The sequence below is a fragment of the Malania oleifera genome, chromosome 8, assembly GCF_029873635.1.
Source record: "Malania oleifera isolate guangnan ecotype guangnan chromosome 8, ASM2987363v1, whole genome shotgun sequence".
Lineage (NCBI taxonomy): Eukaryota > Viridiplantae > Streptophyta > Magnoliopsida > Santalales > Ximeniaceae > Malania > Malania oleifera.
Window position 1 is genome coordinate 31873240 of NC_080424.1, and position 144179 is coordinate 32017418.

Sequence of the window (144179 nt, forward strand, 5' to 3'; positions counted from 1 at the left end):
GAGAGAGAGAGAAAGAGTTGGTTCGTGTCCTAGAGAGAGAGAGAGAAAGAGAATTGAATTTTCTTAACCATGAAGCAATGAATATATATTTATAATTTAGTTGACCCGGCCATACTCATCGACGAGTTGGAGTTCTCGTTGACAAGCTGAAGAAGGTCGCTCATGGCCGAGAAGGAGACCTCAATGATGAGCCTGAGATTTCAGAATCTCTGAAAATCCCTCGACACCTTCTCGTTGACGAGCCTATGCGTCTCGTCGCCAAGCAACAGAAGAGACTTCGTTGACGAGTTCTGCTGTTTAATCCTTTTTGATTTCCTTCATCTTTTCTTTATTTATTTTCTAGATTCGGGTCCCTACAACTGACATTGAGACATGAGGTTACGATCCTCCAGAAGAGGGATAACCCCCAAAAGAGGGATGACTCCCAGAAGCAGGATAATCAATGATATGCATCATGAAAATGAATGCTATAGATGCATAGTAAAATGGTCATTGGTCACGTATTTTTCGTACGCCCAAACACTTGGTAGATCTATACCAAGCTTCTATAAATGAAAAAGAAAATAGTAAAGAAGTAAAAATAAATAAATGTTGCTGATTTTCTTGCAAATTGAACAATGATGCAAAGTAAGCGTGTTTGGAATTATCATTATTTTGATTAATTCTAAGGAAAAGGTTTGTTTAACTGACAGAGCTACAACACACACAAATCTTTGAGATAGAAAATATTTTCATTACTTGAATATATTTTCAATATATGTTAATACAAAGTCTGGTTTGCAAATTTAATTAAAGGCTCTGGAAGAGCTAATGTAAAGTTACCCAATGGTACTTTATTACAAATCGATGAATCTTTATATTCCAGCAGATCCAAAAGAAATCTGTTAACCTTTAAAGATTTTAAACTCAATGGATATCAAATTGAAACTAAAAATGAAGGTAGTAAAGAATTTCTTTGTATTACTTCTATTGTTTATGGAAAGAAACATATTTTAGAAAAATTGACAACTTTATCTTTTGGATTGTATTATCCAAAGACTAAAGCAGCAGTAAAATTTTATAATGTCTTGTGTTAGCCTTGGTGGCTACATAATCATGTTCAATATGTTTTGATCATATTAACCTATTTGTGGTTCCTAGTGTTCTCCTATCTTTGCAGATCATGTTTAATACAGGTACAAGTGACAAATACATGAAGTAATTGGTCAAGAGGCAAAGATCGGACCAAGTAGCCATCAAGTAGGAAAGATCAAATGGACACTCACTCGGAAAGGACTCAAACACATCCAAGGAAGCTTAATGTATAATTATATGTAATAAGGAGTGTTTGAGGTAATATTCGTTGTAACTCTGGCGGTTTTTTTTCATGCATGATTTTTAAGCAAGAGTTGAGCAAAATGCACATGCATTCTTGGACACAAGAGTATATAGGATTTCACTCAACATTCATAGTTTTCAAAGATAAATCAAAGATTTTGACAAAAAGAATCCTATACTCATATGTTTTCATAAGGGACAAGTTTTTAACATCTTGATATTATAAACATTTGCATCTTGGTCCCAGTTGAGTCAAAACAAGCTTTTTGTCCTAAAGCCTCAAGAAAATCAAGTATATTTTTATAAAGGACATACTTAAGTACATAATATATCAAGTGAGCTTTCAAATGTGTTTTTAATAAACAAGATATCTTAAATTCAAAAGAAAAAATTCTTTTGGATAAGTATTAATCTTCATTAGATTTAATATCTTTCATATACTTTTGTCCAAGAATGAGTTCAATCATTAGAAGGCTTATTGGTATGAAAAAATAGGGCAATCATCGACTAATGGGGTGTATTCGTCGACTAATTAATCTAGTAGCCTAATTGAGTTTCTCCCAGTCGAATTGTCGATGAATGGCATTGAATCATTGATGATTTGGGAAGACTTGTCGATGAATGGGTTTGACTCGTCGATGAATTTTTCCAGTAGCTAAATAGAGTTTTCAGCCCAAGTGACCCATTGACGAAAATGGGTAATTTTTTGACAACTTAGGGTCACTCATCGACGAATCGTTGGCATTCGTCGATGATTAACATCAAGACATGAACACCAACAGCTAGAAAACGACTAGTTCTTGAGCAAATCAATTGGGATTCACTCCCAATGGTTAGACAACAACTAACTTGGCTCCTTGGCTATAAATACAAGTTCTTAGACTTGTTTAGTAAGGGTTTTGGTGATTTTACAAGTTCTTAGTGAGAAATATTTTTGAATACAAAACTTAGGCACTTTGCATCTTAGTTTATCATCACAAGTGCTTAATTTCTCTCTTGCTCACTAATCTTGTTTGATTCATTCCTTGAGAGAATAGTATGAAATGTATTGTATTTGTTATCAACTCATTTGAGGAGTGTTGCTTTATATACCCATCATCTTGTAAAAGGTTCTTTGTAAACCGCTGTTGAAAGTTCTTGGTGAACCGATTTACAAGGCTTCTTGGTAAACCTTGCAGCTCTTGGTGAGCGGTGGGATTTGTTCCTATGTGAAAGCTCTTGGTGAGTGTTGAGGGGTTTGTTCTCGCGTTGTAAGGCTTTTCCGCTGGTGAAGGAGTTCCTTAGTGGATTGTGGAATCCTTGAGTTGGTCTCAAAGCGTGGATGTAGGCTTGGTGCCGAACCATATTAAAATACTAGTGTTAAGTTTCTCAACTCTACTCTTTATTTTACATCTTGTGCATGATTCAAATCTTATTTAATATGGTATAATTGCTTGTATCTTGCCAAGAATTTTATTTTGAAGAGAAAAGAGAAAATACACAAAAGAGTCCATTCACCCCCCTCTAGACTCTACCTTGGGGCCGACATCTTGCACCAAAAGTGCAATGATCCAAAGTTATTTACACTTTGGCCTGATTATCTTGGACATCCTGGAGATGTAATGATGCGAAGAATCAATGAAAATTAATATGGTCATCCACTAAAGAACAAGATTCTTTAATCAAATGATTTCATGTGTATTGTTTGCTCTTAAAGAGAATTAATTGTCACTTTAAATGAAGCAGTATTCCCAACATTAGGGGAAGCAAAATCAGTGCCTGAAGTACAACATGAAATCACATGGAATGCCATGAGTTTATCTCATTTAAATTCTAGCACAAATCATAGTGAACTTAAAGTTCAACAGATTATACATTTGCAAGTGATTGCAAATCAGTTAACAAATTCTTTTGCAAACATTAAGGTCGTACTAAAATTTCATATACTTGATGTAAATATTCTAGCACGTATTGATGTCCATGAAGGACAACAACCGGCTAATATACCTAAGCCACACGTTAAACATGGAAGGCCTATTGGTGCACAAGGTAAAACTCCTAGAAGGAGAAAATTGAAATCTGTAAACACTTTAAAAGAGGTTACCAAGGTGGATAATCCGTTAATATTTATAAACTCATTTTTCCTGAAAATGAAAATTTCTATTATGAAACCTCCTGAAGAGGAATCTCTTGAAGAGAAAACTCCTCCTGAAGAGAAAAAAATCTTAAAGAGAGATTTCTTGAAAAGGGACAGGTTCCTATAAATAATAATAATGAGATCTCAATTCATTACATAGGAGAAATGTGGAATAGTGTTAGATGTCCTAGCCCGGGAGTATATATGTGTGCTTCACAGCAGATATACAATATAGAGTCAGCGAGAGGGGGGGGGGGGGAGTTTCACGTATTTAAAATTTTCTCTACAAAATAAAATACTTGACAAGAAGCAAGCAATTATATCACAATATACAACAAATGCAAATCAAACACAAGACAATATAATAAGGAGTAGGGAGAGAAAACTTAACGCCGAGTTTTAATGTGGTTCAGCACCAAGCCTACGTCCACGCCTTAGCACCAAGTCAAGGATTCCACAATCTACTATAGACGCTCCTTTCTCAGTGGAGCAAACCTTATAACTCGAGTACAAAACCCTACACTTGGAAACAAATCCCTACGCGCTCACAAAAAGCCTTCACTTTGGTTCACAAAGAACCTTCACCACACCGGTTCACAAAGAACCTTACAAAAAGGTGGAAGATTACAAATCAATGCTCCTCAAATGAGTAAATATGAAATACAATTCAAACCTCACACTACTCTCTTAAGGAATGATTCAAACAAGATGAATGAGCAAGAGAGATTGAGCACTTTGTGAATAAATGATTAGAATGCAAATGCAAAATGCTTGATTTTAGATTCAAAGATATTTTTCACTAAATGCTTGTAATAAATAATAAAAATCATACTAAACAAGTCTATGGACTTGTATTTATAGCCAAAAATCAAAGCTAGCCGTTATTGGACCGTTGGGAGAGAATCCCAAGTGAAACTAGCCGTTGGTGTTCTATTACCGTCCCAAACAGTCAACGATTCTTCTGGGCTCTCTGAAACTGTCAACGGTTTCCTTCATACGTCAACGATTACCCAAAATCAGAAAAAGTCATCAACACAAAAGTTGTGGAATGTTTTCTTAACTTTTCATAGACACCAAGATCATCATTTTTGTACTTTTCTAGAAAAAGTTACCCCTAAATACCAAAAGGTGTTCAAGACTCGAGGTTGTACTACGTTAGACGACGATTGCTCATTTTTCCTTACTAATGAGCCTTTTAAAGACTTAAGACACACTTGTACAAAAGTATATAAAAGATATTAAGTTTATTAAAGATTAAAACTTGTCCAAGTGAGTTTCCCCTTGATTATAAGATATCTTGAATTATGAAAACATATTTGAAAGATCGTTTAGATATTTTATATGCTTAATATGTCCTCTGTAAAATATTTTTTGACTTTCTTAACACTTTAGGACATAAAGCTCATTTATACACAAATGGGACCAAATATGAAGATGTTTATAAAACCATGATGTTTGAAAACTTGTCCCTTTGAAAACGTGCTTGAGTTTGGGATTGTTTTGACAAACTCTTTAATTTTACTTTGAAAACCATGAATGTTGAGTTTGCAATTTTAGTGCAATCTTATAAACTCATGTGTCCTAGTATACATGTGCATTGTTCAACTCTTGCTTAGAAATCATGCAGAAACAAAACACAAGAGTTACAAAAAGTTCCTACCACACACACAATCCTTATTACAAATAATTCTACAATATTAAGCATCCGGTTGTGCTCGAGTCCTTTCGAGTATGTGTCCATTTGATCTTTCCTTCTTGACGTCTACTTCGGTCCAATCTTTGCCTTTGATTTAGTACTTCATGTATGAGTACATGTACTAAACATGATCTGCAAAGATAGGAAAACACTATGAACAACATATAGGTTAATATCATCAAAACACATTAAAAATGATGGTGTAGCCACCAAGGCTAACAAATAGAAATAAAGTTATTGTCAATAACGCATTTGCATGTGTAGTAGCTACTGATATTACTAGAAGTAATAGAATTACCAGAAGTAATCATCGCATTACCAAAAGTAATCACATTAGCAGAAGTAAATGCATTACCAGAAGTAAACGCATTACCAGAAGTAATCACATTACCAAAAGTAATAACATTACTAGAAGTAATGAAGATCATAAACCTAAATGGCCAAAATGGAAAGAGTTTATCACAACATAAATAAACTCTCCATTAAAAGATAAATTTTTGGATCTGTAGTTCAGACACTAGAAGATGTCCAACTCAGTGGATAAAAATGGGTATTTGTGCGCAAAAAAAATAAAAATAATGAAATTGCTCGATATTAAGCAAGACTTGTGGCATAAGGTTTCTCGCAAAAATTCGGAATTGATTATAAGGAGACATATACTCCTGTAATGGTTGGAATCACTTTCAAATTCTTAGTTGGGCTAGTAGTCGCTGAATGACTGAGCATGCGTCTTATGGACGTAGTAATATCATATCTATATAAATTGTTGGATAATGAAATTTATATGAAAATCCCTAAAGGATTTAAATTGCCTGAAGCAAACCCATAAATTTATATTCAGTTAAACTCTTACGTTCTTTACATGGATTAAAGCAATCTGGACGCATGTAGGTACAATCGATTAAGTGAGTATCTTGTGAAAGAATGATTCATAATGATCCAATTTGTCCATGCGTTTTTATTTAAAGATTAGAATCCAGATTTGCTATAATTGTTGTTTATGTTGATGGTTTGAATTTTTAGTTGGGACTCCTGAAGAACTCACTAAAATTACTAATGGTTGAATATGAGATGAAAGATTTAGTAAAGACAAAATATTGTCTTGGCCTAACATGTAAATGGTGAAATTCTTGTTCATCCATCTAAATATATCGAAAAATGTATTGAAGCAATTCTATAAGGATAAAGTTCATCCTTTGGGATCTCCAATGATAGTGCAATCACTGATGTTAAGAAAGATCAATTTCGACCTCATGATGAGGGGAGGAATTACTTGGTCTTGAATTACCATATTTAAATGCTATCGACTCTTTGATATATCTAGCAAATTGTTCAAGACCTAACATTGAATTTGTTGTAAATCTACTAGCAAGATATAGCTCTGCTCTTAGTTGGCAACACTAGAATGAAATTAAACACATTCAATGCCATTTAAGAGTAAAGCATAGGATTACAGTAACATCCTTCAATTATTCTGAAATACTAGCTATCCATGAAACTAGTAGAGAACGCGTATAGCTAAGATCAATGATTTCTCATATCCAAACAAATTGTGGTATTTAATCAATTAAGGATATTCCAACAGTTTTATATGAAGACAACGCCAAATGTATAACTCAACTAAAAGGAGGATACATAAAAGGTGACAGAATGGAACATATCTCTTTTATACATATGAATTTTGGAAGAATGGTGATATAGAAGTTCTCTAGATCCGATCAAGTGATAATATAGTATATTTGTTCACTAAAGCTTTGTCTACTACATCATTCAAATCGATTCATCTTATCGGGATGTGACATATTGAAGATCTTCACAGACAGAGTTAATATTTGAGTGACAGCCAAGGGGGAGTATTATGAATAAAGTGACTGTCCCACCTAACACTCTCTCTCTCACCCATGTCTCCCTCATTTTCCCTTATAAAAAGGAAAATACGTTTGAGCCTATGCATGTTTATACATATAATAATATATAACATTTTCTTAATAAGTCATTAGCTCCATGCACCTTCCACACACCATCATACATACATGCGTGAGAAAGATCATGACTTTTACGTGATTCTGCAAGGATGCAGTATTTCCATCTAAAATAGCATTTCCAAGTTCATTGCATTTAAATGGATTTTTACATAAAAAATCCATGATAGATAGTTGTTGCCTTTGATGTTAAGGGGAACAAACTCAACTTTACTTAGATTCGACATCAGAATAATTTAACAATAATAAAGCAACTTAGAAAAGCAAAAAATAAAAACTAAAATAATAATATAATATTTTCACCCCTCCAGGGTTACTTAAATATGTTTCTTCAGGAACATTATTTTATTTTATTTCAATTTGTACTCTTTAAAAGTATGATCCAAATTTATAATATTAAATTGAGCAATAACTCATCATCTCTTTTAGAGATTAAATATATAGACATAAAATTTAAATATATAACATCTTTTCTGGAGATTAGATATATATCCTCTTCAGAAAAACTATTTTACCATCTCTTTTGAAGATTGATACTCTTTAAACTTTATATATATATATATATATATATATATATATATATATATATATATATATATATATATAGGCAGTACAGAAATAAAACCGATCATTAAGGCGGTATTAATAAACAGCCCATCACTTCTATCCCCCATGATACATATCTCTCCACTCATTCACCCACTCATATATATATATTTCTTTACCTGCTCCTCTTCTATATAAGGAGGAGCAAATTGTGAGAATGTGATACATACACAAGATGAACGCGCAAACAAGCAGAGAAGGATGCACAAACAAGCAAGGAAATACGCTACACAAAAGGTAAGCAGAAGAGGGGTAAGGAATAGGAGGGATATAAAAGTGGAGAAATACTTTGTAGAGTTGATCAAATATCATGTTGTAATTCCTCCTAAATAGTGAAGTTCTGATCCCATCCGTCCATAAAGTAAGAATATCTGAACCACGTAAATATTTCGTCTCGTCTGCATTTAATTTTATGCTCATTTCTATTTATTTTATTATTAATTTTTGCATTATTTTATAACACGTTATCAACATGAGACTCTAACCTATGGATATGTTTATTTAATTTTATAACCTACTGACAAGTTTATTTAATTTTCTAACCAACTGACATGTTTATTTAATTTTCTAACCAACTGACATGTTTATTTAATTTTCTAACCAACTAACATGTTTATTTAATTTTCTAACCGACATATATAAATATACCGCTTTAATGGATAGTTTATATTTATGTATATTTATACCGCCTTAATGGACAATTTTATTTCTATTTATTAATACTACCTTAATGATATATATATATAAAGTTTAAAGAGTATCAATCTCAAGAAGAGATGGTAAAATAGTCTTCCTAAATAGGCTATGTATCTATCTAATCTACAGAAGAAATGCTATATATTTAAGTTTTCTTTCTATATTTTAAATCTCTATAAGAGATAATGAATTATTGTCCAATTTGATATTATAAATTGAGATCATATTCCTGAAGAGTACAAATTGAAATAAAATAAAATAATATTCTTGAAGAAACATATTTAAGTAACCTCAGAGGGGTGAAAATATTATATTATTATTATTTTAGTTTTTATATTTCACTTTTCTAAGTTGCTTTATTATTGTTAATTTATTCAGATGTCGAATTTAAGCAAAGTTGAGTTTGTTCCCCTTAACATCAAAGGCAACAACTATCTATCATGGATTCTTGATGTAGAAATTCATTTAATTGTAATGAACTTGGGAATGCTATTTCAGATGGAAATACCGCATCCTTGCAGGATCGCGTAAAAGTCATGATCTTCCTCACGCATGTATGTATGATGGTGTGTGGAAGGTGCATAGAGTTAGCGACTTGTTAAGAACATGTTATATATTATTATATACATCATCATGTATGGGCTCAAACGTATTTGCTTTTTTATTTTATATTCAGCACCCCATCTAATTTTTAATTCTTCCTCTAATTAGAAAGATAATAATTGTGAGAGAGAAGAATTATTAATTAGATGAGGTGCTGAATATAAAATAAAAAAGCAAATACGTTTGAGCCCAAACATTATTATATATATATAATGATATATAACATTTTCTTAATAAGTCGCTAACTCCATGCACCTTCCACACACCATCATACATACATGCGTGAGGAAGATCATGACTTTTACGTGATTCTGCAAGGATGCGGTATTTCCATCTAAAATAGCATTCCCAATTTCATTGCATTTAAATGGATTTCTACATCAAGAATCCATGATAGATAGCTATTGTCTTTGATGCTTAGGGGAACAAACTCAACTTTATTTAGATTCGACATCTGAATAAATTAATAATAATAAAGCAACTCTTAGAGAAACGAAATATAAAAACTGAAATAATAATATAATATTTTCACCCCTCTGGGGTTACTTAAATATGTTTTTTCATGAACATTATTTTATTTTATTTCAATTTGTACTCTTTTGGAGTATGGTCCCAATTTATAATATTAAATGAGGCAATAATTCATCATCTCTTCTAGAGATTAAATATATAGACAGAAAATTTAAATATATAGCCTCTCTTCCGGAGATTAGATATATAACCTCTTCAAGATGACTATTTTACCATCTCTTCTGGAGATTGGTACTTTTTAAACTTTAAATATATATATATATAAATCGGTATTACAGAAATAAAATCAGTAGTACAAAAATAAAATCTGCCATTAATTCGGTATTAATAAACAGAAATAAAATCGTTCATTAAAGCGGTATAAGTATACATAAATAAAACTGTTTGTTAAGGCAGTATATATATGTTAGTTAGAAAATTAAATAAACATGTCAATTGGTTAGAAAATTAAATAAGCATGTCAATAGGTTAGTCTCGTGTTAATAACGTTCTATAAAATGATGCAAAAATTAATAATAAAATAAATGAAGATAGACATAAAATAAATAAAGATGAGACCGAATTTTACGTGATTGGAATATACCTACTCCACAGGTGAATAAGATCAGAACTCACTATGTAAAAGGAATTATAACAAGGATCTCACTTTATACAAAATATTTCCCACCAACTTTTCTCTGATTATTTTCTAACCCATTTCTTTTGCTTACCTTCTGCGCCCAATTTCTTCTGCGTCTTTTTCTCTGCTTCTCTTGTGCGTGTATTTTCTTCCTCGCAGCTCCTCCTTATATAGGAAAGGGCGGAGCAAGTGGTGATGGGATTTCTTCTTTAATAATGGATGAAGAGGGAGGCATGAGGAGACGGATGATGGGGGTAGCATCCATTATTGATGGGTGCACAGGATATTTAGTAGGTGGCATCCAATTATTTCATAACAAGTGTCATATTTAATGATTTGTTTTTGTAGTTGCTGTAGCCTATATGCTTTGAAAAATGTTTAATATCCAAACTTATAATTAGACTCGAGGCCAGGGTTCTAGAAAACCCCCTTATATCTATATATATATATATATATATATATATAGAGAGAGAGAGAGAGAGAGAGAGAGAGAGAGAGAGAGAGAGAACAACTATTTTAGAGATTAATTTATGTAAAGAATTCGAATTTGATCAAGCGAAGATTGCATGTGACTCTACTTTGTTGGTTCAGTGAATAAATTCTGAGAAGTGTTCGGTTTGAAAATTATGGAATTTGTGGGAAGAGCTTATCCTAGCATTGAGAGGCATACAGTTTAAAGTGGATCATGCTTATAAAGAGGCGAATAAAAGTACAAATTTCTTTGCCAAACAAGGTGAATCTGGTATTTCTCGATCATATAATTGTCAAGATGATCTTCCATAACAAGTAAGGAGAATGATTCGATTGGATTTGTTAGGATTTCCTTCTTTGTGTTCGTAATGTTTTGTATTTATCTTTCGAAGTTTTGTTTGTTTTCCACTTTATAATTGTTTAGTTTTTTCAGTTTTTGATTGATTGCTGATCTTTGGTTTATTGGTTTTGATTATGTTGGTTAAGTTAGTTTTAGGGCTTTAGAGTTTGTTTTTGATATCCCAAAGTCTCAAGATTAGAACCACGGTATTCCTTCACCATAAGTGAGAAATTTTCTAATAAAGCTAAGAAGTGCCGCCTTTTTTTTTTTTTTTTTTTTAAAAATTTTATTAAAAAAAAAAAACACTTAACTCAAGCCTATTTATTTAATCTTGAAACATAGGGCTAAGATTTTATCCTCTTCAGCTAGGGAGAATGTTAGGATGAGGCCTTGTGACTAGACTTGTATATGAATTAAATCTCTCTTTGTACAGCAGCGTCCCTCTGTTTTTTTTATCATCTGGAGCATCAAACTGATGGTCAGAGCCAAGTTCACGACAACGTTTGCAGCGAGTCCAAGTAATGGGCAGGAGAGCTTGCGAGAGTGGTTGAAAGAATGCACGCTGTTGGCATTACCCAGTCTGATCTTTAGAAGCCTCAACTCATCTGCTGTTCAAGGCACAAGAGGTGGAATTGGGTTGGCCCAAAACTTCTAAAAAATTTGACTTGGAATTGCCTTCAACCAAAATCAATACAACCCAGACTACAACACACAACTGACGCATCACCTGAAAAAAATTAAAACAGAAACAAAACAAAATGCTGAGCACTATGTACCCATTTGATCCTCTGTTCTACAATCTCCACTTGTAAAACTTAGCATACAAGAAAGTGTTTACAAAGGATGCCATTTCAAATAAAATTTCCTTGCACCGCAATGCAGGCAGGGCTAAAAATTAAAATATATATATCTTACATAGCAAAACACCATTATATTCTATAAAACAACTGAGCAGAGGCGCAGCCCATATACAACTACCATGATGTACACGTTGGCAGTCCTTCGATTCATTCAGCAAAGTGCAGCAATTTTTTTTTTTTTCACTGAAAATCTGTAAGAGCCTGCAATGAACACAATGGCTGGCTTATGTCATTTAAAGTTTCCGATCTCAAAAACTCGGGCAGTTCTGTCAAGAGAGGCCGAAACAAGGAAATCCCCATTTGCAGATACGGCAAGAGATTGGATAGCATCAGAGTGCCCTCTGAAGGTTCTTACACATTCTCCAGAGAGGCTATCCCATAATTGCACCTTTCCTCCAACACAACCTGTAGCTATGTACCGTGATGCACCTACCCAAGACGAGCATGTCACCCCACTCTGTCCACAAAGACACTTTATGTGAAGCGCAGTGATGAAATAAAAGAAATAATAGATGTTGCTGACTAAAGCATAAAATTTCTAGAAGAAGCAAACTACATGGTGGAATTGATGATGATATAGATACAGAATGGTTGAATATAAATTTATACAAAACAACACTCAATGGACCTCATTGTCACATGTGCAGCGAGGCAACGAATGCTGAAGATCCCAGACAATAAGCTTCTTATCCAGGGCCCCTGTTGCAGCCCAAGGAGAGCTGCCATGTAAAGATAGTATCAGATAACATGAACCAAATACTATTGGCATGCTTCAGTTTCATGTTTTTACCTTTGGTGTTAACAAGAATTTCAAATAGATGACACCATGACAACCTAAAAGATTTAATCACTCTCATCTCTATACTTTGAAATTGTTATTTGTTGTCTGGTCTCTAAATTCCACACTGAAGAGGCCAGTGGTGAAAGAGACTAAAATATTTCAACCAAGCAAATGAATATAAATTTTATTAAACTTGCCCTAAAAGTTGAGCCAAACACGATGTTGTTTATGACACATGAGCTGTTTCATGTAAAATGACAAGCATTTCTAAGGTTCAGAAGCTAATTAGAGAATTAATGGGGGTAGCCACAACAATGCGCATGAGTGCACATATTTTTATTCATGGTAATTACTAGAACAAATGTATTTATGCTCTGAGGGGAGATGGGAGAAAGAAATTTTTATTCCATTGAGAAAGAAATTTTTTCTTGTTCATCAATATATAATTTTACAACTTGCGTAGATTATTTCAGATACATAAATCATCAATTCTGCCCAGTTGAAATGAAAAAAGGTTCCAAAGTTTACATAAAACATTAACTCTGCCCAGTTGAAATGAAAATAGGTACCAAAGTTTACTTCTACAATAAGGAAGCTCTTATCTTATTAGGGGACATAGATGACAGAATCATCTTAAAAGTAAACTAATTTCACTAGGGACACATTGCATTTAGAAATCCAGTGCTATCAAATGTCTAAGAAAAGAGTGGCAGGTAGAGTTCACAAATGCATGAAAAACCAAAAAAAACACCTGTATCCACCTTTGTATGCCACTTTGGTTGGATCCCTAGCAAAAGTCCAACTTCATTTGAATGAAAATTGTGCAAAACTGAATTATGTCCTGGTAATTACTTTCTTCAATTGTTTTACTCAATTAAGCATACAAAGATTTAAAAAAATATATAAAATTATACATACCCCCACACAATGACTGTATGCACAGACACACACATAGGATGTCTTGTAAGTCATGAATAGATTTTAAAGAGGTTCAATGTCCAGAATTCCATAAATGTTTAGGAACATGATAAAAGTTTTCAAATCTACAACTTTCATAGCGGATACTCTGTTTATAAATCATCATTGATTTGAATATTGGTAAATGTGTTGCGCTCAAATCCTGTTGCACTTTTACCAAACCACCACCAAAATATCACAGGATTGAGCACCTTCACATTATCCTTGCTTTCCCCACATTTACCAGTTCCACTTGAAATTTATGGCAGTCTCTCCTTCCCACTACCTTGATCTATCTGAGCTAAATAAGTGTTCATCTGTCGTTTTCTTTCCTTGATAAATCAATTAAGCCTTTTCTTTTCATAGACATGAGAGAGAGAGAGACTCAGATACCTTGGTGAAAGAGCGACACATTCAACTGAATCTGAGTGGTCACGAAAAGAATTAACAACCTGTGGATGTAGATGTGCAAGTCTATTAAAAAGCCTGCTAAATAGAAGAAATATTCAATAAAATCCAGAACCATTATTTTATCAAATGACATATGCAAAAAAAAAAAAAAAATGTAAAATACAATAAGAACACATGTATGCATGTGTGTGCACATTCATATCTGGCATCAATTAAACACAATACAAGATGATATACACAATAAAGAATAACAATTTGACAGTGAATGCTATAACAGCAACAACCACAACAACCAAGCCTCAAATCCTATTAGGTTAGGTTGGCTACATGAATCAGTTTTCACCATTTGTCATGATCTAGGGCACAGTGCTATCAAATTCGTACTATCTCGGTCCAAATTATTCAAGGCTAGCCCTTCCCTTCCTACTTCTAGTTCTAATAACCACATAATCCCACTGGAGAGTTATTTATTCTACATTGCAAGTGCCCAAAACATCTTAGCTGCGTTATCTTCTCAGTTACAGGTGCAACCAAATCCGTCTGTCTTGCACTTAGCACCTTAACTCTTTCCACACAGAGCCCGACCCAAGCCTAAAGGAAAGTGGTTTAGTTAGGTAGCTGGCAGCCAGTGTAGAACTTGTCAAATCTCAATGATTGGGTGGACATTAACATGTCTATACAATAATAAAAGATCCAATATGGTTCCATGAAATATGGAGACATGATTAATTTCCTTTTTTCACTAAACTTTATGCTGCTTCCCCAAGTTTGGCATACTACAGGCATAAAAGTAGGATTCGATATGGCATCCTGGACCAAACCTGAAGAGAGAGACCTCTGAATTCTCCAAGTCAGATGGGTTCATGCGTGCACTCTAAGGCCTAAGCTAGGAAGCATTCATACAAGCATGGTCTTAAATTTGCATGAGATTGTTGAAATTCCCGCTTTCCATCACCCTTGAAATTGAAACGGCAGTCAATTTTTGACTTAAATAATTTCCATTGAAATTTTAACAAATCATCCAAAATTTATTGAAATCTCAAAATTTTAGCAAAAGGTATCGAAATTTTAACTACAGAATGAAATTCCCTTGGAATTCAAATGTGAGATTTATATGCAAAGTGAAATTTTTCTCTTGATTTATCTTATTTTTTTACTAAAACAAAAAGACTATTACAAGGGCTTTTGAAATTATTTAATCATTCATGTCTAAATTATATTTATTTGTATAATAAGCAATATTTAATTAATTTATGAATTTCATTTATATTAACAGAATATATTTAATACAAATATTATATTACCAATATGTTTATACACATTATATTACAACTATTGCACCTCATACACAACATAGATGTATTTAATTTGTAATATATATTTTTTTTATAACAAAGAGAAATTTCATTGATGAGGAGAATTTACAAAAAGGAGAAAAAAACTTCTCTCGTCAAAATTCTGTAAAAATTCAGAAAAAAAAACTAATAAAACAAAAATTGAAAAAACACATAATATTCAGAAAATTTACATTATTAGTCAAAAAACCTACATTATTATGTCCTTTAGCCATTTCTAAAATTTCACAAAAGAATTCCATTCTTTACTACTAATTTCCATAATTTTTTCAAGTCGAAATTCCCATACTTTTGGAGCTTCGAAATTTTAGTTGAAATCAAAATTTAAGACCTTGCATACAAGTAAAGTACAGTTTTTATAATAATAATAATAATAATAATAATAATAATAATATTATTATTATTATTATTAAAAACATGAAATGATTATGACATACCTTGTATGTATCTCTTAAAGAAAACATGTACTTGCCAATTAGATAAATTGCCTCCACATTGTTATCCCGTCATGATATAACAAAATAACAAAATAATCAACAAGATAAATTGTCTCTAAATTGTCATCAAATCATGCCTATACCATAAATTGACAATTACATGCATTATCTTTGATTTGCGAAAAAAAATCGAAAGTTTAGTCTTCGTAATTACCTTTTAGCACGCTCTATTTTTTAAATTTCAACATTTAACTGAGAAAAACTTAAAATTTTATATTAGACCCTGATTTTCATTGCTTAAAATTACAATTAGGCCTCTGCCATACCCATTTCATACCCGTATGCATATGTGTAAACCCATGTACCTGAAATTTGCCTACACTCGTAAAAATAAAATAAATTGATAAAGAGGTACGCAGCATGTACCAGGCAGTAGCCAATCCGTACAGTACATGTACATCATATTCCTTTGGAATGTCTATGCTACCTATACCCCAAGCCTCTGGGGCAATCTAAGGGCCCATTTGTTTTCTCTTAATAGTCTCCCTTAGTTTTAAACCAATTGAGACCAGTCTTTTAAAAGAGATGTTTATTTATACATCTTAATGCCCTCTAATTATCTATTAAGAGATGCACATCTCTTATTCGGTCAGCACTTCATTAAGAGAAATCTGTGAAAAAATTTACCCTAACAAACATCTAAAATTACAATAAGAAAAATTACATGTCTTGCGAATGTCGTGTGTGTGGCACTAAATGGCCAGTGATGCACCATTTGGTTTTTTTAAAGAATTTTTTGCCCAACAGTCTTGTTTCTAGCTGTTCAGAAGGATAAAATGGACACATTCAGAAGTCAGTCAACATATTCAGCGTACAGATTCGGAGGTAGATTCAAGTTACATTTGGACCTGTTTCACTACATTCAGAAATCATTCAATATTCACGAATTTTAATTTAATCAAACAAGCCCCAACTATAGGCAGTGGATCTCATGGGATGGACCCACAAAACAATGGCTGCCCTGGCACCAAGAGAGGAAATACTCCATCATAAAATGTAAAAAAAGGAAGCCATCCCTTGATGGTTGTCTAGACAATAAGTGAACAAATTGAAGCCGAAGGGCTGAAGGTTACTCGAGCTATGCAGTATCAAAAAACCACGTCTTGGAAAAGAAAAGAGATGGAGAGAGGAGGGGCAGGGGCAGGGGCACACTACAACAACTACACTTTTGGTACATAGACATTTAATGGAATCAAATTTATCATTTGACTTTTTTATGTCCACCATTCAATTTTTCATTCAATTCCATTCCCAACTCATTCCATTTTGCCAACCAAACATGCCATAAGTATTTGCAATGAGAGATCTGTAACAACATTCCAACCCCCATAATATGCTAGTATACACATTTGGCCTCAGCAGTGTCACATGAGCTTGAACTATTGATGTGTTGCTAATGACGCCATAATACCAGTCCAGATATAGGAAAAGTCTAACCATATACTTATAATGAACCACAATGTTGCAGTATGATAATACTACTAACATACAGTTGCATCTCATGTGCGTAAGAATGCTGACAAATTACCAAATTACTTGCAGTGAGTATACCTAATGGGGACAGCCAATTGTTTTCATGTCTTCTCCTTCCGTACTATACTTACTTTTTTAGATGTGGTTTGACTTGCCTACCTTCGAATAGCAGGTTCTATCAATCAGCCACAGTTAATAACCCAACCTTCCAGAATTTACATGGTGCCAAGGTTTTTCAAAATAAAAGAGATATAGGGATTTTCAAGAAAGACAGAGAGATCCTGTACTGGAGATAAGAGGGACTGCGAAGCTCCTTGAGTTAGTTCAAAGTTTCAATGACTTTTAACTCCTGTCACTGGTTATTGATCATTTAGTATTATTATCCATGTTAGTAACCAAGAGCTAGTGAGGCCATTGGTATGTACTTGACATATATCATAAATAGAGGGGAGACATATGATTGTGATTAGGTTTTCCAATTTACACACTGTACCAGAGCATGGCCCCAAGACCTAAACCCTAAGTGTCACACCCACTGCCAACCAAGCCCTAAAAATCCTAAATCCTCTGCATGTCTACCACTGAAGGGAAGCTGCTAGAACCACTGTAAAGCAGCTTCTACACAACAGCATTTCCTGAAAATTTCCAGGATGACGTTACATGTTCAGAAACACCAAAATCCCTTGAGATCTTGCAAAACCAACACCATAGCGACCTGCAAACACTGCATATCATCCAAGCCCTGAAATCTCACTGTTGGAGCCTCCCTCTTGTGCCCCTCATCCATTGGTCAAAGGCTGGCGGTGCAAACTCCATGCACCAGCACGTGAGGCTTCATAGAGCAATTTTTTTAGCCTAAACCGGTCCTATATCGTTCAAATAACTCTATAAACCATATTATTAAATTTTTGGTGTGGAATTTCATCCAAAGGTTCCCATCTTGTGACACAGCTGGAGGCTGTTAGTGGTAGCTAACTTCACCAGGGTCTGAAACAATGTTATGTCACTGTGTGATTGTCCCAGTTGTTTATCTTGTTCATTAGTGATCTTGGTTTCATGTGTTATAGGATGGAGTCCATGAATGAATCCCAAAAGTATGTTTCCTTCTTTGTTGCCACAGATTACTACCACGTAGTTGGATGAAAGAATTGTTTGCAATGGTATTAGGTTATCAAGATCTATTTTACAGGCTTAGACAAATCTAAACATTTGTTTCAATCTAGGCTAGTGACAACCAATGGAAAGAAGAATGGATTTAGGAAGATGCATTGATCATCTCCCTTCTACGAAACTCGACATAACCCTAGATTGCATAGACGTGTACATATCTAGTATGCAAGGAGATTTTTGGATTATGTGAAACTCTTATATTCGAGTTACATTACTTGTATGTAGGATCTCTTCCTACAGTACTTTCAATTTCAACAGAGAGGGGTGTCACAGAGTACTATGCAAAGATAAAAGTGAATCCACAAGGAAATCAGCATCCCACAACCCATAACAATCAATATTCATCAATCCTTCAAGCCCTAGCAGCAGTTTGGTCCCAGATTCTCAATAGTGCAGAGTTGCCACAATTATTCTTGCATTTTTGGTGCTTCCTCCAGCACCTATTCCTCAGCCCCCAGGCTTCAGTGTTTCAACCTCTAGCTTCAAGAAGACTATTTTTGCAACACAAAGTGTTCTGATTTTCAACTCAGTAATCCCACAAGTTATCAAGATGTTTCAAGTGGTCATGGTGGAAGGGTGGACGTGGTCCCCAAGCAAGTTGTACTCATTGTGGAGGAGAATTTCAAGAAATGGAGAAGTGTCGGGATCATCATAGTAAACCCCCACACATCGCTAATGTAACCACCACAGATTCCATTCTTCCCACATCAATATCTATTTTGGAGAAAGAGTATTCTAAGTTTGTGTAGTATCAGGCATACCAACAAGCTTCTCTTCTTGTTGCGTCTCTAGCTTAGACAGGTCAAATGGGGTGCAGTATCTATTTTAGAGAAATAGTCTAAGTTTGCACAGTATGAAGCACACCAGCAAGCTTTCCCATTGCATCTCTTGCTCAGATAGGCAACCCTACAACTTGATTGTCATCCATTGTATCTCCCACTAGTCCTTGGGTTATAGATTCAGCCACTATTACAACCAGTTTCTGTTCATCCCTCCAGTATTTTGCAAATTACTTCACGTTAACGTTGCTAGTGGGTCCATTACTATCATTAAGGAATAGGAACGGTAAATCCTACTCTTTTGTATATTCGTAGGTTTTCCTTTAATCTTATGTTAATTAGAAAGATTACCAAATCCATGGATCGTTTTGTAAGATTTTATTCTCACTCTATTGTCATTTAGGATTTAAAGACAAGGAAGACACTTAGCGGAGGACGTTGAGTTGGCAAGTTCACTACATCAAGACATTATCTCCTTCTACACCCTACACTATTGTTGTTATACCACTCCAAATCCATCCTCATCATGGTCATCCTCCATTGGATAAGTTAAAATGGTTGGTTCCTATCTTGAGTTATGTGTCTACTCTTGAGTGTGACTTTTGTTAGGAAGCATCATTGTATTCCATTTTCTTCCACAAGTCAATAAATGGGTGGTAAACCCTTTCATGTTAGACCATTATGATGTTTAGCATCCTAGTTGATTGTGTCATAGTTGGATTGTTGGAATTTTGTGACTTTTGTAGATGACTACTCAAGGATGACTTGGCTTTGCTTTTTTTTTTTTTTTTTTTGGGGGGGACTTATGGCAAAGGAATACCGTGGTTCCAACCTTGAGACTTGGGGAAAACAAAATCAAACCCCAAGAATCTAAAACTGATTTAACCAACTTATTCAAAACCAATAAACCAATGACCAACAACCAAACAAATAAATAAGAACTAAACAACTATAAGTGGAAAACAAACAAAATTCCGGAAGATCTCGAGGAATAAACCAACCACTCCAACCTTCACAAACACCAGCACAAAGCATCACGAGCGCAAAGAAGGAAATCCCAACAAATCCAATCGAATCATTACCCTAACTTGTTGTGGAAGCTCATCCTGGCAACTATATGATCGAGATATACCAGATTCACCCTGTTTGGCAAAGAAATCCGCACTTTGATTCGCCTCCCTGTAAACATGTTCCACTTTGTAATGTATGTCTCTCAATGCTAACACAAGTTCTTCCCACAATTCCCATAAGTTCCAAGCTGAACACTTCCCATAATTAATCCACTGAACCAACAAAGCAGAGTCACAGGCAATCTCCACTTGATCAAATCCAAGATTTTTACACAGATTAATCCCTATAATAATCGCTTTTAATTCAGCCATATTATTGATTCCATAACCCAGTAACGAGGAAAAAGCTGCATTAAATAATCCTCTTTCATCTCTTATCACGCCTCCACTACCACAATTACCTGGGTTACCCTACAGCTTCCATCCACATTCAACTTAACCCAACCTATCCCAGGTTTACACCATCTAACTACATGAGGAAGACGAACCCTCACATTTTTTACTTGAATATCCAAAGCACGAAGGACTGCAATATCCATGCAAGAAGCAGGTGCACATTTAGTTAACTTGTCTGAAATGGATCTCAGCCAATATTTAATATCAAGTCACATAGCTCTCACCGAATCATGAATTGATTCCATCCTCACTCTACATTGACAAGTCCAAAGTCTCCAAATGATGAGACTAGGTATGAGACCTACTAGAATGCCTAACTGTGAGACTCGTCTTGCACAACTAAACCAAAAATTAACTCTGGCTTTCCATGTATTCGTTGCCATACAACTAACACCCAACGCCACTGCTGCTTGTTTCCATACCTCTTGAGCAAAAGATCCCGTGCAAAACACATGGTCTAGAGATTCAATCTTGGCATTTGAACAACAATCACACCGAGAGGCCACCTGAACACCTACTTCTTGAATACGAGTATCAACCGGAAGACACGCGAACAAAGACTTCCACATACAAATTGACACCCGTTTTAGCAACATAGGATGTCAGATCCATTTTGAAACTAAGAATTCCTCTTTACGCTCCCTTATAATTTCCCAAGCACTTGCCGTGGTAAATTTCCCATCTATTGAAGGTTACCAAATTACTGTATCTAGACCCTCCTTGCAAGAAATAGCAGAGTTCATTACCTCCTCAACCTATTCTACACCCAATAGATCCACTAATAAGTCAACATTCCATCCATCTCTAGCCCAACAATCTCGTGTTCGTAGCTTATGGTTTCTGATTTCCTGAACCTTAGCACAAAGGGGACCGGAGGCTAACCATCGATCAAACCAGAAAGAGGCCGACCCTTCTTTAATTTGAACATGAACATGCTCTAATACTTCAGGTATCACACGAGCAATTGATCTCCAAAATCTGGTTCCTTTATCTAGCTTTATTTCTCTCAAGTGGTGTCTATTATTCAAATACTTGGCTTTAAAGAATTGAGTCCACAGATTATCCATAGTTAACAATCTCCACACAAACTTCATATGCAATGATTTTTTTACTTCTTCAAAATCCCTAATACCCAAACCACCCTCACAAACAGGCTTACATATATTAGGTCAGGAACACCATTTTATTTTTCTTTTATCATTTACTCCACTCCAAAAAAAATTCGATAACATAGAATTTAACTTTGTGAAGACAATATTAGGAATGTCAATTACCGCCAATTGATGAACCGCCATTGATGATTCAAAGATATCTTTTGTGCCTTTTGTTATGACATAAAGACTCAATTTATAAGGCTAAGGAGTACTTTGTACCCAATCACTACCTATATCACTAAGTATGGTATAATTTATGAATCATCTTGTGCCCACACTCCACTACAAAATGGAGGCAGAGGGGAAAAATTGGCATACCCTTGTAGTCAAACATATCATATTGTATCAGCTGAATGTCTTTAAATTTTAGAGTGATGTCGTGCTCACTATCTGCTCTCTTCTCAATAGAATGAGATCTTGTTCTTGGTGGTTAAATACCCAATTGTTCTCTTCCTAAATGCTCCTTTATTCCCATTACCTCTTTGTATACTTGGGTGTGTGTCTTTTGTCCATTAGTTACTCCAGGGTGGATAAGTTGGATCCTCATGCTATTAAATTTATTTTCTTGCCTAATCATGTACTGAAAAGGATATCGCTTTTATAGTCCAATCCTCCATCACTTTTATTTTATTTTATTTTATTTTGATGTTAACTTATTTGATTCCATGCCATACTATTCTAATTCCATGAGCCCCTTTGACCATGATATGTCCCTTTCTTTGCCTAGTCTTCTAGACGCTGATCTATTATCTATGCCCAAACATCTCTTGCATCTTCATCTTGTATAAGTCATTCCAGTTGAGTGGATCATCCTCAAGCGCAAGTGTACACACGACAACAACTCAAAGGAGGAGTCTCCTTCAACTTCTACTTCTACGCCTTCAATTTTCACATTTGATCTTCTCATTGTTATGCAGAAAGGTAAACGCACATGTCCACAACATCAAATCTCTAATTTCATTTGCTAAGATTTATTTTCATCCTTATATTACTGTTTTGTTAGTGCTCTATTGACTAGTGCTCTTTGTAAATATGTCCCTCAAACCTTATACAATTCATGGTGAAGGACTACAATGGTTGAAGAGGTATGAGTGTCACAAGATAATGACACTTGGGAATTGGTATATCTTCTTATAGATAAGTCTATGGTCGATCATTGTTTGGTGCATGTTATGCAAGTCAACCTGGATGGTTACGTAGCTCATTTGAAGGCTCGTCTAGTTGCTAAAGGATATACTCAGGTGTATGATTTGGATTATATTGACACATTCTCCCTGGTTGCGGAACTTGTTGCGATTCATTTGTTCATCTCCTGCTACCACTAGTCATCAACTTTTATACTAGGTATCAGACTTTGCACCATTTACATTTAAAGAATGCCTTCCTAGATGGTAACCTTCCAAAAGAGATCTTTATGGAGCAACCACTTGAGTCTATTGCTCATGGGGTCAGCACTGGTGTGTTGTCTTCTTTTGCTTAAGGAGAGCTACATAAAAAGAATCCTTATATGGTCAAAAGCAATCTCCCTAATAGGTTCACTACAGTCGTGCTTGAGTTTGGCCTTCAAAAAAGTGCACAAAATTGTTTTCTATCGCCATAGATAGATTTTTCTACTTGTGTATGTAGATGACCTCATGATTACTAGTAATGATGATTAAGATATCCACATATTGAAGCATTTTTTCCAAACAAAGTTTTAGATTAAAGATTTGGGTTTGTTAAAATATTTCTTGGGTACTGAAGTATCTAGATCTAGTACTGGGAACATCTTGTCACTAAGTTAGTATGTTTTATATCCCTTTAGATGAGACTGGACTATTAAGATCCAAACTTGTCGCTAAACTTATGGATCCTAACAACAAATTATTAACAAATGTGGATGATATCATAGACTTGTTGGGAAGTTAAACTACCTCTTAATCACATGACTAGACATATCTTTGCAACAAGTGTTGTGAGCTAGTTCCTTGATTCTCCCCAAACTATGATACCTCAAAGATGCATTGGGAAAAGGCCTCTTGCCCGGGGTTACACTCTTATGCAGGGTTATATTGATGCAAAATAGGGTGGGTCACCCTCTGAAAGGAGATCCATAACTGGGTAGTGTGCCAAAACTAGGTACTATTTGTTTGTTGGTGGTGTTGACTGGTGTGACTCATGAAGCTAAATCAGTTTTATTTGTTGCTATTCTTTAGGATTATAACCATTTCTTCATGCTGATTTTTAGGCAGATTTTTCTGCAATTCAGTTGTCAATATGCTGTATAAATAGATAGTTTGTTGCTCAATAAAAATTAGCCTTTTGTAGTCTCTAAATCAGCTTCTCTCATTATCCTTAGTCTTTGGTTTTTTAAATATCCAACAGATTGGAATCAGAGCTATAGTCTTGAGGGACCTGTGAGATTAAGAGAGCTCAAACACAACAACCTATTTAGAATGAATTCAGAAAATTCATTCACTGCAACTGCACCTCTAGTGTTTGATGGAACAAATTATCAGTTGTGGGCTATTAGAATGGAGGCATATCTTGATGCTAATGATCTATAGGAGGCTACTGAACAAGTATATGAAGTTCCAACCTTGCCAAACAATCCAACTCTTGCACAAATCAAAAATCAAAAGGAGATGAAGCAAAGAAAATCAAAAGCAAGAGCAACCTTGTTTGCAGCAGTCTCATCCACCATTTTTATTTGAATAATGATATTGAAAACAGCCAAGGAAATTTGGGATTTTTTGAAGCAAGAATACGAAGGAAATGAAAGGGTCAAAGGGATGCAAGTGCTGAATTTGATCCGAGAATTTGAGATGCAAAAGATGAAAGAATCAGAAACAGACAAGGAATATTCTGACAGACTTCTTGGCATTGTCAACAAGGTAAGACTCCTTGGTACTGATTTTTCTGATTCTAGAATTGTTCAAAAGGTCCTAGTCACAATTCCTGAAAAGTTTGAGGCTACAATTTCATCTTTGGAAAATTCAAAAGATTTGTCAAGCATTACCTTGGCAGAATTGTTGAATGCACTGCACTGCAGGCACAAGAACAAAGGAGGCTTATGAGGCAAGAAGGATCAGTGGAGGGTGCTTTTCAAGCCAAATCAGAGAACAACAATGGTGGCAAAAATAAATAAATAAATAAAACAAAACAAAACAAAACAAAAAAAACAAAAACAACAAGGCTGGAGGTTATGCAAGCAACAACAAAAATAGCCAAAGCAGCAACACTCAAGTTTTCCACCTTGCTCCTAACTGCAAAAAAACCAATCATCCACAAAATAAGTGTTGGTGGAGGCTAGATGTAAGATGTCACAAGTGTGGTCAGTTAGGGCACATGGAAAGGATATGCAAGACTCAACAGCAACAAGGAGAAGCCAAGGCTGCTGAGGATCATCCTCAAGAGGAGCAGTTATTTGTGGTATCATGCAAGTGCTGAATTTGATCCGAGAATTTGAGATGCAAAAGATGAAAGAATCAGAAACAGACAAGGAATATTCTGACAGACTTCTTGGCATTGTCAACAAGGTAAGACTCCTTGGTACTGATTTTTCTGATTCTAGAATTGTTCAAAAGGTCCTAGTCACAATTCCTGAAAAGTTTGAGGCTACAATTTCATCTTTGGAAAATTCAAAAGATTTGTCAAGCATTACCTTGGCAGAATTGTTGAATGCACTGCACTGCAGGCACAAGAACAAAGGAGGCTTATGAGGCAAGAAGGATCAGTGGAGGGTGCTTTTCAAGCCAAATCACAGAACAACAATGGTGGCAAAAATAAATAAATAAATAAAACAAAACAAAACAAAACAAAAAAAACAAAAACAACAAGGCTGAAGGTTATGCAAGCAACAACAAAAATAGCCAAAGCAGCAACACTCAAGTTTTCCACCTTGCTCCTAACTGCAAAAAAACCAATCATCCACAAAATAAGTGTTGGTGGAGGCTAGATGTAAGATGTCACAAGTGTGGTCAGTTAGGGCACATGGAAAGGATATGCAAGACTCAACAGCAACAAGGAGAAGCCAAGGCTGCTGAGGATCATCCTCAAGAGGAGCAGTTATTTGTGGTATGATGCAAGTGCTGAATTTGATCCGAGAATTTGAGATGCAAAAGATGAAAGAATCAGAAACAGACAAGGAATATTCTGACAGACTTCTTGGCATTGTCAACAAGGTAAGACTCCTTGGTACTGATTTTTCTGATTCTAGAATTGTTCAAAAGGTCCTAGTCACAATTCCTGAAAAGTTTGAGGCTACAATTTCATCTTTGGAAAATTCAAAAGATTTGTCAAGCATTACCTTGGCAGAATTATTGAATGCACTGCACTGCAGGCACAAGAACAAAGGAGGCTTATGAGGCAAGAAGGATCAGTGGAGGGTGCTTTTCAAGCCAAATCACAGAACAACAATGGTGGCAAAAATAAATAAATAAATAAAACAAAACAAAACAAAACAAAAAAAAACAAAAACAACAAGGCTGGAGGTTATGCAAGCAACAACAAAAATAGCCAAAGCAGCAACACTCAAGTTTTCCACCTTGCTCCTAACTGCAAAAAAACCAATCATCCACAAAATAAGTGTTGGTGGAGGCTAGATGTAAGATGTCACAAGTGTGGTCAGTTAGGGCACATGGAAAGGATATGCAAGACTCAACAGCAACAAGGAGAAGCCAAGGCTGCTGAGGATCATCCTCAAGAGGAGCAGTTATTTGTGGTATCATGCAAGTGCTGAATTTGATCCGAGAATTTGAGATGCAAAAGATGAAAGAATCAGAAACAGACAAGGAATATTCTGACAGACTTCTTGGCATTGTCAACAAGGTAAGACTCCTTGGTACTGATTTTTCTGATTCTAGAATTGTTCAAAAGGTCCTAGTCACAATTCCTGAAAAGTTTGAGGCTACAATTTCATCTTTGGAAAATTCAAAAGATTTGTCAAGCATTACCTTGGCAGAATTGTTGAATGCACTGCACTGCAGGCACAAGAACAAAGGAGGCTTATGAGGCAAGAAGGATCAGTGGAGGGTGCTTTTCAAGCCAAATCAGAGAACAACAATGGTGGCAAAAATAAATAAATAAATAAAACAAAACAAAACAAAACAAAAAAAACAAAAACAACAAGGCTGGAGGTTATGCAAGCAACAACAAAAATAGCCAAAGCAGCAACACTCAAGTTTTCCACCTTGCTCCTAACTGCAAAAAAAACCAATCATCCACAAAATAAGTGTTGGTGGAGGCTAGATGTAAGATGTCACAAGTGTGGTCAGTTAGGGCACATGGAAAGGATATGCAAGACTCAACAGCAACAAGGAGAAGCCAAGGCTGCTGAGGATCATCCTCAAGAGGAGCAGTTATTTGTGGTATCATGCTTTGCCACCAGCAGCTCCACAGAAAGCTGACTTATAGATAGTGGTTGTACAAACCACATGACTTATGATCGAGAGCTCTTCAGAGAGCTTGACAAGACTGCAATTTCTAAAGTTAGAATCGGAAATGAAGCACACATTGTAGTAAAAGGCAAAGAAACAGTAGCAATTAAATACCACACAGGTATGAAATTAATTTCTAATGTTTTGTATGTTCCTGAAATTAATCAAAATCTTTTGAGTGTTACTCGGTTGTTGGATAAAGGCTATAAGGTGTTGTTTGAAGACAAAAATTGTTGGCCTTACAAGGTTTAATACTCTATTTTGATGCTAACAAACAAGTAGGACTTAACATGCTTCGGTTGAATGTTGTGTTTTCTCAGGAATCAATGTTGAAAGTACTTATGTAGCATGGATCAAAGTCTGATAGCATGGATCAAAGTCTGAAGACCATAAGAGCATGATGATTAAAGAACATTAACATGAGAGCTCAAAGTCTGAATCAATGAAGAAATATCAAGAGGGTTTAAAGAGATGAAAGATCAGATAATTCTGAGAGATCAGAGACTAGCAACAAAGAAAGTTCAGAACAAAGAAGAATTTTTAAGTACTTAGGAAAAGTTTTTGTAAGTACTTTAAGTTTATTCAAATATGAAGTTTTCATTTTGAAGCTCATTAAGCAAAGAGACTTAGGGACCTTAAGATAAAACTTGGAATATGTTTTTAAAGTTAAAACAAATCTATATTCCAAGCAACAATGAGAGAGAAATCAAAAATTGACTAGAAAAGAAAAACATTCAGTGCACAGACGACTGTCTATAAATCGACAAACGACTGGCCAAATTAACAAGGCTTAAAACTCAAACACAGAAGCTTGACAGACGACTGTCAAGGCTCTGACAAACGATTGCCAGTGAAAAGTGAGAAAACTGTGAAGGTTTCACCATACGACTGTCCACCTTCTATGTTATTGAAAGGCTTGAAATTACACATGGACAAACGACTGTCACCATATGAACAGACGACTGCCACCTCATATTCTAGTGACAGACGACTGCCACTCAAGGGGCAGACAACTGTGACCTTTCTGCCTATGTTTTTATAGTTATATTAAATGGACAGACGCTGCCAGGACTTCACAGTCGTCTGCCTCGCGACATTTTTTTGTTTTCCAACGGATATAATTTTTGAAATTCAAATATTTGGAAACTCAAATAAGTTTAATATAAGGAAACAACTCTGAGTATTCTTGGGGAATAAGCAAGAAGATTTTCTACATCTATAAATACCCCTAAGACACATTGATTTCTACATCAAGATCATTAAGAAATCATATTCTGCTGTCATACTCTCTCATTTTGAATTTCTGAAAGTGCTTCAAATTGCTCTCATCCTTGCTCGAACTTAAGAGAAGTTTTGCTGAATCTCTCATTGTGTTTGATCATTGAGTTGTTGATTCTTTCATTGAAAGATACCTACGGTGATAAGTTTCTAAGAGCTTCATTCTAAAATTCATATTCTGAATTTACTAAAGTGAATAAGTGTTTCAAATTTGTACTAATCAGCTCTTTGAGGAGCAAGTTTTTGTACGTCTTGTTTTCTATCTTTGTAACAAGATTTGTTGACGGTTTGAGTATTGAATCGATGGACCAAACAAGGGGAGATTGTTTGGAGAAGGCGGGCTCTAGCCTTACCCAAGGAGTGCTTGTAACTAGTTTTCTTCCGGCTGATAAAGGAACGGGAATAGTAAATCCTTTGGCGGTTTTGCCAAGGGCGAGGACGTAGGCTGTGTTGAAGCCGAACCTCGTAAAAATCCCCATGTTCTTCTTTCTCTACTCTACTCTTTAATTTTTTAAAGATATAATTTGCGTGGTTGTTTTAAATTTCAATTATGAATGTTTGGTTGTTAAATAGACCGGAAGGTAATTCGTTTTGGATAAATCAGCATTGATTGCGGAAACCGAAAGGGACTACATTGGTTGATTATCCTTGGCCTATTAATCTGAAAGTTTATTTAAAAACTAAACATTGGGAAGAAGAATAATTGTGATACAGGGCTTATACTGAGTGCAGCAAATTTTCACATATATTGTTACATAAATTGAGTGTTTGATCTTGCTGTGTTGATTGTGATTGTTTCCAAGATTTACAACTTAAAAGAACTAATCCTAAAGGGACTATTTTTAAAAAAAAATTCAATTCACCCCACCTCTTGAGAAGCTATTCCTAATTTCAAAAATTATGTGATTAAAGATACAAAAGGCATGGAGGTGTTCAAAGTTCAAATGAAAGGCAAAGCTTTGCCTTGGATTCGATGAAAGAGGAGCAGGCTGTTGTACACAAAGAAGATAACAATACAGTGCTTTGGCAAAAGAGATTGGGGCATTTCCATCATGCCGCTCTACTTTTCATGAAGAAGAACAATCTGGTGAAAGGCTTGCCTGAATTAGAGGAGGAGTCTCCCAAATGTGTTGCCTATCAGTATGGAAAGCAAACCAAGCGTCCTTTTCAACAAAACAAGGCTTGGAGGGCTACACAGAGGCTGCAATTAATACACACAGATGTCGGAGTGCAATGAAAACACCATCATTGAATGGCAGTAAGTATTATATTGCCTTCATTGATGATTACTCTAGAATGTGCTAGATGTATTTTATAAAGCTTAAATCTGAGGTTGCTGACATCTTCGGGAAGTTTAAAGCTTGGATTGAAACTCAAAGCGGATGCAAAATGCAGGTGATCAAGTCTGATAATGGAACTGAATATACTGCTGAAGAATTTAACAAGTTTTGTGAAGATGCAAGCATTGAACATCAGCTGAACGCACCTTACACTCCTCAATAGAATGGTGTTATAGAGAGGAAAAACCAGACAATTATGGAGATGACAAGGTGCTTGCTTCATGACAAAGGGCTGCCAAAGAAATTTTGGGCTGAGGTTGTAAATACAACAGTTTTTCTCCTAAACAGATTGCCAACAAAAACTTTGCTAAAAAAGACTCCATTTGAAGCATGGTAGGGCTATAAACCAAAGTTGCTTAATCTGAAGACATTTGGTTGCCAATGTTTCTCTTACATCCCTCAAGTTAAGAGAGCCAAATTGGACAAAAAGTAGAATCTGGGTTTTTTGTAGGCTATAGCTCATTTTCAAAGGCCTACAGGATCTACATGCCAGAAAGCAACAAAGTAATTGTTAGCAAGGATGTACAATTCCTTGAGTTAGATAACTGGAGGTTGGAGAATGACAAGAAGCTTGAGGTTCAGGAGGAGAATGATGATATGGATGATGAACCTGTTAGAGGAACCAGACCACTCTCTGACATTTTATCAAAGATGTAATGTTGTCGTAATGGAGCCTGCAGAGTATGAAGAAGCTGCAACTGATCAGAAGTGGAGAGCTGCAATGAAGGAGGAGCTAAAGATGATTGAAAAGAACCAGACATGAGAATTGGTAGACAGACCTAAACACAAGAAAGCTATAGGAGTCAAGTGGGTTTACAAAACCAAGCTCAATCCTAATGGTTCTGTAAACAAGTACAAGGCAAGACTTGTTGTCAAGGGATATGCCCAGATGTTTGGGGTAGATTTTTCTGAAACTTTTGCCCCAGTTGCCAGGTTGGATACCATAAGGATGTTGCTAGCTCTTGCTGCACAAAAAGATTGGGTTCTACACCAAATGGATGTTAATTTGTCCTTTTTGAATGGATACTTGGAGGAAGAAATCTTTGTGGACAACCAAGCTACAATTTCAATTGCTAATAATCCAATGTTCCATAGCAAAACAAAACACTTCAAAATAAAATTTTATCTTCTAAGAGAGGTACAAATGGAAGGAGAAGTGCAGCTGATCTACTGCAAAACAGAAAATCAAAGTGCTGATATCCTAACAAAGGCACTTCCGAAGATTAGATATGAATTCTTGAGGCAGAAGCTTGGTGTATGCAGCTCCAGAGTCAAGGAGGAGTGTTGACTGGTGTGACTCATGAAGCTGAATCAATTTTATTTGTTGCTATTCTTTAGGAGTTGAATCAGTTTTATTTGTTGCTATCCTTTAGGATTATAACCATTTCTTCATGCTGATTTTTAGGCAGATTTTTCTGCAATTCAGTTGTCAATATGCTGCATAAATAGATAGTTTGTTGCTCAATAAAAATTAGCCTTCTGCAGTCTCTAAATCAGCTTCTCTCATTATCCTTAGTCTTTGGTTTTTTAAATATCCAACAGGTGGATCCTAGAAGAGTATGAAACAAACAGTTGTGAACCCACGCACTCATGGCACATACTATGTGTAAATTGGTACTTCGTATTCCACAATGTTAGCGTATGGAGTTGATGTGTGATAATCAAGTTGTTGTTCAGATTACCTCCAATTCAATCTTTCATAAGAGAATGACTCATATCGTAGTTGACTGTCATTTTGTCTAGGAGAAATTTGTGCAAAAGCTCATTGAAACCACTCATGTGAAGTCGATACACCAACTTTTTAATCTATTCAATAAAGATTTAGGTGGTGCTAGGGTTAAATCGATTTGTGAGAAGCTAAGAGCATATGACACACATGTCTAGCTTGAGGCAGAGTATTACCATGGTCTTAAATTACGAAATTGTTGAAATTTACGTCACCCTCCAAATTGAAATGATAGTCGATTTCCGTTGTACATAATTTCCATCAAAATTTCAACAAATCATCTGAAATTTATCGAAATCTTGAAACTATAGCGAAACTTATCAAAATTTTAACTATAAAATGAAATTTCCTCGAAATTCAAATAAGAGATTTAGGAGCAAAGTGAAATTTCTCTCTTAATTTGTTTTATTTTTTTAGTGAAACAAAAATATTAGGGCTTTTTATGAAAAAAAAAAAAACTTACAACAATATTTTATTTAATCATTCATGTCTAAATTATCATTATTTGTATAATAAATAATATTTAAATGATTTATGAATTTCATTTGTATTAACGGAGAATATGTTTAATGCATATTATCTTATAAATATGTTTGACACATTATATTACAACTTTTCCACCTTATGTACAACATAGATGTACTTAATTTGTAATATATTAGTCATAAAACTTATATTATTATGTCTATTAACCATTTCCAAAGTTTCATAAATGAATTCCTTGTTTTACTACTAATTTCCATTATTTTTGAAAATTGAAATCGAAATTTTCATTGAAATTTCTGCACTTTTGGAGCTTCAAAATTTGAGTTGAAATCGAAATTTACGACCTTGAGTATTACGTTAGTCATTGTGATGTACTTGACATATATTTTAAATAGAGGTGGAGACCTATGGCCGTGATTAGATCTTCTGATTTCAACAACATAGTAAACAACTCCCATCAAGTTTTTCAAAAATGCGGTGTACCTATAGGAAAGAGTTAGGGATTCAAGAAAGAAAGATCCTTACATTGGGGAGAAGAGGGACTGCAAAGCTCCTTCACTTAATTACAAGTTTCAATGACTTTTAACTCGCATCAAGGGTGAGTCCCTTTTTCCCCTTAAAAGTAAAAACTGGGTCGAATGTGTTTGGTAAACAGCTTTTCCAGTTTTTAAAAGCCAGCTTTTAGCTTTTTCGTTGATCTTTTAAAATGTTCAAGTTTGAAACTTTTAAAAGCTAAAAGTTAGATTTTTCTCCAACAAATTATTCAATTCCATCGTTGTCCATAATTTTTTTCAAAAATTACAAAACTATCAATGTTTTAATTATATTTCCTAAAAATATGTATCTATTTGTCATTTTAAATACTTTTAGACATTTTACAACTTTTTACCCAGAAGATAATGTTTTCTTTCTAACAACTCCATTTCACAGGGAGGCCAAAATTTTTTTAAATAATATTAAAATAACAGCTCCTACTTATGGTGTCCACTAGCCAAAAAACACATAAATACATTTTAAAACTAACCTTAAGCAGAAGTTAACACACTAAGAAAATTCTCATCATAATAGAACTCTTAAAAATTTTCAAAAATGTAAAAATATATCAAAACCAAACAAAAATGTTTATTGAACTCACAGGACAAATTAATTGCTGAATAATGTTCTTTTGGGTTCTATGCACACACTAATTATCTACTTATTCTTGCACCCAGTGTTCCAAACATTCATAAAAGAAAATGCAAAAGATCATGGAGTACATCTTTGAACATTAAACATTACACCTAGCATGCAAAGTAACATCTTGTAGGGAGTTTTCTTTCTTGTTTCTGCAAAATAAAAACACTAGTTTGAGCTCCAAGATCAGACTTGCATAATCAGCTATCTCCACCAAGACTGCAATTTATGAAAATCTTGTGAGGCTAACATCCCAATCGTTGATTCAAACCAAGGGTAACAAAAACATGGTGGGCATCAAACATGAAGGGTAAGCATACAAAATCAAAACACTCGGTTCAGCTTCAAGATCAAACTTGCATAATCAGGTGTCCCCACAAATACTGCAATTTATGAAAATTGCAAAAATCCTAATCATTGATTCAAACCAAGGGTGATAAAAACATGATGAGACTACAAACATGAAGGTGAGCATATATGCATTACACATTGATGCCTGATGCTGAAACACTCTTCAGACATGAAATTAGGATGTATCCCCAAGAGGGGGGTGAATTGGATTATTTAAAAATTGATTTGCGGAATTTTAAATACTTCAAACCTTAACTATATTATCTTCCAATTCAACCAAGATTTCAATTTAGCTATACAAGCTATGCAAGTAAGAAATCCTAAGTATGAATATGAATATCAATGCACAATCCGAATTTATAAAGTGAAATAAAAATTAATACAATCAAATAAGCCCTTCGTTTGGAATATGATTTCCAACTATGAACAATAATGTATTCAAGAATAAATTTAGTGATTCAATTTATGTCTCAATGATGTGATAGAGATTAAGAACTAATTTTCATCAACAAATAATTTTTCTTCCAAAACAGATTTTGTAAATCACTTGTTTAGCTTCAGCTCTTATGCCTTAATCTGAAAATCAATTTACAACTTGTTCCTCCTCAGATATATTACTTGCAGATTTAGAGTTATGTTTACCTGAAATTTTAATCCAACAACTCAACCATATAGCAGATACAAGTTCAATCACAACCAACCAATATTCAGCAAGACTCAGTCTTTACCAAGTTCAGAATTTCAGCACAATGATGTTCAACAAGAATCGATATTCAGCTGATTTTTTTTATATTCAGCAAGTTGATGATGAAAGTATCCAATATTCACAAGTATTTAATATTCAACAAGATTCAATATTTAATATAATTCGATATTCAGCACTATTCAATATTCAGCAAGATGATAAAGAAAATATATTCAAGCACACGGGTTATATCTTGCAGAAAGTAAAGACAGTAAGGAAGAAGAAGCTGAACACCGTTGTTTTTACAAGGTTCGGCCGCAGCCTACGTCTTTGCCCCAAGCAACCCGCTGTGAGGGTTTCCTTTACCAACTTTGTTACCAGGTGAAGTTACAACCTCTCTCTCTCTCAAAGGTGGAGTTCGCCTCTCTAACGAGAATCCCCTCTCGCTAGGCAACGATTCAATACCTGAACCGTTAAACAATACAACAAACAGCAAAGAATTTCTTGTACAATGAAAAGCTCCTCAAATGAGCAGATTAGTACACGTTAGATCCAAAAATAATACTTCAAATAAACAACACGAAAGTTCAAGCTCGAAAGTATATCACCAGAATTGATTCAAACGTGTGAGATTCGAAAGATTAGATCAGTTTTTTGAGAGAACTCAGTAAGAACACAGCAACTTTTCAGAAGAGTATAACCAAAAGAATTAAGAGTTTTTGCGTGTTGTTCATGTACTCTCTTACCCTAATGTGCGAGAATAATACGTTTAAATAGTGCACTAGGGTTTCAAAAACTTTCCTTTGAATTTTCTCTCAATTTGGAAAACAATCATGCAAGATTTGGAAACAAAATCAGCGTTGTTAAACGTTTAAACATAAGTATCAGTCGCCTATCTTCGAGGGGTCAGTCGTCTGTGCTCTTTTAAAATTAGTGCATTTTGGAAGTCAGAATGGGGTTCGTCGATTGTGCCCAATAGGTCAGTGGCTTGTGCCTATTCTGTTTGTATATTTTCAAACACAGAAGCACCACAGTAGCCTGATGACTTAACATCAGTCGCATGTCTTTTTAGCAAAACTTGTTTCTCAATATTTTTTATTCCAAACTTAATTCATATATTGGAAAACTTAATTTGGAAATTGTGAAACCATTTTCCATGAATAAAATCAGGTATCTAAGTCCAATGACATGTCTTAGGAGCTTCAATCAATCAATATTGAGTTTTGAAGTACTTACATGAGACTTCCATTTGACTATTCTATCTAAGTGCTTAAGCCTTCATGTTGTGAAGCTTCCAATATGTCTTTTGAGCTTTGTGCACTGCTTCAACGAGCTTCATGTCTCACATGACTTGAGCTTTCATGTTTATCATGTCTCATAGCCTTAAGTGTGATTATCCATTCAATCTCTTCAAGACATATCCACTTGAAACCTTAAGATCACTTAAGTCCTGAAACTCAAACTTGCATAGACATGTTAAGTTAAGTAACCTTGATTTGTTATCATCAAAACGAGATTAAACCTTGTTAGGCCAACAAGATACCAATTGAATTTAATGGGCACCTATGACAAAGTGGGCACTTAAGGGTGCGTTTGTTTCACATGATATAGTTTTGTTGGATTGGAATGGATTCAATAGTATTGGACTAGATTGGCTATGATAATTGTCCTATCCCATGTTTGATTTTCAATCTATGAGGAATAGGATAAGGATATGAGTGGAATTTTTTCTCCTTTTTGCTTTTTAGTTTTTAAGCTTTTAGTCTACCTTTGCTTGAATTTGACAGTGTGAGGAAACTGATCAGCCCTACCCTGAACATGTCCTATACTTTTGACGCATCAAACAAGGGCCAAAAATTGCTTAGCCAAGCCTAGCCACACTTTGCCCAAGAAACAAACACACCCTTAAATTCTTTTCACTTCTTAAATCATCCTAGTTTATTTCAATTACAATTTTAACTCATTTAAATATTTTTTAAACTCTTACAAGCTTTATTTGTCTTTTGGTTTTCCAAATAAAGATGTATTGAGAAAGGGGAAATAGAGATTACAACCTAAGAGAAGTCAAGAAATCCTGAAGGGGGAAAAAAATAAATAAAGAAAAAAACCTAATAAAAATAAATAGGAAAACCTCTCCTTAAATTCTTTTTGTTGTAAGACCATCTTATCCAAGAATTATTGAGCTTCCCATTAACCTCCACCAGAGGAGTGGGCAAAATTCCATCTTCACATTTATGCTCTTTACCCATTCCATCATCCTCAAAACTAGAAAGACCCTCCATACTTTCCATTAGAGATGGTGGCTTGTACAATATATTCCTCAGTAAATCAGACAATTTGGAAACATAACCATAGCATTCCCAAACCCCATCCAAAAGCAAACAACCATCGTAAGCAAACACACTAGTGTCATAGGCCACATAAAAAATATATCCAATATTCAAAAGTCAACATATTTGTGCAACACCCTATAAAAAATTTACACTTCAAGATATAGTCCCATAACAGGTTAACGTGAAATTCCACATTTCACCTACAAAATACTAAATTATCAAAAGTCAAAAAAAAAAATCAACAATTTCAAAATGGCTCAACATTGAATCAAAATTCTCAAATGCCAACCATAATACTTGGCTGAAATCACAAAGCCGTAAATGTATACTATAAGAAACTAAGCTATCAAATGCAATAAAAATGCAAACCTGTCCAGTTGTTATGTTCACAATGTGGACAGAACTGTCCTTTGAACCAGTGAGAGCAAGAGTTGACTCAGAATTTATTGCCAGGCATGTCAGTCCTTCAGTGTGATAAGGATGACCTAGAGTGGAGAACATTGTGTCAACAAAGTTGAATCAAATCAAGGAAAATATGCTTTGATTTTATTCAAAATTTCTTCATTGGAATGAAGTCAATGAAAATGGAATACAAAAAACAGCACCAAATATGGAATGCAATTGGGTTAAAAAGATGGAAGAAGTGTCCTGTAGTGCCTCTCCAGTTCTGCCCCCTTCCAAAACTGGGGATCAAGAGACAGGGGTAGCAATTTGATTGCAGGGAAGCTCCTGCATAACCAGGACACTCCTATTTTAGCATATTTCATGATATCTCAAGAGAACCAAACGAAAAGTTGAAGCAAGCTAAACGATGCTTTGGGCAGGAAAGGGAAATTTTGGTCTTAACAGAAAATGCTCACAGCAGCTCCAATAGTAATTTATTTTCTTATCTTTGTTTCCCAAGTTGTTTATGTAGATTACCCTAGAGTCCCTAGTGTAGTAGCCTTATCATGGATTAAGCCTATAAAAGGCCTATTATTTTAATCAGGGTAGAACTATAGTAGCCTTATGTGCTTTTTTTGGTGATCCCTTTCAATAGTAGCCTCTCCCTACACACACCTTCATTCTTACCATCTCCCTGATCAAAGTAAACAACAATAATTAAGCTTCTCGATCTGGGTCCCTATATGAATTCTTTTACTCCATTATGTATAAAAAGTTGGAGAGCTATCAAATCATGCTTTCTCAATCCAAGTTATGTTAGATGTACCTCTTAGTACCTGGACTGCTATTTGGTCTATGCTGCAAGTGCACAACCCATCTAATTTTACCTTCTATATATGTTGTTTCTTAGTTGACCAATTTGCTAATCGACATAGCTGTCCAATAGAACTCTTCTTATAGTTTTAAAGGAACAATACAATCACCCAACACACCTAATGCACTTTGCCATTTTATTCAACCTACTTTAACCCTATGCATCACATCATCAATTTTTCTCATACTTGCATGATAGATCTAAGATAACAAAATTTACTACTAGAACTTTCTTTCAGATAGCAAAAAATTAACTAATAACTAAGAGGAAGCACAAAAGGAGGAGGATAAAGATATCCTCCACAAGGTATATCTAATTACAAAGCGTTGCCCTCCAATCTCTTTGAAGATCACAACAATATCCCCTCAAAAATTCGAAAAGAATGTGCCCAAAAAGAAGCAAACAAATTAACCCTATCACACAGCTGGGCAGGAGAGGTCAATTTACCTTTAAATATTCTTGCATTCGTCTCAAACCACAGCATGCAGAAATTGCATGCACTGCACATAACAAAAGGCCCTCCTTTCTCTACTCTTCCCAATACTACACATCACAAGCAAGAACGCTTACATGTTTCGAGGAGCCACCCATATTTAATTGAAACAGGAAAAAAGAACACCCCAAAGATTCCTTGCCGCCCGATAATGAAGAAAAATGTGCAAATTAGTCTCATTGGACTCATGGCACAGCACACAAATATCTGAGCTATGAGCCTTATAGGACAATTCATTTTGTTTTAATACTAATAAGAGAAAGAGTCTAAGTAAAAATCTGGGGGGCCCTAAAAGGAATTGTAGTCTTCCAGATGGCATTATATAGAGGAATAGGACGAGGCATTGCAGATTTGACAGATGAGAAAAGAAAGATTTAGAAGAAAAGGAACCTAAAGAATCCCCTACCTAGACCCTGGCATCTTCCCTATCATGAGAATGAAAGAATCCAACACGCTCAACAAAGAAGTAAGTTCATCAACTTCTCTTTTGCTAAGGCTCCTAAAGAAGTGGAAATCTCGATAAAAAAAAAAAAAGCCTCCTTTAGAACAGAAAAAAAACTGTTACTAATGCATTGTGAATGGTAGATGAGCTAAACAAGCAAGGCAACAATGGCTCCAACGAAGTCTCACCAACCCAAAAATCTAACCGGATTCTATTGTCATTGCCCACTTTGAAATGAGTTAAGAGGAAAGTCACCTTGAGAAATGAACTTCCTAGGGCTTGCATGGGAAATATTGCCACTTCCTCTAGTATCCCGCCAATTTCGATGAACTCCATACTTGCTTTTAATAACCTAATGCCATGCTTAGCGCAGCGTGGGGGGTGGGGGGTGGAGGAGCTAATGCCATAGGAACCAGCAGCTAAGGGGAATCCCCATAACCATTTTCCTATCAAGGAGATGTTTCTAGATACCACATTACCAAGCCCCAAATCTCCTTAAAACTTAGGTTTCCTAACCACGTCCCAACCTACAAGATGATCCCTCTTATTTGCCCCACTACCTAAAGAAATCTTTCATCATTTTCTCCAGAACTCTTGCCACACTCACAAGAACCCTAAAAAGTGACAAGAAATAAATGGGAATGTTAGAAATGGACCCTAGAGATAAGTAAGCTCTTTTCCACCCTTCCAACCTTTTACCCACTCTCTAAAATGGATCCCTGAAAGCAGCAGGCAAAGGAACCAAGGTATGACAAGAGCCAAGTCAAAGAAGCACAACCAGCTAGAGTCTCATATAGTGATATCCAAATCAATGCCAGCCTCTTAGACTTGTTGGTCTTCAACTGTGAAAACTTCTAAAAACTTCTTAACAAAATGTAAACCTTCCAAAATTTCCAAATGTCAACTTACCACTTTACCTAAAAGCTCAAGCTATTAGGTGTGGGCCAACAGTGTGATGTAGGACAAGAAGCAAGACTTTGGGAAGATCCATGTTGTAGACTACTTAAGAAGAATTGTATTGAGAATTGTTGGGTTTAATTAGTAATTTATTATGCATTTAGTTTAATTAGTATAATATTATGTGTATTTTGGGGGCTTGTTTGTAATATATGTGTAATGTTGGGGCATGTTGGTAATGTAATTTAGTTTTAGGGGTTTAGGAGTAATTTCATGTGTTTAGAGGCTTTCTTATAAATAGTGTGAAAGCCATGATGTAGGAGTTATTGATGAATTTGAATTGGAATTGAACATGAGTTCCCTCCTAGTATCTCCTGTCTCCTCCCTTCCTCTTTTCTATTTCTTCTAATTTCTCCATGGCTGCAGAACCTTGATCCTGCCCCTGCATCACAATGTATATCAGGCCTTAACACTCACCCGCACGTGCAGCCTAACAGTTTGTGGAGAGATAAACAAACAACAAACAACACCCATTATAGGGGCTAAGATAATTCTTAACAAACAAACAATAAAAGCAGGCAACAAAACTAGAACCCAGGACCTCCTGGTAACAGCTCTGATACCATGTCAAATTACCGCTTTGCCTAAAAGCATAAGCTATTAGGCTGTGGTCAACAATGTATATCAGGCCTATTATCCTCCAAAAGAAAATGGTGTCATATATGAAGCGAAGATGGGACACCTCAATCTCCTCCATCTGAACTCTTTTTTTTTATAGCAAAAGAAAATATCATTAATATGAAAATAATTTGCATGAGGGAGAATGAGGTATCTTCTGAAAAAAAAAAATGGAATAAACCAGGAAAAAAAACAACAAAAGAAAAAAGATCAGCAATCCAGCAGGTTCCTCCAATCTTTTTGTGACTCCTGGAAATTAATCCCTCCGAAAAAACCAAAACTAGTGCACAACATGCGCACAATAGTGAGGCCAGATAATGGATTTTATCCCAAACCAGCACTCCATTTAATTCCTTCCCAAAGAATATGCGTGCACTTCATAAAACTGCCCTATCCTTCCTTCTTCCAAAGGCCGCAAAAGAAATGGCTAACAGTTCTTCCACCAAAGAAGGCAAAGCCAGCTCTCGTGTAATACCAAAAAGCTTATTCCAAATCCTCCAAGCAAATTCACAGTACAAAAGAAGATGGGAAGCTGTCTCAGAGTTTATGTAACAAAGCACACATACATTGGGATAGAGAGCCTTCAAAGGTCTCCAGATTTGCAGCAAGTTATTAGTATTTATTTTATTAAACACAAAAACCAATTAAAAGCCTTAATATTGGGGGAGCCTTGGCCTTCCAAATAAAATGATAGATTGGGAAAGAAGAGTTAGAATGGATCAAGAATTCAAAAAAAAAAAAGATTTGCAAGAATGCACCCCCAATTGATCCAAAGACCAAGAATGAGTATCCCTCCTTCATGAAAGGTTACTCCCATAATCCCATTCAATAAAGATAACAAAGAAGACAACTCCACCATCTCCCTATCATTAAGAGGTGAAATTAGGATGTATTCCCAAGAGGGGGGTGAATTGGGTTCTTTAAAAAAAATTTACAAAATTTACTTCAACCCTTAATCACTTTAACTTCTAACAGTTTCACAAATACTATTTCGATTTAGTTATTGAACAATACAAACAAGGAGTCTCAGATATAAATGTAAAACTCAATATACGATCTGAATTATGAAATAAAGGATTAATACATTCAATTTAGTCCTTATTCAGAATATAATTTCAGCTTGAATGAGTAAGGTTTACAACAATATATTCAAGAATAAATTCAATGATTTGATTTATACTTTAATGACATAATCAATAATAAAATCTGAATTTCAGCCACAAGCGATATTTTCTTTCAAAACAGATTTCTGCAAATCACTTGTTTAACTCCAGCACTTATGCTTTAATATGAAAACCAATTTACAACTACTTTCTCCTTTACTTACTAAATCAAAGTTATATATATTTATCTGCAATTTTAATTTAACAGCTTAATCATATAACGAATATAAGCTCAATCACAATCAACCAATATTCAGCAATATCCAATATTTACCAAGATCAATTTTTCAGCATCATACAATATTTCACAAGATTAGATATTCATGGAGTTCCAATATTTAGCAAGATTTAATATTTACCAAGATTCAATATTCAGCACTATTTAATATTCAGCAAGATAATGATGAAAACATAGTCAAGAACGCAGATTATATCTTGCAGAAAATTAAAGTATAGGGAAGAAGAAGCTCAACACCGTTGTTTTTACAAGGTTTGGCCGCAGCCTACATCTGTGCCTCCAGCAACCCGCTGAGAGGATTTCCTTTACCAACTTCGTTACCAGGTGAAGTTACAACCTCTCTCCCTCAAAGGTGGAGTTCGCCTCCCTAACGAGAATCCCTTCTCGCTAGGCAACGATCCAACAATTCTGAATTGTCAAACAATACAACAACAGCAACAATTGCTTGTACAAGAGAAAAGCTCCTCAAATGAGCAAATTAGTACACGTTAGATTCAAAATAATATTTCAAATAAACAATATGAAAGTTGAAGCTCGAAGTATATCACTAGAACTGATTAAGAGAGCGAGTTACGAAGGATCAAATCGGTTTTTCTCTGAGTTGTAAACAAGAACACAGCAGTCGCCTTATGAAGACAAGAGTATACAGAAATTGTGTGTGCCGTTCACTTTTCAAAATGTGTTCTTGCCCTAATGTGCGAGAATAATAAGTTTAAATAGTGCACTAGGGTTTTAAAAAGTTTCCTTAAGGTTTTCTCTTAATTTGGAAACCAATCACGCAAGATATGGAAACGAGATCAGCACTGTAATTCGTTTAAACATACACATCAGTCGCCTGTCCTCTAAGGGTCAGTCACCTGTGCTCTTTTAAAGTCAACGTATTCTGAAAGTCAGAATGGTGTTAGTCAACTGTGCCCAATAGGTCAATTGCCTGTGCCTAATCTATTTGTATATTTTCAAAACAGTAGCATAGAGTCGCTTGATGATTTATCATCAGTCACTAGTCCTTTCAGTAAATCTTGTTTTTCAATATTTTTGGTTCCAAACTTAATTCATGTAATGAAAAACTTAATTTAGACTTTGAGAAAACATTTTCCATGAATTAAATCAGGTATCTAAGTCCAACAACATATCCTAGGAGCTTCAAGCAATCAATATTGAGTTTTGAAGTACTTACATGAGACTTCTATTTGACTATTCTATCTAAGTGCTTAAGTCTTCATATTGTGAAGCTTCCAATATGTCTTCTGAGCTTTGTGCACAGCTTCAACGAGCTTCATGTCTCACATGCCTTGAACTTTCATGTTTATCATGTCTCATAGTCATAGCCTTAAGTGTGATTATCCATTCAAACTCTTCAAGCATATCCACTTAAAACCTTAAGATCACTTAAGTCCTGAAACTCAAACTTGCATAGACATGTTAAGTAACCTTGATTTGTTCTCATCAAAACGAGATTAACCCTTGTTAGGCCAACAAGAGGTCTCTTAAAATGGAGATTCCGAGAAACCAAAGGACTACTCAGATCCCCAAAAAAGAAATATATGGCTCTATTTTGCTCAAAGCTCAACCAAAAAAGACAAAGGAAAGATGTCAAAAAGGATGTTTTTCCTAGCCAAGGCTCTTTCCAGAAATGGATTCAATAACCCCTTCCCACCTCAAGTTTAGTGTGCAGGGTGAAAGAAGGATAAATCTGAAAAATGGACCTTCACAAATTCCCCAGAGAACATATTAACATTAATACCCCACCCATTCTCATCCAACCAAACTTGCTTTCTTATTAATCTATGCCAAAAAGACAATTCTTCTAGAGGGAAGCACCATAGCTATTTAGCTAAAAGAGCTGTGTTTTTAGACACCAGCTTACCAAGACCCAACCCTTCCTCCTTTACTGATCTACAGACCTTGCCCCAGCTTAATGAGTGGTCCTTGTGACTCCCCACACCAGACCATAAAAAGTCTCTCAAAATTCTCTCAAGCTTGCTCATAACCCCCATCAAAATCTTAAAAACAAATAAAAAAAATAACAAAATGCTAGAAAGACAAGCCTAAATCAAGGTTATTCTTCCCTCAAAAGAGAAAAGAAGCCCCCTCTAGCCATCTAATCTCTACATCACCCTCTCCACTACTGGGCTCTAAAAATATGCAGCTTTAGGATTGCCCCCAAAAGAACCCCTACGTAAGTCAAAAGGCCAATCCAGAATTCCACAACCCACTTCAATAGCCTATTCCATGACTCTCTACGGGCACATTCAAAGATGCTAAACCACTCTTCTCCATATTGATTTTAAGATTAGACACCCTCTTGAAAATTTAGAGAATGCCCAAAATTCTCCTAAAAGAGGGGCTATGGTCATCACATAAAAAATGGCATAACCGCAAACTGGAGATGGGAAACCACCACTCCCTCTCTCCCTACTTCTAGACCTCTAACCAACCCCCTCTCCACAACCCTATCCACCATCCTACTCAACAAGTCAGCTACAAGGATGAATAAAATGGGGGATAACAGGTCACCTTGTCTTATGCCCCTAGAAGTGCTAAACCAGGATTTGTTCACCATTCACAATCACCGAGAACCACACATTAGACAAGAAACCTCTTATCCAACAACACCAACACTCACCAAAACCCTTCTACCAAGAGCTTTATCCAAGAAACTCAAATCCCTTTAAAATATGCTTTCTCAAAATCTAATTTAAAGTGAACCCCCACTTATTATTCCTACAAACATCCTCTCCACCTCATTGGTGACTAGAATAGCATCCACTATTTGTCTCTCCCCCCCCCCCCCCCCCCCAATATATATATATTACTTTGAGCTCTAGAAATAGAATCAATAAGCACCACACTCAACCTATTAGCTAGAGCTCTAGTGAAAATTTTATACATAGAAGAGACAAGACTAATAGGTCTAAAATCTTCAACCTTAATAGATCTAGATTTTTTAGGTACCAAGGCCATAAATGAGGGATTGATGCTTTTGCTAAAAATCCCATTACTAGAGAATTTAGTAAAAACTTTCAGCAAATCGCTCTTAACAACCTCCCAACAATCTTAGAAAAAGGCAAAATATTAAAACCACCTAAGCTTGGATTCTTATCACTTCCCATCTCGGAAACCGCCCCCTCACTTCCTCCTCATCATACAGTCTTTCTAACCAACTCTTCTGATAAGCATTTATAGGATTCCAATCTAACCCGTAACATTTTCTACAATGATCCTCCTCCGAATACAAATTCTAAAAGAAGTTAGTAATAATGAAAAAAAACGGAAGCGATTTGAACTTGGTCATTGGTGACTCTCCCTCCCCTCACATCTAGCTCCCTAATCAAATTTTTACTCCTCTTACCATTAGCTAGCTAGTGAGGGGGCTAAATGGCAAGACCAAAAGAACAGTCATTATATCCTTTCTCACTATAAAGGGGATGTCATTTATTTCTAGGAAACTAAGTTGAACTTTTAAACATCTGGCCAGTAAATATCCTATAGGGTTCAAAAAGTTGTAGGTGGATTGCGCAAAATGTTGCAGGTACAGCAGGAGGGATCCTCATCATGCAAAATGGTTTGGTTGTGGAACTTTTAGATCATTATATATGTTCTTTCTTGATGTCCTGCCTGTTCAAGACTTTGGATGACAACTTCTCGTACATCTTCAGTGAGGTCTATGGTCTTGGCGAAGGTCCTTCTAGGCATCTCTTTTTGGATGAGCTTGTGGAAGTTACGAATAAATGGGAGGCCCCCTAGGTTACTGGAGGGGATTTCAATTTGGTTTTGCATCCTCATGAAAGGAGTGGGAGTTCCTTGGACTCCACTAGCATGCAAGATTTCCATGAATTTTTTTTTATTTTGGCCTTATTGACCTCCCCCTCATTAGAGAGGGGTCTCTTTAAACCAGACTAGAATGCCAACCAGAGATCACAACAATCCAATGGTCCATGACAGCCTAAATGGGAGAAATAGTTCCTTCGAAGGATCTTCTATTCCTTCGCCCCTACATTGCCCAAAAAATAGCAAGGGGAATGAGAGAGAGAGATCTTCTTCCTTCCTTATTGATCTAATCCCTTTCCAAGATCACGGTTACCTCCCACCATAGCTGCAGTGACCCACTTTTGATTTACAATGGAGATGGCTAAGTTCCACAATTTCTTGGTCCATGAACAATGCAGAAGGACATGATCAAACGATTCCTCCTGCTCTAGATATAAAAAGCATCTATTGACAAGCGAGAAACCTTTTTTTGAAGATTGTCTATAGTAAGGATTTTCCAGGAGTAGCTTCCTATGTGAAAAAAGGCAACCTTTGAAAGGGCAATCATTTTCCAAATCAACTTCCAAGAGAAGTTAGTGCTGCTCTCAGCCGGGGAACTAAGCTACTCGTAGAAAGAGCTGACAATGAAGTTCCCATCTTCACTCAAAATCCATTTGGGCTCATTGGAATTGGCCTAACAATGAGATTTATAGAGATCGCTGAAAAAATCTATAAGAGTATCAAGTTCTCAATTAAAAGCATTTCTATTCAAAGGAATATCCCAAACAATCCCTTGACAAATGAAATGGCCCAGTTGAAGACCCAAAAAATTCCCGGGTCTATGGCTCAGCCACCCAAGAGAAGTACCTTCCAAACTTCCTTTGTGGAAAGAACTTTCGAAAAATAAATGGGTTCAGATGTGTTCCTTCCAATCACCACAAATGTGGTTTTTTCCTAGAAGTTGTGCCTTCTTCTCTTCTTCACAATTTCCTCAAATAATCGCCTGGCACTTTCCTCGAAGCCTTCAAAAGATACCCTGATAGTTTTACCAAATTCATTTTGCGAAGCATCCATTAGACACCTACAGATTGAAATCAGTGCAATCAAGTCCCAACACATATAACTCCCTTAAAGGCAGAGAAGGGGGACTGCCATCAGCATTTAACATATCTGCGGCTGTTGCAGGGATGATTGCCAAACTACCCACCTCAGAAGCTAAATTGAGAGGCTTTACCAAAAGAAAGGTTGCCATCCAGAATAGGGCAAGCATGCTCCATCAGGTTTTGCTGGATTTGCTGAAAGTTAGAAGACCCAAAGAGGGCTTGCTGCGAGTCCAAAGAACCAAAAGGGCGACAGCTCAAGGGAAAAGGGGAGAAAGGTCGCAGGCTTAATAGGAGCAGAAAAAGGGAGGCCAATGGTGAAACCACCTAAGCTTGAACAAGAGGGGCTCGAAGAAAAACAAGCCCACAACTCCTTGAAACTTATGCAAGGAAAGAGGCAAGAAGTAAGCTCGAAAGATTTGGAAGGAAGAATCTTAGGAGCCTCATAGATGACACATGCAAAAGATCCTCACACACCTTCACCAACTTTGACTGAGACTTGGTGACAGACATCCTAAAACAACCCTTGTAATGAGGGCACACACATTCTACCTCAGGGAGAGACAAAAATGCAGCACTTCTAGGACCAGCAGGGAGGCTTGGCTAGAACGGCTTGAACACCTTTGGAAGGAATGGAAGGCTAGGAATCATTCTAAGACCTAGCTTCTTCACAGCTGAGCAGAATTTAGATCATCCTTTCGAATCAGGACCCTTTGGTATGGCAATGACCCTCTAACCTCCTTCATTGATTTCTATTAAGGCAAGGAACCTTCCAAAACAATTTTCTTTAAGTTGGAAAAGCAATGCCTTCTCTTTTGATCCCCAACATCGAAACCAAGAGGAAGGCCTGGCACTGAGGGAGCTCTAGAAATCATTTAGGGCAGCCAAGAACTATTTGATTTCACCCACATCAAGAAAAATGGAGACCTTGCTACATTTGCAATTTAGAAACCCTGAGGAGGTTGATCTTTTCCCCATCAAGAGCTAAGGACTCCCTTTGAATGAATTTGGCCAACTTGCCATCAAATGCCGGAAAGAGGGAGTGCAACAAGAGTGATAGCAAGATCTTAACTTTCGATTTTGACTAAAATTTCAAAGCTCCAAAAGTACGAAAATTTTAATGGAAATTTCAATTTCAATGTCAATTTTGATTTTGATTTTGATTTGAAAAAACGATGGAAATTAGTAGTAAAGCATAGAACTCTTTTATGAAACTTTAGAAATGGTTAATAGGCATAATAATGTAAGTTTTAGGGCTAGTATATCACAAAATAAATACATTTATTTGTGTATGAGGCGCTATAGTTGTACTATAATGTGTATTAAACATATTATGTGAATATAAATGAAATTCATAAATCAATTATATATTATTTATTATGTAAATAAAGATAATTTAGAGATGAATGGTTAAATAAAATGTTGCTGAATGTTTAATTTTTCATGTAATTTCTAAAGCCCTTGCAATAATCTTTTGTTTCAATCAAAAAGAAATAAATTAAAAGAGAAATTTCACTTTGCATCTAAACCTCGCATTTGAATTCTAAGGAAATTTCATTTTGTGGTTAAAATTTCGATAAGTTTCATTAAAAGTTCGAGATTTTGATAAATTTCGGATGATTTGTTGAAATTTTGATAGAAATTATGCAAGACAGAAATCGACTACCATTTAGATTTTGAAGGTTAAAAGCGAAAATTTTGATAGAAATTTTGATAATTTTGTGGAAATTTAAGATCATGAAAGACAGCAGCTGAACAAAGAAGAGGCCAGAACTTCTGGGAGAGAGAGAGGCTTCGAGACTAGGGGAGAGGATCGAGTTTGAGGGAGGGTTCACAAGTCACTCTAGAGCTCTGAGGAAGGATGTAAAGCTTCCAAGGTTCGAAGAAAACAATCTTTGAAGGGGAGAAAATGGTCAACATAAGAGTGCTTTGTGAGTGACTCTAGGGCTTCGAATGGAAAGCTGCAAAGCTTCCAAGGTTCAACAACACACCCTCGCTACTTCCCTTCACCGACAACAATGGAGGTTCTCTTCTCGTGTTTTTTCCTAAACTAGAGAACCCATTCGACCTCAACTCCCCTATAGCTTGAGTTGTCCTCTTCTTGTCCTCTTTCTACAAACCCTCTTTTAAGCAGTCCTCCTCGTTGTGGCTCCTTGAATCTTGAGAAGAAATCTGGGCTCTAAAAAAATCCATACCCCAAGCAAATTCTTGGTTTCGTCAGACAAGGAATAATAATAGAACCCTCACTTTGAAGCTGAACTCAAACAAGTTTGGGAACTACCTTGCCCTTATGGAGACTAACAGTGGTGGTTGGAGAACATTTGATTTTCTGGAGGGGTTTGAATCCAACGGATGGATGAGGATATCCTCCTCGGCAGCCGAGCTAGGCCACTGCCTTTTTTCTCCTACAAAGAAAGGCTTAACATTTCCAGTCATTCAACAGGTAGAGAAGAATCCTACAGCCTCCCTATTCGATTTGAACCCAATTCTCAACATATCAGCTCTCTTGTGCTCTTGCCCTCATTATGGCAAGCCTTTCTATTGCTGAATGGTGGCTTGACACCCAACTCACAAGTTATGGGGAAAACGAGTATGCTCATGCAATCCTTCATGAGTGTTGGGGGGAGAAGAGTAGTGGTGTAGACAACTCCTTGGATTTCCATAAGCAAGATAAAGGTAGGCCCAAAGCCTTTGTCTCATTTGAGAATGTCAGAGTGGGCCTTAACTTGGGCCTTGGAGCTACAGATACAAGGATCTTTTTCGTCCTTGCAGTCCGCTTTGCACAGTGAACTATGGAATAATAGGAGGATGCTTAGAAATGGTGGGGCAAGCGGCATGTAGTAGTTGAAACCCTTATTTTAAATCATGTTAAGGAAAATCATTTCCTAGAGCATGAGGGGTCTTAACGACAAATCCAAGAGGATTGTAATTAAGTCCTTTCTTAAGGACCTCTAGGGCTTGCAAGAAACTAAGGTGGAGATAGTGGAGCAGCTCTTGATTAATGACCTTTGGGATTGAGACGCTTGTGATTGGATATCCTTTGGGGCAATAGGCAGCTCAAGGGGTATACTAGTCTTGTGGAAGCCTAGTGTTGTTGAATTGTTGGACCACTCCATCAACTCCTTCTCACTGTCTTGTTTGTTCAAAAGAACAAATGATAACTTTAAGTGGATTTTCACTGGGGTTTACAACCTAGGTGAAGGACCCCCTAGGTCTCTTTTCTGGAATGATCTCTTTGAGATTAGGAGTAGATGGGATGCTCCTTGGATTATTGGAGGCGATTTCAATATGATTGTGTATCTACATAAATGAAGTGGGGGTTAGCCTTGAGGCCAGTAGCATATGAGAATTCCTTGACTTTATTAGTGTGAATGCCCTTATTGATCTCCCTCTCATTGGTGGCAATTTCACTTGGTCCAACTCTAGGGAGCTGCCTTCCTTTTCAAGGATCGATAGGTCCCTCATTTCGGTTGAGTTGGAACTTCATTTTCCTCACGTGATTTAAATTCTACTTCCTAGGCCCATCTCAGATCATTTCCCTTTCTCCTTTGACAAGGGGGGAGTTAAATAAGGGCCAATTCCCTTTCACTTTGAGAATATGTGGTCAAAACATGATAGTTTCAACGAGTTAGTGAAAATTTGGTGGTCATCTATTCGGGTCACAATGTAGGCTAGTTTTGTGCTCGTCTCAAAGTTGAAAGAAATAAAAGAAAAGCTAAAGATATGGAAGAAAAACACATTGGGGAATGTCCAAGTGAAGAATATTGTTATCCTTAATGGCATCAAAAAGCTTGATAAGCAAGAAATAATCCAGGGTCTTGATGATGAATAGAGAGCCAAAGGAGCTATGCTTAAAAAGGAATTAAACGACGTTATTAAACTTGAAGAGATGTCTTGGAGGCAGAAACTCAGAGCTTTGTGGCTCTGCCCGCGGGGGGGGAGAGACTATAATACAAAATTCTTTCATCGGACAGCGAATGCTCACCGTAGAAGTAACACCTTATCCAACACAAAAAATGGGGAAATCACCTTAACTAGGGAAAAGGATTTTAGAAAGGTATTTGTTATTTTTATAAAGACCTTTGCACTGAACCCAAGAATTGAAGACCTACAATGGAGGCAATAATTTTATATCTCTTAGTTCTTTCATTGTGGGGTGGCTTAAGAGACCCTTTGAAGAAGTAGAGGTCTTCCAAGCTATTAAAAACTGCAATGGGGATAAAGCGCTTGGACTAGGATGGTTTCTCCTTAGCTTTCTTTCACGCTAACTGGAGACTTCTCAAGCACAACATATTAAATGTGTTTGAGGAGTTTCATAGATCAAGAAAATTCATCAATTGCATCAACACCACTTCTGTCACTCTTGTTCCAAAGAAAGTTGGGGCTTCTATTTCTACCCTATTAGCTTGGTGGGAAGCTTCTATAAAATCATTGCCAAAGTACTAGCTGAGAGGTTCAAAAAAAGCAATATCGGAAGTCATTTGTTAGTATCAGCATGCTTTTGTGCCTAGAAGACAAATTGTGGATGCTACTCTTATTGCTAATGAGGTGGTGGATGCCTATCTAAAGGAGGAAAAAGGGTAATAGTGTGCAAACTGGATATGGAAAAACATTGGATCATTTCAACTAGAACTTCCTTCTTAATCTCCTCAGGAAAATAGGCTTTAGGGAGCTTTGTTGTAGTTGGATTGCTCGATGCATCAAAACCCAAGCTTCTTACTGCTCATAAATGGCTGCCTTTATGATTTCTTTCGCTTATCAAAAGGCTTGGGACATGGAGATCCCTTGTCCATTTTTCTATTTATTTTGATTATGGGGCTGCTTAGCCTCATGCTAATGAAAACTACTAAAGGAGGGATCTTTAGAGGTCTCAATGTGGGCAAAATTGGAAGGTATTACCTAAAAGCTTAAGCTATTAGGTTGTAGGCCAACAATGTATATCAAGCTTTAACACTCCCCCACACATGCAGCCCAACAGGATGTGGAGAGATAAACAAATGATAGATAACACCCATTACAAGGAATACAACAATTTTTTTAAACACCACACAATAAATGCGGGCAATGAGACTAGAGCCCAGGACCTCCTGGTAACCATCTTTGATACCATGTTGGATTACGGTTTCACCTAAAAGCTCAAACTTGTAGGTAACATGGTAATCCAATATGGTATCAGAGCTGACAGTTTGAATTGCACTCAAGTGTTCATGCATACGTTCCTGCGGATATTGATCCCATAGAAGAGGAGCGGTGGATCCCACAGATGCTAATCCTATAGATGAGTAGATTCCCATGGTTTCATGCTCTTTCCCATGGTTGAGTCATGGCTCCTAGTTGGTTGCATGACATGAAGGTGATCAAGTAATGACTTCCATTCAAGAGGGAGTGCTTGGAACTCACAAATGAGGGGGAGATTGTTGAGAATTCCACTTGTGAGTTTGTCCTACATTGAAAAAATAGAATGGAAGATCGGTGCTTATATAGATGGTTGGGCCCAAAACCCAATAGGCTTAAGATTTTATGTCAAGTTGGTGCTTACCCATGCATATTAAGCCCACCATGGACTTCCCAAATCCTAACAAAAGGCTTACAGAAGTTTCTCATCTTCTTTTCGCATATGATACTATCATATTTTGTGAATATGACCCCCCTCATATCCTCAACCTCCAATGCATTTTGTTGAGGTTAATGGCGTCTCAGGCCTGAAAATGCACCCTAATAAAAGTGCGCTTATTCTAATTGGAGAGAACCCGCGCGCGGGGGGGACCCTCCTTGCAGGTCTTTTGGTTTGCAAGAAGGGAACCATTCCCATTAATTATCTCAATCTCCCCCTTGGAGCCAAATTCAAACACAAAGAAGTTTAGGACTTATTGAAAAGTTTGAAAGGATATTGGTAGGATGGAAAAGAAATTTCTTATCAAAAGGAGGCAAACTCACCCTCGTGAGAAGAACTTTGACGAATCTTCCAATTTATTTCACGTCTCTCCTTCCCTTACTGACCTTAGTTGCTAGGAGATTGGAGGGAATTCAAAGAAAATTTCTTTGAGGAAGCTTAGGTGAGGAGTTTAAATATCACCTTGTCAAATGGGGAGTGGTCAAAAAAACCATTTGTTCGGGAGGTTTGGGGTTGAAATCCCTCCTCGCTTTCAATAAAGCCCTCCTCGGGAAATGGTAATGGAGGTTCATGAAGGAGAAAGAACACTTTTGGTGGGATATTATTGTTTCTAAATATGGGCTTGAGTGCAATGATTGGACAACTCACAATAGAAGGGGTCTCTATGGAGTAGGAGTCTGGAAACCCAACAAGAAAGGTTGGGATTATTTTTTTTCCAATTTGTGACATTTCAAGTGGGGAATGGGGCCAATGTTTACTTTTGTCATGATGTGTGGTGTGAGAACAATAATCTTAGAGCTGCCTTTCCTTCCATCTACAACTTGTCTTGTGACAAAAATGACCTCATCAGTCATCATCACCAAATCACTGATCAAGGAATTTTCTGGAATATTTTCCTTTTACTAGGAATCTCACAGATTGGGAAGTTTCTGCATTCTCTTACGTCATAGATTTCTTTATAAATTCCAGTACCAAAACATCCCCAACAGCCCTAAATGTGCTTTGGGAAAAAAATGGTGTTTTCACAGTTAAATCTTTCTACAAGCAGCTCTCATCATTGGGAACAAATTACAACAACTCCCCTTGAATTCACATTTGGAGGATGGCAGCCACTTCAAGAGTTTCCTTTTTTGTTTGGGAGTCCATGCATGGAAATATTTTAAGCCTTTGACAATCTGCAGAAAAGAGGGCTTACAGTGACAATAGGTGTTTTCTTTGTATGGACCTGGACAAGGAATTTGTGGAATTTGGCTCTTTTTTTACTGGACAGCAGTGGGTTATGGCAAATTCAGTTGGAGGGGGCATTTGGGCTTGGAAAGGCATCAGAGCCACCAAGGAGAAGGGAAAGGCTTTGAACCTCATCCCTTTCGCCATCTTTTGGTGTGCTTGGAAAGAAAGAAATAAGAGTCTTCAAAGATTCAACTACTTTGCTTCAGACTTGCAAAGACCAATGGATTGCTGCTGTCTCCAGCTGGCTTAGTGGGGAAATTGTTAATGATCAATATGCAATCCTTATGTTTGTGACAATCTACAGAGTGGCTGAAGTTTTGTACCACGGATTAGCAGTCCCATGATGCCTTGCTAATATTATTTTTTATTTGGAGAGAGAGAGAGAGAGAGAGACTCAAGGGCTCTGACGAATCCCCTGCTCAAAGCTGAGAAGAAGAGCTCCAGCAAAACTAAGGCCACAAGACTTCCAAGGTCCACAATGAGAGAGAGCTTCAAGGGAAGTCAGCTGCGAGGCTTCCATAGTCTTTGACAAGCAACAGCAGCAAGACTTCCATGTCTTTTAGCAATACTCTTGATTGCCTAGCCTGTCCCTAAAGTTCCTCATGATGTTGAAATCACCCCAACCACCAAGGACTACAAAAGCCAAAAAGGCTCATTGAAGAAAGAGCTGTGCAAAGAAAACTGTGGGGCCATAAGCTAATGAAAACCACTACTCCTTCACACCCCTAACATCGAGCAAGACCAAACACGGAAAAAAACCCAAAAAGACTATCTTAACTAGAAACTTGGGTATCCCAAGCCACTAGTTGAACCCCAGAAGCCCCAGCAGGAGCAAAAGACACCCACTCCTTAATCTAGAATCCCAAATGCTTCTAAAGAACAAGGCATCTGTAGTCCTACTTTAGACTCTTGCAAGAATAAAATAGCTGGACTAACTTTATTAACCAACTCCTTAACTGTTTTCCCCTCATCACCACACCCTAAGACCCACACATTCCAGGACAAAATCCTCATTTAACCCCATTATTAGTACCCAAAGACCTACTTCCTTAGTTAACTGAAGAAGCAAACCTAAACAACTACCTACTCAGCTTATTACCCTTTTTCCTTCCCCCTACCCTCTAGTTTAAGCTTAGACTTCTCTTCATCAGGAATTATCAAACAAAAATCTATTTCATCGAGAAATAATTAGGGCTGCCTAGTTATCTCTCTTATCTCCCAAAATGCCAACCACATTGGGATTCCCCTTAGTTTCCAGTTCCCAGTGGTATTAGTGATTCAAAGTTTGTATGAGATAACACAAAATGTGGGAGAACCCCATTGGAATAACATTTACCGTACGAGTCTCTGGATGATGATTTCCAAGGTCCCTGGTCTTTTGAGTCTGGTAATCAAATAGGAGTTAAAGAAGTTTCCATAGAGTTCAGCATGGACAATCCAACCCTGTTGCTGGTTGATAGTACCTTTTAAAATTTGATTCTTTCCCATGTCCATATCTCCCTTTTCAATATTAGTCTGAAGCTTCTTCAGTAGGGGAGCCCCAGAACAAAAACAAACAACCTCCACCACCAGTGCCAATGTCCTCCAACACCTAGGGCCTCCCATAGTTAAAGTAAGATGTTTCTGCAACACCTGCTTCTCCTACTGCCTTTATCCTCAAACTCATAAAAGGATATAGAAACATCCCCTACAAGTCTACAACTTTGAAATCTGAAGGTAACTTCTTGTCATCCAAACCCATCACCTCCTTCCTTTTATCAGCCTTATTATCCAAATCTTCAGCAGCCAGATTCATTTTCACTCGATCGCATACCTCTGATAATGTTTGTAAAGTCAGTTTCAAGAATCCCAACCCTGAAGTGCCACTATCATGTTGCTTTTGCTTAGGTGATACTTCTGAGTTTTCATGATGTAATGTCTTAGAAGCTCTCACTTGGTCTGGCATCGTTGCCAGCTCAATACCCATGGATCTGGATGAAGAGGCCTCAATCGGCATTACTGAACTATTCTGCAAATTCCTCTGAGCCCCTTGTGTAACGCCCCGACCCTTTATACGAACCTAGAGTGCTACTACGCATACGTTATACCTATATCTGATAAACATACATAAACAATCCGCCCTAAACAGGGACAAACGGATGTATCTCATACATATCTGTATTCATGCACAACGGAAAACATAAACATTCTTACGGGGTTCTATTAGACATATACTAAAGTTCTATCTGTATTCTTCAGTACATAAGATCCATACTTAAAACATAAATTGTATTACATCCCCTTACATTCAACCAGGCTAACAACCCAGTACTGATACAAAACTTACGTCTACTAACAAAACTCTACATGCCAAAGTCTCTTTAGAAGACTAGGACCGACCACCTATAGGACCTAAAACAAAGGTTGTAAGATTGGGGTGAGACACTTCTCAGTAAGGTGGAAGATATTACATCAGCACGTGACTACATGAGTTTATTCCAATTTAAAAATAGTTGCACAATATCACATTCACAATACTGCACTATAAGAGATATATATAAACATAATTCAGCATCATTATAAGTGAGAGTCCCCGAGGTTAAGGTAGGGTACAGGCCCATACATTGTACGATTCCCTCCACACAGTACTCAACCCTGTGACTTTGCCCATTTTAGTTTTTTTTTTTTTTTAATCATGTATATGAAAATTCAGGACAATGACCAGCTTTGGAACTTTCAGAATATGCCTAATAACCCCAATGGCACAAGTTGTACACTGATAAACTCTGACAGGGCCTTGTTCGTGCAGGCACTGTCAAGTATCACATATGTAGTCCGACTACCCCCACCTAGTCCATTATTTCACCAGTCGCCCCATACACTCCTACAAGCCGACTATCTCGATACCCACACTGATTCACATGTGTGGTTGCACTGTACCTTAGTTAGCAACGGAACTGCGCCTCAAGCTATTTAAAGCTTCAGATAACCTGGACTGTCTTTCATCTCCTTCGAAGTGTCTTTCAACTCCTTTAGTAACAAGTTGTGGTCCAAATTTATCATATATATAATTTACAATGAAAACATAACAACTTGTACAGTTCCAGTAATTTCACAATCATAATCATGCAATCTTTCATGCATTCTTTCTTTCTTTCAGACAGTGGTGTTAATCAGCATAAACGCGTCAACCCTTTTTACATATAAAGCTCGATGATTAACCGACACCTGTTTTCCACATTTTCAGATAACTAAATGGATTCTAGTTCTCACAATTCATTTACCAATATAACAATTCAGTATGTTCCACTTCATATCTTATGTGACGCTTGTTTCGTCAAAATCCACAATAAACAGTGTATAATTCGAAAAAATACCATTTGGACCGCAAACATGGGTATCAAGCAGTTCCTACTCTAGTTTTTAAAACAATTAAAGTAGTTTTGGAAAGTTTGGAGTTCATATGCCAAAACCTCATTTTTTCCAAAAACCGTAAAATCGTAAGAAACAGCATTTATACCCGATAAAACTTTGCAAATAAGCAGTCAAAACGTGCACAAAGGCATAAACTAACTTTCTTACGGTTTAGTTTTCTAAAAATACTGATGTAAAAAAATCCCCTTACCTAAATTCCGAAAACCGAAACACGAACGAATTGATCCAAAACAATGACCCGGGATCCCCGAAACCTAAAATCCGAAGAACAATACTTCACTATAATCTCAACTACTACATAACTACCAAACCAAAAATGAAATCAGATCCTTACCTCAATTTTAGGGAAAAACCCGAAAATCCTCAGAACGAAAATCTGATCTGCTATAACTGTAGAGACTCTCCTCCTAATCCATGTAGTGATGTCGGATTGTTGATTCCGGCAACAGACAACACAAAATCCTAGAAAGAGAGAGGGTTGGTTCGAGTTCTAGAGAGAGAGAGAGAGAGAGAGAAAACTGAATTTCTTCCTCATTAAGCAACCAAATGATATTTATAAAAGGTTGACCTAGCCAGCCTCGTCGACGAGTCAAAGTCCTCGTCGACGAGCCGAAGAAGATTGCTCGTGACCGAGAAAGTGACCTCGTCAACGAGTCTGAGATTTCAGAATCTCTGAATATCCCTCGGTATCTTCTCGTCGACGGGTCCCTGCGTCTCGTCGCCGAGCCACAGAAGAGACTTCGTCGACGAGAAATGGGGTCTCATCAACGAGCTCCGCTGTCTTATCCTTTTTAATTTCCCTTCTCTTTTGTTTATTTATTTTCCGGATTCGGGTCCCTACAATCTCTCCTCCTTATAAGAATTTCGTACTCGAAATTCACCAACCGATACCAGGCACACTCTACCTTACGTCAGAGGCCTACAGAAGAGTCAGCAGCTACCCATAAAGCAGCTCCGGCCCAAATTTATTACCTACCCTCACTTATAGCGGAGGAATACCATGGTTACAACATAAAGCTTCGAGAGCTTATAATATACATACAAAACTCTCCCGAAAATCATATCTACTTACTAAACATACTAACATACATACATTCACTTACCTGACTAACTTAACCGTCTCTGAACAACTGAGGATACTTCTGACATATCTCAGTTTCTAACTCCCATGAAGCTTCTTCCACTGCATGATTCCGCCACAATACCTTCACTAGCAATATATCCTTAGTCCGTAACTGCTGAACTTTCCGATCTAATATCTGTACTAGCACCTCCTCATATGATAAAGCATCACTGATCTCTAGAGGTTCGTAACTCAGCACTTGTGATGGATCTGATACGTACTTCCTCAACACTAACACGTGGAACACGTCATGGACTCTGAATAGTGCTGGGGGTAAAGCCACCCGATAAGCTACCGAACCTATCTTTTCCAGGATCTCAAAAGGCTCGATATACCGAGAATTTAGCTTCCCCTTCTTTCTGAATCTCATCACCCCTTTCATTGGAGCGATCCTCAGGAATACCATACTTCCTACCTCAAACTCGAGCTCTCGTCAGCGAGTATCAACATAACTCTTCTGCTGACTTTGAGCTGTCTTAATTCTCTCCTTGATCAACTCGACCTTTGCAGAGGCTTGCTGAATCAGTTCCGGGCCCAGTATCTGCCGCTTACCTACCTGATCCCAATACAACGGAAATCGACACCAACGACCATACAATGCCTCATAAGGTGCCATCTCTATGCTAGCCTAGTAACTGTTGTTATATGCAAACTCAACAAGCAATAGATACCGTATCCAACTATCACCAAGCCCAATACACAAGCCCGCAACATATCCTCTAACGTCTGAATAGTCCTCTCAGACTGCCCATCCATCTGCGGGTGGAAAGACGTACTGAATGTGAGCTGCGATCCTAAGGCATCCTATAGACTCTTCCAGAAACGAGACGTAAAACGTGGATCTCGATCTAAAATAATAGAAACGGGGATACCATGGAGTCGTATAATCTCCGGCACATATAACTCTACCAGCCGATTCAGAGAATAGCTGACTCTGATTAGAATGAAATGTGTCGTCTTTGTCAGCCGGTCAACTACAACCCATATAGCATTCTGCCCATGGACCGCCCGATACGAAATCTATCAAGATATGTTCCCATTTACACTTGGGAATGTCAAGTGGCTGAAGGGGTCCTACTGGCCTCTGGTGCTTTGCCTTGACCTGCTGACATGTCAGGCACTGCTCTACGAATCGGGTGATCTCTCTTTTCATGTTGGACCACCAGAAAGTTTCCCTCAGATTTCAATACATCTTCGTACTGCCAGGATGTACGGTGTAGAGCGAACGGTGTGCCTCCTCCAGAATGATCCGTTTAATTTCGGCGTCATCTGGTACACATACCCTGTTATGGAATCTCAAAATCCCATCACCAGAGATACTGAAATTCGGCTTTAACCCACTCTGGATTCCTTCCATAACCTCAACAAGCTCTAGATCCTCCTTCTGCGCTGCTCAGATCCTCTCCTATAAGGTCGGTTGTACCACCAAGCTAGCAAGAACAGTCTGATGATTTCCTTCCACTACCTACAAGCCCAACCTTTTCAGATCCATACAGATCTGATTCTGAACTCCCACAGCAAAGACTGACGCATCAACTGACTTTCAACTCAGAGCATCAGCTACCACATTTGCTTTTCCTAGGTGGTAACTAATAGTACAGTCGTAGTCTTTTATCAACTCAAGCCACCTACGCTGTCTCATGTTCAGTTCTTTCTCGGTGAAAATGTACTTAAGACTTTTGTGATCAGTAAAAATTTCGCACCTTTCACCATATAGGTAGTGCCTCCAGATTTTCAATGCAAACACTACAACTGCCAATTCTATATCATGTGTCGGGTAGTTCTTCTCGTACTCTTTAAGTTGACAAGAAGCATAAGCAACCACTCTGCCCTGCTGCATTAGAACACAGCCAAGACCCTTCTTAGAGGCGTCACTGTAGATAACAAATACACCATCACCAGATGGAATGGTCAGAATTGGAGCAGTAACTAGTTGCCGTTTCAGCTCCTGGAAACTCAGCTCGCACTCATCAGTCCAATCATACCTCACGTTCTTCCTCGTGAGTCGTGTCAAAGGACCTGCTAAATTGGAGAACCCTTCTATGAACCGTCGGTAGTAACCTGCAAAACCCAGAAAACTTCTGACCTCCTGAACATTCCTCGGTCTCGCCCAGTCTACTACTGCCTCTATCTTACTCGGATCCACTAATACTCCTTCTTGGGACACTACGTGCCCTAAAAATGCAATCTATTCCAGTCAGAACTCGCACTTTTTCAGTTTAGCAAATAACTTCTTCTCCCTAAGCATTTGCAGTACTAGTCTCAGATGAACTTCATGTTCTGTAGCACTTCTAGAATACATTAGGATGTCATCAATAAATACCACAACGAACTGGTCTAAGTATTCATGAAAGACCGATTCATCAAATCCATAAATGCTGCAGGTGCATTAGTCAAACCGAATGGCATAACCATGAATTCGTAATGGCCGTACCGAGTTCAGAAAGCTGTTTTCGGAACATCCTCTGTTTTCACCTTCAACTGGTGATACCCAGATCGTAGATATTTCTTAGAGAAAATCTGCGTGCCTTGTAACTAGTCAAACAGATCATCGATCCGGGGTAACGGGTATTTGTTCTTTATAGTTACCTTGTTAAGTTCTCTGTAGTCAATGCACATCCTCATCGACCCATCCTTCTTCTTCACAAATAGCACTAGTGTTCCCCAAAGAGAAACACTTGGTCGAATGTACCCCTTATCTAGCAGCTCCTAAAGTTGTTCTTTCAACTCCCTCAATTCTATTGGAGCCATACGATACGGAGCTTTCGGTATCGGCGCCGTACCTGGAGCTAACTCTATAACGAACTCCATTTCACGATCTGGAGGTAGTCTTGGTAAGTCCTTTGGAAACACGTCAAGGAACTCGTGCACTATAGGAATCATATCCAGTTTACGTTTTTCTATCACAAACGCCAAATACCCTTGGCATCCCTTCCAGAGCAATCTACCAGCCTGCAAAGTTGAAAGGATCCGTGGTGCAGAACGCACACACGACCCTATAAACTCGAATTCCTGCTCCTTTGGTGGTCTAAACATCACTTCCTTCCTATGGCAGTCGATACTGGCATAACTGGAAGACAACCAGTCCATCCTTAGGATTATATCGAAGCCATACATGTCAAATACTATAAGGCTAACTGGTAGTACCCTTCCCTGGATCACTACTGGAAAATCACGGACTACTTTACTACATACAATTGCCGACTCCGATGGCGTAGCCACTACCAGCTCATAACCCAATTGTTGCATCTCTAATCCACACAGTTTAACAAATCCACAGGAGATAAAGAAATGCGTTGCTCCCGAGTCAAATAATATAACAGTTTTATTGGAAAGCGTGTAAATATTACCTGTTACCACATCTCCAACGTTTTCTGCATCACCTGGAGTCAAGGAGTACACCCTAACCTAGGCAGTACCCCCCTGCTGTCCATCTTATGGCGCCTGCGCACCACCTTTGAAAGGTTGCTGTGGAGCTCTGCCGTACCTCGGCAGATTACAATCCCTCACCTGATGTCCTATCTTGCCACATCATAAACAAGCCCCCATAGCCCTCCAACACTGCCCTGCGTGAGGTTTCCCACACGTAGAACAAACAGAAGTGGACCTGGTACTCTGAGAAGCACCACTACGGTTCTTCTTCTTCCAGTTGCCCTGCTTTACCCCTCCATAAGAACTGGAAGGCGCAGGTCTCTTCTTCGGGATCTGGACCCCAAGGTCCTCCTACAAACTCTCCTCTACTACGGTGGTTTTGTCAACCAGAGTAACAAAGTCTTGCATTTTCCAGATCGCAGTCTGCTTCCTGATCTCCTTCTTCAAACCCCTCTGAAATTTTCAAGCCTTCATTGCCTCGTCTGGAATCATGAATGGAGCAAAACGGGATAGCTCCTGAAAACTAGCAGCGTACTGCTGAACTGTCAGCTGCCCCTACTCCAGATTCATAAACTCCTCCATCTTTGCATTCCTAACCGTGGCTGGAAAATACCGTTCAAAGAATAACTCTCTGAAATGGGCCCACGATAACGCCACTAGAATGGGTCGATGCTCCTCAAGCATCTTCACAGATTTCCACCATCTCTCTGCTTCGCCCGACAACTTGAACGTTGCGAAGGCCACTTTCTGCTTCTCAGTGCAGTTCAAGACGTCCAGAATCTTCTAAATCTCCCCGATCCAATTCTCAGCTCAAATCAGGTTTGCACTTCCCATGAAAACAGGAGGCTTCAATCGGGTGAACTGATCAATAGAACAACCCAACTCAACCGCAAGACAATCCTGCCCCCTATTTGTCCGAACCACCTCAACCATCAGCTACTGAGCGAAGTCCCACAGAACATTCATAGTGTCACTACCAGCCTCAAGGCTAGCTCCCTCACTGCTATTGCCTCCAACATTGGCAGTATTATCCCTGGATTCTATCCTGAAAAGCAATTGAGGAAATCAATTAGAAGCTTAACTAGCTAATTCTGCAACACTATAAACTCACTTCCCATAAGAACATTCATAGTACCGACATACCCTAATGACTCACATTCTCATTCTGACTCGAGTTCTACCCTTCCACATAGAAACAAAACTGCCGATAGATTGCCATGATTTTCTGAACCTTTCGATTGATCCGGAAAAACATAGAAGTCTGTCAATGTATTTGTCTCCAAGTATAGCAAGTAAAACTCAAGGTCTTATCCTCTTCCCATACTCTGTTATATTCTAAACTACATAACCTAATAACCAAGCTCTGAGTATATCCATAACCAAGCAATGCAATTCACATCACACTTCCGGCTGGCTATGACTCTGATACCAACTGTAACGCCACGGCCCTTTATATGAACCCAGAGTGCTACTACACATACGTTATACCTATATCTGATAAACATACATAAACAATCCGCCCTAAACAGGGACAAACGGATGTTTCTCATACATATCTGTATTCATGCACAACGGAAAACATAAACATTCTTACGGGGTTCTATTAGACATATACCAGAGTTCTATTTGTATTCTTCGGTACATAAGATCCATACTTAAAGCATAAACTGTATTACATCCCTTTACATTCAACCAGGCTAACAACCCAGTATTGATACAAAACTTATGTCTACTAACAAGACTCTACGCGCCAAAGTCCCTTTAGAAGACTAGGACCGACGTCTTGTAGGACCTGAAACAAAGGTTGTAAGATTGAGGTGAGACACTTCTCAGTAAGGTGAAAGATATTGCATCAGCACGTGACTACATGAGTTTATTCCAATTTAAAAACAGTTGCACAATATCACATTCACAATACTGCACTATAAGAGATAAACATAATTTAGCATCATTACAAGCGAGAGTCCTCGAGGTTAGGGTAGGTTACAGGCCCATACACTATATGATTCCCTCCACACGGTACTCAACCTTGTGACTTTACCCATTTTAGTTTTTTTTTTAAATCATGTAATGAAAATTCAGGACAATGACCAGCTTTGGAACTTTCAAGATATGCTTAATTACCCCCATGGCACGGGTTGTGCACTGATAAACTCTGACAGGGCCCTATTCGTGTAGGCACTGTCAAGTATCACATATATAGTTCGACTGCCCCCACCTGGTCCATTATTTCACCAGTGGCCCCATACACTCCTGCAAGCCGACTATGTCGATACCCACACTGATTCACATGTGTGGTTACACTGTACCTCAATTAGCAACGGAACTGCGCGTCAAGCTATTTAAAGCTTCAGATAACCTGGACTGTCTTTCAACTCCTTTAGTAACAAGTTGTGGTACCAATTTATCATATATATATAATTTACAATGAAAACATAAAAACTTGTACAGTTCCTGTAATTTCATAATCGTAATCATGCAATCTTTCATGCATTTTTTTCTTTCTTTCAGACAGTGGTGTTAATCGGCACAAACGCTCTCGGTTCAACCCTTTTTACATATAAACCTCAGATATTAACCGACACCTGTTTTCCACATTTTCAGATAACTAAATGGATTCCAGTTCTCACGGTTCATTTACAAATATAACAATTCAGTATGTTCCACTTCATATCATATGTTACACTCGTTTCGTCAAAATCCTATATAAACAGTATATAATTCGAAAAAATACCATTTGGACCGCAAACATGGGTATCAAGCAGCTCCTACTTTAGTTTTTAAAACAATTAAAGTAGTTTTGGAAAGTTTGCCAAAAAAACCGTAAAATCATAAGAAACAGCATTTATACCCAGTAAAACTTTGCAAATAAGCAGTCAAAACGTGCATAAAGGCATAAACTAACTTTCTAGCGGTTTAGTCTTCTAAAAATACTAATGTAAACAAATCCCCTTACCTTAATCCCAAAAACTGAAACACGAACGAATCGATCCAAAACAATGACCCGAGATCCCCGAAACCTAAAATCCGAAGAACAATACTTCACTATAATCTCAACTACTACATAACTACCAAACCAAAAACGAAATTAGATCCTTACCTCGATTTTAGGGAAAAATCCAAAAATCCTCATAACGAAAATCTGATTCGCTATAACTGTAGAAATTCTCCTCCTAATCCACATAGTGATGTCGGATTGTTGACTCCAGCAACAGACGACATGAAATCCTAGAAAGAGAGAGGGTTGGTTCGAGTTCTAGAGAGAGAGAGAGAAAATTGAGTTTCTTCCTCATTAAGAAACTAAATGATATTTATAAACAAGATTGACTCGGCCAGCCTCGTCAACGAGTCGGAGTCCTCGTCAACAAGCTGAAGAAGGTTGCTCGTGGCCGAGAAAGTGACCTCGTCGACGAGCCTAAGATTTCAGAATCTCTGAAAATCCCTTGGTATCTTCTCGTCAACAGGTCCCTGCGTCTCGTCGATTAGCTCCGCTGTTTTATCCTTTTTAATTTCCCTTCTCTTTTCTTTATTTATTTTCCGGATTCGGGTCCCTACACCCTTCCCCTTTCAAACCCAAACATATCATGCTCTGGACGAATAGGGCTTGTTTGTTCTTGGGCCCTGTCTATAAGTCACCATATTGTGGGCTTTTTTCCGATGGCCTGTTGATTAAAGCTTGACTATATGGGGTCCGATTATCGCAGGGCCTAGAGCCCCAAAACCTCCCATTATTGGGCCTAATGGTCCGGGTCAAGTTTGGCTGATCTTTCCCCGACCCATGATCTGACCTAAACAAACCATTTAAGAAGTTACCCTGAGAAGAATGACGAAACTCTGATTGAGTCCTTTTATTTTTGCCTTGATCAGGGATACCCAGTTTAATTGCTTTCCTTCCTTAGCTGCCATCGTCGTAATTACACAATCACCGATGCAAGGGATCATTGACCCTCGAGAAGACAGTGCGGCAGTGGCCTGTGCTCTGTTCTGGCTTCCTAAAGCCTCATCCCATGCTAAGTGATCCACAATTCTGGCACTGCAGCACTGGTGCCTCCACATGTGCTTCTGATGTTGAGTGCCCTTCCTCTGCTCCTCCTTTCGTCCCCACCCCCCCCTGAAAAAAAAAATAATAATATTCCAATCCCCTACCCCTTTCCATCCAGCTTGCATATCATATGAATTGCAGCCTTATTTGGAATTTTCTCCAGAGAGAAGAAGCATCTGCAGCTATTCGCTCCCAGTTGAATCATGATGATGTGATTAGAGACCCTGAAAGTCCTTACCCATGAATTCACTGTTTTCAGTGAAAAGAAATGAACACAGTTAATTTTTTCGGTATTATTTCTAAATTTACTAAATATTCCATGTATTTTACCTTGCTTCTACAAATCTGAAAGTCAATATTATAATATCGCATTTCATTTATTATGTTTTACCATCTTCCTGATCAAGCTTCAATATTTTCAGCCCTGGTAACCCAGTTTGCAGACTACCCAACATGAACCTACACCAGCATGATCCAGACGACCAGAGTTTGAAGGCCAGAAATACAAAATGAAGGTGCAGAACAGAAATAAAAATTCACAGAGGAACTGCATAATACCTCTGACAACATGAACGCTTGTGCCACTTTTGGGACTCCATACTCTTAAGGTTGCATCATCAGAACCAGTACAGATTGTTTTACCTTAAGCAGATACAAAAGAAAAAATTAATGAAGTTTTCAGAAAATGCAAAAACAGGGTGGATCAATTTCCCCAATAAAATTGTCAAGTACCATCAGGGGTAAAATCACCACAGGTCACAGTACTACCATGACCGGAAAACATATTGAGATAACCACTTGTGTCAGCATTCCACATCCACACAGTGGAATCCTCTGAACCAGCCAAGACCACATGCCCCCTAGGATGCCACCTGATCCACTAAAGCAGTCACACCATTCATAGTCAATTTTCATTACTTTAAAAAAAAAACCAAAAAAAAATTGATAAGACAGCAGTGCCTGAAAAAACTTAAATATTTCACCTCAATACCCCCTCCAGGACCTTCAAGCATGCACTTGAGATTTCCAGAAGTTACATCCCATATTTTAATTAGTCCATCAAAGCTTCCAGATGCAAGCAACTGTCCATCACTACTAAAAGCGACACTAGACACAGAATCCTTATGTCCTACACAGAAATATTAGGTTGGATCAGCTGCAATGAAAGCATCAATTACTTGCATGATTACTGAAAAAAAAAAATTCTGTAAATAAAGCAGAACAAAAGAATTATACTGCACAGACACACCATGAAGCTCAGAAGCAAAATCTCCGACACCAATCTTCCAAAGAAATCCTTTGTCATCCCCACCACCTGTTGCTACTAAAGTTGCATCTGTTGGGCTGCATGCAATTGTGTAGAGCTCACCTGAAAGCCAAAGAGAAAGGAAAATAAATTTTCGTAATCAGAAATTTCTCGGCAACAGCAACACTCGTAAAAGCTTGAATTTGTATCTGTGAAAGTTGGAGGTTAACTATGCACCATTTTCATAGTGTTATGGCCGTTGGGAATTAGAAATCCAAATTAAGAAAATATTATGGCTTTGAGGCGTTATTGGATGCTCTTTAAGGTAAAATTTTTTGTAAGATTTATTAGATAGCTATAAGACCAGCTATGCTATATGGATTAGAATGTTGGGCGACGAAGAAACATAATATCCAAGAAGTAAAAGTTGCCGAGATGAGAATGCTTAAATGGATAAGTGGTATAACATTGAAAGATGAATTAAGGAATGAACATATTCATGGTAAGTTAGGTGTAACTCCTATAGAAGATAAGATAAGGGAGGGACGACTCAGATGGTATGGACACTTGCAACGTAGGCCACATAATGCACCAATGAGGAATAGTGAGTTAGTTACTGTGGGGGGCAGTAGAAGGGGTAGGGGTAGACCTAAAATAACTTGGGAGGAGATAGTGAGTAAGGATTTAATATCCCTAAATCTATCAAAAGAAATGGTTCATGATCGCATAAATTGGCGGAATAGAATTCATATAGCCGACCCCACCTAGTGGGACTTAAGGCTTGGTTTTGTTGTTGTTGTTGTATGGTAAATTAGTCATTTAAGATCCATTATTCATAGAATTTGAAGAGTTATTAATCACATAATTCCAAATCAACATGACTGTTTGATATAAATGTAACTGAGTTATTTTCTGTAAGTCTGTGCTAATAGTCATGCTATTCACTTTTAAAGAAAAATTACGAACTTAAAATTTATAGCATAGGATCTTAATTATATGTGTGCCTATGCCACATGTCGAAGTTCCATGTGCCAACTGATTTAATTTTCATATGTAAATAATTATACGTACATACATTTGTGCGAACGTATGTATGTATGAAATAATCTAGGATCCGCATTTTCAACTTGCAGTGTGAGTGCCACCTTACAACAACCTTTAAAGCTTCCAAAACGATGTGGAGCAACGACTCTACTCACATCTACAAAAGCATTACCACCTATATTAGAGTCTATCCATACAACAATTCCTCCACTAAGATTGTAACATCTAATTTTAAGTCAAATATTTACCGCTCTGGCTTCTAAGCCTTTGCGCATAGAAGAAGGTACCTTTCAGTTTAAACCTCTAGTATTCCACATACTTTACAATTCTAATGAAATCAATGGTAGCCTAAGATTTAACCATGATTTCTTTGTATTAGAACTCAAACTGCTACACACGACTCACATGTTTCAGCTTGAAGTTCACCACAAGTATTAGCAAGGCTATGACTTTGAACTACCTCCTATTTTCACAAACTTTAACAAAAGTAAACTCCAAACCTTTGCTAGAAGGTGAAATTCTTAACTATGCTTGTTACTGAAATCACTTCATAAATATGAACTTCAATAACCATGTGCTTGGGAGCATGGATTTCAAGCTTGGATTTGGGTTTGTATTTGTACTAATCTCCATCCAAATCATCCAAGGCTCGAAATTCATGGTCCCCAACACAACCTAAGAGTATTTAACTCCTATTGTTAACGTAATATTTAGCAATGGTTATTCTTGGAAAGTTTTTGAAAACAAATATTAATTCCAGTGCAAATGATCACCTATCAGTAGCTTCTTGTTATCATTAAACCTCTTTACCTAGTAATAACACTAGGAAAAAAGTTCGGTTCTTACTGGTGACTTGGGAAGAAAATTTTTGAACCAATTCCAAATTGACAAGATTTTCACCATATCTCTTAAGAGATCTTTAGTGAATCGATCTGCTAGGTTATTACTTAAACCTAATGCTAGGAGACCTTTAGTGAATGGATCCACCAAGTTCTAGCATTAACTAAGATATACATTTACTCATTTATCGAGCTAAAGTGCCTATATTTGCCATTGTACACTTTACTAAATGCTCTAGACATAGTTGTTTTACCATGACAATGCGAAGAAATAAAAAGAACTAATTGTGGCCACAATTTTTTATCCAATAATAAATCTCTTAACCATTCTATCACTTTGCCTACAACAATTAATGTTATGAATTAAAATTTTATATTGGAATATGCAATGAAAGTATGTCTACTAGAAGCCCAAGAAACTACCCCTTCACCTAGTGTAGATGCAGACTTCTTGTACTTAAAAACTATCCAACTAGCATCATGTAATGTTCTTGTGCTAGAAGAAGATTGTTATAAATATTCGTTAATTACAATTCTTTTGAGATATTTGAGGACCCTTTCAATACATTTCCAATGACTTGTTACAATTGTTGTGTATCTAGAAAATTCACAAACTGCAAAAGCAATGTCTGGCATCATGTAATGCATAGTATGCATTAAGTTTCCAGCACACTAGCATACTCACTTCGACTAACTAAGAATTTCCAGGATTTTCACCTTGGATTTGGATGTGTGAAGTTGGACAAAATGTAATACAAAATTGTATTGAATTTTTTCCAAATCCAAATCGAGGACCCGAAATCCATACTCCCAAACATAGTGTCAATTAATTTAAAAGAAACATCATATGGTGTATTAGCCTTTTTAATTCCTTAGTGCTTGAATTTAGCAAGAACTTTTTCAATGCAATGAGACCGAAAAAACACATATCCTCACTTACATTGACACCTAAGATATCTACTTCATTTAGTTTCCTCATTTCAAATTGTGGAGATACATACTTCTTAATTTCAATCACATCTTACATGTCACTTGCAATAAATAGTATGTAATCTACATAAAGGCATATAATTATGCATTCATATGCAAACTTACAATAAAATACATTCATTGGCATTATTGTATCTAAAATTAGAAGATAAAATCATAGAATTCGACATTTCATGCCACTACTTAGTTGCTTTCTTTAAAACCCTATGAAAACTTAAGTAATTTGCAGACTTCCTTTTCATTTCTAGTAAACCAACTTCCTCTAGTTGCTCCATATACAGTTCGATCTAGGCCACCATTTATAAATGGTGTCTTAACATCCATTCAATATACATATAAATTATAGATTGATGTTAGTTTCAAAATAGTCAATAACCACCTTTAGCTTATACCCTTAGCTATTAATTTGATCATGGAGGCAAATCCATCAAAACCAATTATTATTTGATATATGAAATTCATTTCATTATTTATTACCTTGTCCCAAAAGGATACATCTCGAGAAGTCATAGTTTCACCAAATGTGTTGGAATCATCATGTGTTCAATAAGATAGGTATTTATTAAAGGTTGCTCTCCCTTAGCCATATGAACAGGCGAGAGAATCACAATCTTCATCGAGCGAAAGCCTTTTGACCTTGCAAGGGGAGAGCATTGATCTTCTCCATCTTATTGAGAATAGGAAGGGTATAAGAATTTTCATCTTTCTAGAGAAAGGGGAAATGCAATGGCTATTCTTGACGCTCAAAGATTTTTGGAGTTGTTGCAATAAGAGGTGCCCTCCTCCTTCTTGAAAGAGTTACACTAGATCAAAGGAGAAGACACTATTGCTCCAACTCTGTGAGAATAGGTTCAATAAGTTTCTTGCCTAACTAAGACCAACAATGATAGATGGAGGATCGTAGCCTTCCTAGAGGGTTTTGACTCGAATGGGTGGCTCAAAATAATCGATGTGCTACTTCAAAGCTGGGTTAAAGAGTTATCCCTACTTCCCCTCCTTGCTCCAAGACATGGTCGGGGAAGATCAAGTCTTCAATCGAGCCTCTCTACCCTTCTAGTAGGAAACTCAGGTCATCCCTTTTGCACCTTCACTGTTGGCTTCTTGTGATTGTCCTTGATGTGGTGGTTGCTTGAGTATCTTCATCAAGAAGTTGCAGGCATTGGAGATGACAAGGACACACTCCTTCATGAACATTGTTCAAGATGGTGGTTTGGTCAATAGGCACTCAAAAAAAAAAAAAAAAAATTGAATTCCCTGAGCCTAACCTTCCTCAACCTACTTTGTTTCCCTATTTTAGAGACATTGAGTCATGTCTATCAGTAGGCCCTTTGACTCCTAGCCTCTTTCTTTCAATTTTGAGCTACCAACCAACTAGGCATCCTCTCCTCAACTCCCTATTAAGCCCAAAGCCTTCTCCCCTTTCTCTTCATGCATTGGCCCAACATGTATCGTAGCTTCTCAGTTTCACTTTGGTCCCCCTATCCCTCAACAAGTTCAACCTCAACTAGCGTTATCTGCCTTGTCTGACAAATGCCCAAGGGAGAAACCTTCAAAGCTTGGTATTTTAGAGGATAATCTGGTGAGTGGTGATTATCCCTGTTGATGAGCCAGAAACTTTGAATGCAGAGGATTATTGTCCCCCTCTTATCCTTAAGTGATCTCAATAGACTGGATTTCGATAGCCCTAGCTTCAAGATACAGGTTTCGGACTGGGTACTACGTAAAATGAACCTGGTAAGTAAGGGAATTGAGGTTTCCTTCGAAAGCTTTGGGGAAAGGGCTTTGTTTTTATCGAGGAAGTTGAGAAAAAGAGAAGGGATGAAGGGAAAATCTTTGAGAAAAAGCAACAAGGCAGCAGCTGTAAGAAAGGCACTAGCAGGGAACTAAAAAGGCTGGAATGTTTACAAACTATGACAAATCAGAAAAAATTCAGAAATGGAAGCGGCTGAAAGCAGCAGGACTGTTGTGAACCTATGTTGAGAGAAATAATCACTTGGAATGTTAGGGGGCTAAATGATAAAACCAAAAGGGCTGTTATAAGGTCGTTTAACAATGATTGGAAAGGGGATGTTATCTGTTTTCACGAAACCAAGGTTGAATCTCTTAGCTGCTGGTTGGTGAATAGCTTATGGGGGTTAAATAGCTGCAAATGGATAGCATGAAATGCCACAGGCATAGCTGGGAGTATTCTCATCATGTAGAATGATTTGGTTGTAGAATTGTTGGACCAATCCATCAATTCCTTCTCGGTGTCCTGCTTGTTCAATACTTTGGTGACAATTTTTTCATGGATTTTCACCGGGGTCTATGCTCTAGGTCCAAGTGAAGGCTCTTCCAAGCATCTCTTATGGAATGAGCTCGTGGAGTTTTGAAATAAATGGAAGGGGAGGCCTCTTGGGTATTTGGGTGCATGGTCTTAAATTTTTACAAATTTGTCAAAATTTCCGCTTTCCATCTCTTGAAATCAATATGGCAGTCAATTTTTGTCTCACATAATTTCCATCAAAATTTTAACGAATCATCCAAAATTTATTGAAATCTCAAAATTTTAACAATAGAATGAAATTTCCTTGGAATTCAAATATGAGATTTAGAAACAAATTGAAGTTTCTCTCTTATCTTATCTTTTTATTGAAAAAGAGATTATTACAAGGGCTTTTGAAATTAAATGAAAATTTAAATTTATAAAAATATTTTATTTAATCATTCATGACTAAATTATCTTTATTTGTACAATAAATAATATTTAATTGATTTATGAATTTCGTTTATATTAATTGAATATGCTTAATATTGCATTACAACTATTGCACCTCATACGCAACATAGATGTATTTAATTTATAATATATTAGTCCTAAAACTTATATTACTACGTCTATTAACCAATTCTAAAGTTTCATAAATAATTCTATGCTTTACTACTAATTTCTGTAGTATTTCAAATCAAAATCAAAATTTACGTTGAAATTTCCTACTTTTGGAACTTCAAAATTTTAGCTGAAATCGAAATTTAATACCTTGATTGGGGGAGGCTTTAACCTAGTCTTGTATCCTCATGAAAGGAGTGGGAGATCTTTTGATTCTTCCATTATGCAGGCGTTTCATGACATTCATGAATGATTATGCCTTCATTGACCTTCCCCTTAACGGTGGCTCTTTCACATGATCAAACTCAAGAGTCTACCACACACTCAAGGATTGACAAACTTCTTATTTCCTTTGATTTGGAGGAACATATTCCGAAGGCTACACAATCCTTACTCCCGCAGCTCATTTCAAATCACCTTCCCATCTTACTTGACAAGGGAGAGTTAGGTTGAGACCAACCCCCTTCCATTTTGAGGACATGTGGCTTAATCATGAAGGTTTTGGTGATTTGATTAAGAATTGGTGATATGACATGCAGGTTCGAAAGGAAGACCAGCTTTGTGGTCGCCTCAAAGCTAAAAATACCGAAAGAGAAACTAAAGTGGTGGAACAAAAATATCTTTGGCAATTAAGGAAGAATGAGATCCTGAAAGACATTAAGGAGCTAGATGACTAGGAACTTAGAGAGGCCATAAATGTGGAGAATATATTCAAAAAAGTTGCTCTCTAAAGTCCCTAGCCAAAGGCATCACTTCAGAGGAAATAGCATGGAGACAAAAATCTAGAGCCCTTTGGACGAAGGCAGGGGACAAGAACACCAGCTTTTTCCACTGAGCTGCCAATGTGCATTCTAGACACAATTTGTTAACAAAAGTTTCAAGTGAAGGGAGAGATCCTTGTGGAGGAAGGAGATATTAAAATGGAAATTTGCAAAGAAATCTGTATACTAAGCGGGAATCTTGGAGATCAACTGTAAGTGGTATCGCATTCGAAAGGCTCAACTTCTCCACTGCTCGGTGGCTCGAGAGGCCTTTTGAGGAAAAGGAAATTGTAATAGCTCTCAAGAGCTGCAATGGGGGCAAAGGATAACATGGCACTCTTCTAAAGGAACTGGAACATTCTCAGGCAAGACATAATTGGAGTCTTCAATGACTTCCACTGCTCAGGAATTTGTGTCTAGCATTAATTTAACCTTAGTCTCCTTGATCCCTAATAAAGTTGGGGCTTTAAACATTGAAGATTTTTGTCCCATCAGCCTTGTTAGTAGCTTGTATAAACTTCTCTCTGAAGTTCTTGCAGCCATGCTCAAATTGGCAATTTCAGAAATCATTGGGAAAAATCAGCATGCTTTTGTTGCAAACAGACAGGTCATGGATCCTGCCCTTATTGCGAATGAGGTTGTAACAACTACTTAAATGGAGGAAAAAGAGGACTGATTTGTTACTAGATATGGAAAAGGCTTTTGACCATGTGAACTGGAATTGTCTGTTTTATATCCGTAGGAGGATTGATTTTAGGGAAATTTGGTCCGGTGAATCAGTCAATGTATTTCAACACCCTCATTCTCTGTGCTCATTAATGGCTGCCCTACGGAGTTCTTCAGAACTTCTCACAGTTTGAGACAAGGAGACCCCCTCTCCTCCACTTTTACTTATCTTGGTTATTGATGCTTTGAGCCATTTGATAATCAATGCCAATGAAGGTGGCCTGCTCAAGGAGCTTAGCATCTACATCGGAAAGAACAATGAAAATTTGGTAGTCTCCCATCTTCTTTTTACAGATCATACTAACATTTCTACGAGGACGAACCTAAACAAATTCTTAACCTAATATGCATCATACTTGGCTTCAAAGCAATTTTTTTTTTATTCAACTTCGATTTCCAACCCAAAACCGCCGAAAAACTAAATATCCTGTATAAATTCATATATATTAATTCTGTCATACAATACAATATCAAAATTTTAGCTAATATTAATATATTTTAAGTTCTATTTAACACATATTAAAAATATTTTCATCTTTAACAATTGGTTTAAAGGAATTTCAGCAAAGTGATATCATTCATATGGGGCCTGCAGTATAGGGCTTTAAGGGAAAATAAAACTTCAATCATTTGGCTTGTAATTGACAAGGAGACTATCGAAAATTTAAGAAGTAGTGTGATGAGAAATATATCCCTCTAGCTCTAGTATCTTTTGGTGTTTCTTCTCATATTTGTTGACAATAATAATGCAATAATTCTATGTACTATGTTGATTTGGAGCTTCATTAGATGGATATCAAGACTACTTTTCAGTAGAGCATGTGCATGTCATGACTCATGCATCTGCTGGTCAGTTAAAAGGCATCTTATGTGCCAAATCAGAAGGTCCATTTATGGATTAAAGTAAGCTCAGTTCGATGAGATTGATACTTCCATTCAGTTTACGGGGAAAAAAAGGTGCTAACTCTTACATATGGCTCAAGATGAGTGGGTGTAGATTCATATTTCTTGTACCATATGTTGATGACATAGTGTTTGCCACTAAAGATATGACACTTGTGATTGAAATAGAGTTAACGGGATTATATCAAATTGATCCGAAGGATTTTTTTTTTAAATAACAAAACAAATTTATTAATGAGAAAAAATAATTACAATGGAAGGAGGATAAGAACTCCTTTAAAAAAGAAGGCAAATTAATATGAAGGATTTCAGCAATGCTTCTTTTGTTTTGGGCATACGAATCCATCATGACATCAATTTTGGCTTCAATGGAATTTGAGGATCTTAATTTATGGAATTTGAATGGAAATTTCAATTTCAATAGAAATTTTTATTTCAATTCAAGGAAACACTGAAAACTTATATTAAATAATGAATAAAATTTTGGAAAATACTATGCTAGAAGATTGTTAATAATTTAGAAACAAAATTTTTTAAAAAATTGCACCTTTTCAGATTTATTTTAAAATTTCTAAATTCTGGCAAATTTTTTGAAAAATAAGAAATTGAAACGTAATCTTGTTTTGAACCCTCCTAGAATAGAAAATTTTGGCAAGATACCAAAATTTCAGACCATGCATAATACATCCTAGGAAGTTCTTGACTGGTCTCAAAGAATCTAAAATTGAAGAAGTACTTAATAGGTTCTAGGGTGAGCTATCATGATCCCCATTGTAATGCACCTATGTTAAAAAGTGAGAAACGCTACAAAGCCCAATGTCCTCAATGATAATGAATAGACTACACAAACAGCCCCCGTATGAATCGAGTGTTGGTAGCTTTATGCACATGCAAGTATGCAAATGTTTTAAAATGACTTATGCAAATATTGTACTAGAAAAATAGTTGAGTGATCCAACGGTGAGCTATTGAAAAGCGACAAAAGATTTTATCCTGCCCTAGAGGCAATCTAACCACCTTATGTTGGTTGGCCATTCTAATGCTAATTATGCCATGATAGGAAGTTGATTTCCATACAAGTGTTTATAATGGCAAAAAGAATTGCTTTGTAAGAAAGTGTCAAATTGATGCTTTGTGGTTGCAAAATTTCATATTAAGGGTTATATTTTGTGGTCAATGATGATATATTATGGTTTTTTTTTTTTTTTTCATTAGCAACAAGAGTTCTTCACATTTGAAGATATTTGCATAAAATACTTGTCATCAAAGAGAGAATTTGAGAAACTGATTTGGATTGAGCACATTACCAAAAATCATATAGTTGAGTAATTGTAGACCCTAGAGCTTTTTGACGAAAAAGTAATTCATATGGGGTTAAGTATTTTTTATGGTTTGAGTTAGCAACAACTTATGCTGTTATCATCACAACAACATTGAGGTTGATGATTATATTATTCTCAAGAATATTATGCATTGATTATATTATTCTATTTGTTTGATCATGTGTGCATTCACGTTCTTGTTTATGGCAATTGTTGAGATTTTGATTAAAATGAATGACATAACTTGAAGATAGTTTCTCCCTCTATTTATACAAATTAAATACATTCTAATGACAATAATACCCTTACTAACTCTCACAAATTAACATACTAACACACTTAATAATAATAATACTAAAAGACATAAATAACCAACACTCCCCCTCAAGTTGGAGCATAAATGTCATATGCTCCTAGCTTGTTAGAAATAAATTTAACATGAGCACCCCACAACGCTTTGGTAAACAAATCAGCAAGTTGCACTTCACAAAAGCGGCAGTAATGAGCTTCTACACAAGTTTCTCCTAAACAAAGTGGCAATCAACTTCAATGTGCTTCGTTTGCTTATGAAAGACCGGATTGGAGGCAATATGAAGAGCAGCTTGATTGTCACAATCAACTTCATAGGTTGAGAATGCAAAATACCCAATTCTTCCAACATGCTCTATATTCTGATTCAGCACTTGACCTAGCCACCACAGTTTGTTTCTTACTCTTCCAAGAAATTAAATTACCATCAACCAAGATACAGTACCCGATTGTGGATCTCTAGTCAGAAGGCGACCTAGCCCAATCTGAATTTATATATCCATGGATATAAGGGACCCTGATCATGATATTAAAGACCTCCCCCGGGTGCACCTTTGAGATATCTCAAGATGCAAATTACTGCGTCCCAATGACTTGTCCTTAAAGAATCTAGAAGTTGACTCACAACACTTGTTGCAAAAGATATATCTGGCCGAGTGACTGTGAGATAATTCAACTTTCCCACAAGTCTCCAGCATTGTCTAGGATTATGTAGCAAATCAACCATATCCAGCACTAACTTGTTAAGATCCATAGGTGTATCAACCAATTTAGATCCCAATAATCCAGTTAATAGATCAAGAACATACTTCCTTTGTGACAAAACAATTCTCCTACGAGATCTAGGTACTTCTATACCCAAGAAGTATTTCAACAGTCCCAAATCTTTGGTTTGAAACTTAGTCTGTAGAAAAAGTTTAAGTGAATACCTTTGTCATCATCACCAGTAATAACAATATCATCCACATAAACAACAAGAAGGATCCTACCCAATGAAGCAAGACGATAAAACATGAAATGATCCACTAAACACCGTCAAAGACCAAACTTAAGTACTACAACACTAAAACGACCAAACCATGCTCTCGGAGATTGTTTTAAACCATATAGAGCCTTCTTGAGTTGACACACTAAGCCTAACTCCGCCTGAGTAACAAACCCAGGTGGTTGCTCCATATAAACCTCCTCCTCAAGGTCACCATGCAAGAAGACATTCTTCACATCTAACTGATGCAGAGGCGGTGACAAGTAGTAACCAAGGAGATGAACAGACAAACTGAAGTAAATTTTGCAACCGGATAAAAAGTATTCAAATAATCCATACCATACACCTAAGTATATCCCTAAGCAACAAGACAGGCCTTTAGATGAGCCACAAAACCATCAGAGTTGACTTTCACAATGTAAACCTAGCGACAACAACCACACACTTGTCAAGAGGAAGAGGTACCAAGTCCCAAGTGCCATTGTCATGTAAAGCATTCATCTCTTCAACTATAGCATTCCTCCACCCAAAGTGAGCTAAGGATTTTGAAGCAGATTTAGGAAGGGTAGTAGATGAAAGAGCAATAACAAAACAATAATAGGAGGGTGATAAGAAGTTATAACAAACATAGTTGGAAATGGTATGTTGAGTACATGTGTGTTTACCTTTCTGAACAACAATGGGAGGATCAACATCATGGGAAATATGATCATCAGACAAGGAAACCAAAGGCGCGGTAGTAGATGCTGAGGGGACTCTCTTCCTTGGAGCCGCCATCGTGAATACACCAACAAATTACGATGATCGAGATTATGAGAAGGACTCGAACTACATGGAAATTTAGATGGTTGGTTGGGCAAGGACAGCAAAGTAGAATCTAGAAGATTAGGCAAAGGAAGAGACTCATTAAGCTTAAACAACTTAGGGACTGGGTGTAGGAAGGTGTAGACTCAAAAAAAGTAACATCGGTAGAAACAAAGAAGCAATGCAGCACAGGACTACAACAATGATATCCCTTTTGAGTATATGAGTAGCCCAGAAGGACACATTTTATAGCATGAGGACCCAACTTATCCACCTCAAGGGTTAGTTGATGAACAAAGGACACACACGCAAATATACGAGGAGGGAGAGAGAACAAAGGTGAACTAGGAAAGACAATGGAGTAGGAAATTTTACCACTAAGAACAGAAGATGGCATCCTGATGATCAAATAACAGGCACCAAGTATAGCATCACTCCAAAATACTTTAGGTACATGCATTTGATACAGTAAGGTGCGAGTGGTTTCAAGAATATGTTTGTTTTTCCTCTTTGCAACCACATTTTGTTAAGGAGTGTGGGCACAGGATGATTGATGGACAATACCAAACTGAGTCATATAAGTAGTAAATTGTGCACTGAAATACTCTTTAGCATTATCACTTCGAAGTATTCAAATTGGCAAACCAAACTGAGTCTTTATTTCATGACAAAAGGCACAAAATACATGAAATAACTCCAAAAAATCTTTTATTAAATATAACCAATTCATTCTTAAATAATCATGCACAAAGATTACTAAGTTCTGAAAACCCAACTTGACACAACTCTACTAGGACCCCAAACATCATAATGAACTAACATAAACGGGCTTGCAGCCCATTTATTGACTCGAAAGCGAAAAGGACACGATGGTGCTTTCCCAACTAACAAGACTCAAAATCAAGACTAGACACAAAACTTAAACTAGGAACAAGACATCTTAACTTTTCCAGTGAAGAATGACCAACACGACAATGAATTTGGAAACATGTGGCAGCAGCAGTGCAGGCAGTAGAAGGAGATAGCGGCTCAAAGTGATAGAGTCCACTAGCTTCACACCCTCCGCCAATTGTCTTCCTCATCTTCAAATCCTAACTAACCACAACATCAGAGAAGAATGTCACTAAACAATGCATGGATTTAGTAATCTTGCTAACGGACATAAGATTGAAAGGAAATTTGGGAATATACAATACCGAAGGAAAAGAAATAGAAGAAGTGGGATTTACAGTCCCAATTCCCTTGAATGCAGTGGTGGATCCATCAACAAGACTAACACAAGGTAAATTTGCAGGATATTGAAGAATGGAGAAGAAGCTAGGTATACCTACGATATAATCAATGCCAGCAAAGTCTATGACCCAAGGACTAGGGCGAGAAGTACTAGATGACAGGGCATACTGTGGGATTACCCGTTTAGGCAAGAGATGCAATGGGAAGAGAACTTTGTTGTGACGCTTGGTACTGCTGGAACTTGGAACACTCTTCCTCTAACATGGATACACTGCATTGCCCCCCACTGAGGCCCAAAGGTAAGGAATCGATGGTGGCTGCATTGGCTGCCCCCAAAGGTATGAAGTCGGTGGTGGCTACATTGGCAACACGTGAAGGTCTACCATGGAGATCCCAACATTGCTTTATAGTATGATTACTCCATCTAGAATGAGTGAACTCGTGAGGAGTACCTCTACCTTGTCCGTCTTTACCAGCACAACCACTCGAACTACCTTGATAATTCTTGTGGTTGTTTGGTAAAGAACTAGAATCACCCTATGTAGCAAAGGTTGTCCTCTTAGAGCTAAATGCAAGAGCAGGATAATGTGTGCTAAAGGAAGTACGAAGTACATGAGAATAAACATCGGCAAATGGTGGCAGCTCAACACTACTAAGTATTTGGGACTGGACTGCCTCAAACTCAAATCTCAAGCCCGCTAAAACACAAAAGATTGTCATCTATTCCCTCTACTTCTACATCTCACAAACGTCGGCAATTATAGGTTGCACGACATTAAGCTCCTTATGAATATGCTTCATCTCTCCAAAATAATCTGCAATACTCCTATCTCCTTGTTGTAACTGAAAGTACTCCTAAGATAAATCATGCATATGTGTAATGTTACTAGAGTATAGAATCTTGACATAATACCAAATCCCCTTGCACATATCTAGATGCATACACATCTGTGCAATCTATGGCTCCATCGAATTCCTTAAAAAGGAAACAATCAAGGCATCTTCTTGAACCCACACTCCTTTTCTCTTCTCGTCAAAAGGATTAAATTGGAGCAAGTGGTCAGATTTTCCAAATCCTGCTAAATAAACCCAAACACCTTTAGAACATTGAACATAGTTCTTTCCATCCAACTTTTGAAGCGTTATCTGTGACAACGATGTAGGAAACAAATTTTTGAAATTCATAGACTCCATCCCAACACTCACAAACCAGCAGCCACAGCAATGTCAAACAAGAAGAACAATCAAAACTAATAGGGACAATCACAAACTATGTGAAGCACTGACACAACCATGGACAAGGTGAATGACTCGCCAACTGATATAGCACTACCACAGCCTCACAAATGGACATATGAACACTGCCACTTCCCCAAGAAACTCACAAAGAAGCCTTCCCAAACCCTGCATAGAGATTAACGGAGTACCGCGAGTGCATGGTCCAAAAAGGTTGGATTTTTTAGCAAAAAACAGGCCCAGCAGCTTGATAATATTGTCTAGAGAAGGAATCAGAACATGGCAGAGAAAAAAAAAAAGTTTGCTGGAAACTCACTCACGCGCCGGTGCATGGGGTTGGCACTACCGGCAATTGGCCAGCACATGGCAGCGCGTGGGAGCTTTTCCGAAAATGGGTTTTTGTGGGGTTAGGCTTTGGAGGGTTCTAAGTTTGAGTATATGGTTGGTTTAGTGAAATAATGAAGAGAGGAGGTGGATCTAAGAAGGGTAGGAATGGCTTTTCCGGTGACGGCTAAGCAGAATAGGGTTTAGGTTGGATCACGCTCTGATACCATGTTGAGATTTTGATTAAAATGAATGACCTAACTTGAAGATAGGTCTCTCACTCTATTTATAATACAAATTAAATACATTCTAATGACAATAATACCCTTACTAACTCTCACTAATTAATATATAAACACACTTAATAATAATTATTTTATTGTGCTTTAAGGCATCTTGTTTAAACTTCTTCGATGCATTAGCACCTTAGGCGATGCTTGAACCATTTTTAGGAAATTTGCATGTTGATTGCACTTTGCCTAGAAATTTTCATCGCACACTCCCACATTGTATGTGATTGTCACAATGTTATATGTATTTTGACATGTATGATATCAAATTATCAATATTCCTTCAAATATGACCATGTGCATCACTGGGTACTTATGATTTTATTGTGGACCTATTGTATTTGTATTTGTTTATTCACATTTGTCATTCTATGTTGTGATCATATGTGCATCTTAATCCAAAAAATATTTCTTAAAACCTTAATTTATGTTATCCGAATGGAAGAATGTTAGAAAATTTTCATTCTTAAATTGACTAGAATAGTCAATTTTCATCGCCATTATTGTTATTGATCGCCATTTTTTGTATTAGGATAATTGCAGGGTAAACATGGGCTTTCTATTAGTGTGGGACCTATGGGTACCCAGTGCATGATGGGTAAGGTTTGTATATGTTACATAAATAGAAGGAGTGGTTCCGACCCTCACCTTAACACGTAAATGCCCATCAAGCTACAATTTGAGTGATGAAGAAGGGTAGCTTTACTCTCTCTCTCTCTCTCTCTCCAAGGAGAGGTTCTTACCCTCCCCTTAAGATGTACATGCCCATCAAACTACAATTTGATTGATCAAGAAGGGTAGCTTTACTTTCTCTCTCTCTCCAAGGAGAGGTTCCTACCCTCCCCTTAAGATGTACATGCCCATCAAGCCACAATTAGAGTGATGAGAAAGGGCAGCTTTAATCTCTCTCTCTCTAACAAAGAGAAGATAGCAATGAATTCTCCACGGCAAGGTATTCGTGTTTGTAATATATTTTAAACTTTTGTGCTCATGTCCTTGGTTTGAAATTGGAGGATTTATATTCTTTAATATCGTTATCTGTGAAAATAAGTCTATCAAGAAGAACTATCCACTCCTAGATGAGTCCTCATGCCCTGCAAAACAGAAAATTTCAGCTGCACCTCCACATCCACTTCATCTCCTAGTCTCAAGGAATAATGGATATAAAAATAATTTGAAGTCTTTACATCTGGGAAATCTTTCACTGAAGAGTATTAAATTACCAAAGGTAATAAGTAACAACACAATCAATAACTATAGAGATACGCCCAAACTTTGATTTAACTTCCAATCACGTTGTTCCCAACCACATCATCTTGCAAATAGCTTAAGTAGATTAAAGTTCAATTGTGTGGCATTTGGGAATACAAATTTGGACGTGTGAATTTTAACAAATTTTAGTATGAAGCTGCATTGAGTTTATCTAAATTCACACAATTTCAAATTCACAGCCTCAAATCCATGTTCCCAAGCGCAACATTGAGCAATTATCAAACTTGGGACTCCTCAGCTTGGTGTATGAATGACTTTGTACAGAGAAAAGAAATCGGAGTCACCACAAATCAACTCAATTAAACGACTTTTCGTCAGCGAGCGAACATTGGACTAACGAGCATGAAGAATCAAGCTCAAAGCGTACCAGTATGACCGGTGAATATGTGCATGGAATCGTCAGCTTCTCCTGGAGACCACCGAAACATATACGCCATTAGTCAAAATCGATACTGAATTCTGCAACGACGTAGTGACCACTTACAAATTAAAACGTTAATATTTTTAAATGTCGCACCAAAATCTTCAGCATCATCAGCTCCCTCTTCATCGTCCGCGTCCGGAAGATCTGCACCCACAACGATGAGAGAGAGAGAGAGAGAGAGAGAGAGAGAGAGAGAGAGGTGATGACAATGACCTTCATCGTCAACAGTGATTTCTTGAATGATGTCTTCGTCTTCCAGATAAATCTCCCCATGATCCTCTTCGTGGTTGCTTGGACCACTCATCCTCACTCGAACTCTGTTAACGCGCTCAAGGTATATCGAGTTCCGCAAGCAGAAGCTGTAAGGCGTACGGCCTCCAAATTTTGGAGCCAAACCTTCCTAAGTGCCTAGGACGAATCGGCGGCCCCTCCAACGGTCCAACCTAAACCCCAACAATGTAAAAGTCTATTGCAAAATGGTCGTGATTACTATAATACTATTGATGGGTAAAACGCGACGCTCCACGTTTACTATCTGGTTAACTGCGATGTGATAAATTACGTTTATGTGATGAACATAACCACAACAATAACAAGCCTTAAATCTCATGCAAGATTAATTACATAATTTTTTTTCTTTTTAATTCACCCCCATTGAGAATATTTTCTTCTATTAAATTAAGGACTGTTACATTTTTCCTCGCTATCTCATTACAAGTTATTTTAGATCTACTCCTATCTCATTTCATATTAGAAATAATTTCCTTTTTCTCACGGATGTTCAATCATGTTTACATTTCAAATGCCCAAACTATTTAAGTCGTCTCTTCGTTATCTTATATTCGATCAGTGTTATGCCTAAATTATTGCTTATATACTTATTTCGCAGTCTATCTTTGAAAATTATACCACTCCGCCACCTTAAGGTTGATATTTCGACAACTTTTATTTTTTGTACATATTTCTTAGTTGTTCAACATTATGAACGATAAAACATAGTCCATCTTATAGTTGTCCTAGAAACTTTTCTTTTAATTTTAAAGATATTCTACAATCACATAATACACACGATGCACTCCTCTATTTTACCTAACTTGCTTTAATTCTTGTATTAATATTTTTCAATTTCCCCTTTCGCTCGTATAATAGATCCAAAATTTTGAAATCTATTAGTGCTAATAATTTTTTGATTATTGAGTTTAATCTTGTCTCCACTAATTTTCCTCATGTTACTTAAATTAAATTTCATATATTCTATCTTATTTACTTATTCTAAAACTTTTAAACTCTAATGTGGTTTTCCAAAGCTCTAAATTAGATTCCACTTTGCTCTTACTTTCATCAATCAATATAATATCATCTGCAAACAACGTACATTAAGGGATTTCATTTTGGATATTTAAAATAAGTTCATCATTGACTAAAGAAAAAAAAAATAAGGATTCAAAGTAGAACTTTGATGTACACCTATTGTAATTGGAAAATCTCTAGATTTCCCTCTTACATTCCTAATGTTAGTCATTATTCTATCGTCCATATCCTCAATGATCTCAGTATATCTATTACAAACTCTCTTATCTTTTATGACCTACTAAAGAACTTCACTAAGTACTTTATCATATGCTTTCTCTAGGGCAATAAAAACCCTATACAAGTCTCTCTCATTTTCCTTAAACTTTTTCATTAATCTTATTAAAAGATAAATAGCTTCTATTATTGGTCTCCCAAGCATAAAACCAAATTGATTCTCTAAAATTCTCGTTTAAAGTCTTATTTTTTGTTCAATTATCTTTCCCATAATTTCATCATATGACTTATAGCCTTAGTTCGATGATAGTCATTACAATTTTGAATATCACCTTTATTTTTGTATAAAGTTATTAACGTGCTTTTTTCCTTCATTCTCCGCCATTTTCTTGATTTTTATAATAATGTTAAAAAATTAGTTGACCAAATATTTATTTTATCCTCTAAACATTTCCAAACTTTAATTGATATGTTATTTGGTCCTATAGCCTTTCCATCTTTTTTAATGTCCTCTTAACTTTAAGGACTAATTTGTCGAATAAATCTCCTATTTTTAATTTTCCCCTCATTTGTCACTTTCAAGTTTAATCTTTCATTTTAGTTTTCAATAAATAACTTATCAAAGTATCTTTGCCACCTTTCTTTTATGTGTTCTTCTTTAGTTTAGACTTTATCATTCTTGTCCTTTATACATTTTATATTATCTAAATCTTTTAATTTTTTTTCTCTGACTTTAGAAGTTTATAAATATATGTTTCCCCTTTGTTTGTATTTAGTTTAGTATATAAAGTATCATAACTTCTATATTTAGCTTCACTAATAGTATTTTTGCACTTTTTTTTACCTCTTCATACTTTTCAAGATTTCTTATATTTCTATAACTCTGCCATATTTTATACCAATTTATTTTTGTCTTAATGTCTTTTTTGACTTCTTGATTCCCCCACCAACATTCTTTACTACCCCAAGTATTTTCCTTTGTACTCACCTAAAATCTCTTTTGCTATCCTTACATTAGAGTTTTCCATTTTATTTCAATTAATGTTTGCATCTACCTTATCCCCCACGATACAATCACACTCTTTTATAATTTTATCTTTGAATTTTAGTATATTGTCTCCCTTCAAGCTCCACCATCTAGTCTTCTTGTGTTGATTTATTTTATTTTTTATTATTATTTTTATTTCTATATGGATAAATGCCTAGCTAAGGTCGCTATATCAACAATTAGAGGTTATAATCTTAATAAGTTATATCTTAATATCAACAACTAAGTGTTGGTTTTTTAAGTCTAATCCTTGTTTTGATGCTGACAAAGCATCTGTATCTTATGTGTGCACTTAGTGCCTCAACAGGTTTACATTTCAGCACGAACATAAGATACGAGAAAATGGAAACCTATTGGACTTAAAGTTTATGCATTTCAGGCATATTCCACACAAAAGAGTAAAAGAAGAAGACATCTCATTTAATTTGTATATGCATTTAGGTCTTTATATTTTGGTCTGTAATAAATGTATACATCCTACATGATATGACTTAATGCTCAGATAGATCATAGATAGACCTTAAGGCAGACTTCGGTCGACTAACCTTGGGTTTTTATACCCTTTAACTAAATTGCCGCAAACTTATTCAAACAGGGTTGAAAAAGCACAAGGGCTAAATAAGACTTAAATGCACATTTTTGAATAGCCTCGGGCGACCGAATCTTGGCGTTATAAATGTCTCAGTCTACTGAACTAGCCTAAAGTCCAACTGTTGACTAAGGGTCGGGCGACTGAACTGTATTTGAACATATTGTCAACGCTCAACCGAAACTTAAAAATGACTTTTTCTACCTTCCCGGCCACCCGAACTTTTAGTTCAAAATCACCTTGGGCGACTGAATTGTGAGGTTCGGCAAATCGAACCACTTGCCAGGCAACCAAACCTCGAACGATTGGAAAATCGCCTTGGCCCAGCCAACCGGACTCACCCTCGGGCACCTGAACTCAAAAATTCATCTTTTCTCTTTGTGTCTATTCGGGCAACCAACCCTAAGGATCGGGCAACTGAAACTCTCAAGTTGTCAAAAATTAACTGCAGTAATTGAGGTTAAAATTTAGTTAAACTTTTCTAAAATTCTTAATAGGTCCCCAGCGGTCATATTTTTTAGAAAAGCTATAAATACTTTCATTTGTTTAATTAGCACTTTGATTAGCAAATATTTTCTCTCAAATATTTTTAACCTCTTGTTAATCAAAGTTCCCCCAACTTACTTTTTATTACAAAAACTATTTCTTGGGACAAATTTTTTACTCTCCAAAACTCTCTTTCATTCATTATTGTAAATCATTTTTATAAGAGAGTATTTTATTTGGACTTTTACTTGTTTTGATTTGCACATAGATCTTCAAATACATATATTTTGTTGTGTGCAAAGTTTTTGAAACTATAACCCTAGGTTCTCCTACGTCTTATTGAAAATATTTTTTGGAGAAATATTTGGTTTAAGGTTTAAATCTTTGAAGTCTTCATCATACATATTATGTTCAAAGATTGCAAAAATATTTTGAGAAACACACTCTTACTCTACTGGGTACATTTCATATCATAAGAAAGTATATGTTTTAGAGCTTTAACGTTATACATCTCTACTTGTATTCAGAAGTATAAAAAATATTTTTAATATACTGATTGGATTCAGCCCCTAAATTGAACTGGGGAGTCTTAGCCCTGTAAGTGAGATCGGTTCATTTCAGCCCGAAAATTTAACTGGAGAGTCTCAGCCCCGTAAGTGAGACAAGTTGGGTTCATCTTTGTAATTGAGTTGGGGTTTATCTTGTCCTATAAGGAAAGGTTGTAACGGCTTTTGCTTCACCTGTTTAAGTGAGCAGGGATAGTGTGATCCTTGGGGGGTATGCCCAAGGCGAGGACGTAGGCTGGTTTGGCCGAACCTCGATAACAAATATTGTGTCGCTCTCTCACTATCTCATTTAATTACTACACTTTAATTTCCGCACGTGTATGCTTGTTTATTTATAGTTCTAATTATTTGCATGCACACCTTTATTTAAATGAGATATGTTGCATGTGTATGTTCACACTTATAGTTTAATCATTTTTTATACACGACCATAATTAAAATGGGATATGACATGTGGTGAATCAGTGAAACGTTTAAATTAGCCAAAAAGTTTTAAAACCCAATCCACCCCCTCCCTTCTTGGGATCACACCAATTCCAACACTAACTATCATAAATGAATGAAACTTAGAACCCCCAATGAATTTTCAAAAGGTCCAAAAAGGCACAATATAAAGAGGAGGAGAAAAGAACAAGTGACTAAGCCTAACCATATCCTAACTCTTCTAGGGCCTTCTTCCTACAACCTTTATTGACTTGACTATTAAAGGATTTTAATAGGACCTCGCTCCGATCACCCTTTATTTATATTTTGTTAAGAATACATAGGTCTAATGATGCCCCAAGGGGAAAAAAAGAAGAAGACTATTAATCCAATCATTGTTTCAACAGTTTGGCGTTGTTTATGGGGATGTGAAAATTAGCCATGGAAACCTTAAATTCTTGCTGAAATAAGGCGGGGGAGGCACATTTAGAGGATAGTTAAGAACATGTATCAGCATTCGTCCCACAACCTTTATTGACTTGACTATTTGAGGATTTTAATAAAGCCCCATTTTGATGACCTTTTATTTTTATTTTTTTAGGAACACTTAGGTCCAAAGGTACCCTAAGAAAATAAAAAAGACTACCAATCTAGTCATTATTTTGACAATTTGGCTTTGTTTGTGGAGATCTGACAATTAGCCATGGCAACCTCAAATTGTTTTTTAAATAACAAGGGGGAGGTAGGTTAAAAGGATAGTTGAGAGCATGTATCAATGTTCTCCCATCTTGGCGACCCCTCCTAAGAGTAGGAATAGGAACCTAAAGTTCCCTAGCTCTTGTTCTCATTGTTATTAAAGAATGCCCAAGTGGTGCTAGAGCAAAACACCCTAATTCAAGGGAGAAGCCACTCGCAACACATCGATTCACAACCACAATAAAGGGAAAAGGCTCTCGAGGCATAAGGAAGCTCTCTTAATTCGGAAATTAGGGAGGACAGAAGCTAAATAACCAACTCATACTGGGAGTGAGTAGGATAGAGATCGCCAAGCCACTAAAGGGCACCGGGAGAATAGGCGCAAACCAATGGAAAATCGAAAAATCTAAAGAAACACCATTAATGAAAGAAATATTAAAGGAATTGTTACCTATAGGGTTCCAAATGCTAGTCATAAAATCTTATGACAACTCTATGAACCCTATAAACCAAATCGAGACCTTCCTAGGCTAGAGGATCAAATGCCATTATATGTTAGGCCTCTATAACCACCCAATCTGCCTAAACGTAGTATTCAAGTATGAATTGCGATCGATCTCAACCTTTAGGGAATTTAGTAAATATTTTGGGAGCAACTAGTGCATGAAAAAGAAGTCGCTAAGCTAATTAAGATTTACTAAAAGACTGACAAATCCTCAAGGGAAAATGCTTCAACTTCAAGGCTAAAGGTAATAAATTTATAAAGTGATATTGCAAAACATAATAGGTTGAATAGGCTCCAAAAACAAACCTAAAATGATAAATGAAAATACAAAGAAATGCCATGGGAGACTTGGCTCCTAACAAGAGGTTTGAACACTTCACACTCCCCCCGCACCCCCCCAAAAAAAAAAAAAAAAGCCTGTTGGGACTAGAATCTCATGCAAATGCCAAAATGAAACAATGATGTGTTAGCATGGTCTAGCAAAGCCATAAAATGTAGAGTTACTAGACAATTATTGTGAAACCAACCAAGATTACAAGCATGATACAAAGGATTGCCAACATTTAAAGGATGTTATAAAGGCTTTTGTCAAAGATGGTTCTTAGTATAGTTCATATGGACTATGGAATCATCTCAAAATAAAGTGAAGAGAAGAAAACCAAAAGGTAAGTGTCATCTATGTGATACCGAGAGTCCCCAATAAAGGGGATTCCAAATCATCTAAAATTCTTTTGCTCAAGAGCCAATTGGCTTCATGTACAACAAGAAGTTGATTTAGCAAAATCTGGCAGGATGGATTAATGATTCTGTTCTCAGACCAAGACCTTGGAGGCTTGCAATAGCCTCAAGATAACACATGATGATCATAATCACTATTATAAATTGCAATGTAAAGAGTTAGTTCATTACAATGGTAGTTTATAAAAAAATACTATATAGATGAAGATGGTTATAGATTGCTTAAGGCCTATAACGATGCCATTGGTAGTCTTCATAAGGGAAATGGTATAGAACCAAAGTATAATAGCTCTAGTTGTTCCTCTAGTGATTGGGCCCCATAGGGACTCAACAATAATGGATTTCCTTGTGGTCAAAACCCTTTTAGCTTATAACATGATCCTGAGGATACCACGCCTAAACTAGGTAAAGGCAATAAACTTGACCTACTACCTAATGAAGAAGCTCCTAATTATCAATAAGGTTAAGGAACTTTGGGGAGTTAGGTCATGGCACATAGATGTTACTTTATAGCCTTGAATGGAAGAGCAAATCGAGAATAGATAATGGTCATAAAGGAACTTCAACCTCCACCTTGGAGAGAAGATGTGGTAGCTAAAACATTGGTAAAGGAATTTTCACAGTAAGGTTGTTTCATATAGGAATGTTTAGGTTGGATCCACCAGCTTGGAGATAAAAAGGAGTATCTAGTGATTTTTTAGGGCACAATATAGAAGTGTTTACATGGACCATAAGGAGAAACACCCCCATGTCATCTCTCACTATTTAGGGGTATATACAACCCATAAGCTAGTGTGATAAAAGAAGAAAACATTTGATTAAAAGAAGAATAAAACATTCAAGGCAGAAATGCAAAATCTTATAGCAGTAAACTTCATTAGAGAAGTAGGCTACTTGGACTAATTATCAAATGTTGTTTTATTTATTAAAAAAAAAAAACATCTAGAAAATGGTAGTGTGCTTCTATTTTATTGATTTAAAAAGATATGGGGCTTTGAAAAGCAATAATGGAGCATAGGAGCATGGGTATGTGTCACTACCACATTCAAGTACACACTACACGTATGCATGTGCCACACATGAAAATCATGAGAAAGTGCATGTGACATTTTTTATTTAATTTATTTTTTAATTTTTTAAAAAATATTTTTTTATTTGTTATAAAATTATACACAAGAATAAGAAAAAAAAATTCAAAAAATTCTAGAGAGACTATAAAATTTTTTGAAGAAAAAGATCTTAAAGAGATGGGGAGTTTTTTAATTTTCGTGTAACAACTTTTAAACTATCTCAAGCCACTTTGATCCACTCAACAGCACTAGAGAATGAGAAAAAAAGGCTAGTAATGTAACTAGTCAAAATGGCCACTGATGTATTACTTTATTGCTTTGTTTATTTGCCAATAAGTTGAGTTGAAATGAAAATTCGAAAGGAATAACAAGGTTAATGTATTAAAGAGATTGATCTTTATTTTTGGAATTTTGGGCAATCAAACATTGTACAAGCTAACTACTTGAGTTTTTCAACATGTCATTATGTAGTTTTTGGATGATTCAAATATCTTAACTTTAGCAAACTTGTAGTGAGTGCATGATTTAGGTATATGTGGATTTGAAATAGTGCACAACAAAACCTTACTAAATCAATCCATGACTTTGACATGCTTAAGAAATTTGGGCATCAAGCTATAAGAAGTTATAGTTGCCTAGTAATACCCATATTTCATATCTCTATAATAGCCACCTTATAGGTATCCAAGCTTAGAAATCAACTAGCATTTGCCCTTAACTAGTTTTTGCAGCATGTTAATTTTTGGAGCACATATTGAATGTCAAATTATAATAGTGTTATTATCTATTTAAAAATTTTCTCATGATGATTAAGTGAGAAAGAATATATTTGATGATATTGTTTGGTGTAGCATCATCAATGTCATATTGAGAAAATGATACTGTAGCTTTGGATATCAAAAAAGGCTTGTAAAAATCATATTTTTAGATTTAGAAGAACCTTTAGTTTGTTCCCTTTTCATGCAAGCATCATAGAAAATATATTTCTTTAGGTCAAAACAAAGTAATCCTTTAACAAACTCACTTTTGGTAACTTTTGGAAGTGTATCAAAGCTAACGTGACCAAGGCTTTTACGCCATAAGTAACAATTATAATGCAATGAATAACATTTATTAATACATGCAAAACCAAAACTAACAATGTGGTACTTTATCCTATAACAATAAATAGAATACTGCCATCAGAATTATTAACTATGCATTTTGATTTAGAAAACATAATTGATTTACCTCTGTCACTTAGTTAGCTAATACATAGTGGATTATCCGTTAGACACTCTACAAGTAACACACTCTCAACTAAGGTGTTAGGAGCCTTACTAATTACACCTTAGACTAATACCTTTCCCGTATTGTTAAAACCAAAGGCGACATATCCATACTTTATAGATCTAATGAAGGAAAAAGTATCCTTGTCTCTAGTCATGTGTCTTGAGCAAGCACTATTAAAGTACCATTTGCTCATCTTGTTTGATTTTTTCCTACAAGAAAATATCAAAATTTAGATTTTGGAACCCATGCTCAATTGGGTCCACAAGGATTAGTGTAGAGATAAAAGTTATCTCTTGACCTTATGGGTCATTCCCAGTTTTGATAATGACAAACACTCTTGGTATTTAATGTTTTCCAAGTTTGTGTGCAGGTTCATATTAGCAAATCAATTGATGGCACACGAAGTAAAGTCTGAAGACCCTGAAGATTATTTATTGTTGTAATTTATATTATTTGGGTCTGTAATAATTTATATCGGTCTGTAATAATCTCTGCATGTCATGCATGTAGGTTTTGTAAGCTCAAAATGACCGTAGAATGACCATAGGGACCGAATGACCTTAGGGCACCCTTTGGTCAACCTTCAGTCGACCAATGCCGGATTTTTGGGACTATCTCAAAACGGCCTCGGTAAGACCATAGTAAGACTTTATGTCCCAACACTCACACACATATCATATAATATATAGGAGTGTTAAGTCTGTGCTTTAAATTGAACAAATATCAAGAATTTGAGAGGGCTCGGGCGACTGAACCTTTGGAGTTCAAAACTTCTCGGGTGCCTAAACTGTTGAAGAGTCAACAGTTGACTTGGGTTCTTGGGTGACTGACCAATAATGTGCATATCTTCCATAGGTGCCTAAACCCTTCGAAAGGGACATTCCACCAACTCAGGCTACCGAGTAGTTTAGTTCAAAAAGAGCCCTAGGTGACCGAACACACAAGTTTAGGCCACCGAATATAGGACTGAGCACCCGAAGTTACGAAGCAATGTTACTGACTTTGATTCGGGTTGTCGAACTTCAACACAACCGACAGAACTGATTTTAAAATCTTTTATTCCCGTGTCTGTTCGGGCGACCGAACCATGGCTCAGCCACTCGAACCTCGGTGAGTTAAAAATATTTTAACTGAGGTTAAATTTATTAAATGGGATTAATATTTCCTAAGTGTTTTTAAATTTTTCTAATAATACCCAATAGGTCTTAAATGGTTATATTTTTTACCTTATCTATAAATATGGGTTCATTTGTGAGGATTAGGATGAGATTAGCCAAACTAATTAGCAAAAATCCTCTCTATCTCAAAATGCCATTTTGCCCAAAATACTCTCAAATATTTATTCCCTTGATACATTTAAGACTGTGAGAGCATATTTTGTGTGATTGTGATTGCTAGGTCTTGCTAAAAACTCTCACTTGCTTGTGTGATTGTGGTATTATTTTTTGGGAAGTTTGACTTAGTTTATCCCACATATTTCAATATTATAAATCTTGTGTTGGGATAAACTAGCAAGCTTAGGATATTTGCATAGTTATTGCAAGTGTCCCATAGCTTTGATTTTGGTGTGCAAAATATTTTTCTACAAGTTAAAATATTTTCAAACCACTCTTGTGCTCATTACATTGAAAGAAAATCTTTTGATCTAGTTTGAATACTTGATTAAGATCTTTGAAACTCTGATTTGCTAATGAGATTTCATTTAGCTTGTTTCAAAGATACAGCTTGTTTAGAACACTTTTGAGCATATTAGCTATCATATCTTATTAAGTGTGGCTTGCACAAAAATACACATCACTGAGCTTACATTACCTGCATTGTTGATGTGTATGTGATTGATTAAGTATACTGCGCATATTGGGGTACATATCTACTTTATATGAAAGCATAATCACTGTACCATTTGAGTGAACACATTGTTATATTTCCAGACGTGACCTGAGGGGGCGGTAATCCAACCCGATAAGGATTGTGTAACGGTTGGGGTCAGCCCTGTGAATTTGACCTAGGGCCTTCTCCGCCCCACAAGGAGAGTTTGCAAAGGTTGAGGTCAGCCTTGTGCTAATTGAACTAGTTGTATTAGGTGCCGCTCTACTCGTTAAGTGAACATTAGTAGAATCCTCGAGCTTGCAAGTTAGAGGCGAGGATGTAGGCATAGTTGGTCGAACCCCGATAACATATCATGTATCAATTTATATTTCTGCACTTTATATTTACCGCACGTGTATGTTATTGTGTGAATGATGCGGATGATTTAAATTCCACATATTATACTTATCAACGCATTTGAGTAGACTGACCCTAGGTTGTGAATATACTATTGCTGAACTAGTTGAACTTAGGGGAGAAATTTTAAACACCCAATTCACCCCCTTTAGGAATACACCAAATCTAACATTATCTTTAGGAGTCCAAATTTGTTTCACCTTTGTTTAATTTTTAAAAGAGTTCTTTCTCATTATTTATGTTGAAAAATAGCTCCTTTAAAGAATTTTCTTATTGCAAAAATGACATTTTGTAAAAGGAGTTGTGTATTAATTTTTTTTTTCAAAATAAGTTATTGTAACTCTTTTGTTTTATGGTAGATTCAAAGCCTAATCAATTCTTTTCAAATACAAGCCTTTGTTTATCCAAAAGAATGTTTAGATTTTCATGACCCTTGGCAAACTTTACCAAGATTTTGGATAAATCCATTACTTGTTTTCACGAAGTGTCTTTTTCATTTTCAAGGTTGTTGAGTTTCCTCTAAAAAACACCTTTTTATTTTTCAAATAGTTCTTTGGACATCAAACTCTTTGTGTTCTTCTTGATTGATTTGTTTCAACTCAAAATTCTCCTTTTCCAAAACAATTATCTTTTGTTTGTTTTTCAAATACTTATAATTTTTTAAAGCATTTTGTAACTAATTCAACAAAAAAAGGGTGCAAGGTATTTTACCTCGAGTTCTTCCAGATCTGTCATTAAACATATATTTGTTGTTTCATGTTCTTTAGACTCACTTCTAGAGTCTGATTCATTGCTTGAATCACTCCAAGTTACCACCATTTCTTTCTTTTTATCTTTGGATTTCCTCTTTTTTTGTAGAGAGTACAATTAGTTCAATAGCGACATCGCTTTCTACATTTATATCAAGTTGCATCTTCTTTCCATTAGAGTTAGATTTGATGCATGCAAAACTTATATTTATATGTTTAATGAAGGCATAAATGATGTGTTAACAGATGAAATTACAGATGCATTTACAGATGCAATTATAGATGCATAGGCAAATGCAATTATAGATTCATTGGCAAATGCAATTATAGATGCAATATAGATGTGACAATAGTTGCAAATTTAGATGTATGATAAACATCTATTTAGATACTCATTATAGTAGATTTAGTTTACTATGCTTAATTTGATTACATTTCTTATAATAAACCCTAATTACAATCTTGATCATATATTTTAGCTAATGTAGAAAGCTCTAACGAATACATTTTAAATTTTATCTCATGCTTGATTTTTCATTATTGGAATTGTTATATTCTTAAAAGATATATCTTTGTAAATCTTGGACTCTAGTGTCCTATATCTAAAAGGATTCTATCCACTGGACATTTATTTTACACTGAAGCTGGTGTTCAAAGAAGCCTCAATGATCTCTATTTGTTGAGCTCAACCAGTTTGAAGAAGGAAATCAAAATACACATATTAAGGAAGCATTCACTTTTGTCTTGTTTGATATATGTTCATTGTATTTCTAATTCAAGTGTATTCATTGCTATATCTTCCTAATAGTTTGAGACTCTACTACTTAATCTCTTTAAGTTCATAGATTCTTAAATTCAAAGTACATTTGTGTGAGCAAGAAATGCCCTTGGGGGTTCTTTCTTGTCATTTTTGTTACTTGTAATTGAGGGAGTACCCCCATGGGAACTATGTTGTCTTGAATGTTGCGACATTAAGTATTGGCTGAGATTCCAAGAACAGTGAGACTAAGATAGGACGATTGTCCTGAGTGAGAGTGAGATGAGATGATCACCCTAACTATGAGATGTTAAGTGTATTTGGTATTGAATCATAGTGGAAATACTCAAATGGATTAGTTTGAGGAATGGATGTAGGCTTGATGACTAAACCACTATAAATCTCATGTCCCTCTCTCTTTTGTAGATTGATTATTATTGTTGTGTGAATGTGCTTAATTTGATCTATCTCATTGACAAGCCTTGATTGTATTTAAATTAACCTTTGATCTTGCTTTTAAGATGAAAATTTTAAGCAAGTCTCAAGTTTTAAAAAGCCACCTAATTCACCTCCCCACCCCCCCTTTAGGTGCCTAATCAAGCCAACACTTCCTTTTTCTATTATTCTTTCTTTGTCATTTTTCTATACAATTTTATTTTTACAAAAACTCAATTTTCTCAAGGAATTAAGACACTTTTGCTAACAACTTGTTCTTCTTCTTCTTCTTCTTCTTCTTCTTTAGTTGAGCTTTCATTTGATATGGACTTTTCCACAGATTTAAGTGCTACCACCTTCTTCTCTTGTATGGTTTGGTCATTGCTTTTCATTTGCATCACATAAGCGATGAGCGATTCAATTAGCTTATCTAATGATAGGATGTTGAGGTTCTTTACTTTTGAGGTTGTAATCTTAGCCTACCACTTCTTTGGTAATGACTTAAGAATCCTTTTCACTAGATCACTATTAGTAAAGCATTTACCCAATCCTTTCATTTGATTGGTGATGTTAGTAAAGTTAATAAACATACTAGAAACAAATTCATGCATCAAAAGATTTATCTTTGTTTTTTAAACTTGTTTGACTCTTTTATGTATTAATTGTTGTTTATCCCATATTTCATTAACTAATTTGCATGTATAAACTCTTTACTAATTAGGATTAAGAGCACAAAATAAGACACACTGACCTTATCATTTAATTGAATTTTATTGTCACCAATATTATCTCATTCATGTTCATATTTTATAGCAAACACACAATCAATATTTTTAACAAGAATATGATGACCATTGTTGTGAAAAATATGGCCTTTTACAACAATGCACAGCGGAATAATAATATTGTTGTAAAGAATCAAACATGCACTTGCAACAATCTAAATGGTGATAAACAGAATATTTCCACAACCATAACAGTATAAAGAAAACAATAATAAAGGCAACGACACCAGGAATTACGTGGTTTAGAAAAGTCTATAACCACGAGAGCAATCAACAAGAGATTTCACTATGAAGATCAAAGATTACAAACTACAATGATCTTCTCTCCTTCTCTCACCCTCTCACTTTCTTCTTGCCCAATATACAATGTAATATATGTATATATAAGCCCCCTCAGAAGTTTCCCCCCGAAACCCAACCGAAATAATGTCCAAATAATTTAAAATTCAAAATCTACGCAGTCTATACTGAGCCAAACCGTCAATGGTTTTAGATATCGAGAGCAAACTTTTTGAAAACTTAGCCAAACCATTGACAGTTTTCCTGAAATCGTTGGCTATTTCCCTCTGCTTTACTACACCTTGATTTCTTTCATGTTTTCCCTTAGTATGTGAGACATAATTGACAACAAACTCCACCTTGGCGAACATACACCCCTTAGGAGAAACCGAAAACATGAACCCGCTGCTCCACCTTGAACTTTGGACATTAGGTTAGGACCGCCTCCCGTTTAGCAACTGGAGACAAACATCAAGTCCAAGTAACACCGCTTGAACTTACCGATGGCAGCTTCAGCTTCTACCATCAACCCTGATACAGTTGTAGATACAACACCCAAAGACTTCACCCTAGGTTTCCAACAAGACCTTCCCATAACTGTAAACACAAAAATTTATGCAAGCCTTATATCACCAAAGCTCCCTGTATCGTCTTCAACAAAACTAACAACTGAAGGTTCACTCTGTTGCCTACTGAAACACCCCATTTCACAATCATGGAGGACCTTTGACATATCCTAAACATCACAGCCCATCCTTGGGTACCGAGTGGCAAACATTCCATATTGATTATCCACAAAACCCCCTTGAGACGACAAACAAAGTCTCCCTGCGGTTCTGTCCATAAAGTCACCCTGATATAACACCAATCTCCCTATAGCTTTGTCTATTCGAATTAGCAAACCAAGACCTTTCTTGACCATACCTAGAACATTCAGGTCAAAAACTTTCAACAGAGTTCCTAACTAATCAGCCTCAGTTAAAGCATTTCCAGCCAATAACTTGTCCTTCACACACAACAGATACATCACTCCATTGCATCCTATCACCCTCTTCCATAGCGGAAGTCTCACCAACTCACACATTTGGTACATATGCAATACCTCCATTTTCTCCACCATAGCACTCATCCACCTATTTTTCCCTTTACCATGCATTGCAATTTGAAAAGTAGTAGAAACCTTGCTATTAGTAGTAATGGATACTTGAAACACCAGAATGCCAAATTTATACCTAAGTGATAATCTGATAGTGCAAATGGGTCCACTGTGATTCTGCTGGTCTCTCGAGTTGAAACTCCCTGCAATATGAACTATGTCATCTCTGCCCTGAGTCTGTTGCACTACCTACATCACATGCCCATTCATACCGTGATATTGTTGATCCGAGATAGAACTCCTTGCATTTCTGCCCTGAGTCCCTAACTCCACCTGAATAACATGATTGTTGTTGTCGTAGTTTTTCTGGAATTTGTTTCTCTTCCTTTACCTGAGTACACTGCCTCTTGGCTTCATTAACAAAATTCATGCCCTTGATCACCCCTTTGCTTGCCACAGGATCACCTAGCTTGCACCCACCTTTCTTATACCCCAGAAAAGTGTATTGTCTAGACAAAACACCAAGTCTAGATCCTCCATCACTAGAATATTGCATCAGCGGACATCCACTCACAACCGAATAGTCTACTGCAAAACTTGCCCACAATTCACCTGCAACTTTCTCATCTAACAATACCTTTGGCGATCAGTCACACTAGAAATGCATCATACTCATTGACTTCACCAAGAAGTACCCTGCAAGCCCTGCACATGATTTTCCATGCTCACAAAACTCCTTGAACAAAACCAGCGTACTTAGTTCTAATGTTTGACTTGAGAATCTCTCTACCGATCTGGTTCTCCACCTCAGCCACCACATGAAGTACACCAAGATCCTTCGTGATAAATCCACGAAATACATATGTCTATCCCCTGATGCTATCATCATTAGTTTCCAAACATCTGAATACATGTAGTCACCCATATGCTTTAACCACATATGTTATAGGATACCTGACTCAGATTCAACAGTTGCAACTCCACCTACAACTGTAACACTCTGCAGTGCATAGATATTTCCAGCTACTTTTTCCCCTTTCATCACTATCAAGTTACCTTCACACACTTTCATTTTACCACATTTTGACTCATAACAATATCCATTACGGTTTAAAGTTCCCAATGAAATACCATTCTTCCTTAGACTTGGTTCATGGTTTACATCACATATGGTTTTTACAACACCATCATATATTTTGATTTTGACATTTCCAAATATGAAACATTTTGCATGAAATATCATTTTCCATCAAAATACAACTAGCATAAACTGACTTGTAGGTGTCAAACCATTTTCTAGGATAAAAGCATCTGGTATCCAAGATCCAATAATTACCTGTGAGGCACTCCGAACCCGTTGAAACATAAAGCATATCTTTATCACTACATTCTGAATCTTTCACCACTACACTTGCAGATTTTGATGAATCCTTACACATATATCGGCATTCCCGTTTTAGCAAAACTAATGTCGAAGTATTCTCATCCATAACGTGATACAACACGTCATTAGCCAAACAAAGACAAATGATTGCTCCAAATTCATTCCAAGCCACTGCAGTCATGCTATCTGGTTGAATTCTATATAAACCATTCACCATGCCCTGCTGCACCACAAGACCCTTCACTTCAAAGGCCATACATCACACTTTGATACCAATTGTTGTGAAAAATAAGGCCTCTTACAACAATGCACAGCAGAGTGACAATATTGTTGTAAAGAATCAAACATGCACTGGCAACAATCTAAATGGTGATAAACAGAATATATCCACAATCATAGCAGTATAAAGAAAACACTAATAAAGGTAACGAAACCAGGAATTACATGGTTCGGCAAAGCCTATATCCAAAATAGAGGGGTTTTTTTATCAATTGATCTTTAGTATGCCTAGTCCTTACCATGGATGCCATGTGACATATCTAGGTATAGGCAAGACTATTAGTGAAACTACTTTGATATACCAATTGTGGGTTCGATTATACGCACCCAAAAGGGTGTGAATTGGAAGATTAAATATTTTTTTCCAAATATTAATTAAAAAAAATTACCAATCAAAGTAAGTGAATGAATGCAAATATAAGTTCACCCATGAAAACAAACAATTACAAATGCATCAAGATTTATAGTGTTGGTAATTAAGCTTGACCTTGATCCAATCCCCAAGTAGAGAATTGAACTTTGCACTATATCAAAGATGTTATAACACTTGCAAACTACACTAGGAAAAAATTTGTCCAAATAGTCAATGGGTAAAAACCTAATACTATTATAAGCCAAAACAAAAATTCAAGTAAAAATCCAATCAGGCTAACAAGCCGCACACAACTTAACAAAGCCAAAGAAAGCTTCAGCACATGCTGTCTGTGGATCAGAGATCCATTTTAAGCAAAAGACATAAAATAATGAAGACACTACAATTAGAACAATGTATCTCATGCCCATTATTTGATCAACCCCAACATGAGATTAAGAGAACTCTATTGATACTTATTCACTTAACAAGCTTTCAGTTTTTCTCTTTTAGTTTAGCAAGCTTTGTCTCTTGTATGAATCATTATGTTGTACTTCCATATATATAAGAGGGAACCTTCTTAGCTGTTTAAATAATCAAGCTAGAAATCAATTTAAAAATTAAAGAAAAAAATTGTAAATGATTACATAATAATGCTTAATTCAACCTTGAATCCTTGTGTGCGACTGAGAGGCCCACTTTTTCTAACTAGGAAGGCTATTGTGAGAGAGAGAGAGAGAGAGAGAGAGAGAGAGAGAGAGAGAGAGAGAGAGAGAGAGAGAGATTTCATTCCATTAATAGAAAATATTCATTAAGCTAAAAATCTCTAAAGTTAGCTAAATTTGATACTTTCCAAAGGATATAGTTTGAAGTTGACCCAATTGAACTTTAGAAATTTGAAAACTTTATTAAAAAAATTTTTCAAGTGGGTGTGATAAAATTTAATCGTACTTTCAAAAATCTTATCAATTAGTTGAGATAAATTTAATAAATATTTGATTCCATTAAAGCATGAAATCTTGGTTAACAAATAATCACATTAGATTACTTAGGGAATTTTGAAAACAAGTTTATTAATGAAGTACAAAATGATTATTCAAAGAAACAAAATTGATAAGCTGCAACATATATAAAAATTGGGCATTAGAAGATTTAATAGATGTGTAAGATGAACAAACTTTAGTATTTAAGAAAATATATGTACCTAAGCAATGCAACCATACATTAGAGGCTTGGTTAGATCGTCTAATATAGAATCTAATATAAATAAGCATAAATTTTTTGAATGTAATTTGAAATATATTGATAGATTAAATTAAACAAGCACACTAGACTTTTCGGTAGAATGCTAATTGAAATAGATTGAATTAAACAAACACACAAGATATGTCAACATAATGTTAAATATTAATTATATGACAATATGCCATTCCACTTTAGGTTTCTTAATCCTTAATTCAAAGCTAAATTGAATGAGAAATGATCTGATGTGGTAACGTTGTAGAAGATGGACTCATCAATATTAGGGTTTAGATTGAAGTCAAATAGGGTTTTTATATTAGCAACCCTATTTGAAAATGTTTTAGGCCAATTTTAGCAACTCTTAGTTATAATTTTAGAAATTCTTGCATTTAAAGGAAAACCAATAGCTACAAATAAAGTAGGTTCGTAGTGAGGCAAAAAGGGGCTCTTTTGGATGCCAGTTATCATAATACAAAGAGGTGGCTTGTCCATTCCCATAATATGTTTGAGACAACAATACATTGAGTCTTTCCTACGACGAGTTATAAAATTCTTTAATTGAAATGCATGATGATATTGAAAGCATTGATTTTAAATACAAAGAGTTCAAGAGAAAATTAAATTTTTTTGGTATATAAAAATGAGCTCTTTAAAAAAAAAGGAAAATGAAAATTTGAAAATGAAGATTATGTTAGGATCTCCTACAAATGAGTTGAGATTAGAAAATGTTTTCTGAAAAGAAAGTTGGTAATCTCAATCATGTTCTTTCAAAAATTTCTCAGGTAAAGGATAGAGTACTAACTAATCAAAATGTAATTCTTGACAAGCCTAGAAAGAAGCATTATCCATACAAAAGAAATTCGCATGTTAAGAAGATTTGGGTGCCAAAAGGGTCAAGATTAATTTCACATGATAATACCTTCAAATTTGTAACTTAATTGAAAATGATTATTTTTGGAAATGAAATTTTCTTATGTTGGAATGTTCATCGTGAAAACCTTGCTAAATATTGAGTGTATGTGCATGGGTCAAGCGAAAGCATATATGCTTTAATGAATATTAAGTTATGAATGTTGTGCTAAAATTGAATATCATGTTTCTTGAACAGTTTTATTGATGGTCATTTTAAAGTATGAATATCTTGCTGATCATTTTTAGCACAATGAGTTGCGAATTTTGAAAATATTGAACTTGTAAAAGGTGAACTTTGTTGTAAAATTCAGGTATAGGACGCACACACAACGGAAGATGTAGAAACAAAAGAAACTCCAAGTCTTAATAACACTTGACCAATATGAATGAAAGAACAACAACCAATAACACAAGAATGAAAGCAAATGGCATTCAATATTCACTATAATGTGAAACATGTTGTGTAGCTGGAGCTAGGAGACGCAAGCTGGAGACGCGGTAGCTGGAGCCAGGAGATGCAAGCTGGAGACGCGTCCACGTAGCTGTAATCCGTGGATATTAATTGTAGATGAATGAAATTCCACAATTTTATTTATTGTGATTTACTCCAGCTATCTATAAATAGAGGATCTATTGAGAGATGATGTATAAAGAAGAAGGAGAGGAGTGAGGAAGAAAGAAGAGAGAAGAGAACTGCGTCTGAGAGATTGTAATTTTTCCTGTTGTATAGTGAAATTGTGGTGTGCTCCATGGACGTAGGTTGATCTAGACCGAACCACATAAATTTTTGATGTCTCAATTTTTCTGGTGTTTGTTTATTGCTCACAGGGTCCTAACAAGTGGTATCAGAGCCTGGTTTGGAACAGAAAGGTCAGATTGGAGATTTTCACCGAAATTAGAGCTCTATTCAGTGGCTCAAAATTGAAATTTGAGGCTACCATCATGTTCATCTCGTCGAGACGAAGCCAACAATGCAAACCGGAGCTCAAAAGGAGTTCAAACGACATCACACGCGCCTCACTGGAGTTGTCTGTGTCTTCACGCGCTGGTGACCTGCCAGCCATGCGCCTGCATGCACTCCATGCGTCTTCCTCACCTGGCCGCCTCAACTCGACCTAGAAATCCGCTCTAGACTTGGACCGCACCCAACTCGGATCCATACCTGGCCCAACCATCCATCTACATTAGCGAGCCACACGTCCTGTCAGCATCACGTCAGCCGCCTCATCACCCCGCCACGTCTGCTGCCATGTCAGCAGTGGGACCCACAGAATCTTCTAGCAGGTGGGCACCACAGTGCCACAACAGCACCACGTCAGCAGTGGGCCCCAAACCCCTACCACGTTAGCAGACAGCGTCTGTTAACGGTGTTTGTGACTCCGTTAGGAATATTCTGTTAGCAAGAGGAATATTCCGCTATAGTTGATCAGTTTTGACCAAAAGTTTGACCGGGTGTTTCGGAGCCATTTCGGGTCCGTTTTTCGAACGAATTGAACCATTTCAAAGGTTTTCAATCGTTTCGGATCCAACCATGCTATCCATTTGAGGTAATTCCATATCTAGATCAGTGAATTGAGATGTTCAACAGTAACAATTTCGATTTCTAGGAGATGCATATTGAAGATTATTTGTTTAGGAAGGAGTTGCACTTACCATTGAAGGGTAAGCCAACATCTATGAACGAGGACGAGTGGGAGTTGCTTGATCGTAGAGTTCTCGGAGCCATCAGAATAACGTTATCAAAGTATGTGGCATTTAATATCAAGCATATATCATCCACCAAGTCTCTGATGGATGCACTTTCTAATATGTACGAGCAACCGTCAGCCACTAATAAGGTACGTCTTATGAAAAGATTATTTACTATGACCATGTATGCAGGTGAAAGTTTTAGCAGGAATTTGAATAATTTCAACGAGTTGTCGGATCAACTCGCCTCAGTCAGGATTACATTTGATAATGAGATTCGTGCCCTACTGATTCTCAGTTAATTGCCCAAAAGTTGGAATGGTATTATTACTGCAATCAATAGCTCCATAAGGAAGTCAAAGCTTGTGTATGATGAGGTCGTCAGCATGATTTTGATGGAAGAAATCAGAATATAGTCAAACCATGGTTCCACTTCAAGTTCAGCCTTGAACATGGAAAGTCGAGGCAGAGGAAACATGCATGGACGATCAAATACTTGCGGCAGATCAAATACTTGAGTGCTGGAATTGTAGAAAAAATGGTCATTACAAGAACCAGTGCAAAAGTCTGAAGAAAGAATATGAGACAAAGGCAAAGACAGAAGCAAATGTTGCTTAAGAAAATGATGATATGTTGATATGCTCTTTGGAGAGAAAAAAAGGGGTCTTGGGTGTTAGACTCTGGAGCTTCATTCCATGCCACTTGTAGTAGAAATTGCCTAGAGGAGTATACATCAAGTAATTTCGGTAAAGTATATCTTCTCAATGATCAACCTTGCGACATTGCCGACAAGGGTACAGTAAAGATCAAGATGAATGGGTCAGTATGGAAGCTAAGAGATGATAGATATATTCTAGACCTAAGGAAGAACTTGATCTTAGTTCGTCACTTGACATATGAAGGATATAACACAAATTTCATTAGTAATGAATGAAATATTTCGAAGGGTGCATTGACAATTGCACGAGGTAAGAAAAGTGATACTCTTAATGTAACTCCCAATGCATGCATGTCTATTGCAGTTGCTATAGGAAATGATGATAGCAACATATGGCATCAACGACTCGGACACCTGAGTGAGAAAGGACTCGAGGTGATGCACTCAAAAGGTAAGTTGAGTGATTTACGGTCAGTGAAGATTGACACATGTGAGGATTGCATATTTGGGAAATAGAAAAGGATCAGTTTTCAGACAAACATCAGTACCCCAAAGAAGGAGAAACTTGAGCTAGTCCATTCAGATGTATGGGAACCAACGACCATTTCATCCACAAGTGGGAAGCATTACTTCGTAACATTTATTGACGATCATTCATGGAAGGTATCGGTTTACTTCCTAAAATATAAATCTAATGTTTTTGATGCTTTTAAGATCTGGAAAGCAATGGTAGAAAATGAAGCTGGTTTGGAAATCAAGAAGCTGAGAACTGATAACGGTGGTGAGTATGATGACACCGAGTTCAAGAAATTCTGCTATGAGCATGGTGTCATAATGGAAAGAACTGTGCTAGGTATGCCTCAACACAACGGCGTAGCCGAGCGTATGAACAAAACGTTGACAAAAAAAGCCAGAAGCATGCGCATGCAGTCAAGCTTGCTAAAGATGTTTTGGGCAGAAGCAGTCAATATAGCAGCTTATTTGATTAACAGAAGTCCATCAGTACCGTTTGACTATAGTCCACCAAAAGAAGTATGGAGTGGTAAAGAGGTAAGACTTTCATAGTTGAGAGTTTTTGGTTGTGTTGCATATGTACATATCAATGATCATGTAAGGAATAAGCTAGATCTGAAATCCCACAAATGCACCTTCATCGGTTATGGTGGAGATGAATATGGGTATCGCATTTGGGATGATGAAAATAAAAAAGTGATCAGAAGCAGAGATGTGATTTTTGATGAAAAGGTAATGTACAAAAATAGACACACAACAGAACCTATAAAGTTTGAAACAACCTTTGTAGATGTGGATGATGTTCTAGAAGATGTAAGGACACGTCAGCGGAATACCGAGAATCCTCAGCAGAATACCAAGAATCCTCAGGTAGAGAAACCTGTGGAGCAGATTGTTGCACCACCACCTCCTACTCTAGCACCAGAGCTTAGAAGATCTTCTCGGCAACATGTACCAAATAGGAGGTATGTGAATCATTTACTTCTTACAGATGGAGGAGAACCTGAATGCTATGTTGAAGCATGTCAGGCAGGAGATTTGAGCAAGTGAGAGCTTGCAATGAAAGACGAGATGAAGTCTCTTAACTCCAAAAAAACATGGGAACTAACTAAGTTGTCTAATGGTAAGAAGGCTCTTCACAACAAATGGGTGTACATGATCAAAGAAGAGCATGATGGATCCACGAGGTATAAAGCCCGATTAGTAGTCAAAGGTTTCAAACAGAAGGAAGGAATTGGCTACACTGATATTTTTGCACCAATTTTGAAGCTGACAACCATCAGATCTGTCTTGAGTATTATTGCCTCAGAGGGTTTACATCTTGAGCAATTGGACATGAAGACAGCATTTCTTCATGGTGATCTCGATGAGGAAATTTATATGCAATAGCCAGAAAGTTTCTCAGTTAAAGGAAAAGAGAATCTTGTATGCAAATTGAAGAAGAGTTTGTATAATTTCAAATAACTCCTAGGCAGTGGTACAAGAAATTTGATAGTTGTATGCAGAGAAGCAATTTTCAGAAGTGCAATGTCGACCACTGTTGCTACTTCAAGAGGTATCATACTAGCTATATTATCCTACTGTTATATGTTGATGATATGCTGCTCGCAGGATCAGAAATAGAAGAGATCAGAAAATTAAAGCAGCAATTGTCAGAGGAATTTGATATGAAAGACTTGGGTTCTACAAAGCAGATTCTTTGGATGCAGATCTCTAGAGATAAGCAACAAGGAACGTTGCGGTTATCTCAGTCAGAGTACATCAGCCGTGTTTTACAGAGGTTTAACATGAGCAGCGCTAATGCTGTAAATACACCATTGGCAGGTCACTTCCATCTCTCTATGGATCAATCTCTCAGATAGATGAAGAAAAATATTTCATGGTTAAGGTATCATATGCCTTAGCCATTGGAAGTCTAATGTATGCTATGGTTGGTACCAGACCAAATATTGGCCAAGTAGTGGGAGTTGTCAGCAGGTATATATTAAATCCAGGGAAAACACACTAGGAAGCAGTGAAGTGGATTTTTAGATATCTACATGGCACTATTGATAAGTGCCTACGTTTCAGCAAAAGTGATTTGAAAATCCAAGGGTTTGTAGATGCTGATTTTACTGGTGAAATTGATCATCGTAGAAGCACCACTTGGTATATATTCACTATTGGCACAATAGCTGTTAGTTGGATGTCACAGATATAGAAGATTGTTGTTCTATCCAGTACATAAGTTGATAATGTAGTAGTGACAGAAGCCAGTAAAGAGATGATTTGGCTTCAGGGTTTGTTAACAGAGCTTGGATTAAAGCAGGAGATGAGTGTTTTGTACAGTGACAGTCAGAGTACGATACATCTGGCAAAGAACTCTGCATTTCATTCCAAAACTAAACATATTAGATTACGTTATCACTTCCTCAGATCTCTGATAGAGGATGGCGTGTTGAAACTTGAAAAAATCCAAGGTAGCAAAAATCCGGCAGATATGTTAACAAATGTGGTGACTACAGAGAAGCTGAAGTTGTGTTCAACTTCAGTTTGTCTTCATCCCTAAAGACATATTTTGAGCACATCATTTATTCATATATTGATACTGGTTGAGGAGGCATCTCCATCTCCAAATGGGAGATTGTTGTGTAGCTAGAGCTAAGAGACGCAAGCTAGAGATGCGGTAGCTGGAGCTAGGAGATGCAAGCTGGAGACGCGTCCACGTAGTTGTAATCTGCGAATATTAATTATAGATGAAAGAAATTCCTCAATTTTATTTATTGTGATTTACTCCATCTATTTATAAATAGAGGAGCTGTTGAGGGATGATGTATAGAGAAGAAGAAGAGGTGTGAGGAAGAAAGAAGAGAGAAGAGGGTTGCATATGAGAAATTGTAATTTTTCCGGTTGTATAGTGAAATTATGGTGTGCTCCGTGGATGTAGGTCAATCTAGACCGAACCATGTAAATTTCTGGTGTCTCAATTTTTCTGGTGCTTGTTTATTGCTCACAGGGTCCTAACAAAACATCATAATACACAAGTTTTACAATGATCTCTATGTACAAATACGTTCAGAAGTACATATATAGAAGTCCCTCAGAGATTTCCCTCCAATAACCCAACCACCTCAACGTTCAAATTCAAAATTTAAATTTATTCCCACACCTCAGGCGTTCTCGTCGATGAGAAGATGTGTTCATCGACGAGAACAAGGACACTTGTCGATGAGAGCAGGGCATTCGTCAATGAGCCCGTTTTCTTACTCACGGTATCTCAGGATCTCTAAACTTTTTTGCCTCTCAAGATCTCCTCGTCAACGAGTATAGGACACTCATCGATGAGTCCCTGCTGCGCAGTCCTTCTTATGCTTTTCTCCCTTTGTTTAAGAAACTCTATGTATAAGAGCCACACCATAAACAACAATCTCCACCTTGGCGATTATACGCCTCTTAGTAGAATCTCGAAAAACATGTTTAGCTGGTCCACCTCGAACTTTAAAAATGCTAGGTTGGGTTTGTATTCCTCCTATCACTTGGAGACATGGAGTAAGTCCAAGCAATGCTTGAACTTTTTAGAAGTAATTGTTTCGTTAGAATATCCGTTGCATTTTCAGAAGTGTGAACCTTCTCTAACACAAGTTCACCTACAGCAATCAATTCTTGAACTCTGTGTAACCTCACATCAATGTGCTTGATTTTAGCATGGTATACTTGATTCTTCGCCAAGTAAATGGCACTCTGACTATCATAATGTAACACCACTCCATCTTGTTGTATCCCCAACTCTCTGACTAAACCGGTAAGCCATAAGGCTTCTTTTGCAGCTTCGACGACTGTCATATACTCTGCTTCAATTGTGGACAATGCTACCAGATATTGAACCATGGATCTCCAATGTACCGGTCCTCCTACAAGAGTAAAAACATATCTCGTTGTAGACCATCTGTTATCCATATCTCCAGCATAATCTGCATCTACAAACCCCATAACTGAAGGACAACCCTATTGCTTGCCGAACATGATGCCATAATCCGATATGCCCTACAAGTATCTAAGTATCCATTTTATAGCTTCTCAATACTGTCTTCCTGGATTAGAAATAAACTTGCTTACCACACTTACAGCATGGGCCAAATCTAGTCTCATACATACCATGGCATATATCAAACTCCCCATAGTACTAGCATAAGGGACCTTTGACATGTCTTGAATTTCCACATCTGTACTTGGGCAATCTGTAGTAGACGACTTAAAATGATTCTTTAGAGGTGTACTTATCGGTCTTGCATCAACCATGCTAAACCTTTCCAACACCTTATGACCGCCCTGAGATAGCCATAATCTCCCTGCAATCCTGTCTCAGCGAATCCCCATCCTAAGTATTTTCTTGGTTGAACCAAGATCCTTCATGTCAAATTCCTTATGCAATAGGTCCTTTAACTAATTCACCTCAATTAAATCTTTTGCAATTATCAACATATCTTCGGCATACAATAATAAGAAAATAAGCAAGTCATTATCCAGTTTGTTCATATATACACAGTAGTCACACTCACACCTTTTGTAGTCAATTTTGATCATGTAGGAATCAAATCGTTTATACCATTGTCTTGGAGACTGTTTCAACCCATAAAGATATTTCTTCAACCTGCAAACTAAATTTTCTTTTCCCAATTCAATGAATCCCTCTAACTATACCATGTTGATTTGTTCCTCCAAGTCACCGTGAAGAAACATCATCTTCACATCCATTTGTTCCAAGTAAAGATCACATAATAAGCTACCAACCCCAACATAATTATGATAAAAGTATATCGGACCACTGGAGAAAAGATCTCATTATAATCTATCCCTTTCTTCTGTGAGTATCCTTTTGCCACCCACCATGCCTTGAACTTCTCACATTCCTTTTCTGATATTGCCTCCTTCTTTCTGTACACCCATTTGCACCCAATCAGTCTCTTCCCATCTAGAAGCTCCATCAACTCCCAAGTTTGATTCTTACGTAGTGACTCCATCTCCTCAATCATTACTCCCATCCATCTAACTTTATCTTGGCCGTGCACTACCTCTTGAAATGTAGTTGGATCATTGCAATTGATTAGAAAAGCATAAGACACAAACTCTTGAAACCCATACCTTGGCGGAGGCATAATAGTGTGTCTGGATCTCCGTATAGGAAGATCGCCAACTCACTAGTTTCCCGAGCTAGAGTTCCCTGCAACCACGTGACCATGATAATTTCCATTGCCCCGAGCTTCCAACTCCACCTGCACGACATGTTCATCACTGCCCTAGCTTTCTAGCTCCTATTTCTGTTCATCACATTCTTGAGTATTCTTCACCATAGCTGTCGCGACGTCCCGGGCGCGCGTGTGCCCCGGGTGGTGAAATTAAAATTATTTTTAATTTTCAATTAAAAATATAGAATGTCAGAGTCGCCACTAACCTTTAGTGTGGTTAGAACACGTGAGCACTACCCCGTTAGGGGTAGAATGGATCTATATTACTAGAGCTCGGGTCGGGAGTTCGGTTACGCGAGGGGAAGGTACGAGCACCCCCTACGCGCCCGTTCTTACGAACGGTACCTAATTAATTTAGAATTATCCCTAAGTTAATTTAAAAAGTCTTTAAACTACTCCTGTTATGAATTTATAAGCGCCTATGAAAAATATATAAATAAATAAATAACTAAATAAATATAATATATACATATATATTCCCTCAGAGCTTAAAGGTACGTGAAACCCGAAGGCTAATACCCTAGCATTAAAATCATAGGGAAATACATACGAAAATACTTAATAAAATAATACAAAAATACTAGAAAGAGTAAATATTGTAATACAATAGAAACATAGAAAATATTAAAATATATATATATATATATATATATATATATATATATATATATGTGTGTGTGTGTGTGTGTGTGTGTGTGTGTGATAATAATAAGGCTAATACATCATAATGACAATACACTACATGTAATAACTATTCTACTATGATAGTGATACACATATATATATATATATATATATATATCTCATAATATTAATGACATATAAATGTTAAGACAATATTTTAATATTATATATCATAACACGTAAGTACTAATATTGTACAATAATAGTATTATTAGAATGATAATATACCTATATCACACTATTAGCAATAGTAATACACATATATTATAACAATACTACTAGAATACTAATACACATATACCACAATAATATACATATATCATAATAACCAAAGCCTCAATAACCCAAATATTAATAATAGAGGAGATTTTTAATAACAAGGCAGTGAATCACGTCCTAAAAGCTAAATTAATATAATATGAACCAACATGGAAATAAATAAGACAAGATAATGGAATCGAAATGAGATAAATATACAATGTTAATCCAACCCTAAAAAAAAAATGTACATCAATATGGAAAGTAATTCGAAGCCTAAAATAAGTCAATTAGTATGGAAACACGTGATAGTAATATGAAAACGTATCTATCCTAAAACTAATACTCAAGTTATATGGAAGCAATTAAACCCTAAAATTGATACACAATAACAATATAAAGACAGATTAAATAAAACACTACTCAAAACCCTAATAACGTAAAATAGTCAAAACCCTAAAATAAAACAATAACCAAAACTTTAAATGATAATATCATGAAAATAATGTAAATAGTCAAGAATCATGAACATGCATAAATATTACAATCCTAAATAATAAGCAATAATACACAAAATCCCTAAATATCATATAAACAATAAACATGATAAATATCCTAAATACATCAAAAAGCCTAAATAATGTCTACACAATAAAACAAATACCCTAAATAATATGTAACAATAAAAATAAGTATATTACAATGATTACAAAAAAATACAACGATAATATAAGCACTTTAAACAAATATACAACAATAGCTAAAAAAAAAAATTAAATGATATAATCCAAAACCTACAACAATAATATTAGTATTTGTACATATATATATATATATATATATATATGTGATAAAAGCCTAAACATGAAAACTATATATTACAAAAAAAAAAAAAAAACACTAAATATTACACATACCTGCATAAATAAAAACAAAAACCCAAATATTATATATCAAAAAGGACCAAACCCAGACACAAAAATATAACATAAAATAACAATAAAATAAAATGAAACCAAAACAAAGTGGAATCACATGTCCATGTGTGTGTGTTCGCGTGCCCGCTTGCAGAGGGGCAGGGAACTCACCCTGGGTTCTCGGCTGGAAGGACTGGTTCGGGAGCAGAGGTTCACGACCGGAGGAGGTTGCAGCAGGGGTGAAGCTGGTCTCAGCAAGATTGTCGGCAGCAACAGCCTCAGGTGGTTTGCAGAGGAAGAGACGCAAAGAGTGGTTGGAGTTGGTGAAGACGTTGGTGTCTGCCGGTGATGGGAGAACCGTGAGTGCTTGACGGCAATGGCGTTTACGTGTCTGTGCTACGGCAATGAAAGAGAGACCGGGGCTGGTGTCGGTTGCAACAGGTTCGCCCGAGGAGAGGAGAGGACGGCGACAGCAGCTGTTGCTGCGAGTGGCTGGAGGCAGAGGGCTGCTGGTATTCTGGTGTTCACAGGTTCCAGCTGGAACTGCTATGGAGGGCTGCTGCAGTGGTGGTTGCTGTGATTGTAGCAAAGCTTGGAGCTGGCCAGAGTGAAGATTAAGGGAGAGATCGAGAGGGCAGGGTGGCTGGAGTTCTGGTGCTCGGGAAGCAGAAGAAGAAGAAGAAGAAGAAGGAGAAAAAGATCCTTTTTTTTTAGCTATGCGCTGCGCCTCCGGCCGTGCCCTTTGGAGAGAAGCAAAAGGGTCATTTTATAAAAATTTTTAGAAACCCTAACTCTCTCTTTTCCTTTTTTGGTTTATTGTATTTTTATTATATTTTTTATTTTTATACCTTTATGGAAATAATATATATGAGTATAATTACTAATATGGTAATAATGATATAATAATAATAATAATAATAATAGTAATAATAAGGTAAAAATAATAATAAAGTGAATATAGAAATAAAGATAATAATGAACGATAATAATAGCAAGAGTAATAAAAATTAATGATAATAGCCAAATAATAATAATGTTAATAATAATAATAATAATAATAATAATAATAATAATAATAATAATAATAATAATAGTAATAATAAATAGTAATAATAATAGTACTAATCATAATATAGGAAAATAATGACAATAATAATAATAATAATAATAATAATAATAATAATAATAATAATAATAATAACAACAATAATATATCAAAAATAATAATAGTAAAGTAATAATAATAATAATTAAAATAATAAGAGGGGACCCCTCGTTCTATTTGGTTAGGGCAAAAATAGGGTGTCTACAATAGCCTTCTCATCAAAGACTACATCCCTACTGATCATCACATTGTTTGCCACTAGGTCCCATAGCTTGTACCCCTTTACACCCATTGGATACCCAAAAAATATGCAACAACTAGACTTCGAGTCAAGCTTAGACCTCTCCTCACTAGACACGTGGACATAGGCTGGACACTTGAATACTTTCAATTCGGAATAGTCTAATGCATTTCCCATCCATACCTTTTCCACCACTTCACCCTCTAGTGACACTCTTGGTGATTTGTTTACTAGAAAACAAGCCATACTAACTGCCTCGACCCATAAATTCTTCGGTAGCCTTGCATTTAATCTGAGACACCGAGCCCTATCAACAAGAGTCCAGTTCATCCATTCTGCCACACCATTTTTTTTTAGGTGTCTGGCGAACTATAAAGTGCCTCTTAATTCCCTGCTCTGCACAAAACTCCATAAATAGAGAATCAGCGTACTCAGTCCCATTATCCGATCTCAAGTATTTGATTCTCCTCCCCGTCTAGTTCTCCACTTTAGCCTTCCAAATCTTAAACTTGGCACACGTATCTGATTTGTGATGCATGAAATAAACCCAGACTTTTCGTAAGTAATAATCAATGAAACTCACATAATACTCATGTCCACCCTTTGATGCGACTCTAACTAGGCCCCAAACATCTGAATGTACATAGTCAAAAATACATTTTGTCTTGTGAGTAGTTGATTTGAATTTTGCTTTATTTTGTTTTCCAAGAACACAAATCTTGAAAAATTCCAGCTGACATGATTTCATGCCCTTCAAGAATTTCCTCTTATGTAGTTCCTTCATGTTGTGTTCCTCAATATGCCCAAGGCACATATGCCACAAGACGGTCTTATCTGGTTCAGCATCCACGACTGCAACTCCACCTACAATGGTAGTCACCTGCAATGTGTAGATATTCCCATCTAGTTTCTGCCCTTTCAATACAGTCATATTACCTTTACATACTGTCAGTACTCCACCTTTGGACTTATAATTAAAGCCATTACAATCCAAGGTACCGAGTGATATCAAACTCTTCCTCAACTCTAGTACATGTCTTACATTACACAACGTTCTCACAGCACCATTACACAACGTTCTCACAGCACCATCAAACATTTTTATCTTTACATTTCCTATGCCAATGATCTTGCAAGAAGCATTATTACCCATAAGAACTGATCCAGAATTTACTAACCTATAAGTGCTGAACCACTCCTTATTCGGAGTCATGTGATAAGAACATGCCGAGTCAAGTATCCAAGAGTCCATTAGACTATCTGACCCTACTGAAACTGATAGAACATCACCATCACTACATGCTAAATCTCCTTCTTGAACAACATTCGTAGATTTTGAAACACCTTCATGTTTCACAGAATTTTCCTTCTTCCAATACGGACACTCCAGTTTCACATGCCCCTTTTTACTGCATTTATAACACCGGATTTCCTTCTTCTTCTTGGATTGATTTCAGGATTTCTGACTAGACCCACCTTTAAACTTTCCCTTGCCTCGATCATTCCTATCCTTTACCACAAGTCCTTCTCCTTCATCACATATTTTCAACCTTTGATGCAAATTCAATAAGGCACTTGTTACCTTTTCTAGATCAAAAGTCTCATTTCCCCACGTAAAAGTGGTCACAAGGTTTTCATAGGTATGAGTCAATGGCAAGGAATTTAACAACATCAAAGTCTTATCATCCTCATCAAACTTGACGTCAACCCTCATCAAATCACTAATGATTTGATTAAAAGCATTAATGTGTTGATCCAAGCTTGATCATTCAACCATCTTAAGCCAATACAAGCGTTGCTTAAGAAAAAGTTTATTATTGAGAGATTTGGACATGTACTAGCTCTCTAACTTTCACCATATAGCTGCTAGAGAATCCTTCTCCATCACCCGATAGTGTACTTCATCGACCAAACATAAGTGTATTTTAGCCTTTGCTTTAAAATCTACCCATGTTGCCTTATCCATTTCTTCCGGTTGAGTGTCAAGTAGAGCCTTAGTCATTCCTTATTGCACAAGAATGTCCTTCACTCTCCTTTTCCATAAACCAAAGTTCCAGGCTCCATCGAATTTAATGATGTCAAATCTTGCAGAAGATGATCCAGATGTCATGACAACAATCGCTCCGATACCAATTTGTTATAAAATTCAGGCATAGGACACACACACACAACGAAAGATGTAGAAATAAAAGAAACTCCAAGTCTCAATAACATTTAACCAATATGAATGAGAGAACAATAACCAATAACACAAGAATGAAAGAAAATGACATTCAATATTCACTATAATGTGAAACACCACAATACACAAGTTTTACAATGATTTCTATGTACAAATATGTTTAGAAGTACATATATAGAAGTCCCTCGAAGATTTCCCTCCAATAACCTAACCACCTCAATGTTCAAATTCAAAATTTAAATTTATTCCTGCAGCCCAAGCATTCTTGTCGATGAGAAGATGGGTTCATCGACGAGAACAAGGACACTCATCGACGAGAATAGGGCATTCATCGACAAGTCCATTTTCCTGCTCTTGGTATCTTAGGTTCTCTAAACTTTTGGGCCTCTCGAGATCTCCTCGTCGATAAGGACAGGACACTTGTCGACAAATCCCTGCTATGCAGCCTTTCTTATGTTTTTCATCCTTTGTTTAAGAAACTTTAAGTATAAGAATCACACCATAAACAACAATCTTAAATGAGATCTTGTTGATGATTATCATTTTGATCATATTGAATATCTTATTGATAAAATTGGGTATAATATTGAGCTTATTGGAATAGCTTGCAATGAAATTGAGTAATAATTGAGCTTATTGAATATTTTGATTGATGATTATTTTGAAAATTGAATATAAACACAATGAGTTGAGTATATTGATTGTTTTGAGCATAATGAATATTGAGCTTGTTTTGCATTTGAGCATATTGTTGAGCATACTATTGTTGTGAATGATTTATGAATTTAAGACATTTTCAAACTCCCTCCTAAAAACCTTTTGATATTTACCAAAAGGAGCAAACATATGTAAAAAGTTTTGAAAATATTGAATGTATGTATTTTCGTTGAAACTAGAACATTTTGATTCAAAATTGATTATCAAAATTGTCAATCATTTCCTTCTACAAAAATTCATACCCCCATCTTTTATTTTTGATAATGACAATGGGGGATAAATTTTCAAGTATGAAAAGTTTGTTTGGTATCATTTTTTTTTAAATGACTTATGATCAGCAAGAATTGGTATCAAATTCTTTTGACATTCGACTATGCCTTAATTTGGTATCATCTATTTTCATATTTTTTTTACCTTGCTAAAAATTTCATGTAAAGCATATTGGTATATCTTTTATGATGCCCTTACTGACAAAATTGAATTTTGTACTTAAATATGTTAAAATATTTAGCCTCATCCCTCTTACTTTGGTTTTAATGATGTCAAAGGGGTGGAGGAAGGAAAAATAGGAACTTGTGTGTAATTTAAATGTTCTATATTTTTATTTTTATTTTGAATAGTTTGTCATCATCAAAATGGGGGATATTGTTAGTCCCAAGGTTTCATTAACCTAGTTTTGATGATAACAAACTATTGTGTACTAATGGTTTTCTACTTAAGTAATTTTCTATCGGACTAAAGTCATTGAAGTTGATGAATTGAGAGAAAATATTAAAAGTTAATTCTTATTTATTTTTATTACTTTTTCTCTCAATTATAATATACTTTAAATTTTTAATCTATAAGAAAATATAAGGGATAGCATACTTAGTCTTTAACTGACAAAATGGGAACAAAAAGTAACCCAAACCTCGATCATGGCCAGGGGTGGTCGATTGGCTCAAGCAGAGGCTAGAGGTAGTTGACCGGCTGCTAAAGGCACTTAACTAATCTAGTAGCTATTGCCTGCAACAATATTCTTCTTGTCTTTAATGGCTAATAAGTGGTTAATCAATCTAATAAACCAAAAAGCTTTAACATACAGAAAATGATTAGTTTTCATCCAAACTCTATATATATGTCCTTCTAAGCCTTGAGAACGTAAGAGAAACGTACTAAATATCCAAGTCTTTTGCTTTAAATTCTCTCTTAATCTCTCTTTATGCTTTATTGACAATCTTTTAGAGAACACTCTTGATCTTTCATTTGTTATTCCTTAAGAGTTTATTTTGTGAGCCCAAATTGTAAATCTTCCTTGGGAGGGATTTTATTTTGTAAGCTTAGTTGTTTTGGTTGTCTTGTCTCCATAGAAAATAAATATTGTAATTTGGTTTCTTAGTCTCCGAAAAAAAAAGGAGTGTATTGGTTTCTCTGGTCTCCATTAAAATAAGGGGACTTAGTGGAACCTTAAGGTGGTTTGCCTTAAGAGAGTGGATGTACCATAGCTGTCGAACAACTATAAAAAAATTTGCATATCTCTCTTCTCTTCTCATTGATTAAATTTGCTTTTATATTTTTACGAATTACTTGCTTGTTTTAATTGCTTTAAATTTGTATCAAGCAATTTAATTTTATTAAACCCAATTCACCCCATCATCTTTGGGTTGCCTTTTGGGCCAACAAGATCCACCATCATTTAAGCCTTGCAAGGATTGGTCCTATGGTAATTGACAAGGCAAGTTTCCCTAAGGCTGAGGTAGAACCATCTCCTCAAAATGCCCAGTAATGGTGTATTTACTAGCTTCAAGCAATCTACTAAAATATTCACCCAAATAAATGCATCAAAGTATAATATATTTGCTAAGCTCCTATTTTCAATTAGGAATCTTTTTACACTTCACAACTTACAATGGTTAAAATACCACTAATGCACCATTATGTGGTTGTTGCAAGCCTTTAAGGTCTCAACCTTAGAACGATGTGACAAGTCTAGGTTTGTTTGGATTCAACCTTACTTTTTCATTCATCTCAACATTAGGGGAGTCTAGAACTAACACTTTATAGGTTGACATCAAGTTTGCCCCACTAGGCAATCTAGAGATCACATTGATGACAACTAACATGTTATGCTTATCACCTTGTTTTTTTTATAGATATAACTAGGTTGAAACATGTTAGAGATCAATGAAATATTCAAGAACATTCTTCAACTGTTTACAATCATTATAGTTACAACCATAATCTCGATTGAATTGATAATACCTCTCTTGGGTATGCCCTTTTCATTGTCAACATTATAGGGCTTGGTCGCTGCTACCTACAATCTAGTATCTACATCAGATTTAGCACTAGGAAGAGTTAAAAAAATGTAAAGCATTTGAACCTTTTCCTCAATGCTTGATTCTTTTTGGATGATTACAAACTGTCCTTTTTATTCTCCTTTTATGTTTACTTTGGGATCTCTATGTCCCTTGTTTTTCTTCTTATCTCTCTACTAATCAAGTTCCACCTAGTTTTGTTTAAATTCTTCCCCATTGCAATACCCTTCTATTTTTTTAACAACGCCAACAAAATTTTTGGGAACTTTTCTAAAATTGCAAATCTAGAGTTAGAGGGCTTTAAAACTTGCATTAGCTCAGCAATAACAACTCGTTATTCAAGATTAGGAACCTATAGTATCACAAAAAGAAAATGCTTAAAGTACTCCCTTAAGAATTCTCCAGGTTTTTTTCAACACTCTATATGTCTTAAAGACATATACCTTATGAACTTGTTGCTAACAAAAGAGCCATGAATTAAGTACTAAATTTTTTTAAAGAAAAGATAACTTTGGGGTTTAAGCTTAAATATGATACCTTGGGGAAAATTTTTTCAAGTCTATTGTAAAGGCGCACCATATGATGACACCCAAAGCTCCATGCAATACCACTTGATTCTCGATGCCATCACACAACTCCACAATTGTAATTAAAAAATCAGAATGCAAAGACTCATCCATTATCACCTTTCGAGATGGAATCTTTTTTATATTGGCCTCATTTTGTAACAACCTATCTTTGGGGGCCCTTTGTAACAATTTCCAATTATATAATCTAGCTTTAAACTTTCTTTCTTTTTGAACAAGTTGTCCAACTATCACTCCCTATAATACTAGGGGAGGGTGATCTACTTAGTGCTTCAATTGCCTTGTCTTTGCCCTAAGATTGTGGGCTACCAACCATTAAGTTACTTTTCTCCAATTCTATCCCTCTACATGCTAACTAGGCTTGGAGATCTATGCCAATAACTTCATTTGGTTTTATATAGTTTGAAATTGGTCCTATATTAGGAAGACATGTCTTATGGTTATTTAAGACACAAATTCTTCTTGTTGTTAAAGCTTTCCAAGATGAGAGAACACTAAAACGTGCTCATGCTCATCTTCTCAAACCAATTTCCTTTTGTTGTTCTAAAAGATGTCAATGGACCTTGGCTATTTGTTCAGTTTCCATTGATGGTGCCTATCTATTAAAATGGATACTTACCTCCTATGTGATGAGTCTCAAATCTTCTTAAATGCTTACCTAGAAAACCAAGACAGTGCTTTGAGAAAACCTCCAATGATGAAGTTAGAGTGAGTGTCACATGGAATTTTCAATTGGAGAAAGGAGGTTATGATTGAACATATTTACCTTTTCCTCTCCTTCTCTTATTTTCTTCTTGCTGGTCCTTTCTATGGTTGTTTGGAGGTTCTAACCATTCATTCTCTCTATATCGCGGGATTATTTGTAAGGGGTTACTATAATGGGTTCCCCATTTTCTTGATGCGACACACGAGCGCTTTAGAATATTTTTTCCATTATCAGCAGACCAATATATTTTCAAAAATATTTATGTTCTTTTGACATATAATTTTTAAAAGTTTTATTTTAGATTTTTATTTTTAAAAAATAGATCATATTTTAAAATAATATATTTTATTAGTATACTTTTACATAGAAAAAATAAATATCCAAATTTTGAAAATTCAAACACAATCTTATATTTTGAAAATTATTTTTAAAATCCAAATGTATTTCTCTAGTAGCTTTTGAAAACTAAGGTGTAATCCCAAAAAGGGGGGTGAATTGGGTTTAAAAAATTTCTTTTCAAGAATCCTTAATCTCGTTTAATTCTTTTCAAGAATCCTTAATCTCTTTTAATTCTTTTAATGAATTCTTGATTTCTTGTTGATTTATCCAATACACAACAAATACTTAAAACAATATTCCATTCACAACCATATACCAACAAAACTCAAGTAATTCAAAATTTACACATACAGCCAATCAATCAACCAAAGAGTTCAATCCATATATACCCAATCAAGATAGTCTTTTATCAATTTTCAGCTTTTCAGCTTTTGTTAACAGCCCTATGTATATGAAACTTTATGCAAGCCCTGTAGAGAATGAAGTTGACTCTTTAATGCAAACTACAAATTAAATTCCCAACAACTCGGAATTTAAATAAACTCTTAGTTACTTTATCTTTGGGTGTTAACCAATCAACGTACTCCCTTTGAGGTTTCCGCAAAGTATTGATCAACTAACGTACTCCCTTTCGGTTTTCACAATCCCGAATCAAAATTGAACTTTGCTTCATTTAATTTCCAATCCACGTAGTTTTTATGATTAAGGAATTAAAAACATCCACGCAGTTTATATGTTTGCTGAAAATAAAGTGAGCAAGGGAAAGAGAGTGAGACTAGAATTTTTACGAGGTTCAGCTTATCCCTAACCTAGGACTTCTCCTTTGGAAAACCACCAAAGGATTCACTAAGCCAGTTCCTTTTCGTATGGAACAAAACCATTACACACTCCTTCACTAGGTTAGAGTCCGCCTCTCCAAACGATACCCCACGCTTGGGCACTCCTTCAATAGGCTAGAGTAATCACCTTTCTAAGTGATACCCCATGCTTGGTCAATTATCCAAACACCTTGAATCGTCTAAGAACTACAAGAAATACGAAGTAAACACTGCATACAAGAATACTCTCAAACAGAGCAGATTAGTACAAATTCAGCGCTATGTACTTCAAGAATTTAAATATCAATATGAAATAGAATTGAAACTCAAGTATAAGATATCACCAATTCCTTCTCTAGATGAATATCAATTGTAGTTCAATATAATTCTCCCAACAAGAGTGTGGGCAAGAAAGAGCTTTATGAGAGATTGAGAGTTGAATGATTGAATGTTGTGTGATTGCTTGGTTCTATTAATTCCTTGGGTTAAAGGAGTATTTATAGACTTTTAAGAGTGAGTTTCCTTGTTTCTCAAGTTACTTGGAGTGTCCACCAAGTTTTTATAACATTCACATTTGAAAAACTAATTTTTAAAATTTTCCCGTTGAAGTTTAAAATTCAAACTCTCGTAGGGCCAGTCGGCTGGACAGGCGACTAGGTAAGCATTTTACACAGGGTCAGTCGGCTGGACTAGTGGCTGAGACCGTTCTATCTCCAGAATTTAATTCCAAGAAATTGTCGGTCAATTGGCTAAACACAGTTTAAAAAGAGTCAGTCAACTGGGCTTGTCAATCGGCTGACTGATCATAGTTCAAAATTGTCAGTTGGCTGGCCAGTTAATCAACGGTTATATTTGTCAGTCGGCTGGGAAAAATTCAGTGCGTTCTGGTCAGTCCACTGACTAGTTAAATTTTCCAAAACGTCTATTTTTTAAGCTTTTAAACCTTTTGTTATTTGAAAAACTTGAATGTGACTTTTAAAAACATTTTCAAGGGTTTTTAAAAAATGGTCTCTAAGTCCATATTCATCCCTAAAAGAGCTTCAAAATTATTTCAAAAGATATTTAAAATATGAAGCGCTTACATAAAGATTTCTAGGATTTTGGACATTCTTAGCACTTGAGTCTTCATGCTTGTCTTTTAAGCTCTCTCGCTTTGCTTTTCTTTGACTCTCTTGTCTTCAAGCTTTAATATACTTTTAAGCTTTCTCTCATTTTCTTCAAGCTTTAATATATCATCTTGAAATCCATGCTTTAAGCTTCATATGATCATCCTTATTTGAAGTATTAAGCTTGCAATGGATCCTTTTGTATACTTGACCTTGCTTTCTTATGGTTGGGCTTGAAATGTCATTACTTAATCAAATATGTTAAGTTTCTCTTGTTTGTTAGCATCAAAACAAGATGTTAATTCTTGTAAGGCCAACAACTTTGACACCCTATTGTCAATCTTCCCATAAAGGAAAGACTTATACCAATGTTAGTGACAACCTTCTGCTGCATTTAAAACTCCATTGCTATCACTTGGAAACCTACATTATTCAAGTCCATAAATATTAAATATATTGCATCTTGCCCCATAATATTCTTGAATCACCAAAAAATAAGGCAACCTCACCCATTGCCTAAAAAGTGTTTACTATTCATGCTTATGGGGATACTCTTGTGCGTCACCATTGTTATGGTCATGCTTACCACTACTCTCAAGATATACTACATAATAAGATTGAACCCTCTTAAAGCCTTGAATTCCCCTTTATAAAAGTGACCGTGAAGAATCCTTAACCTACAAATTTTAAAATATTCCCAAGAAAAAAATAGGTATTTAGTGTCAAAGTTGTGGATATATGTCACAATGGGCTAGTAGTTTAAACATGATTATAAAAGCTAGTGAATTCATTGATGAACACTCACCCTTTCATAAAAGAATTGTCTATGCAATTCTTACTCCAGCATAGGGAAACATCAACATAACCGAGGATTCATACTCCTCATCGAAAAGCAAGGTGTATTCCCAAGAGAGGGGAGGTGAATAGGGATTTTAAAATTTATTTTAAAATTCTTTGATTAATTCTTTTTTCAATTTATTTTAATTTTTGCAACCTCACAAGCAAAGTTGTTTTACAATTATAAGTACAACGGAAAATTAACTTTGTAAAACCTTTATGAATGTATATGCCAAGTTGTTTAATCTTTCAGCAACACAATACAATCCAATCAACACAAACTTAACACATTCCGCACTAGAGAAAGAATTTAGTAATGCTGTAAAGTTTCAGCACTTTTACAACTCAAAGTAGAGTTTAAGAATGTATGCTTGCTGATGAAAAGCCCAGTGTTTATGAACCCGCTTTCTCAATATAAACCACAATTCAAACTTCCAACAATCTTCCAAAACCTCAGACTTTAAATAAACTTTTAGTTAATTAGTCTTGGGTGTTAACCCATCAATGTACTCCCTTTAAGATTTCCGCAATTTACATTGATCAAGCAATGTACTCCCTTTCGGTATCTGCAATCCCAAAATCAAATTAAACCTTGGTTTATTTAATTTCCAATCCACATAGTGTATATGATCAAAAAATTAAAATCCAACAATGCAATTAATATAAACAGGAAATTAAATGAGAGTAGGGAAGAAAGTGAGACGCGAGTTTTTTGAGGTTCAGTTATACCCGCCTACGTCCTCACCTTAGGCTAAACCACCCAAGGATTCCACTATAACCACTCCTTTATGGGCGGGAGCAACCTTACAATCTCTCCTTCAATAAGCTAGAGTATGCCTCTCCAAACGATACCCCACGCTTGGTCTAACAACGATTCAAGAATGTAAACCATCTACAAAACAAGAACAAGTTTTGGTTTACAAAGACACTCTCAACAAGAGCATATTAGTACAACAACTAAGCACTAAAATATACTTCAATTCAAAATAATAATTGAAAGAGTTTGAATCCTTTAGAAGTATATCACCGTGAGCTTTCTTACTTGATTGAAAGAATTCAGTATAGGCTCAGAATTGTGTAAGAGATTCCCAGCAAACCTCAGTAGAGAATTCAGAAAGTAATTGCACAAGAGAGGTTTTGAGAGTATTAAGAGTTTTAAAAGCAATAAAGCTTGATTGTTGTAATTGCTTTGTGTGTTTGAATCCTTAGCCTTGGGGAGGTATTTATAGATGATTAATCAGGAGTATTTCGTGTTCCCCAAGTGACTTGCAGTGTTTCCCAAGTTTTCATAACAGTTAGAATTTAAAAAATCAAATTTGGAAAGTACCCGTTATGTTTGAAATTTAAAATCTCGAAAAGTCAGTCGCCTAAATCCATTTAAAACACTGAGATTTTCAAAATCAAAGTGAGTTAGTCAACTATGAAGACACGAGTCAGTTGACTAGGTCCTCTCGTGTTGTTTCAAAATCAATTCAAATATTTGTCAGTCGTCGGGAAAAAACCATGTCAATCGCCTAGAAAGACCAAAAACTGATTTTTTTAATTTATTTCCAAATTCTTTTTGCTCTTTTACTTTCCCCATAATAATTTAAGTCTTTTGAAAAGTATTTTCCGGGGTTTTTCAAAACATGGTCTCTAGGTCAATGAGATTATTAATGAGCTTCAAATCCAATCAAATTATCATTTGAATGAAGTACTTACATAGAGACTCTTCTTAAGACTTTAAAGCACTTTCTAAACTTGGATTCTTCATGCTTGTCCTTTGTTGAGTCATTTGAACTTTGAGCTTCAAATTTTTTAAGCTTTTAGCAAGTCCTCTTTGATATTTATGCTCTCATGATCTTCAAGTTTTCATATTCCTTTTCCATGGAGTCTTGCAATCAACTTTTGTATTCATTTGAACTTCAGCTTAATGACTTGATTCTTAAAGTTTCATCACTTGCGACAAAACATGCTAAGTGACCTTTTATTTGTTATCATCAAAACAAGATTAGTAAGTCATGTTAGGCCAACAATCTCCCCCTTTTTGATGATGACAAATAAGGTGTAAAAGTGAGTGAACCTTGATAAGGCCCTCCCTTACAATAAACATATTTTTAACATTGTTTTGCAAGTACAATATATTCAATAGTATCAACTTCAGTTTTACATATCATAATTATTTCAATATGTCATCATATATCATATAACCAATTTTGATTTCAAGTTTCGCTAAATATAAATATCTTAATTTTGCTCAATCCTTCTCCCCCTTTTGACATCAATCAAAAAAGAGAAAAATGGCAATTAAAAGTCCAAGGTAGACACAAAAGCATACACACAAAATGATATTCATAGAAAGTCATAGGTGTACATAGTGTCATAGGCAACTTATGATACATACCAGAAAGTAAACTGAAATACAATCTGAAACATAAACAAACTGAATACATATATAAAGAGATAACATAACAAAAAACAATAGATAGAGCATAAAAAGATCACCAAGCATCAGCAGCTGCAGCATCATCATCACCAACATTATCATCATTTCCTTTATCTTTTTCTTCCTCCGATTCCTCATCTGATGCATCATCACTTGGATAACATGAGGAACTAGCTTGATAATGTTCTAAATGGCTAGGTTTTTTTACGATGGAGGAAATATGAGATTGAAGGGAGGAATGACTTTCTTGAAGAGATTGAAGTCTTGAACATACATCACCACTAAAAGTGGTGAACTAATGATGAAATGACATGAACCATGAAGGAGCATCATGTTGTGGTTCAGGTTGCTTTTCAAGAAGTGTAGCATGCTCGGGAACTAGCCTAGGTGGTCTTCTTCCTCTCAGAAACCAACCCTGGTCATGTTTCTCATATCTCATCTGTTTTAAAGTTGTAGAATTGAACAAATCATACTGCGTTCTTTTAATGAACAACTCATTCAGACAAATGATACTAAGATGAGAAAACAACATATTGAGGATACCTCCATAAGGAAGAGTGACCTGACGAGCTTCCAACCTTGTCCACATCCATTTTAAAAGAAAGCTTGACAAGTCAAGCTTCATCACTTTCAAAAGGCACCACATAATGAAGCAATCCATATAGGACATGTAATCATGTGATCCGATCTGAGGTGTGATATTGTAGGTTATGATTTTCTGAAGGATCTAAGCTTGAAGGTTCAGCTGAGTGTACTTTGGAGGAGTTCTGAATTGATCAAGTGCTTCAACCATGATCAAAGGTAAGAATTCCTTGAGTGTGAAGCCTTGGTTCATAATCCAAGTACGAGAAAGTGCAGGACACTTAAAAACACCTTGGTTAATATGAAGAATGGGGGCCAAGGTTTGAGGAGTTAAGAGAATTTTATGACCTTTAACTTCGGTGGAAAGAACCAATTGATTTTAAGTCATGTTGGCATAGAAAATTTTTTAACAAGATTAGGGTATAAACCCTTTGCTTGATATACTACAAGATTTTTCCAACCTATTACCCTAAACATCGGTATAATATTTGGAAAATCAGCTGTGAAGAAAGCGGTGTTGATTATCTTACCAAGTATAGAATCAGTTGCTCAAAGATGGAGATACCTTTGTTTGGCTTGAGGAGTAACCAACCATTGATCAAGGTTATCTTCTTCTTAGCCAGAGGTAGAACCTCGATTGGCAGGCCGTTTGGTTCTCAGCATTTTTGTGAATGAATGTTTGTAGAAACCCAAGAAATTCGAACGAGAAGAACTGGGAAGATGATTTTCAATCGTTTGGAGGAAGGATTTTGGGTTTAGAATCAAAGGGAATAGAATGGAAAGGTTTTGGATGAGTGGAGGAACAAAGTCCAGTTGACTGGAAAGAAAGAACTTAGGGTTTTCGCACTAAAATTTTATAAACCCCAATGATCCAGTCAATTGGGTAACTTGAAGTCAGTCGCTTGACTCATAGATAGAATGAAATTCACCAGCACAGGGGCTTGTCAGTCGACTGGGAAATCCGACTCAGTTGCCTGACTCCCTAGAATTTTAATTTTTTCTCCTTTTCTCTTCTTGTATTCTTTCTAAACCACTTCCCTATTGTGTAATAGTCCTAGTTCTCTTCTAATTGATATAAATATTTCTTTTGGAAGAGGTTTTGTGAAAATGTCCGCCCATTGCTCGTTTGTATTTATAAATTCAAGCAAAATATCTTCTTTTTGCACGTGATCTCTTAGGAAATGATGTCTTATGTCAATATGTTTAGTTCTTGAGTGTGATATTAGATTTTTAGAAATATTTATTCCACTTGCGTTATCACATTTTATTGGAATAGCTGAATATTCTAAGTTAAAGTTTTTTAATTGTTGCTTCATGTACAATGTTTGTGCATAACAACTCCCTACTGCTACACACTTAGCTTCAGCAATAAATAAAGCTACAAAGTTTTGTTTCTTTGAAAACCAAGATACTAGAGATCATCCTAGAAAATGACATGTACCACTTGTACTTTTTCTATCAATTTTACATCTTGCGTAATCGACATCTGAATAACTAATCATTTCGAACCCGGTGTCTTTAGGGTACCAAAGTCCTAAATCAATTGTTTCTATTAAATATCTTAGGATTCTTTTCACAGCTATTTGGTGAGATTCTTTAGGAGCGGATTGAAATCGTGCACACATGCATACGCTAAACATTATGTTTGGTCTACTAGCTGTCAAATGTAATAGACTTCCTATCATACCTCTATAGTATTTCATATCTACTGGTTTTTCTTTTTCATCCTTGTCAAGACTTATGGAAGTAATCATAGGAGTTCCTATGGGCTTACTACTTTCCATGTCAAATTTCTTAACCATGTCTTTTATATATTTGGATTGATTTATAAAAGTTCCATTCTTAGTTTGTTTAATTTGTAAACCAAGGAAGTAGTTTAATTCTCCCATCATGCTCATTTCAAATTCTTCTTGCATACATTTAGAAAATTCCGTACATAGATCATCATTAGTGACTCCAAATATGATATCATCTACATAAATTTAGATTATAAGCATGTCATCCTTCTTAGTTTTGATAAATAAGGTACTATCAACCTTTCCTCTAGAAAAACCTTTTTCTAGTAAGAATTCACTTAATCTTTCATACCAAGCCCTAGGGGCTTGTTTTAATCCATACAAAGCCTTAGTTAACTTATACACATAATCAGGATTTTGAATATCCTCGAAGCCCGGTGGTTGTGCTACATATACCTTCTTCATTTATAAAACCATTTAAAAATGCACTCTTTGCATCCATTTGATACAATTTGAATTCCATATGAGATGCATAAGCTAAAAGCATTCTTATTGCTTCCATTCTAGTTACAAGAGCAAATGTCTCATCATAATCTATTCCTTCTTCTTGGTTGTATCCTTGAGCTACAAGTCTAGCTTTATTTCCTACCAAAATTCCATTTTCATCCTTTTTATTTCTAAATACCCACTTAGTTCCAATTATTGAATGGTTATCTGGTTTGGGAACTAATTTCTATACTTTATTTCTTTCAAATTAATTTAATTCTTCTTGCATGACTAATATCCATGAGTCATCACTTAGAGCTTCTTTAACATTCTTAGGTTCATCTTGAGATAAGAAAGCATAATGATTACATAGATTTTTCAAAGAAAATCTTATAGTTACACCTTGTGATGGTTCTCCTATGATTTGATCTTTCAGATGATTTCTTACATATTTCCATTCTTTGGGTAATTCATAATTTTCTATAGCATCATCATTTGAATTTAATTCATTTTCTTCTTCTTTTGCTTCTAAAATTTCTAATTCTTCTGGTTTTTGAGTATTTTGAACTTCTTCAACATTTATTGTTTTATTAAATGGATTTTCTTCATCGAATGTTACATGAATTGATTTCGCAATTGTAAGAGTTCTTTTGTTGTAGATTCTAAAAGCTTTGTTCTTTAACGCATACCCTAAGAATATACCTCCATTGAATTTTACATCAAATTTACCTAAATCATCTTTATCATTTAATACAAAGCATTTGCATCCAAAAACATGAAAATAAAAAATGTTAGGACTTATACCTTTCCAAAGTTCATAAGGAGTTTTATTTAAATTTGATCTTATTGATACTCTATTTATCACATAGCATGCAGTATTTACCGCTCAACCCAAAAAAATTTTGGTAGCTTATGCTCATTTAGCATTGTTCTTGCCATTTCTTGAAGAGTTCTATTTCTTCTTTCAATAACTCCATTTTGTTGTGGAGTTTTAGGTGCTGAAAAATTATGATTAATTCCATATTCATTACAAAATTTTTCATGTTGTTGAATTCTCTTCCTTGATCACTCCTTATATTTGAAGCACTATATCCTTTTTCATTTTGAAGTTTCTTGTACAAATGTATTAACATGTTACAAGCTTCATCTTTGGAGGCGAAAAATAGTACCAAGGTAAACCTAGAGTAGTCATCAACTATGACAAAAGCATATTACTTATCTCCTATGCTTTGAGTTCTAGTAGGACCAAACAAATCTAAATGAATAAGTTCTAAGGGTCTTCTAATAGAAATATGTTTCTTCTTTTTAAATCTTGTTTTAATTTGCTTCCCAAGTTGAAAAACATCACAAATTTTATCTTTTATGAATTTTGTATTTGGTAAACCTTTGATTAACTTCTTTCAAGATAAGTTTGATAATAGATTCATGCTTGCATGTTCTAGTCTTTTATGCCAAACCCAACTGGATTCATTCATGGCAGCTAAGCATGTTACATCTTGTGAGATTAAGTTTTCAAGGTTTATACAATATACATTATTGACTTTATATGTAACGACCCAAAAAATAATAGTATTTAAATAATAAAGAGAGAGGGAAATGGAAATAGAAACAGAAGGAGGCAGTAGGCTTCATCGACGAACACTTCACGTTCGTTGACGACATTGCACTTTGAAGATATTAACCCGAAAGATTTTTTCACAGGGCCTCATCGACGAACACAAGGAGTTCGTCGACGAGCACATAAGTGGACCTTGTTGACGAAGCTACGCCTTGTCGACGAGAAGATACTGAGAAGGGAGGAAGTTCGTCGACAAATACACTAAAGGACTCGTCGACGAGGTGACGTGTCTCGTCGACGAATCCGGCTCTATAAATAGTGAAAACCCGGATTTTTCACACAAAACTCACGCAGAAACCCTCGCCTCTCTCTCTCTACGTCCCTCTCTCCTTCTCTCTTCGATTTCGGGTCCGTTTTACGCCGGATCGACAATCTGAAGCCACCACGACGCTCCTGACGAAGTTCTCTGCAAGTCTGCTAGAGCTGATTGTTGGTGGAGTTAATTTGGATTTAGTCCCAATCTCAAGGTAAGGTATTTTATTCAGTTTTTGTCTTTTGCTCAGTTATGAGAAATATAATACACAAAGAAATACTGATGTTTTGTTCTGAGGGATTTGATTTTGAGGGTGTTGAGTGGAGAACCCTGCGAGTATAGGGCTAGAGTACAGTAGGGACTTTTCAGAGATAAGGTAAGGGAAATATGCTATGCTAAGAATTTTTATAACATTAACAGAAATTTTACACATATGTATATACTAGCTTTTTACCTAGTTTTACAGAATATGAGTTTTAAATGCTTGTGTGGTTTGAGTAGATATTTATGTGATGAAGAACTTATATGGTTTTTATAGTAAATCATACTATACTAAATACACAGATATAGATAGTTTATACAGTTTATATAGTTTTTCCTAGTATATGGAGTTATACAGATATAGCTATATATTCACAAAGATTATACAGAAAGATATACATACATATACAGCTTTTATTTGAATAGTTTCATAAAATAGATATATATACATATACATGTATACAGTTTTACTCAGATCAGTATATTACAGCTTTATTCAGAACAGTATATACAGTGTTTATAGTATGCCATGTTTCCTATTTCCATAACATACAGAGTATACAGATAGATATACAGAGATAGCATCAAGATGCTACAGATACAGTATACAGAGATTACAATATTTACAGTACAGAAAGATAGTGTTATGGTAATTTTGGAAATATGATGAAAATAGTAAAAGAGTATATATGTATATATATAGTATCAGATCCCTGAGAAAAATTACAGACAGAGATAGATACAGATAAAGAATATAGAGCACGGTACCATTGCTAGATACAGATAGGTGCAACCACATATCTCAGATAGTGTGTGGGTACCATCGACCGTGCTCGGAGAGTATGCAGCTCCCCAGTTCGCTGGGTGGAGGGGGCAGATTTGACGAGGTAGCAGCCAATCCCGTGCCTAGGAGAGTATGCAGTTTGGCTAGACTGAGGTAGTTTAGAGTATATTGACTTATCTAGAGGGCCGACCAGATTAAGTCCCACCTACCGCACAACTTTGTCATGAGGGGTCAAATCATGACATATAGAGTTCCAGGGATAAAGTACAGCTATGTATATGTATATAGTTTTACAGTATATGATGAGTATAGTATGATATTAGCAGTATGAAAAGTAGAAAATATAGATGATACATTTATATTTTAAATTGTGAAAAGAAAGATATAATTTACAGATTTACCATTGTATTATAGTTCAGTTGTTATTTAAACAATATTCCTAACTTAGTTGCCACACACTAGTAATAGCATATTTCCACTTACTACGCGTCAACTCACCCCATGACTTTAACATTTTTTAGGTGAGCCAGCTAGGCGAGCAGATTAGGCTCGCGGATAGAGAGTATATTGATTACCCTAGTTTAGAGGGTAAGTTTGTGTAGGGTGTTGTATTTTGGGACAGGTATTTTGGAGAGAGATGTATTATATAGTTATGGTTTAGAAATACAGATTTTTGGTATTGTATGATGTGTATGGATGTATGGATTATGTTTCCACTGCATAGGTATGATTTTATATTCAGATTTACCCCGGTGCCTTCCGAGGCTCGAGTTTCATAGCAAGGGGTATCAAAGTAGTTATATACATATATATATATATATATATATATATATATATATATAATGATGTAAATTTTGAGGTTGTCACACTATAAGCTGTAAATAACACTTCATGTTTTCTTGGGTTTTGAACTATGCACTTATCTTGCTTAAAGACTATATCAAACCCTTTATCACTAAGTTGACTTATGCTTAAAAGGTTATGCTTTAATCCATCCACTAACAAAACATCACCAATTGTAAGAGAAGGTTTTTACCTATTTTACCAATCTAGACGATTTTACCTTTAGCGTTTTCACCGAAAGTCACATACCCTCCATATTTTTGAACTAGGATGGTGAACTTTGTTCTATTTCCAATTATATATCTTGAACACCCACTGTCCAAGTACCATTTTTCCTTTGATGGAGTGGTCCTAAAGCATACCTACAAGGAAGGATTTACGGTGTTACTTTTGGAACCCAAACCTTCTTAATTCCATTTAAGTCATATCTATTTTTAGTGTTCACTTTTCATTTATTTTTGATTTTGACATACTTTTTTTAAGTGGACAATTAAACTTTATGTGTCCCTTATTCCTACACAAGAAGCAACTAGTGTGTTCATGAATATTCGTAGAAGATGTACTAGCATAGCATTTTTCTTCTTTTACAAAATATCCTATAAATAAGTTCTTCTTCTTTTTATTTTCAATTCCATTATAACCAATTCCTTCTTTGTCACTAATCATCCATTTTTATCCAACCATTTTTCAAAATTCTCTTTTCCTCTAGTAAAATTATAAATGATTTTGTCTTTATCTTCAATTTTACTTTTAAGATTACTTATTTCTAAGTTTTTCTTACTTTCACTGTTTACTTGTAGTTTCACCAACTCTTGAGACATGTTGTTTATTTTCTTCATTAGGTCATCAATATGAGAGTCCTTTCCTTTTTCAGCTGATTTAGAGGATTCTAGCTGATTCTTAAGATTTTCATTTTGTTCTTTTAAAGCTATGTTCCTTTTAGCTACTTTAATGAACCTATTGTGTAAGGCAAATAATTCAGCTTGGATTTCTTGGTATGAAGGCATACTATCATATGAATCATTACAAGACTCTCCATTAGATTCTTTCGATGAACTATAGTAAGAGTTTGCCTCAACATTGTGCTATAAAGCACATGTTGGCAACTTCTTATTCACTTGATTCATTCTTTGATTCGTTTGAGCTTGTATCATCTCATATAGCTTTCATTGCCTTCTTTTTCTTCTTCTTGTCTTTCTTCAGCTGTGGACAATCAGGTTTAATGTGTCCAGCCTTCTTGCAATTATAACATGTAGGTGGTTCATTTTTAGTTTTCTCTGTGTTTGTTTCTCCTTTGTTAGTTTTTGATCCTTTAAACTTCCAAGGGAATTTCCTATTCTTTTTGAAAAATTTTCCAAGTCTTTTAGTAATGAAGGCTAGTTCTTCATCATCTAATTCATTATCTTCGTCTTCATCGCTAGAACTTTCTTTGACAGCCTTAAAGGCTATATATTTCTTATTTTTATTATTGTTCTTTGGATTTCTTTCATTTATAGCCATCTCATAAGTGAGAAGGGATCCGATCAACTCATCAAGGGAGGTATTTTTCAGGTTTCTTCCTTCGGTGATTGTTATGGCCTTAGGTTCCTATATTGGAGGAAGTCCTCTAAGGATTTTCCAAATTATTTCATATGTTGAATAATTTTTCCCTAAAGCATTTAAGAAATTTATTATATGAGTAAATTTGGTATACATGCTAGTGATAGTTTCATTAGGATTCATCCTAAAGGCTTCATACTCACTAATGAGCATGTCGATTTTACTATCTTTAACATCTACCATTCCTTCATAGGTTACCTCTAACTTATCCCATATTTCTTTAGCTAACTTACATGTAATGAATCTATTGAATTCATCAACGTCCAAAGCACAATATAGTGCATTCATGGCACTTAAATTTAGTTGCATCATTTTATAGTCATTATTAGTCAAATCTCATTCTTCTTTAGGCACTTCTTTACCATCTACTAATTTAGTAGGAATGTAGTCACCATGTGTGACAACTTTCCATGCTTTCCAATCCATAGTTTGAATATAGATTCTCATTCTTTGTTTCCAAAAGGTGTAGTTTATACCGCAGAAAATAGAGGGTCTAGTTGAGGATTGTCCCTTAGCAAAAGGGGATACACCTAGGTGTGCCATATAGATCTTTATGTAACTTCTAAGTAGGATTTGCTACAACCCCGCTCTAATATCAATTGAAAAGGAAGGTGTATTCCCAAGAGGGGGGGGGGGGAGGTAAATTGGGATTTTAAATTTTTTAAAAAATTTCTTAGATTAATTCTTTTTTCAATTTATTTAAGTTCAACAACCTCACAAGCAAAGTTGTTTTACAATTATAAGTACAACGGAAAATTAACTTTGTAAAACCTTTATGAATGTAAATGCCAATTTGTTTAATCTTTTTAGCAACTCAATACAATCCAATCAACACAAACTTAACACAATTCGTACTAGAAAAAGAATTCAGCAATGCTGTCAAGTTTCAACACTTTTGTAACTAAAAGTAGAGTTTAAGAATGTATGCTTGCTGATGAAAAGCCCTGTGCTTATGAACATGTTTTCTCAATATAAGCCACAATTCAAACTTCCAACAGTCTTCCAAAACCTCAGACTTTAAATAAACTTTTAGTTAATTAGTCCTGGGTGTTAACCAATCAACGTACTCCCTTTAAGGTTTCCGCAATTTATATTGATCAACCAACGTATTCTTCTTCGGTTTTCACAATACCAAAATCAAATTAAACCTTGGTTTATTTAATTTCCAATCCACGTGGTGTATTTGATCAAAAAATTAAAATCCAACCATGCAGTTAAAATAAATAGGAAATTAAACGAGAGTGGGGAACAGAGTGAGACGTGAGTTTTACAAGGTTCAGTTATACCCACCTACGTCCTCGCCTTAGGCTAAACCACCCAAGGATTCCACTATAACCACTCCTTTACGGGCAGGAGCAACTTTACAATCTCTCCTTCAATAGGCTAGAGTACGCCTCTCCAAAGGATACCCCATGCTTAGTCCAACAACGATTCAAGAACCTGAATTATCTACCAAACAAGAACAAGTTTTGGTGTACAAAGACACTCTAGATAAGAGCAAATTAGTACAACAATTAAGCACTAAAATATACTTCAATTCAAAATAATAATTGAAAGAGTTTGAAGCCTTTAGAAGTATATCACCGTGAGCTTTCTTTCTTGATTGAAAGAATTCAGTATAGGCTTAGAATTGTGTGAGAGATTCCTAGCAAACCTCTGTAGAGAATTTAGAAAGTAATTGCACAAGAGTGCTTTTGAGAGTATTGAGAACTTTGAGAGCAAGAAAGCTTGATTGCTATAATTGTTTGGTGTGTTTGAATCCTTAGCCTTGGGAAGGTATTTATAGATGATAATCAAGAGTATTTCATATTTCCCAAGTGACTTGGAGTGTTTCCCAAGTTTTCATAATGGTTAGAATTTAAAAAATCAAATTTGGAAAGTACCCGTTATGTTTAAAATTTAAAATCTTGAAGAGTCACTCGACTGGAAAATATGAGTGAGTCGCCTGGATCTATTTAAAACACTGAGATTTTCAAAGTTAGAGCGAGTCAGTTGATAAGGAAGACACGAGTCAGACGACTGGGTCCTCTCAGGTTGTTTCAAAATCAATTCAAATATTTGTTAGTCGCTTGGAAAAAATCGTGTCAATCGCCTAGAAAGACAAAAAACTGATTTTTTAAATTTATTTCTAAATTATTTTTGCTCTTTTGCTTTCCCCAAAGTAATTTAAGTCTTTTGAAAAGTATTTTCCAAGGTTTTTCAAAACATGGTCTCTAGATTAATGAGATTCCTAATGAGCTTCAAATTCAATCAAATTATCGTTTGAATAAAGTACTTACATAGAGACTCTTTTTAAGACTTTAAACACTTTCTAAGCTTGGAGTCTTCATGCTTGTCCTTTGTTGAGTCATTTGAACTTTGATCTTCAAATTTTCTAAGCTTTTAGCAAGTCCTCTTTGATATTCATGCTCTCATGATCTTCAAGCTTTCATATTCCTTTTCCATGGAGTATTGCACTCAGTTTTTGTATTCATTTGAACTTGAGTTTAATGACTTGATTCCTGAATTTTTATCACTTGCAAAAAAACATGTTAAGTGGCCTTTTATTTGTTATCATCAAAACAAGATTAGTAAGCCATGTTAGGCCAACACTCATTTTCACTAAGGCATTATCTTACTCAAAGAATAAAACTTACATTAGCATTTATATGAATTTTATGAACTTGATGTACATAATATCAATGATCACATACAAGCATAATGCCTTTAATAATCATATCTCGTGACATTTTCTCCAATTATGCAATCAACATTATTGTAGACTTTGATGCTAAGTACTCTTCGACTTTGTCCATAAACGGTTGCATATTTTCCACTAACATCCAATTGACTTCTTCATCTTCCAAGCCCTTCTACTTCACTAAGAACTTGTGTCATTTTCTCTTCTATTTTGTGAACTCTTTATCAACAAGGATATCTTCAACTTCTCATCTATCGAGTTGTGAGATCTTCAGTGGTGCTTTGGATAATTGATTTTGGGTTGGATCTTCAATGTTAGTAATGAATGGCTTAAGATAATTAAAGTGAAACATAGGGTGCACCTTTATTCAAGTAAAAGGATCAAAACCTTGTAAGTGGCCTTCTTCAACTGTCTAACATAAGGACTAGTGTTTCATATTTGTAAAGTACTCTCCTATCTCAAATCTACAGTGAATAAATTTATTTTAGATAAATGTTTAACAAGCACCAAGTCACCCATGCTGAAGCACAATAACCTTCTCCCCTATGACAAATTCTTTATCCATTTAGAAGCTTTCTCTATGTAGGCTTAGGCAATCTCCTCATTATATCTCCTTATTTTGGTGAAGATGTATGCTCTCACACTCTTTCCTCTATGCAACCCATCCATTATATGAGGTAATAACAGTTGCTAGCTTGTATCAAGCTCAAAGAGACTTTCATTGGTTATTGAGCTCTTTTAGGCATTGAAATAAAACTAAGCCACGTTAAATGCTTGCAGTCAATTCTTTTGGTTTTGAGTGATGAAATGGCACAAATACTCCAATAATAGACTATTCAATCTCTCTATTTGTTCATATATCTATGCTTGATAACTCAAAGAGTTGTCAAGCTATGAATTAAGGATTCTTGAAAGTCTAATATAGAAGTTCCTTGTGAATATTATGTCTTAGACATTGATGTTGCCTTCAAGAATAGGAAATACTTTATAATAAAAATGTATCCCCTAGTGAGTTGTACTTTGGTAATTGTATGAAATTTTTGGACTTCAAAAACCTATTTATAACCACAAGTATAAATTCATGTATCCGAATCTAGTTGGTTGGTAATGAAGCCAAGTAAGACACACTCCTACTATCAGTAGCTAAAAAGGCTCCAACAACTTTATAATCTTCTTTTGCTCAACCTTGTTAAGTTAGAAGGTAAGGCAGGTGAGGTATACTCAATCACCTCATCTCACATGTGTGGATGGTAGTAATTCTAATTCAACAGTGCTAAAATCTGATACCATAATGGGTAGCTTGCCCACATGGTGCGATGACACTCTTGCTTTTTTTCCCCCCCTCAATTCACTAGCTTAAAGTACAAAGAGTCAGTTACCATGTTTCAAAACCATCTTTTAACAAAAACTAGCGTACTTTCTCCTATTCCACCAACTTCACAAGGTTTTAGGTAATCAAATCTTTGACAAGGTTATCCTAAATATGTTCTCGTATTGTCTTAGAAACCTTACTTACAGTCGAGTGAGCCACTAGTCATAAGTTCATAAGCTTGACCTTCCTACTCAGTGCATCTAAGTGACTGGGTTCATTTGCCTCGCCTTGTGCTTAAAAAAGAAATCAAATTCTACCAAGAATTCTTGCTAACAAACTTGTTTGAGGGATAAGTTAGGTTGTGTAAAGAAGTGGCATGACTGCTGAGTTTTCCATGTAGATCTCAAACTTAAATTGAAATGGTAATTTCACCAAACTCATAAACAATGAATTGTTACTAGCATCTATTTCTCTTGAGTTATATACTTTCACCTACTTCACTAAACTTATAGATCTCATACATAACAAGATGTCCGTCACATAACAAGACTTCATTAAAGACATAGTCTAATGCATTTGTTTCCACCTTGTAGGGCTTCATAATGCATAGAAAAGCAAGTATTAGATCCCTCATCATGAGAGCAAGTATCAGATACCTTATTATAGATTCCTTTAACTTGCCAAATCCTCCTTCGCACTCTTACATCTAACTCCATCCATAACCCCTTCTTCAATAATTTGATTAATGGGGTAGTCCTTACCTCTCGACAAACTTACAATAATAGTTGATAAGTCCAAGAAAAAATATATTTCCATAACTATCTTTAGGATCTTATAATCTTGAATAAATCTCACCTTCTCCATATTAACTTGGATAGAACCTTATTCAGCTACATGACTAGGGGATTTAATACTCTTATAAGAAAAGAGAACTTCTTTTAGGTTGTTCTAGGTCTTTCAGCCTATTGATACCATGAAGCCCTTCATATTTATCCAAAGTAGAACTATAGACAAGAATGTCATTAAGGTATACTGCAACAAACCTGGTGAGGTAGTCATGAACACTTGATTCATTGGCGTGCAGAAATTTATGACGTATTAGTCAACCTAATGGGCATCACCAAGAATTCATAAGCCCTGTATCGTGCCATGTGAGTATTCTTCCCCTCATCACCTTTTGTTATCCTTACTTGATAGTAGCTTGACCTCAAGTCAAGTTCAGTGAAGTACTTAGCATGACTCATTTGATTGAAAAAAAACAATAACTAGTGGAATGGGATACTTGTTACACTTAATCGCTTTGTTGAACGTGCAATAGTTCACACACATTTGCATGCCCCCATCATGTTTCATTTGAAATAACACTTTGCTCTGAATGATGCTTTAGAAAATCATATATAAGGTACTTCAAATAACTCATCAAGTTGCTTCTGTAATTCTACTAATATTGGCCCTTTAACAAGAGGCTTTACCCCTAATAACAAGTTTTGACCTTATGCTTTATACCTCATTACGGAGGTGAGTTTAGTATTAGCTTATCCAATATCATAACTTTGCACTTTTTTGAAACACATCTTGGACGACAATGGGAACCAAGTCTTTTTATACATTTTCATCCACCACTAATAATGCATAATAAATTGGTTCATCCCTTCTCAATCCCTTCTTGGGTTACATGACATAAATGAACTTCTCATCCTTTTTTTCTTTTTGCCATCCCATGCAATGATGATCACCTATTAGGAAAAGTTATTAGTAAACAATATTGGGGCCGTATTGATCTTCCATAAGAATTCTATTCCATGTACTATTAGGAAATCATCAATTATAACAATTGTGAAATTCACATGAATTGACCAAACTTCATATTCACTTGTTTCGCTACTTTTAATGCAAGTTAGGTGTGGAGTTAAAACTTTCATGTGTCTTAAGTCCTTATCTAGCTTCAAGTTGGGTCTCTTCACTTCACCTTATGAGACAAAGTTATAGATAGCCCCAGTATCCACTATTGCATTGGGTGGTTTTGCCATTAATCCATAGATCCACAACATTAACCTTTTTACTTGGGCAACCTTGGGTTCTTTAGTTGCCTCTACAACACGTAAAGTAACCACATTACACCCATTGGAGTTTCCTCCTTATCTTTATCCTGTCCTTGTGCCCCCTCTATAATGGAAGCTTGAAAAGAGTTGGAAGATGATTTTTAAGGACAATTTTTGACTCTATGAGGGCCTCAATATAACAACCAAACAATATTACCCTTACTAGTGGATATATTAAGAGCTTGAGATAAGGATGCTTCCTTTGAAGTTGATACTTGGGTATCAACTCCCTCACATTTAGGTTTGCCCTTTTTGAAATATTTTAATTGTTTCCAACCAATGAGTCACTCTTTTTAGGCATGGGGAAACTCTCTTCAGCCTAGTCAATTATGCTTTCCATGGCAACTTGTGTTGTAAAAAAGTTCTAAAACTCTTTACTATAAAGTTCAACCCTTGTCCATGTTTCAATTTTTCAAGGAAATAGAGCAACTTGTCTTTCTTTGATGTGTCTTGGATATCCAATAAAAAAGTAGAGAATTGTTTCATGTATTCCCTTATTGTCTTAGTGCACTTAAGGTCTCGTAGTTTGTGACAAGCATTGTACTCAAAATCTCATGAAAGAATTAAGCCTTAGTGTTGACCTTATATGCCATATCCCGTTTTCATAATGACAAATATCTTTATATCTTACATGTACCTTGAGTTTGAGTACAACACCATTCTTTGCACGAAATGGCAAAGATTCAAACAAGGCCATAAAGAACTCAATGATCATATCATATGGTGGCATTTGGAAAAGCAAAGGAAATGAAGACCAAATATTTTTTCAATTGTATTTTCTATTTAATTCATTTGGGTCTATAATAATCATGGTCTGTAATATTTAATGCATTGCATGCATGATAGGAAATATAAGCTCAATGACCATAGATTGACCTTAGGACCCAATGCACATAATGAAAAGTCCCTTAGGCTAAAATGTCATATTTATACAAATAGGGATAAAACTTAGGGTCAAAATAAAGTTCTTGAATAGCCTCGGTCGACCAAACCCTTCTAGTAATAACCTATCACGCCCTGAACCCCGAAATGGGACCCAAGGGTAAAAATGTAAACTAACCTGTCCCTGTATCCGATCAAACATCCAAAGATACAATACAATGGATGAAAGTCCGACCCCGTGGGGTTCCTAGGCACCCTAAACACATCCAATCACAATCATATACGTAGCGGAAAAAAGGTCATTCTATAACAACATATGCAGTACCATACCAGACTCTACACAAGAGTAGAACATAGCTCTATCAAAACGTACAAATGGATGCCCAAACATATCTCAAAATGGCAACCCACCAAAGATACAGTCCTAGCACTTACCCAAGCGCTAAACGTAGTACACCGGCCACTACGCTCCCTACACCAAGATGCTAGTTCCGGTTACTCGAAGGACCTGTAAAAATGTATGTACAGTAGTGGTGACACACCTCTCAGTAAGGAAGAACACAGGTTATATCAGTGTGCGGCATTTGAGTGTTATCATGATACAACATACACGCAATTAAATGCATTCCAGTACTAACTCCATAGTGCATACACGCACCCATACACATACACATGATCAGTAATCCTAGTGTTGTCACACCCATCGGCCCGAAGCCGACCCGCGACATACGGCGTTGGCCCGTAGCCAACCCGCGAACACAGCGCCACCAGCACATGGCTAGTCCCCGAATCCCATGGCATCATACTAGTGCTAAACTGGTGGATCCACACCCTTTGGATTGATCTGTTGGAATAGGCTCATGCCCTCGAATATAGAGCCAGACACTCTTGCCAATCTATGGCCAGCAATTTTATATGCCCTCGGATATAGAGCCGGACACTCTCAGTACCTGGAATAATTTTGGAACCGCGTTCCTACTAGCATTTCAACTAATCACACACACGTACATGCTCATATAACTAAACAAACCACACCCATTTGGTAATCTATATCATGATTTTCCAAACAAATACAGTTTAAACAAAGTCAAGGCACGACCATCCCAATAATCAGTATAAATCACAATATATGCTCAGTTTTCAACAAAATCAGCGATGCAGCCTGTCGCCCCCTTTTCCCAAAACTGTAATAATGAAAAACCTATAGTTTTCCTCATTAGATCCCCCCAAATGAGTAGCCAAAACACACACAGGACCGTGAACCATAGTTTCACCGAGTTCGATTTCAAAAATAACTAATATAACACAGTTTCCCCTTACCTTTTCCCCAAATGACAAATCTCGAACTCCAAGGCCCCTAAACAGCGAACTGAGTTCCAAAACCTACAAATCACAGTACAAAATATACTCACAAGACTATTCTCTACTAAACTACCGAATTAGAAATGAAAACCGAGCCTTACCTCAAATTTATGCTAAAACCCAAAAATCTCTGAAATGAGATTCCGATCCGTAGAAGTTGTAGAATATCCTTCCACGATCCTTGTGGTAACTTCAAATTTTTGATTCCATCAACGTTTGGCGAAGAAATCTAGAGAGAGAGAAATAGAGTAAGGAGAGTTCTAGAGAGAGATATTTGAAGTTTCTTAATAAAGAAGTAAAGGAAATTTCTATTTATAGCCCTTTGACCTGGCCCAATTCGTTGACGAAATGGTGTTCTCGTCGACAAATCTTACACAGCCTTCGTTGACGAATCGGTGGCCTCGTCAACAAATCTAGATATTCCCATTTTTTGAAACTCCTCGGCTTCTCCTCGTCGACGAGTCTCTGAATTTCTTCGACGAGAAGAACAAAGGCTTCGTCGACAAAATCTGGCTTCGTCAACGAAATCTGCCAAATTCCCATTTTGCCCCTTTTTATTTATTTAAACCCATTTATCATGGTTCGGATTCTTACATAACTAGCTTGGTCGACCGAACACATTGTAGGTTGAAAAGACTAAGCCTCAGTCAACCAAACCTCTAGCAGTGTAAAAGCCTTGGTCGACCGAACTGATTAGAAGTCAACATATTGACTTCATGCGATCGACCGTTCTGAAATGAACGTATCATCCTAGATTGACCGAACTGAAACATGTCTGACCCCCCTATTGTCTGGTCGACCAAATATATATATTTTTTTTGCCACAGTCGACCAAACCTAGATGAGTAGTCGACTATCCTTTGTTTTGGTCGACCGAACCTACAAAGGGTTCAAAATTGCCTTGAGACGGTTGACCATATCTTCAGTTCAAAATTACCACGGTCGACTGAACTTGTTAAAGTGGTCGACCAAACCTTGAAGATGGGCAACTAAACCTCTCAAGTTGGCAAAATTTTTACTATGGTTAAACAGGATTAAATTTCTTTAAAACTAATTAAACATAAAAATACCAAATGAGTCCCCAACGGTCATATTTTTAGGAGTGTCTATATATACTCCCTCATTTTGCTTAGTTAGTATTAGATTAGCAAACATCATTAGCAAAAATCTTCTGAATTTTCAAATACCCATTTTTCCATACAAGCTTAAAATCCTACTCCTACACATTCATCTTGCAAAATCTCTTTGGTAGAGTATCTTGAAATCATTCATGAGCTCATGCTTTCATACTCTTTGATTGTTATTGATTTTTATTGAGAGTAAGCTTGAGTTTTCCCTTGTGATTTAATTCATAAGTTTCTTTGGGAAAACTCTCTAGGGCTTGTGAGTCTTGCATTTTTTGTTGCAAGATTCAAGAGCTTGTCTTGTGCTTTTAGCAAAATATTTTTGACAAGCTAGAAATCCAAATATCTCTTATACTTAATACTTGATAAATTATTTTTTGAGATATTTGATGGTGTTTTTAAAATTTTTGAAATCACATTTGTGATTGATATATATATTGTTTCAAAGAATCTCTCATAATACACTCTCACATATTATTTGTTGTATTGACATTATCTTGAGAGTAGTTTTAGTATACTTCATTGAGCTTATAACTCCTATCATACTAAAGTGCAATTAATTATATTGTGCGTATTGGTACATATCTTCTTATTAGAGAAGCACGTATATTGTACACGAAAATTTATATTTCATTATATGTTGTATTCCAGGCATGGCCTAAGGGGGTGTTAATCTAGCCCATAAGGATTGTTTATAAAGGTTGGGGTCAGCCCTGTGAATTTGACCTAAGGTTTTCTTACACAGTAAGGAAAGGGTGTTATATTCGGTGTCGCT

At 36.1% G+C, this 144179-nt stretch overlaps 1 protein-coding gene across 1 annotated transcript; it reads right to left on the reverse strand.

Annotated features, from left to right (window-relative positions):
- Positions 1–11728: 11728 nt before the first annotated feature.
- Positions 11729–83535, reverse strand: LOC131161367 (uncharacterized). Its single transcript, XM_058117088.1, has 11 exons — positions 83274–83535; positions 83154–83204; positions 83004–83045; positions 66733–66852; positions 66467–66612; positions 66216–66363; positions 66042–66125; positions 37039–37154; positions 13969–14027; positions 12466–12556; positions 11729–12294 (listed from the first exon to the last, which is right to left on the reverse strand). Exons 1-11 carry the CDS (start codon positions 83362–83364, stop codon positions 12067–12069), a joined length of 1176 nt encoding a protein of 391 aa, XP_057973071.1. The 5' UTR covers positions 83365–83535; the 3' UTR covers positions 11729–12066.
- Positions 83536–144179: the final 60644 nt, after the last annotated feature.

What these genes read in the sequence shown, in the direction of transcription:
- LOC131161367 (XM_058117088.1), bottom strand. Translation starts at nt 83,364, where the DNA reads ATGAGTGGTCCAAGCAACCACGAAGAGGATCATGGGGAGATTTATCTG. An exon ending in TTTTGCTTCTGAGCTTCATG is followed by an intron (nt 66,613 to 66,732) that starts GTGTGTCTGTGC and finishes ATTTCTGTGTAG; the next exon opens with GACATAAGGATTCTGTGTCT. An exon ending in TGTGTCGCTCTTTCACCAAG is followed by an intron (nt 12,557 to 13,968) that starts GTATCTGAGTCT and finishes TTTACATGGCAG; the next exon opens with CTCTCCTTGGGCTGCAACAG.